This window comes from Hemitrygon akajei, chromosome 1 (assembly GCF_048418815.1).
Source record: "Hemitrygon akajei chromosome 1, sHemAka1.3, whole genome shotgun sequence".
NCBI classification, from domain to species: domain Eukaryota; kingdom Metazoa; phylum Chordata; class Chondrichthyes; order Myliobatiformes; family Dasyatidae; genus Hemitrygon; species Hemitrygon akajei.
The window spans coordinates 192,217,540-192,350,289 of NC_133124.1; the positions used below are offsets into that span (position 1 = coordinate 192,217,540).

A 132,750-nucleotide genomic window follows, 5' to 3' on the forward strand; every position below is an offset into this window, starting at 1 on the left:
ATCTAACGGACAAGAGACACTCATTTGATGATAACGATATGTATATTTTGGACAAGGGAGGACAGGTGGTTTGAAAGAGGAGTAAGTCCCACTGAAGGGTCTTGGCCCAAGATGTCGACTGTATTCTTTTCCATAGATGCTGTCTGGCCTGCAGAGATCCTCCAGCATGTTGTGTGAGTTGCTTAAAGAAGCCATCTTTGTCATACTGGAAAACCCATCCCTGAGCAGAGTTTATAAGCCAGAAATCAGAGCTGAAGCAGCCTTTCGGATGAGTGGCGAAACGTTTTCTAGACATTGCCTTGATTTACTACTGCTTGAAATCTTTCTGGATGGGTACAAAACAATTTTTTTTCTCTGTTTCTCGGTACATCGGACAATAATAAACCAATTACCAATCCTGCCAGCCAGGAAAAGAAGTGATGTGACTGGTGAGCATGAGGTTCACTCGGCTCGTTCCATGAAATGGCTCACCCTCTACCTGGATTGACTAAATCTGACGACCATGCCCTTCAGGGCCAGGGTGGTGCTGGTTGACCTTTGGAGACAAACGTTAATGTCGCCACCCAAAATACTATCTGCCTCTTTGCTACTCTCAGCTCTTCTTCCAAATAGGAACTCTTGAACTACAGAAAATAGCTTAGTTGTGGCTCCATTTTCCTGGCCGGGTGGGGTTCTGTATTGTATCTGAGACTGAGCCACCTCCGGTCACTCCCTTGATTATTAATTCCAGCGAAGTCTCAGTAAATCTTGAGTTGTTTCCTGCCTCTGTGTGCGACCAGTGTAAACATATTTCCACTTTGTGTCCTCGGGCAGAGCTGTGTCTGCTTCACATGGGTGGAGGACACAGCTGCAGCTCAGTGTGGAAGCTTGGCTCAAGGAGGGAAAGTGATTGCTCCCTGTCTCTTGCATTGGCAAATCGACTTGATCTGGAGTTTCATCCATGCTACTCCACCAGGCTGACTCAGGGGCGTGTTCACCTTCATACAGAGCCCCAACGGTTCTGGCTTTTAGCCAAGGGAATACAACCCTGCTTTCCATGTGTGTCATGCACTGCTGTAGCTGTTGTAGAGAAAATTTATGATACAGAAGGAGATCGTTCAGCTCTTCCTGCCTGAGCTAGCCATGGAGTCATAGATTTCTACAACACAGAAACAGGCCCTTCAGCCCATCACATTCATGGTGACATTTTTGCCCATCCTCACTAATCCCTTTAGCCCCCCTCCTTCTATGCCCTGTCCATTCAAGTGTTCTGGATATTTTCAAATATAGGTATTTTATCTGATTTCATCACCTCTTCATCAAGTGCTCAGATCCTCTTCAAATCTTCTTCCTCACACCTTTCAACCTGTATCCCCTTGTTTTTGATACCCCTAGCACGGGTGAAAGATTTTCATCATCTACGCCATCTGTGCCTCTCATGATCTATCAGGTCACCCTGCAGCTTCCTTCACCACAGCGAAAACAATCCCAATCCATTTATTCTCTTCCCACAACTGAAGTCCTCGAATCGAGGTAACATCATGGTGAGTCTCCTCTGCACTCTCTCCATTGCAGCCACATCCTTCCTGTCCTGTGAAGAACCTGAAATACACACAGTGCTTCAATTGTGGCTAACCAATGTTTGTACAACTGCACATGACATCTCAACTCTAATGTTCTGCGCCCTGTTGTATGGAGGCAAACACCTGTGGCATACCTGTGGCTATGAGGGGACATAGGTTTAAGGTGTTTGGAAGTAGGTACAAGGGGGATGTCAGAGGTAAGTTTTTCACACAGAGAATGTGGGTGCGTGGAATACACTGCCGGCGAAGGTGGTGAAAGCAGATACAATAGGGTCTTTTAACAGACCCTTAGTTAGGTACATGGATAAAAATAGGGGGCTATGCGGTAGGTAAATTCTAGGCAGTTTCTAGAATAGGTTATATGGTCAGCACAACATTGTGGGCTGAAGGGCCTGTAATGTGCTGCAGATTTCTATGTATGGCATAATCGCCTCAGTACTAGTGTACAATAACTGAGGCTACTGTTCCAGGCCCTCTCAAACAAGCCACATCTACCACCAAAGACGTCAAAGACAGGAAAATGGGAACACCATACAGCTGCAGGTTCCTCTCCAGGTCACACAGAATCCTAACCCGGAAATGTATCACGATTCTTTCATCATCGCTGGGTTTAAATTGTGGAAACCCCCTCCCCAGTAGAACCGTAGGTACACCTTCAGCACAAGGACTGCTGTGATTCCAGAAGGTGGCTTCCTCCCCACCTTCTTGATGGATGATTAGGGATATGGAATAAGTGCTGGCCTTGCCAGTGATGTCCTGATCCTGAATGATAAATAAACTTGATTTCCAGCTCTTGATTGTCTATGGGGCAAACAGATTCAGGATAAACATCTAGCCAATACTTGCTTCATTCTCTCCAAATGAGGTTACGTTTGGATACAAGGGTTACCTTGGTCTACATCCACCCAGGAACAAGGTAAGTGGGGAAAAAAGACGCCAGTAGATCCACAGTTGCCCCTCTTCTGTCCAGGAAGATTATTGTCTCCTGGATGAACTTGGGGCAATGAGGTGGGGTAGTCAATAGTCAAGTGTCTGCCCTCAGTGGGACCATTAAGGAGGTCTCTGGACAGAGGTGAATGAACATGAGATGAAGATCAAATCGGTTTCCGTCATCCTGCCATCCATCTTCTCGGGCACATGGCCTTACCTGAAACTAAAGGTAAGTTTGCCCAAGGCACCTGAAGACTTGCACACAAGGTCCAAAGGTGGGTGTGAATGGGTACAGGCCAGTACTAGTAAAAAGCTAGATGGCACTATTGTACAAGTGGGTTAAATTAGAAATGCTAATGATAGACTGTCCTGCTAAGAAGTTAGTTGCTTTCTTTTCGTAGTAACTTTCACACTGCTACTGACAGTCACAAAGTCATATAGCACGGAAGCAGACCCTTTAGCCCAACTCATCCATGACTGAGTTCTCATCTCAGCTCGTCCCATTTGTCTACATTGGGCCCATATCCCTCTAAACCTTTCCTATCCAAGTACCTTCTAACTGTTGTTATTGTAATTGCTTCTACCACTTCCCTTGGCAGCTCATTCCGTGTTTGCCCCGCTCTCTGCATGAAGAAGTTGCCCCTCAGGTGGCTTTGAAATCTTTCTCTGCTTAATCGATGCTAATCCAGATTTTGGTTCTCTTTCCCTGGGAATAAGATGGTGTGCATTTACCCCATCTAGGCCCCCCATGATCTTATACACCTCTCCAATGTCACCCCACGGTCTCCTAAACTCCAAGGAATATAATCGTAGGCTGCACAACCTCTTCATATGACTTGTACCACATGCACACATACTTCATCCACACATAGCACTAACACAAGCCCTCTTTCTCAGTCCCCTCCCTCAACCCCGTCCCACCTCTCTCTCCCTCCCCCCTTCGGCCTCCTCAGCTCCATCTCCTTCTCACTGACTCTTTGTCTTTTCTCTGCCTTCCCCATCCACCCTTACACACTCACTCAGTCTTAGCTGCTGACCCCCTTTGAACTGAATGCCAATGGGCTTAAGGATAGCTTCTACCCTGGTGAAATCAGAATACTGAATGGGCTCTACTACAATAAGATAGACTCTCGACCTCACAATCTACCTTGTTCTGGTCTCCCACCTTATTGTTTACCTGCACTCCACTTTCTACTTTATTTTGCACTGTTATTGTTTTACGTTGTTCTACCTCAATTGCATCTGATTTATATGACCATTATACTAAACTAGCTTTTCATTGTATCTCCGTACATGTGATAATAATAAACCAATTCCATTTCCCTCCCCCAGTGTGAGGCCATTCCTTGACCATCACTACTTGCACACTCCAGGGTCACTCCTGACTTTTTCTCACCTCCTCTTGGTCCTAGAGCAGCTTATTGTCAAATCGTTCTGTTCTATTAGTCAAAGTCAAATTTATGGCTGTATGCGTGTATGCACAAGTGCCATGAAAAACTTATTTCAAAGTTCAAAGTAAAATTTAATATCAGAGTACATACATGTCACCACATACAACCCTGAGATTTTTTTTTGGTTGGCATACTTAGCAAGTCTATAGAACAGGATCTGTAAGCTGTAAACAAACTGCGCAAATGCGGATACAAATAACTAGCAATAAATAACGAGCATGAAATAACAATATAACAGGGTCCTTAAAAGAGTGAAGCTAGATAGATAGATAGATAGATAGATAGATACTTTATTCATCCCCATGGGGAAATTCAACTTTTTTCCAATGTTCCATACACTTGTTGTAGCAAAACTAATTACATAGTTTTAAGTACATAGAAGAGCTATCCCCTTCTGCTCAAGAGCCTGGTGGTTAAGGGGTAGCAACTGTTCTTGAACCTGGTGCTCTGAGTCCTGAAGCACCCGTGAGGCAACTTGTAACTGCATCACAGGGACATAAGCCCTTTTTAATTGTAAGGAAATGGGGAAAGACGAGGTGAGGGCAACAAATATTGAAGGATTTATGGGGTTAATTGAAGAGTCACAGAGTATGGAAGTGGAATGGGAGCTGAATTACGACACTGGCCTGTTGCAACAATCCTGGAACTGACTCCAAATCTCACCACAGCAGCTGGGGAACTTAAATCCAATAATTACCTGAACCTATTAAAAGATTATTGAGTAATGACAACCACAAACCATCGGGGATTACTCTAAACAATCCATGTGTGAGCTAGAAGGGGCCATGAGAAAGCTTTGGTGAGCAGGATTAAAGAAAACCCCAAGGCATTCTACAAGTATGTGAAGAGCAAGAGGATAAGACGTGAGAGAATGGGACCAGTCAAGTGTGACAGTGGAAAAGAGTGTATGGAACCAGAGGAGGTAGCAGAGGTACTTAATGAATACTTTGCTTCAGTATTCACTACAGAAAAGGATCTCATCGATTGTAGGGATGACTTACAGATGACTCAAAAGCTTGAGGATGTGCTGGAGCTTTCGGAAAGCATCAAGTTGAATAAGTCTCTGGGACCGGACGAAATATACCCCAGGCTACTGTGGAAGACGAGGGAGGAGATTACTGAGCCTCTTGCGATGATCTTTGCATCATCAATGGGGACGGGAGAGAATCCAAAGGATTGGAGGGTAGCAGATGTTGTTCCCTTATTCAAAAAAGGGAGTAGAGATGGCCCAGGAAGTTATAGACCAGTGAGTCTTACTTCAGTGGTTGGTAAGTTGATGGAGAAGATCCTGAGAGGCAGGATTTATGACCATTTGGAGAGGCATAATATGATTAGCAATAGTCAGCATGGCTTTGTCAAAGGCAAGCCTTGCCTTAGAAGCCTGATTGAATTTTTTGAGGATGTGACTAAACACACTGATGAAGGTGGAGCAGTAGGTGTAATATAAATGGATTTCAGCAAGGCATTTGATAAGGTACCCCATACAAGGCTTATTGAGAAAGTAAGGAGGCATGGGATCCAAGGAGACATTGTTTTGTGGATCCAGAAATGGCTTGTCCACAGAAGGTAAATAGTGGTTGTAGACGGGTCATATTCTGCATGGAGGTCAGTGACCAGTGGTGTGCCTCAGGGATCTGTTTTGGGACCCCTTCTCTTCGTGATTTTTATAAATGACCTGGATGAGGAAGTGGAGGGCTGGGTTAGTAAATTTGCTGATGACACAAAGGTTGGGGTGTTGTGGATAGTGTGGGATGATACAAAGGTTGGAAGTGTTGTGGATAGTGTGGAGGGCTGTCAGAGGTTTCAACGGGACATTGATAGGATGCAAAACTGGGCTAAGAAAGTTCAACCCAGACAAGTGTGAGGTGATTCATTTTGGTAGGTCAAATATGATGGCAGAATACAGTATTAATGGTAAGACTTTTGGCAGTGTGGAGGATCAGAGGATTCTTGGGGTGCGAGTCCATAGGACACTCAAAGCTGCTGTGCAGGTTGACTGTGTGGTTAAGAAGGCATATGGTGTATTGGTCTTCATCAACCATGGGATTGAGTTCAAGAGCCAAGAGGTAATGTTACAACTATATAGGACTCTGATCAGACCCCCTTGGAGTACTATGTTCATTTTTGTTCACCTCACTATAAGATGGATGTGGAAGCTATAGACAGTGTGCAGATGAGATTTATAAGGATGTTGCCTGGATTGGGGAGCATGCCTTATGAGAATAGGTTGAGTGAACTTGGTCTTTTCTCCTTGGAGTGACAAAAGATGAAGGTGACCTGATAGAGGTGTATAAGATAATGAGAGGCATTGATCGTGTGGATAGTCAGAGGCTTTTTCCCAGGGCTGAAATGGCTAACACAGTGTTAAGGTGCTTGGAAGTAGGTAAGTATTTTACGCAGAGTGGTGAGTGCGTGGAATGGGCTGCCAGCAATGGTGGTGGAGGTGGATACGATAGGGTCTTTTAAAAAACTCTTGGACAGGTACATGGAGCTTAGAAAAATAGAGGGCTATTGGTAACCCTAGGTAATTTCTAAAGTAAGTACATGTTTGGCACAGCATTGTGGGCCAAAGGGCTTGTATTGTGCTGCAGGTTTTCTATGTTTCTATGTTCACTACTGCACAGAAGGGCGGAAAACCTGTTCTCACTTAGTCTGGCCTACCTGTGACAACAACCAATAAACTGCTGGAGGAACTCAGCAAGTCAGGCAGCACCTGTGGTGGGAAATGGACAGTCAATGCTTTGAGTCAAAGTTGAAAGTAAATTTATTATCAAAGTTCATATATGTCACCATATAGAGTACAACCTTGAGATTTGTTTTCTTGTGGGCATACTCAGTAACTCCAAGAACCATAACAGAATCAATGGAAAACCGCACCCAATAGGGCGGACAAGCAACCAGAGTGGAAAAGACAACAAACTGTGCAAGTGCGAAAGAAATAACAATAATAAATAAGTAAGTAATAAATATCTAGAATATGAGATGAAGAGTCCTTGAAAGTGAGTCCGTTGGTTGTGGGAATAGATGGGGCAAGTGAAGCTGCGAGAAGTTATCCCCATTTGTTCAAGAGCCCGATGGTTGAGGGGTAATAACTGTTCCTGAACCTGGTGGAGTGAGAATGAGGCTCCTGTGCCTTACCTGACGAAGACAGCATGACCTGGGTGGTGGGGTTCTCTGATGATTGACGCTGCTTTCTTGCGACAACGCTCCATGTAGGTGAGCTCACTGGTGGGGAGGGCTTTGCCCATAATGGATTAGGCCGTATCCACTACTTGTAGGATTTTCCATTCAGGGGCATTGATGTTTCCATACCAGGCTGTGATGCAACCAGTCAATATACTCTCCACCACAGATCTGTAGAATTTGTTCTAATTTTAGATGTCATGCTGAATATTCACAAACTTCTAAGGAAGTAGAGGTACTGACATGCTTTCTTTGCAATTGCACTGATGTGCTGGGCTCAGGACACGTCCTCTGAAATGGTAACACAGAGGAATTTTAAGTTGCTGACCTTCTCCACTTCTGGATCCTCCGATGAGGACTGGCCCATGGATCCCCAATTTCCTCCCCCTGAGGTCAATAATCAGCTCCTTGGTCTTGCTGACTCGGAGTAAGAGGTTGTCGCTGTGGCACCACTCTGTCAGATTTTCAATCTGCCTCTTATATGCTGATTTGTCACCACCTTTGATTCAGACGACGACAGTGCTGTCATCAGAAACCTTAAATGTGGTATTGTAGCTGTGCTTACCAACACAATCATCAGTGTGAAACGAGTGAAGTAGGGGGCTAAGAACACAGCCCTGTGGTGCACCTGCGCTAGTGGAGAGTGTGAAGGAAATGCTGTTGCAATTCTGAACTGACTGCGATCTGCAAGTAAGGAAATTGAAGATTCAATTGCACAAGTAGGTATTGAGACCAAGGTCTTAAAACTCGAGGGAATGATGGCATTGAATGCCAAACTGTAGTTGATTAAGAGCATCCTGATATATGCATTTTCGTTGTCCAAATGTTCCAGTGTTGAGTGACGAGCCAATCATCTGCTGTGGATCTGCCCTGCCGGTAAAAAATGGAGTGATCCAAGCTGTTTCTCAGGCAGGAGTTGATGTATTTCATCACCAACCTCTCAAAACACTTCATCACAGTTCATGTAAGCGCTACTGCATGATAATCATTGAGGCAGATCACCATGTTTTTCTTCGGTACCGGTAGAATTGAAGCCTGTTTGAAGCAGGGGGATATCTCAGACTGCTGAAGCAAGAGGCTAAAGATATCAGTGAGGACTCCAGCCCGTTGATCAGCACAATTTTTTAGTACTCAGCCAGGTACCCCATCTGGGCCAGGTGATTTTTTATGGGTTCACCCTCCTGAAGGATGCTCTCTCATGGTTCCAGAGACTGAAAACACAGGGTCATCAGGTGCTGAGGAAGTTTGTGATAGTTCCTCCAAGTTTTCACAGGCAAAGTGAGCATAGGAAGCATCTGGAAACGAAGCCCTGTTGTCCCCTATGTCAGAACCCTCATCTAGTCTCGACATGACTGCAGTCCAAGAACAAGGTGGCTGACTCATAACTATCATTGAAAGATGGGCCACCTGGTGACATCTTTGACCCCAAAGCTGGACATGACAAAGGTCATCTTGCAAACTCCTCTTCAAAGTCATCCGGGAGAGTGGTCACACTGACTATTCCTGTCGAATCTAGTCATGTCTGAAATCTCATGGTATTTGGGTCAAACACAGAAAAGGAAACTTGCGCCTGATGTTCTCCCTCACCTGATAAATCCATACTCTGTTGCATGGAACGGGCAAATCCAAACGCAGGACACTGGCAAGGAGATAGAGTTAGGATGCAGACGAGGGCGTGAGCGTGGCTGGAGCTGATCGGCAAACAGAAGACAGGCGGCAGGCAATACTTACCTTGACACAGAGCGAACGAGTTACACGGGGGAACCTCGGTACTGAAGTAAAACTTACAATATACAATCCTAAGTGGCCGGGAATGCGAATTACCACACTGGCTGAAACAACGATCTGGCGATAAGTAGATGCAAAGCCGGGGTATTTATGCTGCAGGTTTAGATGAGAATCGGGTGTGCTGCCAACAAAAGGAATTAGGAGAATATGGGGAATTAATGGTCGGGACCGTGACATACTCCTCTGTTTTGAATTAACACCAGAAAAAAAAACACTAAAACAAGTACGATGCAGTGGGAACTTCAATATCCATCAAAAAGAGTTAACCGTCATGGACCACTTCTGAGAGACACAGGTCCCAGACTAACTCTGCAGCAGGTAGAGAGTGCTCCAAGCAACGTAAACCAATTGCTTCCTCACTCATCAATCAGCCCTAGGAAGACGCATTAGTTCATGGCAATATTGGTATAAGTGACCACCTACCATCTTCATCTTCAAGATGGTGCTTATGAACAACGCGACCAATGGCCGCGCCCTGCAGACAGTTCACAAAACTAATTTTACTTCTTCTACTTCTTCTTTCAAATATGATTCTACTACTAAGCTGCGTGCGATTGGAGCCTGTGATGTACATTTTGATGGTGTGCTTTTGGGCCAGTTGAGCGATCTGGTGCTTTGCTACTTCTGAGGAAGCTCAGTGAGGCTTGGAGGGGAGGATGTGGCCTGGAGGCCTGGAAGCCTGGAGACTGTGATCGATTCCATTGTTTCTCTTCCACTGATGTGTCGAGCAAGACTGAGGTCAACGAGGACTAGAGCGGATACGTGGTGGTGTTCAGTGCCAGCTGCCTGCGTTTGACCGCTCTTCCTCGCCTTCTTGCTAACCGCTGTTGGAGGAAAGTGCGGGAGTCTTGGGATCCACATTGGGTGAGGCTGTAACTTTGAGGATCATGTTGCATGTGTTTCTAGATTCGGGTTATCCTTTATTTGCTGCTTTTGAGCAGTTTGATCGGGATGATCGATGCAGACAGGGGTGCTTCAGCGAAGAATGGCCCTGCATCCTGCAGTGGGCTAGAGACGCAGCATTGAACTGAACTAAACTGAATACGAATGGACTCCTGGTTTGATGTTTGATATTCTCTGTGTCGCTGTTGGCTCTTTTTTCACCATTTGCACGATTTTTTTTTGTACATTGGGTGTTTGATTTTTTTCTTAAACAGGTTCCAAGGTGTTTCTTGGTTTTGTGAGGGTGGATCTCAGAGTTGTATTCTGCATACATACTTTGATAATGAATGTGCATTGAATCTTTGAGTAGCTTCCTTGTTGAGGCAAAGCCTCATCCTCACATTGAGGACAATGATTCATCTGAGCTACCGCCTAAGATCTCCACATTGCCGAAACCATTCCCTGGCTGATGCTGACAGAAGAGATTGGAGATATTGTAATCTAGGTAACGACACAAAGCACTGGAGGAACTCGATGGTTCAGGCAGCGTCAATGGAGGGAAATGGACTGTCAATGTTTCAGTCGAGAACCTCCACACTGGTCCAGATGAAGGGTCTCAACCAGAAACATCGACTGTTGACCATGGTCGCTCCCTGACCTGCTGAGCTCCTCCGGTGTTTTTTTTCCTGTTGCTCCAGCCAATGTAATTCACTCTGCATGTTCTCTGGATGAGAACGCTGGATTCAGCGATGGTTATGGGCCCAAACCAACGTTCCCTGTATTTACAGCTGCGCAGATCAACCATTGCTCTGAGCAGGAACTTTTTACCCAGCCTGAAAATTGTGCGGCATTTTAACACTAACATTACATAAAGGAAAAGTCCATCTACGTGGCAACGAAGGTTACGTGCGCAGGAGCATTTCAGTTACCGTGCAGACGCGCACCCGCGCGACTTGGAACAATAGCCCAGGCAACATTCTAGTAGTAACCCAGAGCCATCTGCACCTTCAGCCAAGCTCTTCCAGTACAGTTACAACATTGACAATATGGAACATTGGCCAGCAATATCCTGATTTTAAAATGCAAGATAAATCTGTTCGAACTAATTAACACCCGGTCAGTTTATCCTCAATCACTTGCACGCCTATTAGGGAGTATTTACACACTTCGTTGAAGCCAGTTTGGTCTTGACCAGGACCATCTGCTCCAGACCTCATCACTGCCTTGTCCAAACGAAAGCCGGGGGTGAAGGGAGAATGGCTGCCCCTGCCATTGAGGTGGCCTTTGACAGGGCGGGGCATCGAGGGCACTGGTAGAACTGAAGTGATTGGACATCAAAGGGAAAATACTCCAGTGGCTACCCAAGAGAAGACATGGTTGTTGGTGAATCTGGTCAATCGTCCCAGCCCCAGAACACCACCACAGGAGTTCCTCAGGGATGACTCTGCCATCATCAGCTGCTTCAATGATCTCCTGTTGTCGTGGTTTCTTGAAATAACCAGGAGATGCAGAAGATTCTTCGAGAAGTTTAAGCCTTTATTTGCAAACAAAAGCTGAGACAATTAATGAGCGTGTCACTAATTGCCCACCGAGCCTAGTTCACAGTATTCTTTATAGTACTTTCTTATCTCAGTTACATTAGCATATCCTCTTATCACCAGCACATTAGCTTCTTGATTCGCCAGCAGTATTTTTGTTTAGTAGCTTCCTTGTTCTAGTCTACTGCTTGGAACATGTGTCCCCCTTCCCGGCCTTGATTGGTCCCCATACCATCACACCATCACACGATCCTGTCTAGTCTACCACTGTTATCTCTACATGCTTACTTTCACTGTTAGCTACATTCTTAAGGCACTGATGCGTTCAATAGTACAGAGGCAATACTGAGATTACATTCTGGCCAATAAACTGGATACATAGCAAATAGCAAACACAAGGTCAAGGCTGGCCACATAGTTCTGGCCACACAGCAAATGATGCAACTTTATTCTCCAATACAATAAGGCAAGAAGTGGGAATGTTTGCTGATGCATTCACCACCTCCACAGCAACATCATGAAGGATCCCATTCACCCTGCTCAATGGACTGTTTGTCCCACCCCCATCAGGAAAGAGGCAACGCAGCCTCCATCCCAGGGCCATTAGACTAAAAAATAGTTCTTTCCAAAGCCATCAGGTTGGGATCAACATCTCCATCCATTAACCCACCAACTACTACTTCATCATCCCCTGTCAGAGTCACCTGATGTACAGACACTCCTGTCCTGCCGCCATTTTACGTACATGCAATCAACCTATGTATATAAGCTAATTTTATATATTTATATTTATTCTGTTCTTTATGCTTGTTGTATTTTTACATGCTGCATTGTTAACAATCATTTTGTTCTCCTTAGACTTGTGTACTGAAGAAAGACAAAAAACAATTTTGAATTTTGGATGTTGAATCTTGAATCAACCAGTCACCAGATGCATTCAGAAATGGCCGAAAAGCAGCATGTAACACTCACGCCATGAGAGTGTTAGGCACCAACCGTTGCCAACAAGCTGAAGTTGAACCTATTCCTGACATTCAATGGTACTGCCACTGGTAAGTCCCCCACCACTGGTTGCCATGGCAGCATGGCAGTTAGTGTGGCGATATTACAGACATCCCACCTAAATTGTGTGTCTATCGAGACTAACAGAGGCCTACTACTACTGCTACATGCCTCTTAAGTGCTGATTTTTTTTTTGTCTGCTTCTAAGAGGCACCCACTTCTCTCCATGTAAATAAAATTTACCCTATAGGTCTCTCTTAAACTTTCACCAGTTCACCTTAAACTTATGCCCTCTAGTGTTTGACATTTCCACTCCAGGAAAAAGACTCTAACCGTCTACTTATCTACACCTCTCACAATTTTATGAACATCTATTAGGTGACCACTCCGTTTCTGATATTCTAGAGAAAACAATCCAAGTTTGTCCAAATTCTCCTTATTGCTAATTCAGACATCGTCCTGGAGTACCTCCTCTGCACCACCTCCAAAGCGTCCACATGCTTCCTGTAATCCATAACCGCATGCAACACTCCAAATTCAGCCTAACTAAAGTTTTAGGGACACAAGGTACTTGCGATTGCTGGAACTGGGGTGACACACAAGTTGCTGGAGCAACTCAGTGGGTCAGGCAGCGTCTATGGAGGGAAATGAACAGTCAACACTTTGGATCACCACCTTTCATTGAACTAAAGTTCTATTCTGCTGCCACATGACCTCCCAACTTTTATACTCAATAGCCTTTCTGATGAAGGCAAGAGTGCCTTACGCCTTCATTACTATCCTGTCATTGAGTGTTGCCATATGACCAGAAGACATAGAATTAGGCCTCTTGGCCCATCGAATCTGCCCTGCCAGTCCATCATGGTTGGTTTATCAATCACCTTCATGGAACTATAGACTTGCACCCAATGCTCCGCCTGCTAAGATCCTGTGTAGTTTCCTCTAGCATTTTATCTCCAAGCAGATAAACAAGTATAAGGTTACCACTGAAAAGCAAACCAAAATGTACTTATTGGTTTCATATACTCCAAAGAAGCAGAGATTAAAGGAATACTGTGTTTGGGCCCGCCAAATACCAGGAGATAAGTGGCATGTTCTTGCAAATGTTAAAACTTTTGTTTTGGTGCAGTTTGTGGTGTTCTCTTTTAAAAGCAATCTCTCTGCAGAAATCCTTTCCAACAAGATTTTTTTTTCAGATCTGAATCAGCTGGCCCAATGCAGACAAGTGCTGGTTGGTTTTCTGACTCATTGCTGGTCTGTCTGACTCAGTGTGTAGTGACAGTGTTGACGGCCGATTCAATGGTTTGGAATTATTGTGGAACTTACCCACATCCTGAGACTTGTTTGTTGAGTGGAAAACAGCAACAACTTTGAGGAGAAAGAGATGTGACTAATTGAGGCATAGATCGAGTGGATAGCCAAGGGCTTTCTTCCCAGGAAAGAAATGGATAATACAAGGGGACATAGGTTTGGGGTGATTGGAGGAATGTATAGGATGAATGGTAGAGGTAAGTGACAGAGATTGGCAGGTGTGTGGAAAGCCTTTCCAAGGGTAAGAGGCATTAGGGGCATTATACAGTGATGTAGATGATAGAAAATTAGAAGGCTGTGTAGGAGGGAAGGGTTAGATTAATCTTCTGGTTACAGATACAACAACCCGCCTGAATCATAGGAGTGCTGTACAGATCAGTTCTGCACTAGTTGTCTCCATCTCTCACAGTTGGCGAGTGCCTGCGTAGTGGTCAAACTCTCTCCGGTCAACCCTGCAATGTTGTCTGTCCATTTCTTCCTCTGTCTGCCCCTTTTTCTTTCTCCCTGCACCGTTCCCTGAAGAATGGTCTTTGAGAGTCCACTTGCTATGGTAATGTGGCCATACCATCTCAGTTTCCTCTCCTCTACTGTGGACAGTAGATCTTTGTAGTGTCTCATGTGCTGGGTGATGGTTCTTCGCACTTTGTCGTTTGAGACATGGTGTGCATAGATTAATCTTAGAGTGGGTTAAAAGGTTGGCACAACGTTGTGGGCTGAAAGGCCTGTACTGTGCCATGTTAACCGGTGTTCCTGGTATAATTGCTCAGGAGTTCAAGTGCCATGTTCTGCTTTAGCTGGCAGCACTTGCAAACTTAAAGGAAGCACAGTTTTGTTACAAATTTGACAAGAAGTGGTAAGGCCGGAGGAGAAGGAAAGTTGGGTGATGTTGTTCATCAAGCAAGGTACCAGAACAGTACTAAGTTGTGATGTAAAGGCAGTGGGTAGTGAAGTGGAATTAATTTGAGATGAAATCATGAATAGCAGGGGGAGGACAACATGAATGGGACTCACCTGTGCACCCTCAAAATGGGACCTCGGAATAGGTTGGAGCATAAATGGACCTATTTGAAGGGAACTAAAATTACCATGCGAGATTTTAATCTACATATTGATTGGAAGGGATACAAAATTAGTGAGAGTATTGTAATAGAAAAAATATGAAATTTTTAGAAGATTGTTATTTAGAACACTACATTATAGAGCTGACCCAGGAATGGGCTATTTTATATTGGGTCTGATACAATGAAGGGGGATTAATACAGATCTTGTGATAACAAATCGTGCATACAGATCAGATCATTACATGGTGAATTAAGGTGGAAAAAGGTTAAACAGTAACAATACAGAATAAAGTGTAGCGACTACAGAGAAAGTGCAGTGCAGATGAGCAGTGAGGTGCAAACTCACGCTCGGTGTGGATTGGGAGGCTAAGAGTCGAATTGGTCATACTAGGGACTATTTTTATAACAGCAGGGTAGGAATTATTCTTGATCCTTATAGTACACACCTTCAGGCTTTTGGGTGCTCTGTCCCCTGGAAGACGAAGGAAGAGAGAATGCCCGGAGTGGAGGGGAGGGGGGGGGGTTTGATTATGCTGGTTGCATTACTTGGACAGCAGGAAGTACAGACAGAGTCCATGGAGGGGAGGCTGCCTGCCGTGATGTGCTGACCTGTGTCAACAACTTCCTGTAGTTTCTTGTGGTCACATGCAGAGCAGTTGCCATACCAAGCTCTGACGAAGTCCTGACGAAGGGTCTCGGCCCGAAATGTCGACAGTGCTTCTCCTTATAGATGCTGCCTGGCCTGCTGCTTTCCACCAGCATTTTGAGTGTGTGTGTGTGTGTGTGTGTGTGTGTGTGTGTGTGTGTGTGTGTGTGTGTGTGTGTGTGTGTGTGTGTGTGTGTGTGTGTGTGTGTGTGTGTGTGTGTGTGTGTGTGTGTGTGTGTGTGTGTGTGTGTGTGTGTTGCTTGAATTTCCAGCATCTGCAGATTTCCTCGTGTTTGCCATACCAAGCTGTTAGGCATCCAGGCAGGATGCTTTCCGTGATGTATCAATGAAAATGCGTGAGGATTGATGGGAACACGCCAAATTTCTTAGGCCTCCTAATGAACTAGAGGCATTGGTAATCTTTTATTTAACATGGTGTCTATGTGCTGGATGTGATAAGAGGGAGAAGACTTATGAATTGAAATGACTTTATTTCTTATATCCTTCACATACGTGAGGACTAAAAATCTTTCATGTTACGTCTCCATCTAAATGTGCAATCATAGTAATTTATAATAAATGGAACAGTCAATGTAACATAGAAATACACTCAAATCAGCGTGAGTTCATCAGTCTGATGGTCTGGTGGAAGAAGCTGTCCTGGAGCCTGTTGGTCCTGGCTTTTATGCTGCGGTACCGCTTCCCGGATGGTAGTGGCTGGAATAGATTGTGGTTGGGGTAATTTGGGTCCCCAATGATCCTTTGGGCCTTTTTTTCACACCTGCTTTGTAAATGTCTTGAATCATGGGAAGTTCACAACTACAGATGTGCTGGGCTGTCCGCACCACTCTCTGCAGAGTCCTGCAATAAAGGGAGGTACAGTTCCCATACCAGGCAGTAGTGTAGCCAGTCAGGATGCTCTCAATTGTGCCCCTGTGGAAAGTTCTTAGGATTTTGGGGCCCATACCAAACTTCTTCAACCGTCTGAGGTGAAAGAGGTGCTGTTGTGCCTTTTTCACCACACAGCTGGTGTGTACAGACCACATGAGGTTCTCGGTGAAGTAGTTGCCAAGGAACTTGAAGCTGTTTACCCTCTCAACCCCAGATCCACTGATGTCAATAGGGGTTAGCCCGTCTCCATTCCTCCTGTAATCCACAACCAGCTCCTTTGTTTTTACGACATTGAGGGAGAGGTTGTTTTCTTGACACCAGTGTGTCAGAAAGATCACTTCTTCCCTGCAGGCCACTTCGTTATTGTTTGAGATTAGGCCAATCAATACAGTGTCGTCAGCAAATTTAATTAGCAGATTAGAGCTGTGGGTGGCGACACAGTCATGGGTATACAGAGAGTAAAGGAGGGGACAGTACACGGTCCTGAGGGGCTCCTGTGTTGAGAGTCAGAGGGGTGGAGGTGAGGGAGCCCACTGTTACAATCTGACAGGAAGTCCAGGATCCAGCTGCGCAAGGCGGGGTCAAGGCTGAGGACTCTGAGCTTCCTGGTGAGCCTGAATGGAATGATGGTGTTGAATGCTGAACTGTAGTCCAAGAACAACATTCTCACATAAGCATCCTTCTTCTCCAGATGTGTAAGGACGGTTTTTAGAGCAGTGGCTATTGTGTTGTCTGTGGAACAGTTGTGTCAGTAGGTGAATTGTAGGGGGTCCAGTGTGGGTGGTAGCAAGCTGCAGATGTAATTCTTGACCAGCCTCTCAAAGCATTTGTTTATTATTGAGGTGAGTGCAACAGGATGCCAGTCGTTCAGACGTGTTACCTTGATCGTTTTTTGGTACAGAGACAATGGTGGATAACTTGAAGCAGGAGGGCACTCTACGCTGGGAGAGGGAGAGATTAAAAATGACTGTAAACACACCTGCCAGTTGAGCTTCACACACCCTGAGTACTCGCCTTGGGATGCCGTCCGATCCCACAGCCTTGTGGCTGTCCACTCACTGGAAACATCTACGCACCTCAGCCTCTGAGATGACCAGGCTGCAGGCTGTAGCGGTGGCTTTCCTCGGAGGTTCAGAGTTAGCGACATCAAACCGAGCGTAAAAGCAATTGAGCTCATCTGGGAGAGAGGCCGCGATGTTGGTGGCACCACATATGTGGTAAAAGTAAAAGTTCCTGCGGATATATAAATAGCAAAACAAAAGGTAAATATGGATGTCTGGAGAATGAGGCTGCAGTGCTAATGACAGCAAACGTACAGGTGGCAGATACGTTGAGTGAAGACACCACAAATATTCCTAAGATATCAGATGGTCCAATATCAAATCACGTTACAGAATATGCTGCTAGGGGAAGTGGTAGAAGCCGGTGTGATATTAACATTTTTGAAGAATATAGACACATATAGAGACGCGGAACACAGGGAAAGGGATCTTGTGCAGCTAAATGGGATTTATATAAGCATTGTGTTCAGCATAATCATCACATCCCAGAGGACCTGTACATGTACTATGCTTGTCTGTGTCCTATTCTCTAACTCAGAACAATCCCAATTACAAGGAAGCACACACAAAAAGTCCGTATTGATGGGTCGGTGGTGGAAGGGGCGAGCAGCTACCATCAGCATCTCAGAGGATCTATCGTGGACCCAACATATTGACGCCGTGATGAAGAAGGTAAGCTAGTGGCTACACGTGAAGATTTGGATATGTCACCAAAGACCCTTCCAAATTTCTATAAATATCCAATGAAAAGATTCAAGATTCAAGATTCAAAAACTTTATTGTCATTCCAACCATACATCAGCTCTGCAGGGCAGAATGAGACAGCGTTTCCCGGGGCAAGTGCAATCATAACATAACAAACGCAACAAATAGTAAACACAACAATAAATAGTAAAACACAACAGCCACATGTCGGTTAAAATCAAGTTATAAGTGTCCAGTGCAAGTTAAAAGTGTCCAAAGCAGAGTCAGGTAAAGCAGCTATTTAGCAGTCTGACTGCCTGTGGGAGGAAGCTGTTTAGTAGCCTTGTGGTTTTTGTTTTGATGCTCCTGTAACGTTTGCCTGATGATGGAAGAACAAACAGTTCATGGAGAGGGTGTGAGGGGTCTTTAATGATGTATCGTGTCTTCTGGAAGCATCAACTCTGAAAGAGGTCTTGGACAGAAGGTAAGGAGACCCCAATAACCTTCTCTGCTCCCCTAACCACCCTCTGCAAGGCTTTTTTGTCGGCAGCACTGCAGCTGGAGTACCAGGTTGTGATGCAAAAGGTCAGCACACTCTCAACCACGCCTCTGTAGAATGTAGTTAAGATGTTACTGGGGAGTGATGCTTGTTTAAGTTTCCTCAGAAAGTGCAATCTCTGCTGGGCTCATTTCACAATCCCAGTGGTGTTCCTGGACCAGGTGAGATTGTCCGAGATCTGCACCCCAAGGAACTTGCTGTTTTCCACTCTCTCCACTGTGGAGCCGCTGATGCTGAGGGGTGTGTGCTCAGGCTGAGACCGTCTGAAATCGACGATCATCTCCTTGGTTTTGGTGACATTAAGCATCAAGTTGTTGTCACTGCACCAGCTCTCTGGGTGTTTGACCTCCTCCCTATACATTGTTTCATCATTTTTGCTGATGAGCCCCATCACTGAGGTATCATCAGCAAATTTAATGATCAGGTTCCCCTTGAATCTGGCTGCACAGTCATGTGTTAGCAGTGTAAACAGCAATGGGCTAAGCACACAGCCTTGTGGGGATCCAGTGCTCAGTGTGATGGAGTCAGAGATGTTCCTGCCAACACGGACTGACTGTGGTCTCTCTGTCAAGAAATCCAGAATCCAGCGACACATGGCAGTGTTAAGGCCAAGCAGAGATAGTTTCTCCACTAGTCTCTGCGGGATGATGGTATTGAACGCTGAACTGAAATCAATGTACAGGATTCTGGCATAAGTGTTCTGACCGGAAAAGCATTCTGACCGGTTGCATTAGCACCTGATATGGAGGCTCCAATGCACGGGATTGAAAGAGACTGTAGACTCAGCCTACTCCATCACAGGCACAACCCACCCACCCCCGAGGACATCTTCAAGAGACGGTGCCTCAAGAAGACAGCATCCAACATCAAGGAGCCTCACCATCCAGGACATGTTCACTTCACGTTACTGTCATTAGGAAGGAGGTGCAGGAGCATGAAGACCTACACTCAACATTTTCAGAACAGCTTCCTCCCCTCCGCCATCAGGTTTCTGAATGGTGAATGGACTCAAATACTACCTCACTGCTCCTCTTTTGCACTGTTGCTTACTTCTGTGATGTCAGGGTCAGAAATAGGTTTACTATCACTGACAAGTCAAGAAACTTGCCATTTTGTGGTAGCAGTAAAGTGCAGGATATAAAAATTACAGATTCTGATAACGTACAGGAAAGCCTCTGCACCTAAAGGTCTATCAGGTCACCAGGACTCGATGGACTAAATGCCATAGTCACTAAGACATAGTGGACCCATTGGCTGAAATTTTCCATTATTCACTGAACTCCATTATGATACCAGAAGTTTGGAAAGCAGCCAATGTGACTCCCTGGATCAAAAAAAAAAGGAAAAGATAAAATGTAGAACTCGGAGGTGCAAAGGCACTTGGGCATCCTCATGTAGGATTTCCTGAAGAGACACTTGCAGGTCAGTGGCAGGGAGTGTAAATGCACAATTAATATTCATTTTGGAAATCAGAATCAGAATCAGGTTTATTGTCACTCACCGGCATGTGTCATGAAATTTGTTAACTCAGCAGCAATAATTCAATGCAATACATAATATAGAAAAATAAAAATAATAATAAATAAGTAAATCAATTACGGTATACGTATATTGAACAGGTTAAAAATTGTGCAAAAAACAGAAATTATATATATTGAAAAAGTGAAGTGATGTTCAAGGGTTCAATGTCCATTTCAGAATCAGATGGCAGAGGGGAAAAGGCTGTTCCTGAATCGCTGTGTGTGTGCCTTCAGGCTTCCGTACCTCCAACCTGATGGTAACAGTGAGAAAAGGGCATGCCCTGGGTGCTGGGAGTTTATAATAATGGACTTTCTGAGACATTGATACTTGAAGGTGACCTGGGTACTTTGCAGGCTAGTACCCAAGATGGAGCCGAATAAATTTGCAACCCTCTGCGGCTTCTTTCGGTCCTGTGCAGTAGCCACCCGCACCCCCCCCCTCCCATACCGGACAGTGATGCAGCCTGTCAGAATGCTCTCCATGGTACATCTATAGAAGTTTTTAAGTGCATTTGTTGACATACCAAATCTCTTCAAGCTCCTAATGAAATATAGTCGCTGTCTTGCCGCCTTTATAACTGCATCGATATGTTGGGACCAGGTCAGGTCCTCAGAGATCTTGACGCACAGGAACTTGAAACTGCTCACTCGCTCCACTTCTAGATGGACTAGAATATAAAAGCAAGGATGTAACTCTGAGACTTTATAAAGCATTTTTGGGTATAAACGTTTTGAGTATCTTGAGCAGTTTTGGGACTCATATCTAAGAAAGGATGTGCTGACATTGGAGAGAGTCCAAGGGAGATTTACGAGAATGTTCCCAGGAATGAAAGGTTAATGTGTAGTATGGGGAGTGTAGTATGGATGGCTCTGGAGGTTAAACAATGAGGAGGATGATCTCATTGAAAACTTCTGAATAGATACCAATTAGGGAGTTTAAGAGATCAGAGAGAGAGACATTTAAGGACAGAATTTGAAAACTCCAAGCTTAGATCGCTTAATTCACAGCTACCAGATGTAATTATGAAAATTTGGGATGTGGAATTATTATTATTGAAGCTTGTGTTGGCGTTGCCAGCTTAGAGAAGGTCTTGGCTGCGCAGCTGTCTAATAACAACAGTGAAAACAAAGAGTAAGGCTCGCCCAATTGGTACTGTTGAATGACATCAACCTGAATCATTAACACAAGAGATTCTGCAGCTGCTGGAGATCCAGAGTAAAGCACACAAAATGCTGGAGGGCTTGAGCAGGTCAGGCAGCATCTATGGCAGGGTCGACATTTCAGACTGAGGCCCCTCATGAGGTCTGGAAAGAAAGGGGGCAGAAACTAGAATGGCATCTATAAATTTGCTGATGACAGAATTTCAGATGGTGATGAGAGGGGGTACAGGAGTGAGGTAGATCAGCTGGCTGAGTGGTGTTGCAGCAGCAACCTTGCACTCAACATCAGTAAGACCAAAGGACTGATTGTGGTAAGGGTAAGATGAGGGAACACACACCAGTCCACATCAAGAGATCAGAAGTTGGAAGTTGAGTAATTTCAAGTTCCTGGGTGTCAACGTCACTGAGGATCTACCCTGGGCCCAACGTATCGATGCAGTTACAAAGAACGCACAACAGTGACTATATTTCATTAGGAGTTTGATATGTCACCAAAGACACTTGCAAATTTTGACAAATGTACTGCGGAAAGCATTCTAACTGGCTGCATCACTGACTGGTATGGGTGTGAACACTGCCCAAAATTGAAATAAGCTGCAGAAAGTTGTAAACTCAGTCAGATGGCCTCCTCAGCTTCCAGGACGTTTCCAAGGGGTGATACTACAAAAAGGCAGCATCCGTCATTAATGACCCCCATCACCTGGGACATGCCCTTTCTCGTTGTTACCATCGGGAGCAGATACAGGAGCCTGAAGGCACACACTCAATGATTCAGTAGTGGCTCCTTCCCCTCTGCCATCGGATTTCAGAACGGACATTGTGCCCTGAACACTGCCTCAGTACATTTTTCTCTTTTTGCACAGCTTGTACGGTATAGACAGTATTTCTATTCTTACCGTGATTTACAGTATTTATTATTATGTATTGCAATGTACTGCTACCGCATAGCCGCAAATTTCATGACATATGCCAGTGATATTAAACGCAATTCTGAAGAGAAGGGGTAAGAGGGGACTTAGAATGGGGTATAGAAAGAGAGAAGGGAGTAATTAGCAGAAGTTAGAGAAAGCGATGTTCGTGGTGTCAGATTGGAGTCATCTCTTCTCCTCAGCTGCCCATCACTTCCTTTTGGTGTCCTTCCTCCTTCCCTTTTTCCCAAGGGCTACTCTCCTCTCCTATCAGATTCCTGCTTTTTCAGCCCTTTACCTTTTTCTCCCATCACCTCCCAACTTTTTACTTCATTCCCCCTCCCTCACAACCTCACCTACCCTCTCACGTGGTCTCACCCTTATCAAAGTCATGTAGTTGTTGGTGTGATGCTATTACAGCTCAGGGCGTTGGAATTTTTTTTTAGATTATGAGGACACTCAGTCCTCGTTTATTGTCATTTAGTAATGCATGCATTAAGAAATGATACAATGTTCCTCCAGTATGATATCACAAAAACACAAGACAGACCAAAACTAACTTACAAAAATCATATAATTATAACACATAATGTGCAAAGCAATGCCGTAATTTGATACGGGCAGACCATGGACACGGTAAAAGAAAGTCTCAAAGCCCTCGATAGCCCATCATCTCACGTAGACGGTAGAAGTAAGAAAAACTCTTCCTGCCATGAACCTCCAGCGCCGCAAAGCTTCCCGATGCAGCCTCTGGAAGCATCCGACCACAGCCAACTCCGAGCCCGTCCGAGAAACTTCGAGCCTCCGACCAGCCCTCCGACACCGAGCACCATCTCTGCCGAGCGCTTCGACCTCGGCCCCGGCTGCCAAGCAACAGGCAAAGCTGAGGATTCAGGGCCTTCCTCTCCGGAGATTTCTCGATCGCACGGTAGCAGCAGCAGCGAAACAGGCATGTCAGAAGTTTCACCAGATGTTCCTCCGTGCTTCTCACGTCCGTCCCCCATCAAATCAGTATTGTGCACGGCCCCTACTTACGGATAACAGATATTCATTCCTGGAGTGGCCATGCGAACTGCCGTCGCGCCGCCATTTTCTCTGACTATTCAGAGTCCAATTCCGGTGTCCTCTGTAAGGAGTTTATACATCCTTCCCGTGAGCATGTGGGTTTCCTCCAGGTGCTCTGGTTTCCTCCCAAAGTCCAAAGACATACTGGTTGGTGAGTTAATTGGACATTGGAGCTATCTTGTGAATAGGCTAGGGTTAAATTGGTTAGTTGCTGGACAATGTGACTTGTTGGGCTGGAAGGGCCTGTTCTGTGTTGTGCCTCATTAAATAAACAAATTTGATAGATAGACAGATAAATAAGTAAAATTGCATAGCAAGTTATACTTCTTTACCTCTGTCCTCCCCCCAGCTCTTTATTCTGGCTTCTGCTCTTTCCTTTCCTGTCTTGATGAAGGGTCTCAGCCTGAAAGATTGACTCTTTATTCCCCTCCATAGGTGCTGCCTGACCTGCTTTCCTCCAACATTTTGTGTGTGTTAATCTGAATCAATAAAACCGTTTCTCTCTCTGTGCTCCACTGAGCATCTCCAGTGTCAAAATTCACATTGTAAGGTTATCACCACTCCAGAATGCTTCTGCTTTCACTAACAATTCTGTTCACAACCATCTCAAAATGAATAAAATAAAACCCCATTTTGTTAGGGTAATTAGTGACTGCAAATTATCCAAGTGTGAGTGGATGGTAGAAGTTCGTAGGCAGGTGGGAGAGAATGGGTTACAGAGAAAAACAGGGGAATGGGATTAATGGGATTGTTCAGCAGATCAGCATAGACTCAATAGGTTGAACAGCCTTCTTCTCTGAGAACGAATCAGTCTAGTATATCATCCTCTTCTCTCAAAGGGAGTCATTTACTCCTGAGTCAGGTCATTTTGTTTAGAACGCATTGTGTTAGTGGCATGGAGTCACATAGCACAGAAACAGGCCCTTCAGCCCATCTTGTCCATGCCAACCAAGATGTCAACCCAAGCCAGTCCTGTTCACCTGCATATAGACTATACCTCTCTAAACCTTTCCTATCCATGTACAGTTCCATCCCTGCTGTCTTTGAAATGTTGTTATTGTGCCTACCTCAACCCCTTCCTCTGGCAAGTTATTCCATACACTCACCACCCTCTTCGCAAAAAAAAAACTGCTCCTCTGGCCCCCTTTTCACCTTAAACCTTTTCCCTCTAGTTCTCGATTCCCCAACCCTGGGGAAAAGGCCAATGCAGAAATAAGTGAGGAAGGGTGACAGATGGGATTGCTCTGAGTGCTGCCGTGGCCTCAACGGGCTGATCAGCCTCCTCAACCATAAGGCCAGAATTGTGCCTGCTGGTTGGCACTCGAATGGCCCAAAACTGGGCGCCATCCACTCCACAGGCCAGTGACCCAATGCATACTGTATTCCCATTTGCCTGGGAGAGAGGACAATATCCTTCTCATTTTCCTTACAGTTTGAGAAAAACAAACGAGGTGAGGACACAGAGAGACACTTTCCCAGGGAAGGCAATGTTTGTTTGATATAGGCCTAATTAGTGACATCTTTGAGCTGTGGTTATGATTGCTTACTAAATAGATTCTACTATTGCAATTAACTCTGGAATTTCCTGCCCGCATTTCATTTAGATTTCCTTAAATAAATAATTACTCCTACTGCTTATAGTCACCGGAAACTAATATCACTGGAAGCAAATAATAATCTTGTTCAGCACATCGCTGCCTACTGTGCTCACTAAATGAGAACACTTAAGGGGTTTGCTCTTTGGGTCTGCCTTGCTATTTGTAATTTGTGTTGGAAGGTTGCCAGTACTTTTCCCGCTGGAATTAGTTGGTCTGTAGACCTTTCCATGGTATCAGTGAGGCTCTGTGAGCCCAACAGTACCAGATGTTGTCATATTCCTCCCTGGTCCAAGCTTAACTTGTGGTTTCCCATTGGAGATCCAGTGGGATAAGGTAACCACGGATCGGCAGGGAATTCTGTGACTGCCAGGTTCTGGATATGGAGCAGACGGTGTTCAACACCCAAGCAATGCAAACGGACAACACGCCATGGAAATTTGCAGCCATTCAGCCCCTTGTGTTTCACCATGTGAGAAATGCAGGGAACAGCATCTGCCACAATCCGTGGCCTTTTTCAAATTCTCTGAAGCTTTTCATTCCATCATTTGGGAGGGACTGGGGACCCTCCTTCCTCAAATTCAAGTGCCAACAGGGATTTGTTTGGATCTTAGGTCATATTGCACAAGCCATGATCTTAACCGATGGGTCTCTCAGTGAATGAATGAGGGTGTCGAACGAGTGTGCTGTTGAACAGTGGGGGCAGGTTAGGAGAGAGCCTGTGGATGTAGTATGTAAAGTCCCATCCTCTTCTATACTTGGGTGGACAAGTCAACGATGGCTTAGAGCTTGGTCTCTAAGCAAGCAATATCTACATACGACATCTCAGCAGCTGAGGTCTGTGTGGCCTTGGTTCTGGAGTGCAGTCGCTGTTGTTAAATCATTTCCCAATAGTTCTAGAAACATACAAAACTTATAGCACAATACAGGCCCTCCAGCCCACAAAGTTATGCCGAACATGTACTTACTTTAAAATTTCCTTGAGTTACTCATAGCCTTCTATTTTTCTAAGCTCCATGTACCTATCCAAGAGTCTCTTAAAAGACCCTATCATACCTGCCTCCACCACCGTTGCCGGCAGCCCATTCCACACACTCACCACTCTCTGAGTAAAAAACTTACCCCTGATATCCCTTCTGTACCTACTTCCAAGCACTTTAAAACTGTGCCTTCTCATGTTAGCCATTTCAGCCCTGGAAAAAAGCCTCTGACTATCCACACGATCAACACCTCTCATCACCTTGTACACCTCTAACAGGTCACCTCTCATCCTGTGTTGCTCCAAGGAGAAAAGGCCAAGTTCACTCAACCATAGATTAACCCCATTCCTGTGGGTTTATTTGTTTAAATAATGTGAGATACCCATCTATGCTAGTCCCATTTGCCTGAATTTGGACCATATGGGACTAGATTAGATCAGCGTCTTGGTCAGCAGGGACTGGTTGGGCTGAAGGGTTTGTTTCTGTCTCCATAACTCCCTGAGAGGTGCTACATTATGGAGAAAAAGACTAAAAGTGATGGATCAATGGCACAGACTCATTCAATACCAATCTTCTCAGAAATTAGTTGTCAAAAGACCTATTGTTAAAAGCATGGTTTGCACAATATCATAAAGCATATACGATCTAAATGAAAAACACAAGCGAATTCTGCAGATTTTGGAAATCCAGAGTAATACATACAGAATGCTGGAGGGACTCAGCAGGTCAGATAGACCTATAGAAGGGAATAAACAGTCAACATTTCAGACCCTTCAACATTTTGACGTGTAACTCAAGATCCAATTGCATCCCTGTTGGCACCTGAATTTGAGGAAGATCCATAGTTGCTCCCAATTGATGGAATCAAAAGCATCAGAGAATTTGAAAGAGGCCACAGATTGTGGTTGCTGCTTTTCGCTGTGTTTCTCATCTGGTGAAGAACATCTGCACAGTGCAGAGAAATGAATCCATATTGAGGCAGAACCAAGAGGAGGCAGTTGAGGCTGACTGTGCAATAGCCCTCCTTGTGACAGGCAGCTGGAAGACCCTCCGAGATGTTTGCATTTGTCTCCTTTCTTGACGATCACATCATGACTACAGTATCTTTGAGATCCCAGGTATATCCTTAATCTGTCCAATAAGAATGAAGCAGTTCACTGCCAAGTTTAAAACTGCAGGAGGATTGCCGTCTGTTCCAAAGGCTAGGTTGTTTTGGTCAGGGCATTTTCCACCTCTGGTCAGAGTAAGGATTGAGGAATTTTCCCTGGAGAAGAATGAACACTGATGAGATGGTTGAAGAACCTGAGCAAGTGAGAAGGAAAACAAGAGTGTAGCAATGTCAGCCTCTCCAGTTAGAATTACTGTGATAGGACCTGTCATTGAATACCAAAAATGCACCTGGTGTGCGTAACCCTCTCACTGGGCTCGTAGGCAAACTTGACTCGATAGCTAATTCTGCTAACAGTCACTGAACTCAGCAGTGAGAAGGCCATCTTTCAAAAACAATATATGTCTAGGGTGGCCTTGTGTAGCTGGATCCTGGACTTCCTGTCAGATCACCAACAGGTGTTAAGAGTGGGCTCCTTCACTTCACTTCTGACCCTCAACACAGATGCCCCTCAGGGTTGTATCCTAAGCCCTTTAATATCTGTATTCCCATGACTGCGTCACCACTCACAGTTCCAATCTGCTAATTAAATTTGCTGATGATACTACACTGATTGGCCTAATCTCAAATAATAATAAGGCAGCCTACAGAGAAGAAGTCATCACCTTGACACAGTGGTGTCAAGAAAACAACCCCTCCCTCACTGTCACAAAAACAAAGGAGCTGGTTGTGGATTACAGGAGGAATGGAGACAGGCTAACCCCTATTAACATCAATGGATCTGGGGTTGAGAGGGTGAACAGCTTTAAGTTCCTCGGCATCCACATCACCGAGGACCTCATGTGGTCTGCACACACCAGCTGTGTGGTGAAAAAGGCACAACAGCGCCTCTTTCACCTCAGACGGTTGAAGAAATTTGGTATGGGCCCCCAAATCCTAAGAACTTTCTACAGGAGCACAATTGAGAGCATCACTGCCTGGTATGGGAATTGTACCTCCCTCAGTCACAGGACTCTGCAGAGAGTGGTGTGGAGAGCCCAGTGCATCTGTAGATGTGAACTTCCTGCTCTTCAGGACATTTACAAAGACAGGTGTGTAAAAAGGGTCCAAGGGATCACTGGGGACCCAAGTCACCCCAACCACAAACTGTTCCAGCTGCTACCATCCGGGAAACGGTACCGCAGCATAAAAGCCAGGACCAACAGGCTCCGGGACAGCTTCTTCCACCAGGCCATCAGACTGATTAATTCATGCTGATACAACTGTATTTCTATGTTATATTGTCGTATGACACATAGACAGTAGGGACGCAACATCCATGGTGAAGCCCGACCAATGGAGGGCTAAGTTATTGATGGTTTGAAATGACTGAATCATTGACCCAGTGCAGTTAAGGAGTTTTGCTTTGTGCTAAGTGAATGGTTCTTTGCAGTGAGTGAACAATGCATTTTTTAGCAAGCATGTAAAGTATTACAGTGTAAGTGATGTTTTGAAGGGACCAGTTGATGCTTTGCAGTGAGCGTGTAATGTTTTAAAGTGACTGAGTGATGATCTATTAGTGCTGAATGATGAATTGATAGTGGTAAGTGATGATTTGTTAGTGATGAATGATGTTTTGGTAAGTGAGTGATATGTTCAAACGAATTCCTGATGCTTTCAGGTCATTGAATGATGCCTTGTGAAGTAGGTGTATGTTTGTTACAGGAGAATAAGACTTTGTGGAAAGTGAAATATGCATTGTTAAGAATGAATTAAATTTTGAAATGTGAGGATTCTTTGCAGTTAGTGAACTATGTTTCATATTGTTTAAATGATGTGGTTTGAGCATGGCTACCATGGAGTATTGCATTTCACTTAGTTTTATAGATAAGTTCCCTAAACTTTGCAATGGTAAACAGCAGTAATAAATGAGTATCAGACTGCCAGGTAGTTGTGTAATGAGCCACAATTGGTTAATTAAGTGAGATAGAAGGCTGTTACCTAAGGATATAAAACTGAAGCCTGAACAAAATGTGTGTTGTGTTTATTGCTCATTTAAATCAGACTTCTCAAAGTTCAGCTCCAAGGAAATGCAGGTTTTAGTAAGCAAGAAAGCGCTATGGTGACGGAATTAGATAAACTGATTTTTAAAAAATAAATAATTTTAAAGTGGCATGAAGAATGTGGGAGTTGATGGAAATGACAGTGACCTTTGGTGACCATGCCCACAGGAAGTGATTGCAGCTTGAGCCTGAGCTTAGCTAGTGAAGAGGAGAGGTACCTGGATACGTGGAAGTATGATCTGGCCACACTGTACTGTAGAATGATTGTTCATTTAGCTGTGACTGAGTGAGGCAGGTATGGGGATCCAGAATTGGTGTCGCATTGCCCTCAGCTCCAGGGTTCTTGCAGCTGCTGTGGACGAGGGCAGAGGCTGCAGGGGCACTGTGCAAAGTGACTACAGCGCTGTGCTACAGTGCAGCCATTTAGGTTGGGAAATGGACCGATCGCAGTTTGGTCATTCGAACAATGCAGTTCTCCGCGGACAAGGTCACAAGTGCTCAAGGCTGCCCACTTGGAGCGAGGGTTCAGAACTACAAAAACACTATGGCTAAAAAAAGCACCCCAATGCCTCTACTTCCTCGGAAAGCTAAGGAAGTTTGGCACATTCCTGTGGGCTGTCAGCAATTTTCACACATGCACCATAGAATGCATCCTTTCGGGATGCGTGATGGCTCTTTGTGGCGTGCGCTCTGCCCAAGACCAGAAGGAGTTGCAGAGAGTTGTGGACAGAGCTCAGCTTCCCCTCCAAGAATCCTGTCCACATTTCCTGCTGCCTTGGGAAGGCAGCCAAGATAATCAACAACCCCTCCCACCCCGGACATTCTCTCTTCTCCCCACTTCCTTCAGGCAGCAGATACAAAAGCTGAAGAACACATAGTGTCAGGCTCAAGGACTGATTCGATCACACTGTTATAAGATTCTTGAACGGACCTTGGGTCGATAAAGATGAACTCTAGACTTCATAATCTACCTGATCATGGACTCTGCATCTTACTGTCTACATGTAATGCACTTTCTTTGTAACTCTGGTTCTATATTCTGCATTTTGATATTGATTTTTCTTTTCTATTACCTAGAAACAGCTCTATTTCTATCTTCATTATCTCTTTTTCCTCCTTTTCGGGGTTCTTTTGAAGACCCTGACCTGGAGTTCCATGCTGACTTTGGTTCTTTGCGGAAATAGGACCTGATCTCAGGTCCTCACGACCGGCCGCTATTCGATATGCCAAGGACACGGCCTGGAAGACTAGTGCGCCTTCAGGGCGCCAGATTTTCATGGCTTTGGAGGCGGGCGGATTCGAGGTTGGTGCCGCTGCCTGATGTGTCGTAGGAGTACACGGAAGATCGAGAACAGCAGCCTGGCCGTTAGCTGCGTGCCCAGAGACCTGAGTTCTTTGGGCACAGAGCTCAGAAAAAGCGATGCAACAAACTTTCAACACTATAAATCGGCGAGTTGTCCCCTCTCACTGTGAAACAGGGACAACTCTTTTTTCCCTTATTAGGGGGAGAGAGAGAGCCTGTGGGATGTCGAATACCAGGTGAATGAGTAGTCCTTAGGGTACCGCAAGTCTGTGTCTTTATTGATGTTTTGCTGCACGCTCAAGTGCCCGGTGGAGGGTGCAGATGCTTTTTTGCTGTTGGGGGGGCATCGCTTTGCTGCTGCTTATGCGTTGGGGGGGAGCTGGGGAGGTTGGCTTTGGGTTCTAACATTTAACTGTCGTTCATTCTTTGGGGCACTCCTCTGTTTTCGTGGATGTTTGCAAAGAAAAAGAATTTCAGGATGTATTTTGTATAAATTTCTCTGTCATTAAATGTACCTATTGAAATAATCTGTCTGGATAACATAAAAATTAAGTTTATCACTGCATCTCGATTCGTGTGAAAATAATAAACCAATTCCCAATTATCAGAACGTTTTCAGAGAGTTAAGGAGGAACAGGGTAGGAGGGGAAGGATCCACCTGGGAACCAATGACGTGGACAGGATGAAGAAGGACGTTCAGAGCAGAATGTGAGCAGCTGGGGTCCAAATTTAAAAAGCAAAATCACAAAGGTACCTCAATTACCACCTGAGCCCACCGTAAGTCGGCATGGGGTCAATAAGATCCAAAAGTTGGAAGAGTGGCTCAGAGACTGGTGTGTGAGAAACAGGCTTCAATTCACAGGCCGCTGGTATCGGTGACGGGGAAAGGCCGTGATGTTCACTAGGACAGGCTTTGTTTGCAATAACTTGGGCTGCAGGTGAGGCTTTAAACTAATCACCTGGTTAGGCAATGGTGGTCTAGGTTCTGATGAGGCAAAATTTAAGAGGTTAAAGAGAAAGGAGAAAGTGATAGTGCGGGGGAGCGAAATAGGTAATGATGGGCAGTTCGTCAGGGAGGGCAAGAGCTTATGAACAATGATTAAATCTCCAGTCAGTTAGGGCAGAGAAAAATAGTGCAAGGGCAAAACTGAAGGCTCTTTACATGAACGTGGGCAACATTAGAAACAAGGCTGGTAGAGATGTAGTTGCAAGGTGAAAAAGATTGGGAATTAAATATTTTAGAAGACAGAACTAAAACAAAGAGAAATCCACTCAAAACGTTGGAGGAACTCATCAGTTCAGGCAGCATCTATAAAATAACAGTCCTGATGAAGGGTCTTGGTTCGAAATGTCGACTGTTTATTCATTTCCATGGATGCTGCCTGCTGAGTTCCTCCAACATTTAGTGTGTTACTCTGGATTTCCAGCATCTGCAGAATCTCTTGTGTTACTGACAAAAAGAGATGGGGCTGTGGAGATTTAAAAAAAACAACTGTAATAAGGGCAGCAGAGAGAAGGATTCCTAACTCAGGAGATTAAGTTCAAGAGAGCAGGGAGAAGACTACTTGTATACATACAAATCCTAGAGCAATGGGGGTAATGTTGGGCATAGAGCAAAATTAAAGGTCTATGTAACAAGGGTGGATAACCTTAATGTACAGATGGACTCAGCAAACAAAATGCACAGGCATGGAAGGATGCAGATGAATTTATAAAGAGTTTTGTAGATCAGCATGTTCAAGAATTTGGGAATTCCTATTCGGAATTTCCAATTCGGGAAGGAGCTACTTTGGATCTATGTAATTAGGATGTATCGGTCGAAGATCTGATCATTAAGTGAGCTTTTGTGATCAACCTATGATACAACTTTATTTAACGTACTTATTACACCACCGGCCTTTGGGACAGCAATTAGCTCCTCTATCTCTGGCAGTGTTCAGGGCTTTCTTTGGCGTTTCAGTAACTTAGTCTCGGTTTTCACCACTGTCAGTCATGCCAGTCCCATGCGAAGACTCCGGAATGCTGTCACAATCAGATGTAGAAAGTGGCCAGTGACGTCGTGGCATCCAGACTTCCAGGCAAATGGTCTCGGGTTCGAATCCAGCTGGCTCCTTGCCCGCTTTCCACCCGTGCTGAGTTGAGTGTTGAGCTGGCAACTTAGCCTTGCAAAAAACAGACAAACAGTAAAGAAATGGCAAAGTTGCTGCCCGGTGTGCCAAAGGGCACAGAGAGGAGCAACAACAACAGATGTGCAAAGATTCTTCGTCGCTGCTTCCCGAACAATTTTGTTTTACCAGTCAGGGTTGTCAGCCCTGAGCTGAACCCTCGCCCCTGGGTGTCCGGTGGGCCACTCTCAGTCTGGCCTCTACCCTTTGACCTGTTTGGCATGGGTGACCCAACCAAGAGAAAAGCACAAAGCCCTGACTCCAGGCAGCACAGACTCTGGATCATTGAGGCTTGCAGGCCTCCAAACCACGATATTCCTAGAGGAATTTTATTTAAAGATTTAAAATAACCAGGTTAAATCTGAAATAAGGGTCTAAAATCTGAACAAAACAGGGTATGTTCCTTGAGTTGGCTGTAGTAGTTTGGGAAACTATATTGAAAGGAATATATCTTTAAACCAGCCGTGGACTAACGTTTAAAGAAGAACTACAAAAATTGCGAGTAGCATATTTCTCCCTTGAAGCAAGAAAAAGAAAACAGGAAAAGTGGTTTGGCCACAGATATCAAAGAAAACGTTGTATATCACTGCCAAGAGAAGTACTGGACGCCTGGGGAACAGGAAAAGAATTCAGAAGTTCGAGCTGTGGGGTTGATATTGAAGAGAAAAGTGGAAAACAAACATGGAAACGGATTGTGAGAACTTCTGTGGATATATTAAAGAGAATAGAGCTGCAGAAGTAAAAGTTGGTGCTTTATTGTGCCAGAGAATAAGGCCACGGCAGAGAAATAATTGAGTGTGGAGTGCATTACAGATAGTGTGCATTGCCCAACAATGAGTGTGCAAAGCCTAGCAGTGTGTGACATCCTGCCATGAGTGTGCAGCACCCCACAGCAAATGTGCCAAGCACAACTGTGAGTGTGCAAAGTCCTGCAGCAAGTGTGCAACACCCAGCAGTGGGTGAGCGACAGTCCTACCGTGAGCATGTGACATCCCACAGCAAGTGTACTACGTGCAACATCGAGTGTGCAATGCCCAGCAATGAGTGTGAGGTGCCCCATGGTGAGTAAGGATTAACACTCCGTGTTAACCAGAGTGAGTGTGCAATGTCCCATGGTGTGTGCACAACACCTTGTGGTAAGTGTGTGGCACTCAGTAGAGTGCAATGCACAGTAATGTGAATGCAATGCCACTCTATGAATGTGCAAAGCCCTATAGAGTGTGTGGCAACACACTAGTGAGTGTGCAACATCTCAAAGAGGGTATGTGATGCTCAGAGTGAGTGTGTGAAACCCAGCAGTGAGAGTGCCACATCGAACACCAAACGTCCACACCTAACAGTCAGTGGAAATCTCACAGTGACTTTGTGGGACCCTCAGTGAACCCTACAGTGAGTGTGCAAGGCCCTTCAATGTGTATGATGTGCCAAAGTGCAATTGTAGAACACTCACAATCAGTGTGCAACACCCTCAGTGTGTATGCAATGCCCCAGTGTAAGTGTGCACCCGCTGTGAGTGTATAGCTCTGTGGTTTGTCTTCTTTTAATAACAATATCTCAAAAAATTTTGTTTTCCTCTTCATAATTCATTGTCAGGGTACCCATAAAATTAGTTTCTGACTATCGACACTTGAATCTTATGAGTATTAAGGACAGTTTATATTGCACAGGCCATGGCTTCTGCAGTGGTAGTGTGCAGTGATATCACAAACCACGGCCTGCACTAACTACAGTGACAGAGAACAGTCCGTCTGTGGTACCCTTACACTACAAGCCCACAAACCATGGCCTGTGCTCACCATAGTGACAGAGAACAGCCAATCTGTGGCACCCTTACACCACAAGCCCACAAACCACCACCTGTACTCACTATAGTGACAGTGAACTGTCAGCTGATGGTCATGGAGTCGTATAGCACGGAGAAAGGCCTTTCAGCCAGCTGGTTCATGCCCACCAAGATGTCTGCTCAATCTGGTTCTACTTGCCTGTGTTTTGCCCACAACCTTCTAAACCTTTCTTATCTAAGCATCTGTCCAACTATTTTTTTTAATGTTGTTATTGTACCTGCTTCATCCACTTCCTCTGGCAGCTCATTCCACATACGATCACCCTCTGTGTAAGATAGCTGCTCCCCAAGTTCCTATTAAATCTCTCCCCTCACTTTAAATCTATACCCTCTTGTTCTTCATCCCCCAACCCTGTGAAAAGAATGAATATATTCACCCAATCTATGTCCCTCATGATCTTATACACCTCAATAAGATCACTTCCCTGTCACCTACACTCCAAAGGAAAAACCCCTAGGCCTTATATCACACACTGCAGACAACGTGTTCCTTATAGCCAGTCTGCTGAGGTGACTGGGCAAGATCAGCTCCGTCTCCTGGCCCTTCCAGTATACTGCACCCAGTGCTGCTGAGCTGAAGAGAGTTTCAACAGTGTTTATGTGAGAACAGTTCTCAAACTGTAAAACGGCTTGGTCACCCTTCCTGAAGCACCCCTTGCTCTGCGACAGCTATCTTCGGCGATTGGCACTGAATTAAAGCTGCAGTCTGCCGGACAAAAAGCTTCAACTGAGGCAGCTCTGCATTTTACAACAGTTTAACCTTGGATGCAACCTGCTGTGCTACTCAAAACTGCGAAATCATGGTAATGCCTGCTCCTTTGACTCTATGTCAAAGACCCCATGACTCTGATGGAGGGTCTTGGCCCAAAACGTCAACCAACCTGATGAAGGGTCTCGGGTTGAAACATCAACTGTTTACTCATTTCCATAGGGGCTCCCTGAACTGCTGAGTTCCTCCAGCATTTTGTGTGGGTTGCTCCTCATGACCCTACAGTGTAGGAGGGCAAGAAACCCAGGCCAATATTTATCCCTTAAACTCTGTCACTAGATAGATAGATAGATAGATACTTTATTCATCCCCATGGGGAAATTCAACTTTTTTCCAATGTCCCATACACTTGTTGTAGCAAAACTAATTACATACAATACTTAACTCAGTAAAAAATATGATATGCATCAAAATCACTATCTCAAAAAGCATTAATAATAGCTTTTAAAAAGTTCTTAAGTCCTGGCGGTAGAATTGTAAAGCCTAATGGCATTGGGGAGTATTGACCTCTTCATCCTGTCTGAGGAGCATTGCATCGATAGTAACCTGTCGCTGAAACTGCTTCTCTGTCTCTGGATGGTGCTATGTAGAGGATGTTCAGAGTTATCCATAATTGACCGTAGCCTACTCAGCGCCCTTCGCTCAGCTACCGATGTTAAACTCTCCAGTACTTTGCCCATGACATTGCCCGCCTTCCTTACCAGCTTATTAAGACGTGAGGCGTCCCTCTTCTTAATGCTTCCTCCCCAACACGCCACCACAAAGAAGAGGGCGCTCTCCACAACTGACCTATAGAACATCTTCAGCATCTCACTACAGACATTGAAGGCAGATCTTCTGCTGTGTAACCTTGATGAACCATGCTTGCTTACCATGAGATTCACCAGGATGTTGCCTGGATTGCAGGAGTTTAGTTATGAGGAGAGATTGAGTGCGCTGACTTTAGAAAAAAAGAACTGATAGAAGTATACAATTAGAGTAGATAGTCAAACTGGTTTTCCCACGTTAGGGGCATCAAAAACAAATGGGCAAAAGGGTTAAAGGAAGGAGATTTAAAGAGGATCTAAGATGTTTTACAGAGAGTGGTTGATATCTAGAATGCATTGCAAGAGGATGTGGAGGAATGACCTTAAATATGTGCATTAAATGAGAGGCATTTGGTCAGGCACTTAAACCAGGCTTAGCAGGACACAATTTTAACACAAGTAAAAGAGTTTAATGTAAATTGGCTAAAAGATTAGCTTGGATGCATTGGGCTGAAGAGATTTTTTTCTGTGCTGTTGACTCTACAAGGCCCATAGACCATAAGACATTGGAGCAGAATTAGGCCATTCAGCCCATCGAGTCTGCTCTGCCATTCCATCATGGCTGATCCCGGATCTCAGTCACCCCCATACACCTGCCTTCTCACCAATCAGGAAACTCTCAACTTCCGCTTTGAATATACTCATGGGCTTGTCCTCCTCCGCAGTCTGTGGCAGAGCATTCCACTGGCTAAAAACATCCTTCCTTACCTCTGTTCTAAAGGGTCGCCCCTCTATTCTGAGGCTGTGCCTCTGGTTCTGGATACCCGCTCCATAGGAAACATGCTCTCCACATCTGCCTTATCTAGTCCTTTCAACATTCAATGAGATCCCCACGCTTTCTTCTAAATTCCAGTGAGTACAGGCCACTTCTGAAAAATATTCCGAATGTATTCTACTGGTTACAAACTGCTCTGGGAGGCCCTGAATTTGTGAAATGGTACTGTAGTTAAGTTTGTGGCTGAGTAACGCAGAGGCCCGAATGAAGAAGGCAGGGGCCTGAGCAGCAGCTGTGGAAGTTAAATTCAGTTATCTGTAATTTTAAAAAGCAGCTGGTCTCGGTAATGACGGCTCCAAAGCTACTGAATTTGCCTTGAAATCCCATCTGGTTCACTGAAGTCCGTCAGGGGAGGAAGCCTGCTGTCCTAACCCGTATCGGCTTGACTTCAGTCCCACCAATGTAGCTGTCTCTTAAATGGGCCAGAAAAATAACACTCAGTTCAGGGTAGTTAGAGATGGGCAAACTTCCCAGCGAAGTTTATATCCTGAAAAGATTGGCCACTTTGTTAGGGATCACCTGTACCTAGTGAAGTGGCCACTGAGTGTTTGTTTCTGGCTTTCTGTTGCTCTAACCCATAAACTTCAATGATTGACGTGCTGCGTGTTTAGGGATGCTCCTCTGCACTCCGCTGTTGTAACATGTCGCTATTTGAGTTACTGCTGCCTTCCTGTCAGCTTGAACCAGTCTGGCCGTTCTCCTCTGATCTCTCTCATTAACAAGACGCTTCCACCAACAGAACTGCCGCTCGCTGTATGTTTCTGTTTTGCGCACCGTTCTCTGTGAGCTGTAGAAACTGTCGTGTGTGAAAATCCCAGGAGATCAGCAGTTTCTGAGATACTCAAACCACCCCATCTGGCACCAACATGGTCAAAGTCGCTGAGATCACATTCCTTCCCCATTCTGATGTTTGATCTGAACAACTGAATCTCTTGACCATGTCTGCATGCTTTTATGCATTGAGTTGCTACCCCATGATTGGCTGATTAAATATTTGCGTTAACAAGCGGGTGTACAGATGTGCCTAATAAAGAGGTCACCGAGTGTAGTACCTCCTTTTTTATTTCACTAAACAATTGCAGCAGCATTAGATAGGTTACGATTTTCATTTTAAGTCTTTAGAGTATTCTATTGCGGTTTGCAACCAATGTTACTTTTGATGTGCATTTCCTATCATTTGGAGACCCAGGTCCACCACAAACCACTACACAGCAAGATCCCACAAATAACTAATGTGTATATGGCCAAATATTTTGTTTTTCTTCACTAGAATTGGTTAAGAATGCAGGGTGCCCCTACTTTATAATGACATTGTGAGACTGATTGCATCCTCAGATTTTACTGAAATGTCAGCCTTGTCTTAGAGGAGGCAGGATTTAAACCATTTGAACCAGACAGGTGCACAGAGGAGTACACTCTGGCGCAGAATTTGCATTTAGATATTATCTTTTGCCATTATTACTTGTAAAAAGTGACAGAAATTTGTAGAAACTTCATACATGCAATTAATCACAAAAATCCAGAGCGTGCCAGTACTGAGACCCTGTCCTTATAGAGTGCTGGTATAGCCTGCACGCACCCAGGGCCTAGTAGCAAAAGCAGCATATGCTATGGGCCCCGCATTTTCGAGGGCCCTGCACTAAACGCTTGCAAGCTGCAGTCTGGTGAAATCGGCATCTCTCACCGTATTCTCACGACGATCTGGGGACGCTGTTGTTTTCATGTCGGGGGAGCTGCACGCTGCATGGTGTGTGTGTGTGTGCAGGTGTCTGCTGGCTCCTTGCTGTGTCATCGTGACCTTTGTGCTGTCTGCCATGCTCCAAGCCGCTGCAGCGTGCGCCACTGCGGTGAGCCTGCGACAAGGAATGTGCGACCCAACAGTTTTATGTGACCCCGTTCACGATTCCTCATTTTTTTCCTGATCTTAGGCAGTCCGAACCAGCTCAGGAACATACAAGATCGGATTAGACTGTGAGTTTTGTGTTGCTTAACGTGTCGGTTCCCACCTTGTCAGAGAAATGGAGACTGAACAAAAGTATTGGCACACACTTCTAGAGCAAATTATTGAAGTTGTAAAGTTTTTAGCAGAACCAGGCCTTTCATTTCGGGGTAGTGATGAAACTGTTGGCTGTCCTCATAATGGAAATTACTTGGGGTTGTTAGAATTACTGGCCAGGTTTGACCCGTTCCTGGCAGAGCATATAAATGCTCATGCAGACAAAGGAAGGGGACATAAATCATACCTATCTAAAACAACATGTGAGGAACTCATCAATCTGATTGGATCCAGCATACTGGATCACATTATCGGTGAAGTGAAGAAATACAAGTATTATTCTGTTTCACTGGATTCTACTCCAGATATATCTAATGTGGACCAGCTGACTTTGACTGTGCGCTATGTTTTGTCATCTGGACCAGTGGAAAGATTTGTGAAGTTTTTGGATATGGAAGGTCATAGTGCTGAACAGCTCGCTCAAAGTTTACTTGACTTTTTAAAGGAAAATGACATTGATACAAAAGACTGCCATGGTCAGAGTTATGACAATGTCAGCAACATGAGTGGCAAGTACAGTGGCTTACAAGCACGAATTAAAGAGCCGAATGAGTTTGCGGATTACATTCCATGTTTTGCACAGTCACTAAATTTGGTTGGAAAATGTGCTGCTGAAAGTTGTCCAGAAGCATTCATTTTCTTTCAATTTGTAGAAAGCCTGTACACATTTTTTTCTGCTTCTACTTATGGGTGGGATCTCCTTTCTGCTGCATTATCTGATGGTGGTGCTCATTGGCCCATTGTGAAAAGAATGTCAGGTACCAGGTGGTCAGCTCGTGCAGATGCAACAAAAGCTTTTCTGCAATAAAACAAGTCTTGGATGATGTTTGAAATAACAATGATCAGAAGGCAGAGTGTCGACAACAGGCTCATGGACTACTTTCAACAATGATGAAGTTGGAAACAGGAATAATGGTCATATTGTGGGATTAAGTATTACAGTGTTTTCAAATGACCAGTGCTTCTTTGCAATCTTCTGGCCAAGACTTGAACACAGCTTGTGCACTCTATGAATCCTTGCATGGATTTATTCAAGCTATGCAGTCTTCTTTTTCAGGCATTGAGCAAAAAGCCAAGGATCTGACTAAATGTGAAGATTATCAACAGCAAACTCGAAGAAAACACAAGCAAAATCGCGCGTTTAATGATTTCAGTGGTTCCAGCACTTGTTGAATCTAAAACGCCTTCTCAGAAGTTTAAAAGCTGAACGTTTCTTGCCATTATTGACAGCTTGCTTTCTGCCCTGTCAAAAAGGCAGAAAGCTTATCTAAAGGTGAATGGTGTTTTTGGATTCCTTCATCAGTTACAGTCGTATATACCTGAAGAGATTGTAAAGAGGTCATCAAATCTTATTAAATCGTATCCGGAAGATCTGGAAGAAAGTCTTGATGAAGAATTTGTGCAGTTTAGTGAACTGTTGAAAACTGATCTTGCTTCCCATATTGGCGCCAAACAAGAGCTTGTAGAGTTAAAGCTGTACCGTTTGATAACTGACAATTCTTTGGAGTCATGTTTTCCAAATGTAGAAAATGCCTTGTGCATCTATTTGTCACTCATGGTTACCAACTGCAGTGGAGAACGCTCATTTTCAAAACTGAAAAGGATTTAAAATGAACTAAGGAGCACCATGGGTCAAAACAGATTGAACAATCTCACTCTAATGAGCATTGAACATGAACTTCTGTGTGAAATAGACATTTCCAGTATCATCAACAAATTTACTCGTGCTAAATCTAGAAAATGTAACTTCTAAATTGCAAACACGAGGAAATCTGCAGATGCTGGAAATTCGAACAACACACACAAAATGCTGGTGGAACACAGCAGGCCAGGCAGCATCTATAAGGAGAAGCACTGTCGACATTTCGGGCCGAGACGTCCTGACGAAGGGATCTGACGAAGCATCCTGAAAGGACGCTGCCTGGCCTGCTGTGTTCCACCAGCATTTTGTGTGTGTTGTTTTAACTTTTAAATTGTAGTTTTGTCACTTCTGACATTTGAAATTGATACTATTACTGAAGTGTCAGACATTTGTCGTATTATCTGGCTGTATAGCAAATGAAAAAAATTGAATTACTTTACTATGCAAGTAAATAATTTATGTGTTAATACTTATGTGCATATTTTTAATGTAGAGCCCCTTCATAACATATGCTACAGGCCCCGCACTGGTTTAATCTGGCCCTGCACACACCAAGTCAAAATCTTTAATCACAGACTTCTTTTCCATCTTATTCTCAAAATGACAACACAGTGAGTTAGATGCAGAACACAGCACCCTAACTTATGGGAGTCTACACCCGACAACATGAACATTGTGAGAGGCTGCAGATGCTGGAAAGATGGCTGGATGAACTAGATGGGTCAGACAACATCTGTGGGGGAAAATGAACAAGGGTACCCAGGAAGATGAACCAGTCCTGATGAAACGTCTTGGCCTGAAAGGTCAGCTGTTCATTTTCTTCCGCCGATGCTGCCTGGCCTGCTGAGTTTCTGTAGCATTTATGCGTGTTGACATGAACGCTGAATTGAGAAGGCAAGACAGCGGCTATTCTTCATTAACACTCTGAAGAGATTTGGCACATCAACAAAATACATTCAAAAACCTCTATAAATGTACCGTGGAGAGCATTCTGACAGGCTGCATCACTGTCTGGTATGGAGGGGCTACTGCACAGGACCGAAAGAAACAGCGGAGGGTTGTAAATTTTGTCAGCTCCATCGCAGATGTACGCAGACATCTTCATGGAGCGGTGTTTCAGAAAGGTAGTGTCCATTATTAAGGACCTCCAGCACCCCAAGGCATGCCCTTTTCTCACTGTTACCATCAGGTAGGAGGTACAGAAGCCTGAAGGCACACATTCAGCGATTCAGGAACAGCTTCTTAACCTTTGCCATCTGATTCCTAAATGGACATTGAACCCTTGGACACTACCTCACTTTTTTTAATATATATTTTATATATATATATATTTATATTATTTCTGCTTTTTTCATGATTTTTGATTTATTCAATATATGCATACTGTATTTATTTATTACTATTATTATTTTATTTTGTTTTTTTTTTCTTCTATATTATGTATTGCATTGAACTGCTGTTGCTAAGTTAACAAATTTCACGTCACATGCTGGTGATAATAAACCTGATTCCGATTCTGAATTCTCCAATTTCACATAACCATCTCCCCCTCTGTCCCTCCTCTCTCCTCCATTTGATTCCTTTTCCCATCGTTACGATACGCACCCAACTATGCCAGCTTCTGTGGTTTCGACGCTCTAACCCTCTGGAGTGTGGATAGCTGGGGTGGCCCTTTTAAGGATTCAGGACCATCCTACTAATTGGCAGCTATGTTTTGGTGCCAGGATTTCAATATTTAAGGAGCACCTGGATGGAGGTTCAGTGCTCAATCCTCAACTCTACTTGGATTGTTGTCTAGCATCTAGTTTAGTACCCCGTTCTCATGTTAGTCTCACATCATGTCTGGATTCCAGTCTCGGTTACTCCAGCATTTGGTCCAACAATCCTCACCTGGGTCTCTCATCACATCATCAGATACTACCATCTGCAACCCTTTGTTGCCTCCACCCGTCACCTCCCATCATCCTCTCCCACGCCTGACTCCATCTGCCAGTCATTCCCTCTTCACCCGGATCCACCTATCGCTTTACAGCTCTGGCTCCGCCCCTCCCCACTCATTGGCTATCTCCCCTCTGCTCTGTCCAGTGGAAGGGTCTCGATCCAAAATGTCGCCTGTCCATCGCTAATCACAGCTGCTGCTTCGTCCGCTGAGTTCCCCCAGCAGCTCACCTTCTGACTACAGTGATTTAGTTCACGCTGTGGTTTTAACGACTTACCATGACATCATTACCGATGAACCACCTCTGTGGTCCTGAGAGTTGGCTTCATGTCTGCAGAGTGATGAAATAGCAGCTGAACTTCGGTTTAGTGGGAATCATTTTCAGGTTTATGATTTTTCATTCTTTGGCTTAATCCAATGTCTGTGAAGCAATCCCTATTTTGTTCTCTATGGAATAAAAAAAACACACATGAATTTAGGCCCCTCAAACTTCTCTGTCCTTCATCAAGATCATGGCTGGTCTTCAGCCTTGGCCCCATTTTCCTGCACCGTCCCGATATCCTCTGATTCTCAGAAATCTGTCCACCTCTGTTCTCAACTAATTCAGTGATCGAATCCCCAGAGATTTTTACAATTCATCAGCCCTGGGTGCAGCAATTCTGTTCAAGTCCCAAATGGTTCTCGCATTTACTGTGAATGCCCACAAGAAAACGAATGTCAGGATTGTAGGTGGTGACATATTCTGTATGTACTTTGAAATTTGAACTTTATAAACTCCTCGGCCATGGGAATGTCGAGCCACTCAGCCACTGGCGAGCCCTGTAAGAACTTGGCAAGTTTCGAAGCGGTGGCACTCATTCTTCTCGACACAGACCAGCCCACTCAATACCCCCGGTACTGAGACCCACCCCAAGGAAGCAGGTTAATTTGTAACTATTCCCCCAAAATCCAGTCTGCTGACCACTCTCGACGGGATTTGCCCTTACCTTATCCACGTCCAAGGGATCACCCACAATATGCCAGTGCCAGAGATAAAACAGAAGTCCCAAGGGTACCCACGGAATCTACTAAACAGCCCTCCAAATGCCCAATTTAGGAACAGCAACAAGGCCTCCTCATTTTGACCTGTAGAAGGAGGCAACAAAGGGCTTGTGTTACACAAAGCTGTTGCAAGGGCTGGAATTTTCTTCCCTGGAATGTAGAAGATTAAAGGGTGATCACGTCATGGGGTATAAGATCATGAGGGGCATAGAAAGGGTGGAAGCACATTGCCTTTTTCCCCAGGAAAGGCTGCGAGAAACAAGAGGGCACACGTTTAAGATCAGAGGCAAGAGGTTGAAAAGGGACAGCTTCTTCATGGAAGAGGTGGTGCATACTTACAATGAGCTGGCACAAAAAGGAGGGCATATCAGCAGAAGCTAAAAGCCATCTACGGAAGCACCCCTACATGGATAGGGGAGGTTTAAAGAGCTCTGAGCCAAAAGCAGGCCATTGGGACAAGCTCACTGGGCAACACAGTAGCCATGAACAAGATAGGCTCAGGGCCTGTTTCCATGTGGTACGACTCTATGGCTCTAGTCCATGCTGACTACAGACATCTATCCTACATTAATAATCCTGTTTATTCTCTGAACAGTCCCATGACTTGCACCGGATTCTAACCCTGCCCTGTACACTAGAGTTAGCTTACAGTTTCCAACAAATTGTGGAGATGTAGGAAGAAACAGTAGCAGCCGGGAGAAGCACTCAGGGAACATAAGACCAAAAGACACAGGAACACAATTAGGCCATCTGACAAGCCCTTCAATCCCAGAATCATTTTTGTGAACCCCCTTTGAACCTTTTCCAATGTCAGCATATCCTTTTTCAGATGAGGGGCCCAAAACTGCTCCCAATACTCCAAGTGAGGCCTCACCAGTGCTTTATAAAGCCTCAACAATACATCTTTGCTTTTATATTCTAGTCCTCTCAAAATGAATGCTACAATGCATTTGCCTTCCTCACCACTGACTCAACCTGCAAGTTAACCTGTGGGGAATCCTGCACAAGGGCTCCCAGTCCCTTTGCATGTCAGATTTTTGAATTTTCTCTCCATTTAGAAAATGGTCTACCCTTTTATTTCTTCGTAGGAAGTGCATGACAATAGACTTCCCAACACTGTAGTCTGTTATTTCTTTGCCCATTCTCCTGATCTGTCAAAGTCCTTCTGTCGCCTCTCTGCTTCCTCAGAACTACCTGCCCCTCCACCTATCTTTGTATCAACCACAAAATTGGCGACAAACCCATCAATTCCATCATCCAAGTCATTGACATATAATGCAAAAAGAAGCAGTCCCAACACAGACTCCAGTGGACTACCACTATTCACCAGCAGCTAACCAGACAAAGGTCCCTTTTCCCCACTCTTTGCCTTCTGCTAATCAGCCACTGTTTATCCATCTATGGAGAAGAGTACAGTCAATTTTTCAGACTGAGAATCTTCAGCAGGACTGCTGAAGGGCCTCAGCCCAAAACATCAACTGTACTCTTATCCAGAGAAGCTGCCTGGCCTCCAGCGGTGGGGCACAGGCGGTGGACATAACAGACCCGTAGGACGCTGGTGTGATGTCTCGTTCCGAGTGCAGGTGGGACAGGCAGATACAAATTCATGGGCATCCTGGGACACAGATGTCCACCAAAATTGTCTCTTTATAAACTCCTGAGTCTGTTGAATTCCCGGATGTCAAGCCAGACGGGCTTGTCGGCACAAGGTTATCTGCCTCATTGCCTCCATAACTTCACTGAGAACAGATTCCATTGCCTGTAGCTTGTCTCCTACCTGACCAATGAATCTCATGGCCAAGTTCAGCTGCTCTCTCTCTGCTGGGTCCATCCTTGGTTGTCGAGACTTGCTGTCACCACGATACGGTCCAAGTGCGGAGTGAGAGACACTGAAGCAGGTCGCTAGTTCACAGACTTTAATATGAACAGTGTTAAAGGGAAAATAAAACAATAAACGCTAGGCCAAACAGGGCCATTAACTAAAACTCTCAAAGGAAAAGGAAGCCTACACTGCGGCTGAAAAGAACATCTCAACATTAAACGAATACCGCTGGTCTTCCGAGTCAGTTGATTTGAAAGTCCAATATCTCAGGGAAGACTGAATGCAAAGCAGCAGCGAAGCATTGCTGTGCTCTGTCCAAGTCTCGACAAGCACTACGTCAACAAGAATGGAGTTAAATACTATCGCGATTAAATAATAATTACCCAACACATGCAAATTCACAAGCGCAATTGCCGTATCTACTGCACCACCAAATCTGTGGTTGTGACATTTTCAGCATCTGCAGATCTTCTCTTGTTTGTTATTGTTTTATCCTTGTTAGTATCTCTCCTGTAATACCATGTAATATATTAAGCAGCCTCATGTGTGCACCTTGTCAAAGGCCTTCTAAAAATCCAACATCTACCAATTCTCCTTTGTCAATCCTGCTTGTTATTTCTTCAAAGAATTCAGATTTGTCAGACAAGTTTTTCCCTTAAGGAAACCATGTTGACTATGGCCTGTTTTATCATGTGCCTCCAAGTACCCTGAAACCACATCCTTAACAATTGACTCCAATATCTTCCCAACTACTGAAGTCAGAGTAACTGGCCTATAATTTTCTTTCTTCTGCCTTTCTCCCTTCTTGAAGAGTGGTATGACATTTGTAATTTTCCATTCCTCCAGAACCATGCCAGAATCAATTGATTCTTGAAGGATCATTACTAGTGTCTCTACAATCCCTCAGCCAACACCTTCAGAACACTGGGGTGTTTACCATTTGGTTCAGGTGACTTATCTACCTTCAGACTTTTCACTTTCCCAATAACTTCTCCCTAGTAATGGCAATTTCACACACTTCTGCCTCCTGACACTCTCAAACTTCAGCCTTCAGCCCTCTAGCCTCCCACTATTTCTGCTCTATTATATGCCCTCTCTTTGGCTTTTATGCTGGCTTTGACTTCCTTTATCAGTCATGGTTGCACATCCTGCCTTCAGAATATTTCTTCCCCATTGTGATGTATATATCCTGTGCCTTCTGAATTGCTCCCAGAAATTCCAGCCATGTTGTCATCCCTGCCAGTGTTCTTTTCCAATCAATTTTGGCCAACTCCTCTCTAGTCCATCTGTAATTCTATTTACTCAACTGTACTACTGATATAGCTGACCTCGTCTTCTCCTTCTTGAATTGCAGGGTGAATTCTATGAAATGATTACTTTTCTCCTATGGGTTCCTTTACCTTGAGCTCTCTAATAAATTCTGGCTCATTGCACACCACCCAATCCAGAATAGCTGATCCCCTAGCGGGCTCAACCAGGAGCTGCTCTAAAAAGCCATCTTGTAGGCATTCCGGAAATTCTTCCTCTTGGGATCCAGCTCATGGATCATTTTAGCATGTATTTTCTATTTTGGATTGTAATTTGTAGGCCACATCTTTCCCGCTGTTTGGGGTCTGTATATAACACCAATTTACAAGGTCTTTTTACCCTTGCAGTTACTTGGTTCTGCCCACAACCTTCAGATCCTATGTCAGCTCTTTCTAATGATCTGATTTAATTTTTTTCCAACAGAGCCACGCCACTCCTCTGCTTGCCCGTCATAAATGCCGATCTGTAATTGTGCTGTAAGTAACTGCGCCATATTGCGTATACAGCGCGCATTCATACTAACACCTTCAGTCCGGTATTCACCTTTCCCCGAGTTTGATCGCCTTTTACATTGCAACTCTTACTGTTAACTGCAATCTTGCCCTATCATCAGCCTCTCCTTGCTAGCAGTCTCACTACACACTTCTGTCTGTAAACTATCTACCTAATTTCCTGCACTATCACTCCGGTTCCCGTCCCCGTGCCAAACTAGTTTCAACCCTCTAGAACAACTCTAGCAAATCTGGCCGCGAGGATATTTGTCCCCCTCGGGTTCAGGTGTAGCCCATCCCTTTTGTATAGGTCGTACCTTCTCCAATAGAAATCTCAATGATCCATAAATCTGAACCTCCACCCTCCTGTGTCAGTTCCTCGGCCACGCATCCATTTGCCGATTCAACCTATTCTTACCCTCACAGGCGCATGGCACGGTCAGCAGTCACGAGATTACTACCCTTGAGGGCTTGTTTTTCAGCTTTCTAAAATATATTTGCAGGACCCCCTCACCTTTTCTACCTGTGCCATTGGTCTCAAGATGTACCAAGACATCTGGCTGCTCACTCTCCCCCTTTGAGAATGCAATGGACCCGATCCGAGACATCCCCGAGCCTGGCACCTAGGAAGCAACATACTATCAGGGTGACTCTATCGCGCCCATTGAACCTCGCCTCTTTTCCTCTTTCTTTGGAGTCTCCCTCATCACCTCTACTGAGCCACAGCACCCGACACAGTGCCAGAGACCCGGTCACTGCGGCTCCCTCTTCGTAGGTTGTCCCCGCCAACAGTATCGGAATTGAGGGGGACAGCCACAGGGAGACTCTGCAGCGCCTGCCCATTTCCTTTCCTTCCTCTGACACTCACCCAGTTACCTGCCTCCTGCAACCTAGCGGGGACTACCTCCCTATGGCTCCAATCTATCAAAGGGATCCGAGGGAGAACGTGCCGGGGGTTGGGATTGAACCCGGGTATCTGGCTCTGTGAGGCGGCGAGACCACCAGCTGCGCCACGGCGGAACGTTCTTCGCAAGTTCGGGACCGGCTGCAGCCGCTATAGTCACACTGATGGAAGTGGGCCGAACTGTCAATCGTGAGGGGCCGAATAGCCTACCCCTGTTTCTCATATAAATGGTGCATTGGGATTTCTGCAGTTCGCGTCTGCCCTTTGCACAAGTGTGACGGTGACATTCCCTTAAGAGCATTAGGCTGGCCAACTAACCTTCAAAAGGACTCGTGATTATTCTTCATCGGCCGAACCAATGCGGACAGCCAGATAACCTTTTCAAGGGTTAATTTAATCTCCAGGGTCCACTTGACGCAGAGATCCAATAGCTGGTGCGCAGAGGATTTTTGGCACGGAGTTCATTGGCTCCGGTGCATTCCCGCAGCTTACAAACTGCAGCGAGGCGCCAGGGGCTGGGAGTGGGGAGCCGGAGCGAGCCATACTGTGTTGACGCATTTTGGACAGCGGAGAGGGGGCAGTGCGTTAACATCAGCAACACAGACAGGGGCTGTGAGTTAACGCATTGGCAAAGGTTGCGCACCGCGCAAGGGCACCCGAGGTCTGCAGCGTTTACCACCCTCCCTCGCACACCAGCTCCCAGCTCCCACCGCCGGACGACCGCGGCTCGGACCGAGAAAATGCTGCGCGCCGGAATCCTGCTGTGCCTCTGCTGTCTGGCGGCAGTGAGTGGCAAGCCGTGCCCGGACGTGTGCCAGCCGTCCCGGTGCTCAGCGCTGCTGGTGAACTGCACCCAGGGCCGGGTGAAGGATTCGTGCGGCTGCTGCTGGGTGTGCGCGGCGGCCGAGGGCGAGAGCTGCGGCGGGCGGCACGGTGTGTGCGCCGAGGGCTTCCACTGTGTGTTCGCCGGTGCCAAGCGCAAGAAGGGCATTTGCGCCTGCAGGCAAGAGGAGCCGGTGTGCGGCAGTGACGGGCGCACTTACCGCAACATCTGCAGCCTGAAGGCGGCCAGTCGAGGGCAGCAGGCGTCCAACGCGCTGCCAGTCATCCTCATCCAGAAGGGAGCGTGCGATGCAGGTACGGAGAGAGGTGAGGGTCCCAGACCCCGCGGGTGGTGCCAGTCTACCCTGCAGAGGGTAGAGAGGAATTAATCAGAGGGTTGAGTGGGTTGGTGCAGGCGGGCTGTGTGGGTTGGTACAGAGGAGTCGCCATACCTAGGAAGGGAGTTGGTATGGTTTGGTATGGAGGTGAATGCCCAGCCTGGAAAGGGTAGAGAAGGTCCGTTTGAGTGGATGGGTTAGTATGTAGGGTGTGCCAAGCCTGGGGTGAGTAGAGAGGGTTAGTTGGAGTGGGGTTTTGAGTATGTAGGTTGGTATGGAGGGGGTGCCAGGCCTGGGAAGGAGGGTACTGACAAGCCAAGGGTTGGAGCCAGGCACTGGGGTAATGGGCACATCATGCTGGCAGTGGCACTGTAGTGTGAGCACTCTGCCTGATTGGCTGGCTTCCGAAGACTATCCTATGTCCCACATTGCCCCTCCCCCAGGTCCAAGTTGTTTCTGCCAGCACTTTTGCCAACATCTCCTTAGCCTTTTGCTGCCTGTTACCCTTTCCACTCCTTGAGGTGATCTTGCAAGTTACAAAATGCTGGAGAAACTCAGCAGGTCAGGCAGCGTCTATGGAGAAGAATAAACCTGCAGAATTTCTTGTGTTTTTCAAAGTTACAAGTCTCTTTCTTACTAATATCTCTTGGTGCATGCTTACATTCTTCCAATGCTGACCGGAGTCTGAATCTGTTATTTGTGGCTTCTTTCAACCCCAGAAGGAATAAGTTAGTGAAAAAGTTCCTGTGCTCATGAAACAAAACTCTTTATTTTTATTTTCACCAGAGGCAAAACAAAATGTTTGAAATCAACAGTTCCAAAATCACTTTGAGGAAATGAATTTTCTTGCATTATGAAACGTTAAGAGGCTGCCATGTCAGTTAACTGCTGTATTCTTGTGGAGAATGATGGGCAGATGCACTCCAGGGTTGGATGGACAGCTGGCAGGCAGTTTCCAAATATCCAGCAAAGACAATATTGAGCTGACTAAGCATTGGCTTCACATGAACATGACCTCACACCCTCTCTCTGCTCATGGAACAAGAACAATATTTGACAGATTTGCTGTTCTAAATTGGCAACTTCAGTGGGTTTTGGAATGAATATCAGGAGGGACACAGTTAAAGATTATACAATCAATTCTGGCTAATTGGGACACGTTGGGACCAGTACATTTTGGCCCAATTAAGTGGCTGCCCCAGTGAGCTGAAGTTTCATGGAAATAGTTTTAAAAGGTATATAAAAAGACAATAATTTAACTAAGTAACAAATTATGTATTTAAATGAAATGCAGAACAAATTGGAACACTACTAATGTTGCTCCAGTATATAAAACTGTGTATTAGTTCCTAATTGTTAGCTACTGAAGAATTCATCCAGTGTACACTGACATGGTCTTTTGATTGACTGTAAATGAACAAAATCAGTGCAGACACCTAGTGCAGATAATGGACTGCCTTCATTCTTTTGATGATTGCATCCTCCAAATCTTCATTATCATTGTAACATTCAAAATGATTGTTGATGCCTTCAAATTTCTTGTAGTCCTAACTTGTTGAAGTAGTGAAATCATTTTACTTACATTCCTGGCCATTTCTGACATCCCCAAGGCTGAATGCTTGAAACTGCAGTGAGCAAAACAGTTCTAAATTGTCTTACTGCTTATTTCTCACCAAATGTCACTGACAAATATCGCTGCTATTTGAGCACAAACATACACAACTGATGCTAGTTAGAAACTGTTCTGCAACAGTCTCCTATCCCAATTAATCAGCAGGGTGTCCCAAATAAACAAAGGGAATCCTAGCTATTTTCTTGATTTAATTTTGTTCTTAAAAAGACTAGGCCTAAATAAGTGACTGCCCCAACTAACCGATGGCCCAATTAACTGGTGTCCACTGTAATAATAAATGTAAGTTATCCTCTCCTGTAATGTCATCATAAGCAGCCAAGTCAACAAAAGCCAACATATCTGTTTTGTTTAAGAATCTGGTGTGACTGGCAGTGATAAGACTCAAATTCATCACTCAGCCCACGAAGTTCCAATCTGCTGTCTATAACAGTTTTTTGCCTCTGTGGAAGGAGTTACCAAATGGATGGTTCATAGTGGTTAATATCTCTCCTACCTCAGTAGTAGTGCCAGTTGCAATAAACAAACTAATCATTATCAGCTGGCCAGCAAGTTAACTCCCTGCCTGTAATGCAACTATCTTTCAGACTGTGTGCCTGAGTGGGAATTACTTCAAGAGCAGCTTCTGCTTTAAATCCCGTTCTAGAGATTGCAGCATATGATCCAGGTTTGTGCAGCACCAGTACGTATGCTGAAGGGTCATGGATGCAAGATTAAAACCTCTGTCAGGCTGACGTAAAAGATCCCAAAGTGTTATCCTGAAGATGCAAGTACTTCCATCTGTTCTGGACAATATAAAACCCCCATCCAGCATTGATGCATTTGGGTGGGAAGATTGAGAAGGCAAACAGTGCAGTAATGAGCTACAGAGGATTCTTGGTGTATCAGTCCAAAGAACCTTTTGGAAGGCAGTTAATAAGATAGCACTTTCCAAGAATTGTCGTGGTGGAGAAGCTTGTGAGTTCCTGAGATCCTAAGAGTGATGCCGTCTGGAGTTTAGCCATCTGGTGCTTAGCTCCTGGTAGGGTCACCCATGGCAGTAAAGTCCAGACAAAGACCGATCCAAGAGAAGTTCAGTGGTGGAGCTGACACATCACAATGGCAGTGAAGGTGGAGAAAGGCTGCAGAAGTGAAGGCAGTCATATTTTGTATTCAATGCCACAGGGCCCTGACCCCAATCTGTCAAGGAACGTATGGTAGCTGCCAGTGCATCAACCTCCCCATGTTAAACAAAGTCATGCTCCTCCATGAAGGCAATCCATCCTAACATCTTGGGGACAATCCCATAGGAGGAGATCATACTCAACTCAAGTGATCGCACTGCTAATGAGGTGGCATGGGGTAACTTCCCTTCAATAGCTGGGAGGTACAATGGAAGAGCAAGGAGGCTACGGTTCAGCACTGCAAGACATTGATTAGACCGGGAGTGCTGTGTACATTTCTGGTAGCACACTAAAAAAAGATTCAATTACCCTGGAGAGGATGCAGAGGGGAATCACAAGCATGGTGTCTGGGATGGATTGTTTCACTTATGGGAAGAGTTTCAATAGACTGGGTTTTTCCCTTTGGAACAGAGGAGGTATACCGGTGCATACAAGATAGACAGTAGAAAACTTCTGTTTTATTCCAAAATTCATTTGTTATGTGTCATGCTGAATGACGTGGGTGGTCATGGTCTTTCCACAACCTTGATTATTCCTGGCAAATCCTTCTACAGAAGTGGTTTGCCGTTGCCTTCTGGGCAGTGTCTTTACAAGACGGGTGACCCCAGCCATTATCAGTACTCTTCAGAGATTGTCTGCCTGGCGTCAGTGGTCAGATGACCAGGAATTGTGACGTGCACCAGCTGCTCATATGACCATCCAGCACCTGCTCCCGTGGCTTCACATGACCCTGACTGGGGGACTAAGCAGGTGCTACACCTTGCCAAAGGGTGACCTGCAGGCTAGCAGAGAGAAGAAGCACCTTACCCCTCCTTTGTTTGAGATGCATCTCCTCCCCACCACCCATTCCACAGTAGAGGTGTCAAAAACTACATAAGAAAGTTTAGGTTCTGGATTAGGAGGTATAGAGGGGATATGATGAAGAATCTTTTCCACCCAGTAGATAGCTGGTGGTGAAATGCACTGCCTGAAGGGCTGTGGAAACAGAAACTTTTACAACATTTAAATAGCATCTTGACCAGTGATTGAATCACTGGAGGTTAGAAGGTATGGATTAAGTGTTATTAATGCGATTACACTGCACAACAAAAGATTTTGCTCCCCTTGGTCACTTTTGAATTTTGGGCTGCTGATCATGAAAATCACCATGAAATTTCCCTATCACACACCATTTTTTGAAATTGTCTATATTTGTTATTTCAAGTCAATTAAAACATTGCCCACAACGTAAGCGGAAAAGTTTTCCCCCTCGTCCATGCTGCATGGCAGGACAGGTTTTAGAAGATGATGCTCAAGCCAGGAATGCAAAACGATACTGACACTGATACAGATGTGGAACCCTTCATGTCCAGTCACCCTCTTGTGATAACTCAGTCTGAGTTAGATGACCTGGTCAGAGACTTAGGTTCGTCAAAGGCAAAAACAGAATTACTGGGTTCAAGACTGCAGGGTTGAAATCTGGCACAAATATTTCCATGAAGGATTTTGATATTGGAATGGGCTGAAGGGCTTGATTTTGTACTGCAAGTTTTTGAGACTGGAGTGTACAGATGCGCAGAGCGTTGGAGACACCACCATGGGATGGATGTGTCGGTGCTCTGTTCATCACAGAAATGATTTCATTCCAGATGAAAGGGATCAGGGGGTAGTGAATCTTACCCTGGGGCAGTCCATCTTCAATTCCTAACCAAGGCTTGGTCACTAAGTCCATTCAACATGGAAGTTAATGGATTCCTTCGGCATTGAGGGAATTGAAGGGGTTAGTGCAGGAATGTGGTGCTGAGCTGAAAGATCCACAGTGACTGAGTGGCCTCCCCTTGACTCTACCTGTGTCCTTATGAATTAGGGTGCTGATTCCCGAAAGCCGGGGTTGTTTTCCATGGAGAGGGGGAGGTCTGGAGGAAGCTTAATGGAATTTAGACAATGCAAGTTAACAACTGGAGGAGAGAAGCAGCCAGAGGTTGGGGCGTGGAAGTATGGGCAAAACCGTGCATTGGGAACCCCTGATCCCCCTGCTTCATTTATTGCTCTCTGTGGGGCTTTGAGTGGGTACTCGGAGTGAAAGCTGTAGGGTTTAAGGAGAAACAGTAGGACAGTGAGTCTGACTAGATATGCTTATGGTCAAGGCCACAGGTCTCTATATTGTACCAACTACAGATATCATGATTATATTGTTGCTGTTTCTGGACTACAAGCCTAACTACAACCGAGCTCCATAGTAATTTTCATCACTAACATCAGGGAGGAGGTACAGGAGTTTGAAGACCCATACTCAATGTTTTAAGAACATCTTCTTCCCCACTGCCATCAGATTTCTGAACAGTCCATGAACCCATGAACGCTACCTCACTGTTCCTGTTTCGCACTGTTTAATTTTTAATGGTACTTAGTAATTTTTTGTTTTGCACGGTACTGCTACCACAAAACAACAAACTTCACGGCGTATGTCAGTGATGATGAACCTGATTCTGCTTCTTGTGACATCTCAAGTTTGTGGAAGACCAGCACAGGACTTAGGAGCAGAATTAGGCCATTCAGCCCATTGAGTCTGCTCCACCATTCCATCATGGCTGACCCCGGATCCCACTCAACCCCAGACACTTGCCTTCTCGCCATATCATTTGAAGCCTTGACCAATCAGTAACCATCAACCACTTTAAATATACTCATGGACTTGGCCTCCACTGCAGTCTGTGGCAGAGCATTCCACAGATTCACTACTCTCTGGGTAAAAAAAAATTCTCCATACCTCAGTTCTGAAAGGTCACCCCTCAATTTTGTCCTCTAGTTTTGGAGACCCCCACCAGAGAAACCTCCTCTCCACCTCCACCTTATGTATCCCTTTCAACATTCGGTAGGTTTCAATGAGCTCTCCACGCATTCTTCTAAATTCCAGCGAGTACAGGCCCAAAGCTGCCAAATGCTCCTCATATGTTAACCCCTACATTCCCGAAATCATCCTCGTGAACCTCCTCTGGACATCCTTTCTCACATATGGGGCCCAAAAGTGTCGACAATACTCCAATTGTGGCCTGACTAGTATCTTATAAAGCCTCAGCATTATCTCCTTGCTTTTATATTCTATTCCCTTTGAAATAAATGCCAAAATTGCATTTGCTTTCTTTACCACAGACTCAACCGGGAAATTAACCATCTGGGAGTCTTACATGGTGCAAGCATTTCTCATTATTGTGGCTGGTGAAAAGTCTGCGTCCTGCCTGGGACTTTTAGGCACTCTACCCGCTTGTCTGAGGAAGGACAGTTGTTCACGTGACTGGACAGTGTGCCCGTTGGAGCAGGTGGTTCCCTGATAATGCTAGGGATCACTTTTCAACAGCTGAGGGATCACTGCTACAAATGTCCAGCTTTGGCCTTCGGCTGTCTGTCAAAACTGGGAAGTGTGCAACAGGGAATTCCCCACTGCCTCTTCATAGAAAGAGATTTTGGTGGATAAATCCCAGTGTTAAGCTGCAGGGATGTCATTCTCACAGTGCTGCTGGGAGCATGCCATGTTGTACCGGCTCTTAGCAGGCGAGGCTTGGAATTGCAGTGACGTTATCAGCAGCTGCATGACGTCACTTCTAGGAGACCTTGCAGTTTCACCAGGAAGTAGAGTGGCCTTGTAAGAATAGCTATGCCATGTCCTCGAAACTCCAAGCAGTGAGGAAGTTTGCAGAAGCAGCTGGGACCTGTCTTTCATAGATGCATCAATACTTCCAAACTTCTTACAGGCCCTTGACAGGCTTGTTACAAAGTGGATGATTCCCCTCACTGAGGAGTCTAGAACCAGGGAAACAGCTGGAAAACAGGGGCTAGCTCTTTAGTAAATAAATGAAGAGATCTCTTTACCCAGGTGGTGCTGGATCCCAGATTGTCTACTGCGTAGAATAGGAAGGCTCAGCCTCTGTTCATTCAGAACCTCGGTTCTGGGAATTCAAAGAATATGAAGGTCGTGCCTCAATAACGGAAGATCAGGTGTGATCCCAATAAATGGTGGAGCTGACATGAAAACCATAGGTTTTTTTCCTCTTTATCTCTTCTGTTCTCATGAACTCCACTCATCAGCTACAGTCAGTGTTGACATTGTTCCGGGGAGCATGAAATTTGTTTTGCAGCTGCAGTACATTGCAGGGCTTAAACATAAGTTACTAACATGAATAGATAAATAGTGTAATGACAAATAATGAGGTAGTGTTCACTGACCATTCAGAAATATGATGGTGGAGGGGAAGAAGCTGGTTCTAGGACGTTGAGTACGGGTCTTCAGGCTCCTGTACCTCCTCCCTGATGATAGTAACAAGAAGACGGCATGGTCCGGGTGGTGAGGGTCTTTATTGATGGATGCCACTGCCTTCTTGAAGATGTTCTTGGTAGTGGAGAGAGTTGTGCCCTTGATGGAGCTGGGTGAGTCTACAACCTTTGTAGCCCCTTGCAATCCTGTTAGAATGCTTTCCACAATACATCCCTAGAAATTTGTCACTTTGATGCAATCACAAAGAAGGCATGCCAACGTAAGTTTTTCTTCCTTGGCCCTTGGTTGAAAACGGCACAGAGGATGGGCCCCCTTGGGCTGCTTTACTTTTCGGACACAACTCCTTCCTCGATGTATCAACTTGTCTCGAGGAAGCCAGTGATGTGCATCCTTGTGTGTCTTCTGACTTCTTCCCCTCTGGTCACGTGAGATTTATGACGCTTGCTGATTGCCGTGGGATTTCAGATTGGCAGCAGAGAGAAAAGCGGACGGAACGCAGGTTTAACATCTTCTGGAAAAGATTAAAAGTTTTTGTTTTATTCATCTGGGAACAAGCAAATTATTCTGAGAGCAGCAAAGTATTTTAAGTAAACAGGCAGTGGAATTTCTGTCAGTTGTTCAGCAGTCACTTCTATGGCTGTTTTCATTTTGGACAGTGGAAAAAGCAACAATTGCACGGCAGAGATGATGTGGGTACTCTGCTTCTATGTAATCTATTATTTTATTATTATTAGTTTATTATTAACACATGTACTGAGATACAGTGAAAACCTATGGTTGGTTTGTCATCCACACAAATCATGCCATACATAACCATATCATTTGTTCATTATATATAGTTATGACGTGGACGATCATTGTCTTTCCAAGACCATGATTGTTCTTGGTAATTTTTTTTCTACAGAAGTGGTTTGCCATGCCTTCTTCTGGGCAGTGTCTTTACAAGACGGATGACCCCAGCCATTATCAATACTCTTCAGAGATTGTCTGCCTGGGGTCAGAGGTCGCAAAACCAGGACTTGTGATCTGCACCGGCTGCTCATACGACCTGCTCCCATGGCTTCAGTGACCCTGATTGGGGGGCTATGCATGTGCTACACCTTGCCCAGGGTGACTTGCAGGTTAGCAGAGGGAAGGAGTGCCTTACACCTCCTCTGGTAGAGGCGTATCTCCACCTCACCATCTTGTAACCACAGCGAGGTAGCAAAAGGAAAACGGAATGGGGTTCCATTTCACGGATCCGGGCTCAATTCCCGCTGCTATCTGTACATTCTCTGCGTATATTTCCTCTGGGTGCTCTGGTTTCCTCTCACAATCCGAAGGACAGCTCATTAGGGTCTATAAATTGTGGGCATGCTATGTTGGTGCAGGAAGTGTGGGGACACTTGTGAGCTGCCCCCAGCACATTCACGCAGTGTGTGAGTCATTGACGCAAAAGACACATTTCAATGTATATTTTGATGTTCAAAGTTGAAAGTAAATTTATTATCAAAGTACATAAATGTCACCATGTACAGCCCTGAGATTCATATTCTTGCAGACATACAAATAAATCCATAATAGAATAATAACTATAATAGAATCAATGAAAGATCATCTTGGGTGTTCAACCCATGTACAAAAGACAACAATCTGTGCAAATGCAAAAAGAAAGAGTTAATAATAAATAAATAAGCAATAAATACGGAGAACGTAAGGTGATGTTTCAATGTACATGTGAGAAATAAAGATAATGTCTCTAAACTCAGAATGCAATGTATGGTGTTACAGTTACAGCATCAACAATGCAAGGGCCACAGTGAGGTAGGTTGGGAGATGAAGAGTTCATCATTTGGTGTATGAGAGCTCCATTGATAACAGAAGCTGTCCTGGACCCTGATAGTCCATGCTCTCTGGCTTTTGTATCTTCTGCCCAAAGGGGAGGAGAAGAAAGAATGACCAGGATGGGAAGAGTCCTTAATTATGTTTGTGGCAACAGGAATTGTAGACAGAGTCAAGTTGGGGGAGATGGTCATTGATTTGTGTTGCATGTAAAGGAGGCCATTTGGCCCATCCGATCTGTGTCAGTTTACAGAACAATCCCATTCACCAGCTGCTTTTTGTCTGCTGGAGCCTGGTCTCTCTGTATTCTCATGAACTCTCCTGAGGTTCTGCCACACAAAAGGGGCAAGTTACAGTGGCCAATTAAGCTACTGACTCGCACATCGTACTGGAGCACATGGAGGAAGCCTTGTATGTAGGTCTTGCCAAAACCTTCCTGTCTGAGGCTGAATGGAATATTATTCTTGGATGGAGCATGGAATGCCAAGATTCTGCTGTTTAGCTAAAGTTTTTATTAATGAGACCTCTGATTAAGTGTACTGAAACGGTAATATCTGGGTTATTTTCATTCCCAGTTGTCACTCCATTAACACGTTTAAAGGTTTAAGAATTATTCCTTCCTGTGTTTGAAAACACAGCTGCAAGAAGCAAGTCCAGACAGTTCCTTCTAATGAGGCCAGGGTCTTACAACGACACAGTAAAAGGCAGTTTGACTCACTGTGGCTTTCAGTAGTTGTTTCACCTACCAGCAGAACCAGGATGTGGGAGGAATTGGGAACTGCCATATGGATCCCTGGAGAAGCATGTAAACTCCACAGGGGAGAGCACCTGAGGTCATGCCTGATCTTGCCTCGCAGGAGCTGTGAGGCACTGTGCCTCCCTAATCTTCACGTACAATGACTTTACCCTGTTGTTCATTGATCCAAGCTCCTGTTATGAAGCCTGAACAGCCTCGTCTGACCTGGGACAGGACGCACCCTGAGATCTTTTCTTAAGTCAGAAACACAGCACAGAAACCAGCCCCTCTGGCCCTTCCAACCCAACAGGCCCACACGACCCAATTTACCTACTAGCACGTACGTCCGTGGGATGTGGGAGAAAACCGGACAGGATGCGGTCACAGGGAGAACTTACAGCAGCAGAACTGAACCTGGGTCACTGGTGCTGTCGGAGTTAGACTGCGGTGGAACTGCGGTTGCGTAGAGAAGCCCAAGCATGAAAGTACAGATCTGAGACTTGGAATGGTGCAGGTCTACACCTGATGTACAGTTCTGATCTTGATTCATGATTCCCTTCAGCACCAGAATCGGTTGTTCCTCGATTCATCAGTAAGGAAAGCATGAGATCCCAGTGACTACAGCAAGAAGTGTTCTCTTATCAATCCTCCCTGGTCATCTCTGGGCTACTCCCAGTGCTATGGGCTATTCAGAACAGGAATAGAATGATAGCACGGGTGACTGTGCCTGAGCAATTGGTGCAGGGGGCAGGCTTTCTGCTTTTTGGATCTTCTCAGTGGTGACCAGTGCAAGCAGGACTGATTGCACTGTAAATGGAGGGGAACCAATATCATGGCCAGGACATTCACTAATATTACTTGTGGGGGGGTGTGTTTAAACAGTGATCAAAACACCTTAGTTTTAAGGTGGTTGTAGATAAGGATAAGTATGGAGATTACAAGAGAATATTACATTGGAGCAGGGCAAATTATGTGAGTATTAGACAGGAACTAAGCAGAGCTATTGGAAGCAGCTGCTTTTGGATAAGTCCAGATCTGACATGTGGAAAGTGTTTAAAGACCAACTGCTCAGAGCACAGGACAGGTATGTTCTAGTGAGAAGAAAGGAAAAGGATGGCAAGGTAAGGGAACCTTGGATGTTGGGAGAGATGATAAACTTAAGAAGAAAAAGGAAACATCTGTAAAGTACAGGATGCTAAAAACCAAATGCAGCCCTTGAAGATTATAAATAAGCCAGAAAGCAACTCAAGAATGGAATTAAGAAAGCCAGGAGGAGTCAGAAAAGTCCTTGGCAGATAGGATTAAAGAGAATCCCAAGACATTCTGTACATAGATCATGAGCAAGAGCATAACTAGGGAGAGGGTAGGAATACTCAAAGATAAAAGAGATCCTAAATGAGTACTTTGCATCAGCATTTACCAAAGAGAAAGACATGGATGGCAAGGAGATCAGTGTGGAGCATACTAAATTGCAAGGGCATTTTGAAATTAAAAAAGGAGGAAGCGCTGGGTCTCTTAAAGAATATTAAGGTGGACATCGCAGGACACCAGGTTATTGAGTGAAGCAAGAGATAAGGTTGCTGGGGCCTTGACCAATGTCTTCATGTCCTCTCTAGCCAGGGTTGAGGCCCTGGAGGGCTGGTGTGCAGCTAATGTTGTTTCATTAGTTAAGAAGGAAAACAGGAATAATTTTGGAAACCATAGACCAGTGAGTCTTGGCTCAGTGCTAGGGAAGTCACTAGAAAGGTTCTTTAGGATTAGAATTTATAAACAATTGCAAAGTCATGGCCTAATTAGGAACAACCATCTTGTTTTTATGCAGGGCAAATCACGTTTTACTAACTTGATTGAATCTTTCGAGGATGTGTTCATGGCAGAGCTGTGGATGTTGTAAACATGAACTTTAGTAATGCATTTGAAAAAGTCCCTCATGGGACACTCATCCAGAAGATTAGAATTTTGGCCCTGTAATTTCCTAATTGTCTTGTTTTTATAAGACAAGGGGTAGTGGTCGCTAGGACTTATTATGGATGCAGGTTTGTGACCAGTGGTGCTGTGTAGAGATCTGTACTTGGCCCTCTGCTGATTGCGATATATGTAAGTATCCTAGATAAAAACATAGATGGGAAGGCTAGAAAGTTTGTAGATGATATGAAGATTGGTGGTGCTGTGGATAGTGTAGAGGACTAGCAAAGGATACAGTGAGACATAGAACAGTTGCAGATACAGTCAGAAAAATGGCAGTTGACATTCAACCAGAACAAATAAGAAGTGCTGGAATTTGGGCAGTTACATGTACAGAGACAATACACTGTTAGTTGCAACACCCTTAACAGTATTGCTGTTCAGAGGAATCTTGGAGTTCAAGTCCGTAGTTTCCTGAGGACTACATAGTTTGATAAAGTGGTAAAGAAGTCATATGGCATGTTTGCCTTTATTTGTCAAGGAATTGAGTTCAAGAGTCAGGAAGTTATGTAGCAACCTTATACAACTCTAGTTAGGCTGTATCTGTGGTATTGTGCTCTGTTCTAGTCACCCTATTACAGGATGCGAAAGCTTTGGAGAAGTTGCTGAAAAGGTTTACCAGGATGCTGCCTGGTTTAGAGAGCATGTACTAACTTGGAGAACGTTGACCATCTTAGCAACACACACAAAATGCTGGAGGAACTCAGCAGGCCAAGTGGCGTCTATGGAACAGAGTACGGTCGATGTTTTGGGCCGAGACCCTATGGCGGGACTGGAGAAAAAAGGCTGAGGAGGACATTTAAAAGAAGGGAGAGAGAAACACAAGGTGATTGGTGAAACCTGAAGGGGGAGGGATGAAGTAAAGAGCTGAGAAGTTCACAGAAGTTGACAAGGCCACGGAAGAAAGAAAAGAGGGGGAGGAACACCAGAGGGAGGCAATGGTCGGGCAAGGAGATAAGATGAGAGAGGAAAAAGGGGATGGGGAATGGAGGACTTTGTTTTCTCTGGAGTAGTGGAGGTTGAGGGGAGATCTGATGGAGATTTATAAGATTATAAGAGGCATAGACAAAGTAGACAGTATCTTTCTCCCATGGTGAAATGTTAAATTCCAGAGGGCATCTATTTAAATGATTGGGGTAAGGATGTGCAGTCAAGTGTTTTTATCTACTGAGTAGTGGGCGCTTGGAATATGCTGGCTGGGGTGGTGGTAAGGCGGAGACAACAAGGCATTCAGGCGTCTCTTCGATATGGAATGGAAGGATATGGTCATTGTGTAGGCAGAAGGGATTAGTTTAGTTAGATGTTTAATTACTAACAATTAGTTCAGCCCAACATTGTGGGCCGAAGGGCCTGTTCCTTGTCTCTACTGTTCAATATTCTACGTTTTCCATTTCTAAAAAAGCTATCAGATCTTAATATGCCTGACAAGCTTCACTGGGTTAACATTAACGATCTTCTGGTAATTCTACAGTTCATGTTGTTTCCTGCTTCATTTCCGTTTCTTTATGAGCCTCCTGTTTATTTTTGCTTTCCAGCAACAATGGTCCTCTGTTCCTGGGCTGTTCTGTAGCCTCTCAGGCCTGGTTCTTACTGAAATAGTGCAAGAGATGTTGCAAGTTCTTTCCCTGTGTCTTGATTCTTGGTGCCTCTCTATAAGCTGATCCAACATAGGTTCCTGGTCCACATTCCTGCCTGATCACGTAATCCTCGGCATCTCTTCCAATCAAATCACAAATCTACATCAGCCTTGAATGCATCCAATATTCAATAATTACTGTCTTCACAGCTCTCTCAAGCAAAGAACTACAAACCACCTTGGCCCTCTCTGAGAAAAAAAGCTCCTCGCTGACAATTCTTTCCATCCCCATAGATGCTGCTCGACCTACTGATTTCCTCCAGCAGACTGTTTGGTGCTCCAGATTCCGGCATTTGCAGTCTCCTGTCTCCTGATTTCCATCCAAATGCTTGATGCCTTTATTCTGTTCAACTCCCCAGCCCCGTTCTAGATTCCCTCACCAGGAGAAACATCCTCTGCACTCAGCTAAATGGAACCTATTTAGAATACTCTCTCTCCCTCTAAATTCCAGTGAGTCTAGGCTCAATCTACTCAATCCCTTCTTGAATGAGGAGATCACACTTGTACATAATCCTCCAGATGTGGCTTCACCTATGCCCTGCACAGTTCTAATGAGGCTTCAAGGTGTGAGAGGAAATTCATGTGAATACCTTTGCCTTGTAGTTTAATTCTCTGCAACAGGTGCCACTCTAGGGAGGGTGCTTTAACTAGACAGCACAGTAAAAGGGAGAGTTGGGTCTCGGAAGAGGAATGTGCAGCACTCCCGCTGTGTGAGGAAGCAAGAGGCAAAGTTCAGTGATCGTTCCTTCAATGAAAAGCAAAACCAAAATAATTCTGATCAACTCTTATTCCGCTCCCCCCAACCCCACTAAGTGTCAGACTGCCAGTATTGTGCTGCTTTTCACTAAACGCTAAAACCTTGCTGCCTTTAGATCTCCAGCATCCCGACAGCATGCGGAACAAGTTTAACTTCATTGCAGACGTGGTGGAGAAAATCGCTCCTGCCGTTGTCCATCTTGAACTCTTTCGGAGGTGAGAAATTACTAACTGTACACACATTCATGCAGTGGCCAGTGACATAATTCGGGCTGGAGTGGGGTACATTGTGGTATTTCCCCAAGCTTTGGTGCAAGGACCACTATTTCTATAAGCATATTAATGACTTGGATGACCAAGTGCAATGGGATCATGTGAATTGTCTCCGAAGAAAATTTAATTTTCTTTCCCCAAATTCCTTTGTTAAAAACTTGCATTCCTACCTCAGAAACATTCACCATAGTTATAAATTGATATGCAGTGAGGCAGAAATCTGGCCTGTGGCAGTGTGCAGGATAAGTTGAGTCCTTTTGGACAGTTTCAAACTCAGAGCATGGAGCTTCAGGGTGTGTAATGCAGGGGCTGATCTGGATACATTTCATGTGAGGGGAACGAGGATGTAGGAACTGGAGTTAGAACCGGACCTGGAAGCAAGTTAGGTATCACAGAACATTGGGCAAGTTAAAGTCATGCAGCACGTGCGACATAACTAAGTGCACAACTTTTCAAAGGTTGATGAAATTGAGGGACCTAGGGCCGGAAGTTGTGCATCTTGAAGGTGGCAGAGGACCATGAAAATTATTTCAAAATCGAACTTTTGAAGACTTGTATTTGGGAGTAAGAAGATTAGTGTGGTTCTGAGAGAACTTTTTCACCCAGTGGGCGATTGGAATCGACTGGAATGAAAATTGAGGAGACAGCAGAGGCAGAAGCTCCAGCGCTATTTAAGTCTGTAATCTTGAATTACAAGATGCAGAAGGTGCGAGGCAAGTAAAATGGATATTTATTAGGCATCCAGTGGTTAGTATGGATATGATGGACTGAAGGGCCATCGCTGGTTTCTCTAGTGTGTGATTCTGTCTCTAAGACTAATGGATCTTAGGCTTTGGTAAGTGATCATAAGAAGAATATAAAGCTACAAGATAAGGGTTTATTAATCTAAAACTAAGGACCTTAGAAATTTCTTCTTGCAGAGAGTGGTGAATCTTTGGAATTCTCTGGCCTAAGGGGTAGTGGAAGCCGGATCATTCGACGTCTATAAAGTAGAGTGGATAAGTATTAACCAATTGAGGAGTAGAGGGAACTGACACAGAGGAAGTGAGGTCAGCGTCGATCAGCCAATAGTGTGACAAGATTGAAGGAACTGATGACCTACTCCTGCTGCTGCCTTATTATGTTTTGTGCCATACCAGAATAAGAGAAACATGAAGAATTATGACAAGTTGCAGGAATTTTACTTTTGTGTCTTAGTTTTAAACACTTCCCTGAGCTTCCACAAGCCACCACTGCATCACAAGGTAACTGGAAGAACTTCCTCCTTCCTCTACAATGAATTCCTGCTCTCTCCAAATTCTCAGCCTCCCACACAGCAAAGTTCACATGTGGTTACTGTCGGTGAATTGGAAGGTGTCTTCCACTTCCTAACTTATAAATAAAATCATTCCTTCAAAGATTCAACTCCGGAAGTCTTCCTTTCTACTTCCAAGTTTATTACTAAATTTATTCCTTAAAAGTTTCAATTCTGGGAGCCTTGTAAACCACAGTGTAAATAATGTAAATATTTACAATGTACTATACATAACTAAACTTATTTACCAACTGGCCCAGGAACTGATGCAACACAAGCAGGCGAGCCTCTGAGTGGCTGTCTATTAGGAACTCTTCACTTACTTTCTCACCTGTGAGATCATCTGTGTTTCGGGCACCCTTTTGCACGGAAGTCCTCTGCTAATTGTAAATTAGCTTGTAGCTGACCCTCTCAGTTTTGGGGCTTTTGGGGGATGGGCAATGTGTATCTTCACTGATGTCCATATCCTGTGAGCAGATATATACATTATAAACAAAAAATATTGTGCTGCAGGTAAGTTCAGGGAATCATCTACCTCCTGTTGATATATTCGACTGAGGAAGATAATTGGATGCTAAAGTGGGTATGGTGAAGAGAGGGAAAATGGGTAAGCAGTGATTCTCTTGATTGGTGCAGTTGGTCAAATGGCTTCTCTTGTAGTATTACAGCACAGAATGAGGCCATCTGGCCCATCAAATCCATACTGACCATCTATATTAACCCATATTCCAACACTTGCCCATCGCCTTCCATGCCTGAGCGATTCAAATGCTTGTCTAGGTGCTTCTTAGCTGCTTTCACCACCAAACCTGGTGGTGTTTTCCAGGGAGTCCCGCCATATCCAAACCTATAGCTTTGCAGGATACCCCAACTGAAGCACCATTTGGTCCAAGTACACCACACCAAGTTTGAGAAGAGCTATCCATGTATTCTTTACACTTTTTCCAACGTCTTTTCGTGGGGTAAGCAATCTGGAGAAAGGGTAGACTTTGATGGGGAGCAGAGATTGTTGGAAATGTGTGGGAGATGAACATGCTGTGGAGTTATACAGTCAGCGCTGACTCTGCTCCGAGAATAATTGTGTGGCTTCTGCAGAATTCCCTTCAGTAGCCGTGAAGTCTCCGTGGCAAGTGGCTCGGGCTTCATTGTATCAGAGGAAGGCCTCATTGTGACCAACGCACACGTGCTCAGCAATAAGCAGAAGATTAAAGTGGAGCTGAAGAGCGGAGAGTCATATGAAGCAAAGGTCAAGGACGTCGACCAAAAGTCAGACATAGCCCTAATTAAGATCAACCCAAAGGTAAGCCTGCAGGAGACGGGATCATCATTTCCTGATTGGTGATGTGTAGTAAAACTCCAATTATCTTGCAATCTCTGGACTTCGGTGCTGAAATACTAACTTCTGTACGGTACCATAATAAAATTTCCAATGAACCCAGTGAGGATCGAGGGATTCTGGTAACTACATATCAAACTACCAGTATTTCTAAACAATCAAATGGTGGACTGTCAGAGTTTACCATCTTTTTCTTTTTTTAAAAAATCAGTTTTCTTTCCCGTACATACTTTGTTCCAGAAAACACCTTGCAACCTGAAAGATGTTGATATTTTGGCTGACAAGTGAACATAGCTCTTTCCCAGTGTGAAACTGAGCCAGTTGGGAGGTGGTTGACATGTTGATTTGGAACATGATCTCTACAGGAGCGAGACATTGGATTCAAACCCAGACTAAACTGTGGAGATGATGGTTTCCACTTGTTTGTATTTCCGCATTTTTCTGTTAGGCTTCTTTTTAATTCGGGGTTTGACGTAATATTTCAACTGATTTAAGTTAATATTAAAGCAAAATATAAAGTTTTCAAAGTTCAAAGTAAATTTATTATCAGAGTAAGTATAGGTTACCATATACTACCTTGAGGTTAATTTTCTTGCAGGCATTTTCAAGGCAAAACTATACGTAAACAGTCAAAGATTGACAAACGCCAGTGTGCAATGTGTTAAAAGAAGACAAACTGCAAATAAATGTAATACTGAAAACATGAGTTGTAAAGAGTCTTTGAAACTGAAAAGGAAGAGAGAGGGACAGAAAATTTAGATTGTTGGCAGAGGAATAGGATATTTATTGATGCACTATTCGTTACAATCCTGAAGACAGTAAGGAGATAGAAATGAATAAGATTTGGTCAAAAATGTTGCTGGATGATGATGTAAGACTGAGGAGACTACAGCTGCTGGGAATCTGAAGTAAAGGGTGCTGGGCATACTCAAACTGTGAGGCAGCTTCTGCAGAGTGAGAAACAGAATTAACGTTTTAGATCTGTTGTCCTGCTGATGTTGGGGTGGTCAACCTGAAACATTAATTCTGCCTCTCTTCATACTGCTGCCTGCCTTGCTGATTAATTGCCCTGCTTTTGTTTCAGCTCAGTAACAGTGCTTGAAATGAAGCCACTTGCAGGAGCTCGGCAATCTTATTAATTTTGCCATCTGCTGGCACCCGTACACTGAGGAAGCCATAGCTCTGCGCAGTTACGTACCCTTTGGTCAGATACTATTAATTTTGTTTTGCTTGTGAAAGATGAACCAGAGACCCTTGGGAAGGTGGTGGTGGCTGCCTTGAACCTCCCTGGTAAAGATGCTCCCATAGTGAATTCCAAGATTTAAACGAAGGAACAACAATATATTCTCGAGGGAGGATTGGGTGTGATCCGCATATAGCAGTTCACTCCTGTGCCTGCTACCCTCGTCCTCCTGAGGCCACAGATTTGGGGAGTGCTATTCAAGGCAAATAATTGCAGTATAGTTTGTAAACAGTATACACTGCAGTCATGGTGTTGGAGGGAGGGAATGCTCAGGTTTTCGGGTGGGATAATGATCAAATAGACTATTTTGTTCTGGAGACTGCCTGGTTTTAATGAGCTGCACTTGTCCAGACAAGTGTATTCCATTATGTACTTGACGTTCCTTCTCAGAGGCTTCAGTGAGTCAAAAGTGTACAGTATCACTTATCACAACTCTGATCCTTGGAGTTTGATGGTAATTATCGCTTCTGTTCGAAACTTATGCACATCTTTGAGATGGACCGTTTCATGCTGCACAGAATGAGCGTTAATCCAACCTTGTTCCCTCTGAATAGAGACCTCTCCCAGTACTTCTGCTGGCACGCTCCTCCGACCTGCGGCCTGGAGAGTTTGTGGTGGCTATCGGAAGTCCTTTCTCGCTGCAGAACACGGTGACGACGGGAATTGTCAGCACGACCGAGCGAGGCGGCGAGGAGCTGGGACTAAAGGATTCCGACATGGAGTACATCCAGACAGATGCCATCATTAACGTAAGGTCGACGGATAGAATACCCGCAAACAAAAGATACAAAAGCCTTATGGTTTATCCATGAATAGAACAGAACTTGCCCTTGAATTTATTAGTGGGATGTGGATGTTGTTGGTAACGTGAGCATTTATATCCACCTCTTCGTGTCCCTGAGCTGAGGAGGCAGGTAGGAGACAACTCCATTTGTGGATCTGCAGTCAGCCATACACCAAACTGAGTAACGATGGCAGGTTTCATCCCCTGAAGGACATTAGTCAGTCTGATACCTTTGCTACTGGTAACAAGTCTAATCTTTTCCTTTCAATTCCAGATTTAGTTAATTACTTATTTTCCCAACTGCAGGAGAAGGATTCACACTTTCCTCCGGACACTATGGCCATAGTGGTGGCAGTCTGGATTGCTCTGATCCAGAAGTCCAGCTGCTTTCCTTGAATTATTTTGGGTGCTCTCCCTAGAGAACTATGCTTGTGAAACACGTAACCTTCTGTGCATTTTTTAAAAAATTAAACTTCGGGAAAATAGGGATAAAAATTTGAGCGCAGCAGAGCAGCAAATAAGCGAAAGTTTAGGCCTGGAGGAGTATTGTTTGGAGAAGGCAGAGATCTCTACGCAAGATCATAAAACACAGAGCAGAATATGGCCATTCGCCCATCCACACTGCTCTGCCATTCAGTCGTAGCTGATTTATTTTCCCTCACAACCCCTTTCTCCCGCCTTCTCCCCGTAACCTTTGACACTCTTACAAATTAAGTACCTATCAACTCCATTTTAAATATACCCAGTGGCTTGGTCTTCACAGCAATTGTGGCAATGAATTCCACAGATTCACCACCCTCTGGCTATAGAAATTCCTCTTCATCTCTTTTCTAAAGGGGCTGCACGGTATGAGTGATAAAACATGTCTTTGCTTTCTGGTGTCTAGCCTACTAGACTACTCCCAAATGTTTAAGCTGATAAGCTTGTTGATGTTTTTGAAAGCCAATGCTTCATTGTAGCCTACTCCCACTAATGGAACATTTTTTTACTGCCAGCATATTGAAATTGAGTTATATCAAATTGCTTTTTGTCTTGAGAGTGACAAGGTCTGTGGGACCAAGGAAAGATAAATATGGTTAGCGTTGCTAAGAATTCCTCAATGGATATCCACGACTGGCCATACAGTGCCGTCAACTGACAAAGAGAACAATGTGACAGAGAATTGGGAAATCTTTAAATTCCTCCCGAGAGGCCACGGTAATTTAGGAGCAAAATACTGCAGATGCTGGGAAGCTGAAATAGAAGCAGGGGGCTGGAAATGCTTGTCAGGTCGTGCAGTATCTGGGGGGGGGGGAGAAACAGTGTTGGCCTTTGAGGGACAGAAGCAGTGTTGGCTTCTGAGGGACTGAAACAGTGTTGGCCTTTGAGGGGCTATTTCTCATTGGAACTGGGACAAGTTAAAGGCAGAGTTGGTTTTAAATTGCAAAGAAAGAGAGAGGATGAGCGGGCAGAGCAAACTAGGGAAGGGCTGCGATATTGTGGGAAGCAGAGGAGACTGACGTATGAGAGTGGTGAACAACAAGCTGTGCCTGAGGGAGATTTAAGCGGGAAAGAGCTTTGTCCATGACTGGTCTGTGCGCTAGTAGACGGGGAGTCATTTGCATAATTGCTGGCATGCTTTTTTTTTGCAAGCTATACAGTTTTGTTTAGAATTAATAGAATACCAACTTAAACAACTTCTGATTAAGAGAGGTGATTGGTTCTGGTTTTGAGCACATCTGGCGGCAGCTGGAGCCGTTTCAAAAGCCACATGCTGGGCTGCAAGTTGTATTAAGCAGAGGGGAAAAATGTGATGAATTTACTGCTGTTGGCTTTCGTTAGTTCAAAGTCAAGGAGCACTTCAATTTTACTTTGCTGAATAAAGAGAAGTTCCACTTCATGGGAGTCAAATGGATCTGCTTAATACCGGATAAAAATAACTGGGGGATGGCTTATCGTTTAAAGTGATACTCAAGGGAGTGAGAAGGAATGCGCTGCTGAAAACAAAAGAAATTAGACTGACGTGAGACTCAGTGGATGAAGGAAGACTTTACAGAGTAGTTGGGACAAGTAAAAAGGTGTTCACCAAATGCATAGGTAGCAAAGGAGTGAATGTGAGTCCTGCCAAAAGGTCTCGGCCTGAAACGTGGACTGTACTTTTTTCCATAGATGCTGCCTGGCCTGCTGAGTTCCTCAGTATTTTGTTTGTGTTGGTTAGAGGAGTGAATGGTTGGGAGACTACAAAGGGATTTGGAAAGAGGTTAAAATGATTAGGATGTATGAAACTTAAGTTACAAAGAAAACCATGATTGTTAAATGCTATTTTAGATTCAGCACCAGAAAGAAAAAGGTTGGGTTGGAAATGGGGCCTATTTGGGGCAGTGCAGGAATAAGAAAAGGGGTTCACAGCAAGGTTAAATTATTATTTTACTTCTGGCGTTCATCAGGGAACAGATTCATCTTTTTGTGAATGAAACTGCTCCTTGTCTAGATCGGACCTACTTGCTCTTTTGTTTTTAAAGGATTCGAATGATTTTTTTTTTGCCAGGAAAGTTGCTTTGTTGCTGCCTGCCCACTAAAATCTGAGGTTATTTCATGTCACTTTCCCAGCGCACATTTCTTCTAGGAAGCCTGCTGAGAAGAACATCTGTGCGGTGCACAACATTGAGTGTAGAGTGATCCCTTTTCACAGAGAAACTTGGAGACCCCCACAGCCTAAACTGTCAATAAACTCCCATGCTTCTAGAAGCTTCTGAGATTCACAACTGTTAACTATCAAACGCTGAAATGTTTTTTTTCGAACTGGCTATCTGAAAAATGCTACCAGAGGAGTTGGTGGAATCAGATAAGTTATTACTGTACGTTTAAGCAACTTGCACAAAATGCTGGTGGAACGCAGCAGGCCAGGCAGCATCTATAGGAAGAAGTACAGTCGGGCCTGAAACATCGACTGTACTTCTTCCTATAGATGCTGCCTGGCCTGCTGCGTTCCACCAGCATTTTGTGTGTGTTGCTTGAATTTCCAGCATCTGCAGATTTCCTCGTGTTTGCGACTGTACATTTAAGAGTTATTTAGAGTTTGCGTAAATAAGCAGAGCATAGAGGGACACAATCCCAGTGAAATACAGATGGGCAGAATTTCTGCATGGATCTAATGGGTCATTTCTGTGCCGTACACCTGACTCTATTATAAACACCAGAAAATGCCAAACATTTCAATTTATTCAAATGAATGTGGTTAAAAAATGTGAATTACCTTGCACCTTCTTGCTTGTAGCTGTTCCTCTCCCTTTGGACCTCTGCTCTAACCTGGTGTGAATTCAGCAGGCAGGTTTCCCTCCAAGTCTGCAGAGCTGTGGTGTCCAAATGTTTGGGTCTAGTTCACATGTTAGCATCTGAATTCTGAACTTGTGAACACAGCTTCCCTCTTCCCCTGCTGCCTCCGCACACACAACATAAATTAATATTTAAGATGGACTATTTAGGACTAATTCATCCTGGCTGCTTGCTGGCAAACCTCTGGCTTGCAGCTTAGCTTGAGAGTGAAAGACAAATGGAGTCGTGTCCGGCAGCACAGAAACAGGCCCTGTTGGCCCAACTCGTCCAAGTTTCCCATTGAAGCTAGTTCCATATCCCTCTAAACTTTCCCATCCATGTACCCGAGTTTGAAATGTTGGTACTGTACGTGCCGCAGCCACTTCCTGTGGCAGCTTATTCCCTATAAGGACTGCCCTCTGTGGAAAAAGTTGCCTTTCAGGTTCCTGTAAATCTCTCGCCTCTCACTTTAAACCTATACTCTCTCATTATTCATTCGCTAACTCTGGAAAAAAGATTGAGTGCACTCACCCGACCCATGCCCCTCGGGAGCTCTGTGAGGTTCCCTGCCTGTTTTGCCTGCATTGAATAAAGTCTGAGTGCTCACCCTCACAAAATTAAATTCTTTGAGACACAGCAACATCCTTGTAAACTCATCTCTGCACTCTCTTCAGCTTAATGGCATCTTTCCTCTAGCCAAGCGACACAATATTCCAAATGCAGCCTCACCAGCATCACCTAGGGTGCAGAACGACTAATCTAAGACTTAACTGTCTTCCTTTTCTTTCTCTTAATACTTCCGTTTAACAAAATCTACAATTTGATTTAAAATAAATAATTGAGCTGTAATTTCCTGATTTCGGCAGACCACTGTGTCTAAAATGTTTCCTTGCTTCTCCATTTACTGTTCGTCCCTTTATCTATGATTCACTAAAGACCAGAAATAGTTTATCTGCTTCCTTCAAAAACAAAATGATTTATATGACTAACAAACAAAAATCTGCAAATGTTGGATTTGTATAATTGACTCCCGTCCCTCCACTGAACGAGCTCCATGCTTGGGAGTGACCTTTTCCCACCACTGCAGCCAATTCATTGACGTCTTGTCTGAATAGTGCTTCATATCAGGGAAACAGCCAGAGTATTTTCATGAGTTCAGGCATTTTGCTTCTTCTAAACGCATAACGGGCTGTATGTAAATAAACGGGAAGAAGAAAGGAAGCAACTTAATGAAGACAGTGAAGAGTGCAGGGACATTTAAAAGAAACTGAATAAGGTTCTAAACATGAATGTTAAATTACAATGTAGTAGCTCGTACAGACTATTACACAGTACGTTCACTTGGTCTGCTACTGGACTCCACTTAAAGTGTATTATTAGTCGTCTGGGTAACGTTGAGCTGGGTAATTATTACGGGCCTTGGGGAAGGCCATCCCAGACAAACAGATAGGAACTCTTTTGCAACATTTTACATTGCGGTTTTAAAGTCAACATTTCACATTTTAATAAATCCTGTGCAAGTAATAATCTTGAGAGGATTTTCCTGAAATAATTTATTAAAATCATGAAACATCTCATTTTTATTTCAGTATGGAAACTCAGGAGGACCTCTTGTCAATCTGGTGAGCTCCTTTTTAATATACAATATTTATTTAAGTTTGCACACAGTATAAGTTTTGAAGAAATGTTTGTTAGATTAATAATATTAGCTCGGTAAAGAAAACAGCAGAGGGTTATAATTGCAAATGTGATATATGATGAAATGTGCTATTAGAAATTTAGACATTAAATTCATGCTAGTAAATGCTAATAGGCACTTTAGGCAGTCATTAGATTTGATCACCTGAGGACTCCGTGAAACACTTGCTTGCAAATATTAACATGGACGAATAAATGGGGAACAGGTGTGAACGACTGTTTCTCAGCCCCTTGATCCTGCTCCAACAGTTAATAAGATCATGGCTGATTTGACTACAGACTTACCTGAACATTTGAGCCTCTGATAACCTTTCACCTTCTCGATGATCACAAATCTGTCTACTTATGATTTAGATATTCAAAGTTGGACTGTCTATTTGAGGCAGAGACTTCCTAATTCTCACATCACTTGAAAAGAAGTGTTTCTTCCCCCTCTTCCTCTATTCCCCACTCTGGCCTTTTACTTCTTCTCAGCTGCCTATTACTTCCCCCTGGTCTCCTCCTCCTTCCCTTTCTCCTATGGTCCACTCTCCTCTCCCAGCAGATTCTTTCTTCTCCAGCCCTTTACCTTCCCCACCCGCCTGGCTTCACCTATCACCTTCTAGCTATCTACCTCGACCCACTCCCCACCTTTTTATTCTGGCACCTTCCCTTTTCCTTCTCAGTCCTGAAGGAGGGTCTCAGACCGAATTGTCGACTATCTATTCATCTCCACCATGTTGCTTGAGCTGCATTATTTTCCTTTGTCTGCATTCCTGTGAAACCCCAGATATTTTAACAGTGATCCCTAGTTCCAGATTCTCCCATAAGGGGAAACAAATCCACACCCCCCTCAGGATCATGCTGAGTGGTTAAATGGGGTACGGGGAGGAGGGCACAAGTCTCTGTTCCCTCTTTCCACCACACTTCCCATACCTCACACTTCTCAGACAGGAGATTTTGAAACTTTGCTACTACATTTTTTCATTAGAACGAGAACATTAGCTGATCATTTATCATGAGCATTTGCAAACAAAAATAAACCATCTATCACAAAGTCTCAGGCAAGGTTGTGGGAATCAGTCTGAATTTTTGGAATTGCTTGCAGTGCTGGGGCAAGCTTATCTCCAGTGAGATCTGTGGTGAAGTCTGCTGTTGCTTTCAATGAGCATTTGCGTAGTACAGTCGAGACCGCGGCCACCTTGTGGTTGGCTGGGCCATTATGATTGCTCTGTGTTGTTGTTATATCATAAACAACACTTCCCCTGTGACCATAAAGAGCGGGCACCATTTTCAGCAGGGCGGCATTGGGCACACTGAGTTTCAGTTTCAGAGAGCTTGCAACACTCTCTGCAGAGGTTAACCCCCCCCGGGTCACATGGATAGCTCCAGATTTAATTCAGCTGAGGTTCTTTCCTGTTGTGTGAAACTTCCCTGAAAAGCTGTGGTTATTTTTATTTAAAGAATTGGGACCGCGTTCTTGTGGAAACCAAAGCTGGTGTGTGGCAGGGATGAGGATCTCAGAGTGACACTCACACACAAAATGACCTTCTGGTTTGTATTCCTTCCTATCGGCCTGTTTTCTTATTCTGACCTGCACCCCTTCGCTTTCCGGTTCTGAAGAAGGGTCTCGCCCCAAATCGTCAGCTCCTTATTCCTCACCATAGATGCTAACTGACCAGCTGAGCTCCTCCAGTATTTTGTGTGTGTGTTTCTCTGGATTTTCAGCATCTGCAGAACCTCTTATGTTTATGTTGAGTGACCCAGCTTTGCTTCTGGACTTTTCCCTGCTCTGGGACTTGCAGGAGAGCTTCAGGTGATTAGACTGACTTTATGACCCTGTACTGACCAGGGCAGGTTCAGGTTGGGCTATCCCCTCAATCTGCATCTGTACTGGTATATAGAGAACCTCGACATCCAGCACTTAAACTAAGCTATTACTTGTAAACACAATTATGGAACTTTTGGAAGGCTCAGAGCAAATATTGATCATTGGCCTGCTTGGAACCAGGCCATTACCGTGACTACTGATCTCTTTTTTAAAAAAATATTCTCCAGACACCATTCCCTTAATGAATGTGCTCCTTTTTAACTGGAGGCAGTCAAGGAAGCAGAGTATTGCTAGGAAGGTTTGTGGTCCTGCAGGACTCCTCTGTGACTTTTTCCACTCCTGTTGCAAATGGCAGATTTGACTCTTTGCCACTGTGTCTTAATCGGAGTCTCCATAATACCACCAAACTGTGTGGTGTTTGCATGACCTCCCTGAATGTTATAATTGTTAAGCACTTGAAGTGCCTGAGTCGACAGGAAACAACCAAAGCCAAGTTCATTGTCATATGCACAAGTGCAGTGGGAAACTTGTAGCAGTATCGTCACAGGCGCATAGCACCAGAAAGGTCAGGATCATTGTTATATGCACAGGTGCAACGAAAAACATACTTGCAGCAGCATCACAGGTATGTTACATCACATAAGCAGCATTCACAAGAAAAGTATGAATTAAGCATTAATTATACACAATTTTTACAAGAAAGGACACAATTTTAAGAAGAGACAAAATCCCCTGTAGTGCAAACTAATCAAAAGTGCAAAGCAATTGGGGCTTTGCCAGTTGGTTCAGCAACCGAACGGTTGAAGGGAAGTAGCTGTTCTTGAACTTAGTGGTGGAGGACTTCAGGCTTCTGCACCTCTAGTCTGATGGGTAGCACTCGCCCCCAGTAGAGCAACTCCAATAGATCCCATTCTTTCTCCTTATTTCTCTCTTGCATACCTGTCTCTAATTCTTTTGCCATTTATCTATGCTAACAAGTAATTGACGGCAGCACCGATGGACCTGTGCATTTCTTTTGGAACATGGGAGGAAACTGGGGCAGATAGAAGAGTCCTAGTCGGACTTGGGGAGAGCATAGAGAGCAGCAGAGGTCGGGATTGAACCTGAGCCACTGGAGTTGTGAGACAGCCAGCATCACATGCCATTCCACTGGTTCACTCTTTTATAATGCTCACAGTTGGGTTAGCCGTGGAATGGGAAAGTTTATTTAGAAGTGATCCAGCAAAATTCGGCAATGACTTGGGCCTGAGGAGGTCAACTATCAATATTTGCTCGTGCTCCTCGGAGCCTCGGAAAAGTTCTATGGAACATGTTGACAAATAAACCTTTGATTAAATGCTGGACACCAGGGATGTCCACGTGCTTACTGAGAATGAAAACAGATTCTCTTCGTGAATGGCTAAATTGTTCAGCTCTTTCTGGGGGACCGCGTGCCAGCAGCAAAGTTATGAGATAGTGGAGGCACAAGTCAGATATTTCAGTTACTCAGCATTCCCAGTATCCCAGTCCCTTTCCAGTAACTAGCAGTCCAGCTCGCCCTCTACTCCAGAAAATCTGTCCTCTTCTAAAATACCTTCCACTTCAGTCACCTGGCAGTGAGCCAGCAAACTGTACTTCACAAAATCTACGGACAATTTAGTATAATATTATACTGTACATCTGCCCTTGACCTTGTGGTATCAAGTGAAGTACTCTTTACAAAGTCTAACTACTATTGTAAGAAATGCAACAACTAACCAGCAAGACAGGCTCCCAGTAGCACTGTGATAATGACTGTTTTATTTATGTTGACTGAGGGATAAATATTGGTCATAATATCATTTTATGGATAATTTATATTCTGTGTGACGTTTGTTACCTACCTACCTGTGATGCTGCTGCAAGCAAGATTTTTCATTGTGTCTGTACCCTACTGTACATGTGTACATGACAGTAAGCTCCATTTATGTCCCCCTGTTGATGGAGTGGCACCCTCTTTGCACTATAAAGTATCTGAACTTCAAAATTACAGCACAGAGGCTCACTCAGCCATTTGAGTCTGTATCGTCTCTCAGATGGTGGCGTAGTGGCGTCAGCGCTGGACTTCGGGGTGAGAGGTCCCGAGTTCAAATCCGGCCAGCTCCCTTGCACGCTCTCCATCCGTCTCTGGGCTGAGTGTCGACCTCAACTCGACCTTGTAAAAAAAATACCTGGCGAGGAATGGGCTCCGCCAGGTTTCAGATGCCACGATGGTGCCGTACGATGAGCACACTGTGGTAAACTATGTATACCTGTCTGGACACGCCCCTCTGCTCCTCCTGTGGCTGCACAGACCTTTTGCTCCTTTTCGCTGTAAAAGTTCACTTCCAGTCTCGAGTTAACACACACACACACACACACACACACACACACACACACTCACACACACACACACACTCTCACACACACACACACACACACACACACACACACACACACACACACACACACACACACTCTCACACACACACACACACACACACACACACACACACACACTCTCACACACACACACACACACACACACACACACACACACACACACACACACACACACACACACACACACACACACACACACACACACACACACTTTTCACCCTTCTTTGTGTGTGTTGCTTGGATTTCCAGCATCTGCAGATTTTCTCTTGTTTCTCCTTTCTCTTTTTGCCCAGAGCCATGGCACCTGTTCTCCATTGGACCCCCCCCCCCCCCCTTTTTGATTCATTTGCAACTTACTTAACTTGGGTCAACTTGCAGTGGCCAATTAACACAGTGTCATGTCGACGGGGTGTGGTAGGAACCATGTGAAACAACATCTGGTCTCCAGTTTCCAAAGCAGGGATACGACTACAAGTATCCGCAGGAACAGTGGAAGTGGGGAAGTGGGATGCACTTTGCAGCTGGAAAACCAAGAGATCACTGGCTCCCACCAGTTGCTGCCATGGAAATTGCTCGTGAGCTGTGGAAAACTAGGTCGAGGGGCTGGACACGGTCAGGTGTTAGACTACACCAGAGGGCCATAGCTGAGAGAAGGGGAGAGGCACGTGGAAAGGTGAGAGGTTGGTGCTGGGGTGGTGGTTGTCCTGAGCGATAAGAAGTTGGGAGAGGGATGGATGGACAAATATCAGGGTGGAAGCTGGAGAAAAAGTTCTGGAAGTGATATTGATTGAGAGCCAGGGGTTATGATGGGGGCATTTTGATGAACGTAGGAAAGGAAGCCATGACTATGGAAGAGAGACAGAATGTTTGGGGATGTCTTTGGGGCCTCCAGAGAGATCAGTGGAGGAGGATGGAAGACTGTCCAGGTTTGGAGAGGAGGGGACGGAGAGGGAAAGGGTTGGCATTGGTTTATTATTTACACATGTATCATGTGACAGTGAAATACCAGCCAGAAAAATCATACATCAAAGTTGTAAGTGAAAATACAGAATGTAGGGTTGTCACTATAGACAACAGTGCAAGGGCCACAACAGGGTAAATTGGAAATGGAAAAATGGAGTTGTGTTCTTGTAGGAGAAGGAGGGGAAAGAAAGCAATGCATTGGATCTTCTCCAAATAAGTACAGGTATGCGTTGCTTAACGACCACGATACGTTCTGTGAAATTGGACGTTACGTGTTTTGGATGTTGTGCGAACACCATACTATATACCTAGCAAGCCTATACGGAGTACTGTAGTGTACCTGTATTGACTAAATAGCCAAGAAATTACACTAAAACTGTGTACTATAATACATACATACACTATAATTTTTTATTTCATTTTAAACTTCTTAATTTTTTTCACTTTTTAAACTTCTATGTAAACACTTTCTTAGCCTATATCACTCACAGTTTATCAAAGAGGATCAGTATCATCCACATCACTGTTCTCAACTTCCACTTCTTCAGGAGGTGCTGGCTTCTTCAGGAATATGTCCAGTGTTGTTTGCCTAGTTGGCTTTTTCTTTTCTTCACAAATGTCTCTATACGCAGCAAACGCTGCATAAGCATTCCTCTCTATCAGTGAAAAGTGTTCATTGTTTGGGTCCATCTCTTCAGCAAGCTGTCAAGGCCTGCAGAGAATCTGGCGAACCCCTTAACAGTGAATCTCTTCTGCACCTGTTCTTCCTCTCCTTCTGCAGCTTCCTTTTCCCTTGCCTCTTCTTCAGCTATTCGCTCTTGCTCTAGCTCCTCTTCATTTGTTAGTTCTTCAGGATCCACCTCTAGGAGTTCTTCAAGGTCCTCATCATCTATGTCCAAGTTCAGGTTGTTGTTTGCCATGTCGACAACAGCTTTATTGATCTTTGCAATCTCCTCATCCTTTTCAAATCCCTTAAAGTCATTTAATAACCTTTTGTTTCGCTTCCAAATCAATACGTTTCCTTTGCCTCTTGCTGCTGCTATCACTAGGAGTGGTTTTGCTGCGTTTGGAAGCCATGATGCACTTTACGGTGATATTTTCAAAAGAAAATTAAACAGAGGGATAACACTACTACATTCAAGAGGCACGCAATACACGAGATCGGTTACGTCCGCTACGTCACGTTCTCCGATCGGGACTACAGACATATATGCGATCGGCCGTTGTCCGAATGAACGTTAAGTGGTGCGCACCTGTGTATGAAGGGCCTGTCTCCTGGATGGAGATGGCCTGTTGACTCAGCCTAAAGTTTGCTGTTGAAGCCATCTCACCAACCTGAGTCGATTTGGTCGAAACACATAGGAGTAAAAATGTAGGACTTGGGAAGTGTGTACAATGTCCTTAGCTTTTCAATGTGGAGAGAGTGTCAGCTCTCAGGCCGTTTAATGCTGGGCTGTTTGGTTACTGTTCCCTTCTACTTTGCAGGATGGAGAGGTTATCGGTATCAACACCCTCAAGGTGACTGCCGGAATATCGTTTGCAATCCCCGCACACAGGATTCAGCAGTTTCTCGCCGAGTCCCATGACCGCCAGCAGAAAGGTACGAGGCAGAGTCAGCAGGTTGTCATTGATTGCAACCAGCTGTGCTTTGTCTCACTCTCCGCCATTGGCTGCTGCTTTCAATGCGAACATCAGCTGCTTTTGATTCTGAAAACTGTGAAGTAAGCAGAAAGGACAGACCTTGCCTGTTTGTGGCTCGCTGCCATACTCTTCAAAGTGCAAAGCAGTTATTTTCTTTAATGCAAATCCCCATGTCCCCCACGTTAATTTGTGTGCTATTAATTCACAGTTGCAGAAGTGAGAAGGTTTTAACCCTTTGCTTGTATTGTTCTCCTTGTGTCAGTGCAGAAGAGTGGTGAAGGTTGGGAGGGTGGCTGGTACAGTTGAAGGAGAGGGTCGACTTGGGAATGACTTGGCCAGTGAACGGGGATTCCAAATTGCATTTATGAAAAAGTTGGACTGCGATGTTCCACCCAGATCGCCTACAAAATCAGATCTTGAGAAGAGCAGGTGACAGTTGAACCTTAGTGAAAGTCAGTGCTCTCAGAAGGGAAATGGGGTGACACCATCTCCACATGTAGACAGAATCCTTCAAGTATAACAATTGAACTAATTCCTATTTCTGCCAACAGGAAACACATCATCAAAGAAGAAATACATGGGGATAAGGATGGTGGCCCTTACACCAAGGTAACTGTCCAGAAGCTGCTAGCATTAACTTTGACTTTGTGGCAGAGCAGGTAGATCTCCTGCATCTGCCTGCCCTCAATGCTGATCTTTGGTCCTGTCCTAGAGGAGTTTGCACCTTCTCCCGGTGACTGCATGGGATCCCCCCCCCACATCTCAATTCACCGCTATGCTATGCCTCTGTAGATTACCGAGAGTGAATAGAGAATTGGAGTTGATGAACGTGTGAGATAGAGAAGGTTTCAGAGAAGTAAGTAGGGGAATGGGATAGCTCAGAGATGGCACAGACTTCATGGGCCAAATGGCCTCCTTTTCCAATGTGGGAAACATGAAATCTTAATGGATCTTGCTCAGTCGTGATAATGATGTGATTCTGAGAAACAGTGTGAATAGCCACAGGCAGTTTCTCCATCATTTCCACCGAGAACTGACAGAACTCCGTAATGAAGTGCTCACAAGATTCGGGATCTCTACAAGGATGTGGATTTGATCACAGACGCTAACTGTGTTTTGACACTGGCCCGTGGAGTACGACAACAGAATGGGGACTTGTATAGATTCTCCAACACTCTCCTGCTATTAGTCCGTCCCTAGTTAGTCTCAGTACCAAATCTGGAAGCACATTCATTTAGATCTGTGAGAAAGAAATTAACATGTTAAATTATTTTTTTCTAGTAATTTAAAATAATCATTGCTTTTATAATAAGTAACCTTGAATTGAGTTTTGCATGTTTAAGATGGTTTTAAGATGATTTTAATCACGACAGCTGACAAAGCTGTGGTGTTATGCCTTAGTCCTCTACCAAGAGTTTGTATGGGAGTTTGTAGGCAGGGAATGTTCTGGTCCACCACAGTCACCTGATTCCCATTTGTCAAACATGATGGTCTGAATCAAAACCATGTGGACCCTGACCTGCTAAATTTTTGAGCTATAGGGAAAATGAATGGGTAGTGGGCTAAATCCTGGCCATTATCGAGGGAAGTTAATCCCAGTATCCCCATCAGCAGTCATTGCAAGATCAAAATAAGTTGCAGAAAGTTATGAACTCAATCAGCTCCATCATGGACACGTGCCTCCCCAGCATCCAAGGACATTTTCAAGGAGCAATGCCTCAAAAAGGCAGCATTCCCATCCCCAGAACGTGCCCTCTTCTCATCGCAACCATCAGGGAGGAGGTACGGAAGCCTGAAGGCACACCCTCAACTATTCAGGAACAGCTTCTTCTCTGCCCTCAGATTTCTAAATGGACATTTAACCCATGAACGTTACCTCACTACTGTTTTTTTCCTCTTTTAGCACTATTAAATTTAACTTTTTAAAAATATATATATACTTACTGTAGTTCACAGTTTATGTATTGCAATGTACTGCTGTCGCAAAACAAGAAATTTCATAACATACCCTGGTGGTATTAAACCTGATTCTGATTCTGATTCATACTGTTGCTTTGCAAACCTCACATCACAAAACTTAGTGAAGTTACAGCCATTAGATCCTGGACTTGTCAAAATGTTGGTGCATGCTGTTTGCAAACTTGTAATCAATACTATTCCATTGCAGTCTCTTGAGTGACCTGAAGATGCGTGACAAAGACTTCCCTGATGTTTCCGCTGGGGTTTACATATTTGAAGTCATTCCAGCAACACCAGCAGCAAGGCAAGTAATTCAATATCAACCCATGGCTGAACATATCAAAACGTTGGGTGATAGCTAGAAGTGAAAAATCTTCCTGCTGTTTGGACTTGCCAATGCAGAAGTTAGCTGACTTCTGAACTTGCTACAAGATGTTTGCATTGATAATTGAAATTCGAGGAATTGCAGGTGTCGGAATCTGGAACAAAACTGAAGTGCTGAAGGTATTTTGGGGTTCAGTCAAGGGAGGAGCACTTACACTTCAGGTTGGTTGTCCTTCATGAGAATGGGAAATAGTGATAAGTGAGTGGGTTTTAAGTTGTGGAGAAGGGCAAGGATGGGGAGAACTGAGGGAATTAGTGTGTCGTCTAGGTTACGGATCATGCTGGCTAGTCAACAGAGGAAGGGAGAAATGAAAGTATATGCTGAAAGTGCAAGATGCAGACACAGAAAAACTCCACGTAGGAAAGTCTGCAGATACTGGAAATTCAAACACACAAAATGCTGTAGGAACTCAGCAGGTCAGGCAGCATCTATAGACATGAGTAAACAGTTGACGTTTCGGGCCAAGACCCTCCTTCAGGGCTGGAAAGGAAAGGAAGATGCCAGAATAAAAAAAAAGTGGGGGTAATGGGAAGGAGGACAGCTGGAAGTGATAGGTGAAGCCGGGTGGGTAGGAAAGGTAAAGGGCTGGAGAGGAGAGGAAAGTGGAACATAAGAGAAAGTGAAGGAAGAAGGGATCCAGGGGGAGATGAGTTAAGAGGCTAGAGTAGGGAGTAGAAAAAGAGGGCTGTGAGGGGATTTTTTTATTTTCTGGACGGAGAAATCAATATTCATACCATCAGGATGGAGGCTACCCAGATGTTGCCTCTCCACCCAGAGAGTTGCCTCATTGTGGTACAAGAGACGGCCATAGACCAACATGTCGTAACGGGAATGGGAATTGGAATTGACCACCTTTGCTGTCCTCTGACAGCTTCCAGCTCCCATCGCAGACTGTTCATCTTTGTGTCACATGTCACGTCCATCTACATCTCTGGGCCATGCCTGGAATGGTCTGAAAACCCTTTGGCTTTTCCTTGAACAGAGGACTAACCCACCCCTTCCGCACTGACTCACTTACCTCATTTGCTCCCTCCCTCAACTCTTTCCATTATGTTAATGAATGTTTCGGCGCTGATCACTGGCCCTGCACAGAACTCAAATGCCAGAACTTTTGCTGTCAACTTCTCCCAATTTCTCCCTTCTCCCACTTTACAGGGTCCTTCTCATAATCTTGATCCCAGAAAATGGCTTATCAACCAGCATGCTGACAAGCCCAGACTTTTGACTACTACTTGTGTGTTGGTGCATGGCCGCCAAGTGGTTAAGGAATTCGTCTAGTGATCTGAAGGAGAGGTCAATACTCCCCAATGCCATTAGGCTTTACAATTCTACCGCCAGGACTTAAGAACTTTTTTAAAAAGCTATTATTAATGCTTTTTGAGATAGTGATTTAGATGCATATCATATTTTTTTTTACTGAGTTAAGTATTGTATGTAATTAGTTTTGCTACAACAAGTGTATAGGACATTGGAAAAAAAGTTGAATTTCCCCATGGGGATGAATAAAGTATCTATCTATCTATCTAGTTGGAGCCTTGGCTGAGGCTGTGTGTGTGTCCTTGAGCAAGGCACTTAACCACACATTGCTCTGCGACGACACCAGTGCCAAGCTGTATGGGTCCTAATGCCCGTCCCTTGGATAACATCAGTGGCGTGAAGAGGGGAGGCTTGCAGCTTGGGCAACTGCCAGTCTTCCACCAAAAAAAACCTTGCCCAGGCTTGCGCCCTGGAAACTTTCCAAGGCGCAAATCCGTGGTCTATCAAGACTAACGGAGGCCTGCTACTACTACTACTCTCCATTCTGCTTTCATCAAGGATCCCAAACCATTCTTTCAATATTTGTTCTGGTAACGAGACTTTCCACACCAGAGTCTTTAAGATGTCTTCCTCTCTTTTATATAAAGCATGGCTTTCCCTTCACCATGATCAATGGGGTGCTCAAGCACAGTTTCTTTCTGGCATGGTTGCTCTCCTGGCCAGGATACGACTTTTTCACTCCTCACCTTCTGTATCACCAGCTTCACCGTTTAATATACCATCCACCATTTCCACCACTTCCACTGAGATTCCATCTCCAGACCCCTTTTCCTCTCTGCTCCGGGATTCCATGGGTTCCTGTCCTTCTAACTCCCTGGATTGCTCTTCGCTCTCTCCATCTCATTTCTCAGGGTACTTGCCCTTACAGTGGCTACAGGTGCAACACAGACCCTTTCACCTCATTCCTTGTTACTGTCCAGGCACCCGAACAGCCTTTCAATAGTCAAGTCAAGTCAAGTCACTTTTATTATCATTTCGACCATAACTGCTGGTACAGGACATAGTAAAAATGAGACAACGTTTTCTCAGGACCATGGTGTTACATGACACAGTACAAAAACTAGACTGAACTACGTAAAAAACACAGAAAAAAAACTACACCAGACTACAGACCTACCCAGGACTGCATAAAGTGCACAAAACAGTGCAGGCATTACAATAAATAATAAACAAGACAATAGGGCAGTAAGTTGGTGTCAGTCCAGGCTCTGGGTATTGAGGAGTCTGATGGCTTGGGGGAAGAAACTGTTACACTGTCTGGTCGTGAGAGCCCGAATGCTTCGGTGCCTTTTCCCAGTGGCAGGAGGGAGAAGAGTTTGTATGAGGGGTGCATGGGGTCCTTCATAATACTGTTTGCTTTGTGGATGCAGCATGTAGTGTAAATGTCCATAATGGCAGGAAGAGAGACCCTGATGATCTTAGCTGACTTCACTATCCGCTGCAGGGTCTTGCAATCTGAGATGGTGCGATTTCCGAACCAGGCAGTGTTGCAGCTGCTCAGGATACTCTCAATACGAAACCTTTTATCCAAATCGGTGGACTGAACTTGGTGTTCAGTATGGTCTCCTCTGTATTAGAGAAACAGTGACACTAGATACAGTACTCTGATTTATTATAAATGGTTTTCCTTGAAGATTCAAACCTGGATGTTTGCTTGTAATGTTTTAATATGTACAGAGAGAGGTTCTTTGCATCCTCAGTGAGGGCATTTGCCTTTTAAACCATGCGTAAATAATGAGATTATGTTATTTAAATGGCTTATTTATCCATCACCACTTGTCCATAAAAAGAACAGTAGATGCATTTATGAGGGGAATGTTTCCTAAGGACAGTGGAGCCAGGACAGAGCATTCATTCAGCTCTTACTGTCCATAGTTATCACCAATGCATTTAGGTGCCTTTAATACTAGTTACTGTTGTGGCTCTCACTGCAATGATGACTGACCTGGTAATACTCTTACACTGTTGTTTCAGTGCTGGCTTAAAAGACCGTGATATTATCATCAGCATCAATGGAAATACAATCACCTCCTCTGAACAAGTCAGCGAGGCAATCAAAAAGAACGACACTCTGTCTCTTGTTGTACGGCGTGGAAATGAAGACTTGATGATCACTGTAGTACCTGACATCATTGAGAAGAACTGATACTTTTTTTAATGAAACCTGTTTAATCGCAGATCAGCATAACCAGATATAAAGGCTGTTCTACTTGAATATGTTGACCATACATAGTCTCTTAAGAAAGTTTGTGTTAATTGTGTCTATTAAGGGCTTTGTAGTTATAAATAAAAACGTGAACTCTACTGTCATACTTGCCTGAAAGCACTTCAAGCAACCTTTGGAAAATTGGACGATGCATATCGAAGGGTACTCTTCCACATTTGCTTTTAAGTCCAGGATGACAGAACGCAGCAACTGAGTTTGTTCAGTCAATTTAACTCAACCTGTCCTGCAGTTCATCCTGCTTGGTGTTCACCTGCCTCTTCTCCAAACTCATTGCTGGCACAAGATTGGTCCCAGCGACAATGCTTACCCCACTTTGCAGCTCTTCACATCTTTCTTTGGACTTGGTACTTCATATATACAGGTAGTTCTGCTGTAATGCAATAGATGCTTTGCTATGAAAACTCTAGAAAAATTGCATTGTAAAAATGATTGTCATTGGAGAGAAAAAAGGGGTTTGGGCCACAGAATTTCAGACTTGCAATAAAAAGTTATTTTTGCAGGATTTTCAGAAATAAAGGCGTTTTTTAATAATGATGTTTATTTTGTTACTGCAAGCTAAAGATTCCAAAAGCTGTATGTTACATTGTTTAATAGAGTATCATTGCATGTGGGAGAACAGAATTGTTCATCATTTTCCAGTGGCCTCCTGCAAAGAAACCAACATCCTGTGTAAGACACAATTTGTGCTGATTACTGTGGGTCTCGTTCCTGACCAAAATCACCTATAATCAATTTGGCATGCATAATACAAACTGTGTTCCTCAGTTCATCAATTGTTACATCCAATTTGTGTTATAGAATTGCATGCTCTAGCAGAACTACCTGTTGATCAACAAAACCATATGTATTGGCAACACCAGTGTAGAGTTACAATGTATTGTTCCAAATATCACACTATTTTAATTATTTTTAGTTGCTTGTAGATGTGTTGTCTTTTAGGCTCTTGTCCCTTTGGTGATTACATTTACATCCACATAATTTTACAGACAGAAAGCATTCATGACCTGTTTCAAGAGAATGTTGCCAAGGGCATGTGTTCTTTGTGGGAGAGGCAAACAGATACCCCACATCAAAATTACCTGAGGGACATTTAGACATTTAGCAAAAACTTAATAATTTTTTTAAAAACTCGAGGCTTTCTCTCCATGGCCTGCCAGGGAGAGATAGAGGTCAGGCAATGGAAAGCAATATTATAAATACATCAGAGAAGAAAAAAAATGAGCATGTGATTTGCACTGTCATTTAAAGTTTAATAATATCTACTGATCAAGAAGGAGAATCATGCCTAGAAGTGTATTATCCACCCCGGACTATTGAAAAAAATAGAAATTTATTTCTGTTGGGTTTTCAGTGTTCACAGGTTGGAGGAGCAATGCCTCACATTCAGTCTGTGCAGCCTCCAACCTGATGGAATGAATATAGATTTCTCTAACTCCTGGTAATTTTTCACTTTCCCCTTCCTCCTCCTTCCATTCCCCACTCTGGCATCCTCTTCTCCTCACCTGTCTCTGGTGTCCTGCCTCCTTCCCTTTCTCCCATGGACCACTCTCCTCTCTCATCGGATTCCCCCTTCATCCTTTTACCATTTCCACCTATCACCTCCCAGCTTCACACTTTATCCCCCTTTCCCTCAACTGCCTACCTTCCCTCTCACCTGGTTTCACTTATCACCTTCGAGCTGGTATTCTTTCCCCTTCCTTTCCAGCCCCGATGAAGCCCAAAACATTGATTATCTGTTCCTTTCTATAGATGCTGCCTGACCTGCTGAGTTCCTCTAGCATTTTGTGTTACTCTGCATTTCCAACATCTGCAGAATCTCTTGTGTTTATTTCTGCTGAGTCTTACCAAGTATCAAAGATAAAATAATGAATAGCAGCCCTTCCACATCTGAATAAACATGGTCTAATCCATAAACTGGAAGGAAAGTTGGCACCGTTTCCCACAATATTTCAAAGTAGGCCAGTCAGATGTTTTTGATGGTGCTTAAGTACATATTTCTCATGGAAGCAATAATAAAACCCCCCTTTTTTTTAAACAAGGCCCTTCCGGCTTTTCCTGTATTTTTCCCTCCTTTATGATAAGCCTCTACTTCGCAGATCATTTGAGTGTTTGTATGCAGGTTAACTGGTCTGCATTTATGCTACTCGCTCTCAGTACACTTGGCTCAAGTAACAGGAAATTTTATAACCATTCAATATAAATTATTGCATTGCTGTACAATAAATGAAAGCTAGGCAAAAATTACAAAGCAATTGCAACACTGCAATTTGAGGAGAATTTCTGCTAACTATTTTTCAATCTATACTGCCTGTCTACTTCCTTAGGTTATCTGCAAGTGGAATTGGATTCTGTCAGAGGCAGATGACTGTTGGCTTTGTCTCTCTGCTTGAGCCTTGAAGATGCAGCTTTGCAATGTTTGATTGAGGAATTTCTGGGCTATTTATTCAGGAATTACAACAGAAGTGCACTGAACTGATTGGTTTGACTGTGATAATTTTACAGCTGACCAAACTGCTGCAAACGATTCTCTGAGAACACTTCTATATCAAGTCACAAACTTGAAACAGACCAGGCCAGCAATTAGATTCCTTTCAATGGCTCTCCTTTCAATAAACAGCCAACAGTTCTGGGAAGCGGAGCCGTTTTCAATTGCCAGTCTCATGTGAGATCATGCAGTTCTTTCTTCATACACAGCTGCAGCTCCTCGTCTATGTGGCTAGCACTGAGGAGACACTAAACATGTAATAGAGTTGCCCAGCCAGATTAATATCCACATCAAGCCCTATATGCTTAAAGACCGAGCACTTAACCCATACACTGAACAGGAGGACACTTGGGGTGTCTCAAACTGGGCAGTTTGGGGTTAAGCAACAACAATGATCTGTCAATTAAAAAATGTATTCTTGTTCCTGTATTTGTAAGTTTTTACCTAACTTCCAAAAACCATAACCTTTATAGAGAAAGTACTCCTGAAACTTAAATTTCCAGAGTGTTTGGCTATACACATACTAGGCTTATAAATATAGTTATTGGGGTGCAGAAGTGAAACTATATCTCGGAATGGCAGGTGGTGACTAGTGGGGTGCCACAGGGCTCGGTATTGGGACCACAGCTGTTTACAATTTACGTCAACGATTTGGATGAAGGTATTGAAAATAACATCAGCAAATTTGCTGATGATACTAAGCTGGGTGGCAGTGTGACATGTGATGAGGATGTTAGGAGAATTCAGGGTGACTTGGATAGGCTGGGTCAGTGGGCAGATACTTGGCAGATGACGTTTAATGTGAATAAGTGTGAGGTTATCCACTTTGGGAGTAAGAACAGGAAGGCAGATTATTATCTGAACAGTGTAGAGTTAGGTAAGGGAGAAATACAAAGAGATCTAGGAGTCCTTGTTCATCAGTCACTGAAGGTGAATGAGCAAGTGCAGCAGGCAGTGAAGAAGGCTAATGGAATGTTGGCCTTTATTACAAAGGGAATTGAGTACAAGAGGAAGGAAATCCTCTTGCATTTGTACAGAGCCCTGGTGAGACCACACCTGGAGTATTGTGTACAATTTTGGTCTCCAGGGTTAAGGAAGGACATCCTGGCTGTAGAGGAAGTGCAGCGTAGATTCACGAGGTTAATTCCTGGGATGTCCGGACTGTCTTACGCAGAGAGGTTAGAGAGACTGGGCTTGTACACGCTGGAATTAAGGAGATTGAGAGGGGATCTGATTGAAACATATAAGATTATTAAGGGATTGGACAAGATAGAGGCAGGAAATATGTTCCAGATGCTGAGAGAGTCCAGTACCAGAGGGCATGGTTTGAGAATAAGGGGTAGGTCATTTAGGACAGAGTTAAGGAAAAACTTCTCCCAGAGAGTTGTGGGGGTCTGGAATGCACTGCCTTGGAAGGTAGTGGAGACCAATTCACTGGATGCTTTCAAGAAGGAGCTAGATAGGTATCTTATGGATAGGGGAATCAAGGGATATGGGGACAAGGCAGGAACTGGGTATTGATAGTAGTTGATCAGCCATGATCTCAAAATGGCGGTGCAGGCTCGAAGGGCCGAATGGTCTACTTCTGCACCTATTGTCTATTGTCTAATATCAGAGGATGACCTACCCACTGGTGTAAACTGCAGGTATATACACTGACACTGAACTGTGCACTCTGAGCTATTAAACATGCACCTTTTTCCTCCTTCAAAGACCCTCTGTTCACTCTTACTCTACTCTGCTTGGCAGAATGCATTAAACACAGGATTGCTTCATCTCTATCTCAACTGGACCACATCTTCCCCCACGAACTACTAAAATCCACAACGTTGGCCAATTTTCCCTGTGTGTGATAGTGCAAGCATGTTTCTCTCACCTTACACTTCAGATCCAGCTTAAAGGTTAATTGAGAGATATGATTTAGGCACATATATGGTTAGGTCCCAATTTCATTGAACAGCAGAATAAACCTGAGCAATTCAATAGGTTGTTCTATTCCCCTTCCCTCATGTTCTACCTCTATAAATCTCTAACCTTCAGAACTTAGTTTCCTCTTCTGTCTGTCTGTATGACCATCTGCCCTCTGTTGCTTCAACTGTCTTCACTTCCCAGCCTCTCCTTTTACTATTCTGCATACTTGCTCACTTAGCAGCTTCTGCCCACTCTCCTGTACCACCCCTGTACCCTTCTTTCATTGACCAAAAATTCCTGTGTATTCTTTTTGTCCCATAGGTGCAAGAATCCAAGTACTGTAAACTAAACATTGGTGATAGGAACTTTCCAAGATAGCATGTTTAGGGCAGAAATTCAAGGGAAGAATGTATTTCATTGGTTTACAATAGCTTACTAGAATGTTCATATTTTTTCTATAATCAACTTGCAAATTGCAGTGTTGACCCTAAAACAATACAGGTATGGTGATTTGAAGTTACACACTAATGATGAATATTAGCTGAAGATTAAAATTGTAAATTACAGGTTAAAGATACAGCTATGATACTAAGGCTTTGATAAAAGCCAGAATAATAATTATCAATAAGATCAGCAATACAGAAGAGCAGGCCGATACTGGGACAGAAAATCTCCAGACTCTGCATATGATTGGTGTATCTTAAATGGGATCAATGTCCTTCTTCAAAATCGCTATCCCTTATTTAGCAATCAACTTGGATCACAGCCAGCACTCTCTTAGTGTAGCTATGCTAACCTTTGTGTGGCCAAGATAAAACATGGCCTTTAAGTAAGGTCCATTAGACAGCATGAAAACAGCCATGTCATCACAAAAAGAAAAGGTCTGACAACACTATCAGAATTGATAGAGAATGAGGAACACACCAGGTGGATGGCAAATGATGGAAAGTGCAGCATTTTCCATCCCTGGCACAGGTTTGCATTCTAGTATGATACAACTCTGTGATTACAATTTTTAAGTTATGACAACGTTTCCAACAATGAGAATATAGACATGGTAGCTAAAAATAAAGGCTGTTGGCATTATAGCTGTTTGACAGTGCCCATGTATCAGGCACACGTTGATAAATTGGATATTGATACTAATGAACAAAATAAAAGGTATATAAAGACTCCCAGGTTACAAATTACTTGTGGAAATCTGACTACGGAAATTCTCTCACACATTTTTATACCATTTTTCAAGCTAAAAATTATTTCATGGCATTCTTTAATGACTGGAGACAATAGACATTCCATTAATGGTGAGTGGTGTTGGAGTGATTATTCAATGAAAAGGTTTTAGCAATGTATACAATATGAATCAGAGAAATTGGTTTGCAGTCAATTCTCAGCAACAGAACCCTTACATAACTGCCTGTGTCACTCACCACTGGAAGTCCTAAAGTCTGGTCCATCATGGTAAACCACAAAAGCAAAATGAAAGCATTAAGAACACAAAATAAGAACATTTTTCTGAAAAAGTCAATTTTTTAATTGGATTTCTCTGGTCTGCAGAATGATGAGGCATTATGCCCTCTGGTGGTGGACATCATGCAGATACAAACAAATTTGTTAGCAGCTCTAGACTTTCTTCCAACCATGTTACATCTTCCCTAGATAATGTAGTGCATCCTTAATTCCTGCACAACTTACACCACAACTTTGTGTTGAAATTGCTGAATTTACAGGCAGCTACAACCAGCTTCAAACCCCAGAATCAAGTTGAAAGCATTGTAGATGATCATTTCTAACTTGAATATTCCACGGAGATCTGTTTTGGTGTGGGTGTACTTAATTTCTCATACTGTAAATTAAGCAAAGTACAAGGGAGAAAAGTGTGATTGAAGAATTTACTTTATATACAGACTTTATAAAATGATATACATGACTAATCCATCTTACAAGAAACATCCAATGTCTTAACCATACCTGAAAGAATCAAGCAAAAAGGGAAAATGTAACAAAAAGCACAGGTGCTAGACCTGGGATTCAGGCAAGAGTCTGCAAAAATAACTTGGGTGGCTTCACAAGATACACAGGCACCTGTTACCCACTGTCCTATCTCCAAGCCTGCAGAGGTGTCAGGAAATTTAGCTTGAGTACAGCCTCAGTAGTAAGTGCACCAGTTGCTGCCATCGCTGGGCATCAGGCCTCCTGTGATGAGTAGAATGAGGTCCACAAACCACCATATCCCCAGCCCTCCGAGGGTCAGCAGCTTGCCCACTGCAGTGCCAGTGTGTGCCAAGCAAAATCTATCAACGCCAAAGCAGCCCAGGAAGAAGGAATAGAGCAAGGTTGTCACAAAGTAATGTCCAGTGTACCTGCAACAGATACAAGAGCTCGATTAATATAAATTCACAGCAAATTACTCCGTTTATCAACTAAGACTTTAGTTTCATCTGTGGATTAGATTATACATTAACATTAAACAGTTTGGCTCAGCAGTTCATACGCCATCATAAATTTGCCAATAACACAACTATCGTTGGCAGAATTTCAGATGGAGATGAGGCAGCATACAGGAGTGAGATAGTTGATAGTTAAGTGGTGTCGAAACAATGACTTTGCACTCATTGTTAGTGAGATGAAGGAATTGATTGTGGCCTTCAATAAAGAGAACTCGAGGGAACACACACCAGTCCTCAGTGAGGAATCAGGAGTGGAAAGGTGAACAATTTCACATTCCAGAGTGTCAACCTCTCTGAAGAGCTATCCTAGGTCCAACATATTGATACAATTACAAAGAACACATAACTTCAGCTATATTTCATTAGGAGTTTGGGGAGACTTGATGTGTCAGCAAAAAAAATTGCACATTTCTATTGATGGACCATGGACAGTATTCTACCTGTTTGCGTCATCATCTGAGATGGGGGGGGGGGGGGGGGGGCAGTGCACCAGACTGGAAAAAGTTGCAAACTCAGCCAGCTGCATCATGGGCACTAGCTTCCCCAGCGTTGAGGATGTCCTCAAAAGGTGAGGCCTCAAAAACACGGTATCTGTCATTAAGGACCCCATCACCCAGACATCCCCTCCATCATTAAGGAGGTGGTACAGTAGCCCAAAGAAATACTCTCAATGTTTTGGGAACAGCTTCTTCCCCACTGCCATCAGGTCTCTGAATGGACAATGGACCCATGTACGCTACCTCACTATTTTGTGTTTTCTTTTGCTCTTTTTGCATTACTTATTTTTTATATAAATTTCTTATTGCAATTTATATTTTTTATTATTGCCTGAAAACAACAAACTTCACAACATATGTTAGTGATTTTAAACCTGATTCTAAACATTTAAGTTCTGCAAGATTTGTGCATACATTTTCAATAAGTGTGAGACTAAAGTCCCAGTGCCATGGTCTTTACCCATAAATACTTAAAAGTGATTTAAAAATGAAGCTGTTCAAAATGCATTGTTTTATTTAATTGTCATAAACCATACCTTTTTAAAAGTTTTTCGAACAAACGTAATTATTTTAAGAGTTAAATAATAACAAGTGTTCACCAGTACCTGTTTTAGTGCTAAGGATGTATTTCTCAGGTATGAGATTGCTAAAGGAATCATGAGAGTAGTGGTTCCCAACCTGGGGTTCTCACACCCCTTAGTTTATGGGGAAAGGATCCATGACATAAAAAGGGTTGGGAACCGTTGTATTAGAGAATTGCAGACTATAGATACTTCACCGAGGGTAACACCTGCCAGGAACCTAGCCGAAGCCTGCCACTATCCCTGGTGCCATGCAGGGAACTGGCAATGAACTTAGCAATGAACGGTGTACAGTAGGTTGTGGCCCGGGGCACGCGATGCACAGCCTGACACTAAGGCGTAGGGCTCAGGAGCACAGACAATGCTGGCTTCAAGGGCAATAATCACCTGGATCCCAGTCCCTATTGGCATCTCCTGCTGGGACCTGATGGAAACAGCAGCATCCTCTTCTCTATAGCTATACAGCTTTCCCCAGCCCGGATTTAGTTATAGTAACGAGTTCAAAGGCCAGTGACCATCATGTTGTTGATGAGGAAAGTCTAGAAGCGACAAGGAAAATTTAAATGGTGAAATATTTCCAAAGCAGGGTACCATTTTCTTGGGAATGCAATGTTTTGCTCAGTGCCTCTGCTCTTGGTATTCAAGGATATACACTGCGAGAGCTGTGTGAAAAACCTTGGAAGTTTGCTAAAATCTTTCAATGGTGCATACTGCAGTTACTAGTAAAGGAGTGATTGTGTCGACAAGGCGGATGGGGCTGCTTTGTCCTCAAGGGTTGCGTACATTGGAACTGCATGTATGAAAACCTTGCAAGGACCAGAAAGGCTTTGAGGAATTAGGAGGCGATCCAGTTGCCATTCAGCTGCTCTTGTGTTAGTGCATTTACATGTCTGATTCAATTAAATTCCTGGTCAATGGCCAAGGAGTGATCAACATGCAGGGATTGGGGGCCACCGAGTGGTAATCAACAGGCAAGTTTACTTGCCCTCATTTGATTCTATGCAATTGATTGTGGCTACTCCCTCACACTGAAAGGCTTGGAAAGTGTGGACTTGATGTTTTCATTAGCAGGAAAGTAAAGGATCAGAGGGCACAGCTTCAGAATAAAGGGATACCCCTTTAGACCTGAGAGCAGGAAGAATTTCTCCAGCCAGAGTGGTGAGTCTGTGGAATTCATTACGACAGAGGGCTTTGGAGATCAAATTACTGGGTATATCTAAGGCTGATACAGATAGGCTAAGGATTATAGGGAGAAAGCAGGAGTCTGGGGTTTTATAAAAAACAGCTATAATTGAATGGCAGACCAGATTCAACGGGCCAACTGGTGTACTCGTGTTCCTATATCATCAAGTCTTGTGTTTTCCACTACTTCTTCCCACGAATCTGTCCTGACAATGAGACACGTCATACCCAACCATTTTGACGGCGTGGTCCAGACATCAGATATAATTTAACAAATATGTCACATTTATCCTAATGTTGACTTTCCAATGTCTGTGAGGTTGACAAAACTGAGTACAATAGTTCAATACCTAGATTGATGCAGTGATTGTTCCATTTTATTATGTTTTGGCTCTACTTAAATATCCGTTGGGCCTTCTCAGAAGGCAACAAGGAATCAAGCTAACTGGTGCGGGCCTGCAGCCACAAATAAACTGGGTAAGAGGAGCAGAGCCCATCGCAAGATGTTCTTTTATAATAAACATTATAGTAGTTACGCTGCTACTAAAAAATGACATCAGTGTTAGAGGGGGATCCGAACTCACTCAAAGTTGGGAAGTCATGAAATATCATCTACTTCACTCTCCACAGATGCGGCCTGACTTGCTAAGTATTTCCAGAATTCTATTGATATTGGTCAGACCTATTCAAGAGTAGTTATCCAGTTCTCAGTTCTGTCACCCTAGTTTCTAAATTACATAGCTGAGCAACAGAATTGTCTGCTACTGTTCTTGTTAACTAAATAAAGAACAAATATGCATGTCTTACTTTATACAAGGTACATTCCCTCTGAAGAAAGTGCGTGGTCCAGCGCACTCAATATCCTTTAGTGCAGTGCAGTTCACTGGGGTATGTTGCACTTCATTGTAAGCTTGGCCACCAAACTGTTGATAAAGCAGAAGGAGAATTACAAATTTAACTTCTGGCCCTTCAGCAACAATCACGGTAACATTTTCATCATACTGAGGGCAGGGTCGGTGCTGGTGAAAGAGTGGAAGATTAAAGACTAAAGTGTTTGAACATTGTAAATACTCAACAGATCACTCAACGTCTCTAGACTGTGAAGTAGATTTAGTATCTTAGATCAAAGGCTTTTCATCAGAACTCACGAAACATTAACTGTTTCCTTCTTTGTAGATGCTGCCTGACTTGCTGAGTATTTATAATAGTGTTTACTGGATTGTGTTTATATTAGTGAGACACATTCAGCGATGTTTGTCAGGAATAAATCTCTATTCTACACATGAGTTTCTACAATTTTAATACTGCACATATAAAATGGTTACACACACAAAATGTCAGAGAAACTCAACAGATCAGGAAGTTTCCATGGAAATGAAAAAACAGTCAATGTTTCAGGCCGAGACCCTTCTTCTGGCCTAGAAAGATGATTGGTCTTAAACACAACTCTTTTCACCAAGAATTCCCTTTACATATTGCTCTTCCTCACTTAATTCTATGACCACACAATGACAATCCAAATGAATTCACTCTCTCCATTTCACTGAGCAGATTCCTGAATACAGATCTGCCACAAACTGCCTGATTTTATGTTTATGAACTCTATGCAGTCATCAGAAGCTGAATGTTTAACCAGAAATTCCTCCCGCCAGCAGAGGGCAATTCTGGCAGCTTCACCACCATATATAAATACCCAAAACCAGAAAAAAAAATCAAAGTTCTAGATACACTTGGGTAAGTCAGAGTATTTTAGCAGAAAAAATTACAAGTATAATACTTTACTCATGTGCTGTCTGATTGGGAGTTTTATTGGTCTACTTGACGAGAGTTGACAACTTAGAACAAAAAGCAAAGACAGAAATTAAGCAAAAAATACGAACTGCTGGAGGAATTTAGCAGATCAAACAACATCTGTTTGGGGGAAGAGGAACTGTCAATGTTTCAGATCAAAACCTTTCATCAGGATCCTGAGGACTCAATTCGAAATGTCAACAATTCCTCTTCCTCCACAGATGCTACACGACACAATGAAGTTTCTTCAGCAGTTTGTACTTTGCTGCAGATTCTGGAATCTGCAGTCTCTTCCTGCAGTTGTGACCAAAAGAAAAATGGAGTTTTCTTACTTTTACACAGCCATATCCTTGTTCCTGATATGCTGTTGTGTTTCCAAGAAGGTCCACTGGATCACCACATTCAACAAATTCATCTGGCCTGCAAGGAAATCAGTGCTAAATTAGGGAATGGTTAACTGTAGGGAAATTATTGAAAGGAATTATTGGAATTATTACTGAGAGTCAGGAAATCTACAAAACATTATTTAGCAAACCAGAAACTTGGAACTCTTATTTAATAAATATGAACTTACTTTTATTCTGATAAATGAAGAATTCCAGAGCTGCATAGTTTGATAATAAGTGAACCTTTTAAACCTGAATTGTTAATACAGGTTGAGTTGAGCATCCCTTATCTGAACTCCAAAATCTGCAATTTCCAAAATCCTTGCTCAAGGACACAACACGCTGAACTAGTGACCTTCAGATCACTAGACCAACGCACTAACCACTTGGCCACGCATCAACACAGGATAGAAAGCACATAAAAATATCAGTAAGATACAGCCGTGCAAAAAAAATAGTCCAGACCCGAGCCATGAATGCCACAAAATTCTGTAGTCGACCACTATACAGCTGGGCTTCTGCAGAGTGAGCACTGTGGTTGGGGGGGCTCTGGCTGGATAATGTGCCCCCGGTGGAACACCCTAGCTCTGGCAGCTGTTATCAGGCAATACTGTGGCTTGAGGCCCAGTCCACGCAATTGACTGAGGCCATGCATCTCCCCTGCTCTCCACCAATAAGTCAGAGAATCGACGTTGTGGCACTCCACATTAACAATGTCCAAAAGTGTCTTGCAATCACAAGGAAAGCAACCAAGACAGACACTCATTATTAGACTGTACACCTCCTTCGATACAGGCAGCAGCGTGATGCACAGCTCCTCCACTTTCTCTGCCAACGAGCAACTTGCTGATGGAGTAGACATACAATACTTTAAATTCTTAATATCTAGCAGAATCTTGCAATCATAAAAAAAACATTTAAAAAGGGCAATAGCACCTTCAGTTGACCCTGTAGAAGCCACAGCGATCAAACACGCCGCCATCTTACACCACTCCGCGGGCTGATTGCAGAAATTTAAGGCGTGACATAAATTTTTAAAGATCTGTGGTGATAAAGCATCTGCTGATCACGAAGCAGCAGAGAAATTCATTGATGATTTTGCCAAGACCGTCACTGATGCAAATCTAACACGTTGAATGGCTGCATCATAACAAGTGCGTGATGGTGAACAAGTGCAAGACAAAGACTACTGTTACGAATGTGGAGCAACTCTGAGTGCAAAGTAGCCCCCTTCTTTTTGAGAATCGCAAGATCACTATTATTTCGGGTCTGAGACCCAGGAGATGAGAGAGATACACAGCATGTCAGGAAATGAGAGAGAGAGACACACAGAATACACAACCAGGTGGAATGTCTCCTGACATAAGCGGAACGGAACCACTGATTACTGCCATTGTCTCTTGGAGAAGGAATTGTGTATTGAGTACTGTACTATTCATTGAAACCCCTCAGGGGACAACCAGAGTGGTCTGGTTGAGGGATTGCATCATCCCAACCTGATTGACATCTGAGACCCCATGAGTAAGGATAAAAGATGGGTCTGGGGAACACCCCTTAGACGCACCAGGAGAAACGCTAGAAATCCAGTGACAGCGTTTTATAGCGAAAGCCGGTGGGAGCTCGTGTGCGTCCTCCCTTGCCTGACTGGCGGGCTCATCACGGAAAAATGGTTTAGCTAAAGGAGAGGTCACACTTGAACGGCCACACCAACGAGACACCGACGGATCGAAATCATAAAGGAAGGTTGGCAAAACCCATAGCGGTAACAGTTCCCATTCTCCTATTTCTCTCTCTCTCTCCAACAATTGCAACACAGCGACAAACAAACGATGGCAGCCTGTGTGAACTGCAGCGAACTTTATATTTCCATCGGACAATTCATTATCCCCTAGACAACGATAGAGCTTATTTCTTATTGATTATTATTATACCCGGACTTTTAGGTTTAGTATTGACGACGTATATTATCTGTATATTTGCACTGATACTATTTTTGTGTATTTTTACTAATAAATACTGTTAAAAATAGTATCACCAGACTCCAACGGACGTCTCTATCTTTGCTGGTAAGTAACCCAGTTACGGGGTTCCTAACAACTTGGGGCCTCGTCTTGAGATTTGATACCAAATTGGAGGGCCAGTAAATCGGGCTTTTAAGTCCAAACTTGGATCTGGTTGCGTGGGTAACCAGACGGGAAACCAGCAAAGATGGACGTAGACGAATTTATAAAAAACCCGACTCCGGAGGTGCTAGAGGCTGCCACAAAGTCGGACTTGATAAATATTGCGAAAGGTCTAAATCTCGCAGAGGTGAGGTTGTCAATGAAAAAGCGGGAGGTGCGGAGGGCCATAACTCAGTATTATATTGTGAAGAATGTGTTTTCGGCTGAGGTATTGGAAAATATCCCTGAAAAGGTACCAGCTAGTGGGACGGCTCAGTTAGAGTTGGAGAAATTGAGGCTGGACGTGTAACAGAGGAAAAGGGAGCATAAGCTCTAGCTAAAGCAGTTAGAGGTGAAAAGGGAGAAGGAAAGAGCTGAAAAGCAGAGGGAGCATGAAATTAAGTTGAAACAGCTGGAAGCAGCTGAAAAGGAAAGAGCTGAAAAGGAGAAGAAAAGAGCCGAAAAGGAGAAGGAAAGAGCTGAAAAGCAGAGGGAGTTGCCCAGAGAGTAACTGGGAGGATCAGGGGAACTTAGAATTTGAAAAGGGGACGGGTATTGAAAGCCTGGAAGAGGCAGATGTCCCGTTTGAGTGTATTCAAAATATGGATGCACGTGGTACTGAACCTAGTAATGAAACTCAGGAAAAGTCCGAGGTATTTGATTCAGTTAAAAAGGAATGCAGTCCTTGTGGGTCAGATGGACTTGATTCAGTGAAGAAAGGGTTAACCTTGGTACTAGTGGGAAGTGAGAATTCCCAGTTGTTTGTGTTCGAAGGTGTGTTAAAAGTTAGTGAGGAGATAAAAGGTGGTGATGTGGATATTATTATTGAAGGGAAAGGGAAAAGTGTAGTTCCTAAATTGAATGAAGAAAATTTAAAGTCTGGATTGGTGTCAGAAGCAGTAACCAGGCTGAAGGGCCAATGGCTTGTTAACACGGTGCGTGCGAATCAATTACAGTTTGATTTGGAATGTAAAGGTGCCCCACGCGCTAATGTTATTCAAGGGTGTGCTGTGAAGAGGCAGAATTTGGACAAAGAGGGATCGCTTGCAGATTTTAAACTGAAAATCAATAGAATGAAGGGTCCTGAAGATAAAACTAACGACTTGCTTAAAAATAAAAAATTGTGTGGAAATTCAGCAAATGGGCTAAGTTTGGAAAACATTGTTGATAAAATAACTCCTATGAAAGGAGCATGCAAAAGCCTATTCCACACTGGTACACAAGCCAACCACGTGGGAGTTAACTGGAAAAGGGGCGAGGGTTGACGGGATGCCACTTTAATTAACAGGATCCGGTTTTAAGGGATTTCGACAAAGCATGTAAATAATAAAGATAACCCCATGGAAGATTGACTGTTAAGTTTGAAAGTAAAATAAAGATTAGTATTTGCATAAACTTTTGCAATATACACGAAAGCTAAGATCACAACTCTTTAGTTTTGTTTTGCTGAAGAAAAGGAATAAAAATAGGTGGTTATTAAATTGGAGTCTGATGTTACAAGAATTTATTAAGGTACAAGATATTAAGATATTAAAGGAAGTGACCATGTAATCGCTAACTGTTTAAATGCTGAATTGAATGTATAACTGTATTACTCTGTAGTGGAATAAAACTCTTTTGTATTGTGTTAGATTCTTAAATTCTGTAAGACTCTGTATTAGTTAATTTTTACCTGTGGCAAAAATCCTTAGAAGGATGGGGGTGTTACGAATGTGGAGAAACTCTGAGGGGCCGAAGGGTGCAAAGTAGCCCCCTCCTTTTTGAGAATCGCAAGATCGCTATTATTTCGGGTCTGAGACCCAGGAGATGAGAGAGATACACAGCATGTCAGGAAATGAGAGAGAGACACACACACAGAATATACAACCAGGTGGAATGTCCCGACATAAGCGGAACGGAACCACTGATTACTGCCATTGTCTCTTGGAGAAGGAATTGTGTATTGAGTACTGTACTATTCATTGAAACCCCTCAGGGGTCAACCAGAGTGGTCTGGTTGAGGGATTGCATCATCCCAACCTGACTGACATCTGAGACCCCGTGAGTAAGGATAAAAGATGGGTCTGGGGAACACCCCTTAGACGCACCAGGAGAAACGCTAGAAATCCAGTGATAGCGTTTTATAGCGAAAGCTGGTGGGAGCTCGTGTGCATCCTCCCTTGCCTGGGTGGCGGGCTCATCACAGAAGAATGGTTTAGCTAAAGGAGAGGTCACACTTGAACGGCCACACCAACAAGACACCGACGGATCGAAATCATAAAGGAAGGTTGGCAAAACCCGTAGCGGTAACTGTTCCCATTCTCCTATTTCTCTCTCTCTCTCCAACAATTGCAACACAGTGACAAACAAACGACGGCAGTCTGCGTGAACTGCAGCGAACTTTATATTTCCATCGGACAATTCATTATCCCCTAGACAACGATAGAGCTTATTTCTTATTATTATTATACCCGCACTTTTAGGTTTAGTATTGACGATGTATATTATCTGTATATTTGCATTGATATTATTTTTGTGTATTTTTACTAATAAATACTGTTAAGAATAGTATCACCAGACTCCAACTGACGTCTCTATCTTTGCTGGTAAGTAACCCAGTTACGGGGTTCGTAACACTACTCACATAAATTCAGAGTCAGGAATGATGGTGATCCCAGTCGCTGATTGTCCACTTGAAAGGCCAACTTCTGATTGTTCAATGTACACATTATTGTTTCATGCACAAAATTATTAAAATATTATGTCAAACTAGAAAATAGTGTGTAAAACTACCCCTTCCCCATTGTAGTTGATGTGGAGCGGAGGCTGTTTGAAAACAATGGCGGATATGAAGCCGTCAGCTGCGCTGGAACCTGCTAACAGACACGGTGAGGGGGCAGGGGGTGGGCGGTCATTCAGCTCCAACAGTTTGTGGGGGACTCAGCTCCCTCACGTCAGATTGTGCTCTGGCAGCAGACTGCTTCACACCAGCTCTACGTAAGCTGTAAATGTAGTGTAAATGGATTTCGTGTTTAGACTCGGGTCCCATCCCCATGGTATCTCATCATATAGATCCAAATATTCCAAAATCTGAAATACAAAGCACTTCTGGCCCTAAGCGTTTTGCATAAGGATTGCTCAACCTGTACCTCAGAACCCAACAAGCATTCTAAATAATAAAAACAGAAAATGCCGGAAACACTCAAGAATCTATGGAAAGATGGAGTTAATAGGACCCTTCATCAGAGAAAATAAGTTGGCTTTGGGAAGCAAAAGTGGAGGAGAATGGGTTTTTATTTTCAATGAACATTTTGTTTTGTCTGCGATGTCATAATCAAACTGATAATATAGGAAATTTAGCAGTTGCAAGGAGAGATAGGACAGGCAGGATACTTTCCTAGGAACGAAAAAGCCCAAAAGGTGGCCTGCTGGAGGTATATAAAATTACTGAGGGGATCAATAGGACAAATTGTACAAGAACGTTTTTCCACTGGCCGAGGTGTCTCACACAATAAGACATAGGAATAAGTTAGAGGGGTTGGAGGAGGAATTACTTTTCCCTGAAGAGTTTGACTGAAATCTGAAATGGGTGCCCAATGGTTGGAGTGGTTTTTCTCACAGTTAAGCAGCAGTTAATAAGCACTAAGGCATGAAAGTTTGAAACTCTTGCACAAAAGGCTGATTCTGTTATTCGATTCTGCACAGAGTCTAGGAGTGGTTGACATTCTCCAGTGTCAAGGCTGGGGAATCCGCTGTCAGATCCTGCACCAGGCTGGACATGATGCAACATCCAATAACCTAATCATTTCAAAGCAGTCTTGACAACTGCAATGAAAATAAGGCAAAATTAAGTGAATGTATGATTTATTGGTGCTTATAGATTTTTTTAATATTTGGGCATTTATAATTATCGATTCAAAATTTTATTTGTCGTATTTATTTTCTAATTCAGCAGCACTTTGACAAAAGGCAAAGCTGAATGCAGAGCTTTGCCCCAAATTAAACTCTTCTGAGGCATTTCATGCCAGGGTTTCTCCACCCTCATCCACTTGCCAATTATACAGCACAATGAGGTCCTACCACAGCTCGAGGCACCACTACTCATTCCAGGATAGTCTAGGCCAGCCAGAATAACTCTCCGTGATATTGACGTGCCCTCACTGGCAAATACAAGGAGGCAGGAAACCCTCAGTAAGATCCCAAGCTAATGTTTAAGGCTAAGGACTCTGGGATTGAGCTTCTCGAGTTAAGATGGTGGTTGCCCATGGGGAGAAAGTTAAAACTTAGCACAGGGGTTTCAGTCCTAAGCGACTGTACCAAACAAGGAAAATTTCTAACCCCACCTTCCAGTCAGAAGCCAAGAAAGTCTGAGTTCTTCAACCATGCATGCAAATCAAATACTTTTAAAATGTGACTAGATCTTCTGCCTCTAAGCAATTCCTCCAGCATCTGTGTGTGTGTGTCGCTCTGACTTCCAGCATCGGCAGATTTTCTCATGTCTCTGACAGTCTTTCAGACAGCGAGTCCCAGAAGTGCATTGTGAGAAGAAACACTCCTGTTCAAGGGTGGGAAAAATGAATGAACTCATGCCCTATAGAGATAGGAGATCCTTTGTGAGGGAGTCACTGGGAAATAACAATGGCCCTTTACACACAGCCACTTGTGTAACAAAACTAAATTGCACTGACCATTTTGTATGTGTGCTGTAGATTCCGTGGCTCAACAGGAATTAAAAGCAACTGGGGTCCAACTCTTCCAATGACACTGAACTTGACAACAGCATCTAGATTCAAAAGTTGATTTTAGAATTTTTAATTAACATTTCCAACATAGTTTCAAATAATTAGTCAGCACTTCCAACTCCTTCACACTGGCCTTTTAATACTTTAGATTGGTCTTGGATGTAATCATTATTTTAGGCAGGGTAAAATAGGAAAGTCGTTTGCTTTACATTCAAATGCCGGGAGGCTAATTTAAAATTTTAGGCAAAGGACACAACAAAAATATAAAGTGTAAAGGTTTTGCACACTGGGTGGTGACAATTTGGAATTTACTGCTTATAAAGTTGCTGGGGAGTGAAACAATCAGCACTGTCAAAAGCCAACTAATAGACATCTGAAAGAAAAAGCCCTGCAGAGAGGAAGAGCATTAGTGATTCCATTGCTGCATTCAAAATCAACATCTAGGACGAAGTAGCCTACTTCTTTGACAACTCCCACACTACCCAAAACAATCATTAATTAGTGAATTATGTACCATCGATAAAATGCACTGTAGTTGCTCTGCTAGGTTGTTCAATCACTACTACTACGGCGTCAACTCAGGCCTTGGGGGCCGGTCGGTGTCAGGCACAATGATGGACTCTCCACTCCTCCCTCTCCCTCATCAACGTGTTCAGTTCATCTACATTAGCCGCACCGCTAAGTTCTAGGAGCCTGTTGACCATAGTCTTCGGAGGGCGCCCAGGGTTCATCCTCTCATGCTTGGGCTCCTATGTGATGACTAGGCTGGCAGGTAGCTCAGGGTGGCACAGACAGTGCCCTGCTAGTTGCAGTCTTCTCGCCTTGATTTTAGTAGTGAGCATTGGTAGGTTGCCATAGAGCTCGATGTTCATCACATGCTGTTGCCAGCTCACGTCAAGAGCCAACCGAAGCATTCGTGTATAGCAACTGTCTAGTGACTTTCTCATGGTCTTGGTGAGTGTCCACGTCTCGTATCCATACGCGAGAATGAACTCTATGACTGCTATGAAGATCCTCTTTTTGAGCCCCCTAGTCAGGTTCAACCTCCAGATTTCCTTCATGTCGTTCATGATGGTGTTCCATCGGCACCTCCCAAACCTGTGAGCTGTCACCAGAAATACAATGGCAGCAGGGAGAGGATTTCAAGGCAGCTCACCAACCCCTTCTCAAGGGTAATTAGTGCGCCTGAGTTTACCAGTGGTACCCAGTGACTTAAACAATCTCCCACCTCCAAACCTTTCCCACTCCATCCGCCTCATCCATACTGCTTTCCCCATCCCTCTATCTTCCCTCCATATCCCCCTACATCTATTCCCCTCATCCTTCTCCCTCCTCCACCAACAGCCCTGAGACGGTGACGTCCTGTCCCTCCCTCTGCCTCTGCCGGGACCCACACTCACAGGAAGCTGCAGAGGACGAGCGGGGACCGCGGATCGCGGTACTCCAGCGTCGTCGTCGTCACGGGCACCGACACCGTCACATCCTCCCCCTCAGCTGTGCTGTTTGGCGAAGCAGAGCCCGACAGGCCCTGCAGCAACGCGGCGATCGCCAGCAACACCACCTGGACCCCGAGTAGCAGGTGACTGGGCGATACGCCCGGCATCCTCGCCCAACAGGCCGCGCTAGGCCTTCACCACCATCACAACCTCCCGTCACTGCCCAACATTAATAGACAGCGACAGCACCCAATCAAGTATCTCAACTGGTCCTCTCGGGTGTTTCCGGCAGTTTCTGTTTTTCGATTGACATAGATAGGCACCAATCGGTACTTTGGTGGGCGCAACCGGACAGCTGCGGCAACGATTGACGACCTTGCCCAATCAATAGGCCGTTTCTCACATATCCGCCTGCTGATTGGGCGATGGTGCCAGTTTACTCGAACGTCCTGTCCTACCGTTGCAGGAATCGTAGAAAACGTCAGTTGACTGACATGAAGTGCTGTCCTATCAATGAGAAATGTAGGCGGGATTTCTCCAGCAAGGAAAACACCTGCGGTTGAATGTAGCATTCAAAGTTTCTTATTTGAGTTCTAAGTGTCAAGTGAAGGTTGAATTACACTGACGGCGGTGTAAAGGTTTGCAGTATAAAGTATACATCTTTTTGCTTTATGTTTGATATCCAGGAATTAATCTTCGACATATGTTACATCACAACGACGGGATCCCTGCCTTGCAGATTACAGTACCTGAAATAGTTTTACAAGACAACCGGATATGCCAGGTCGCAGGATATCCTACCATCCCTAACATTTACCCCAAAGCCCTCATCAACTGCTGGATTGCAAATTGCACTGACATTATTTCAGTTGTACCTTCAATCCTCTTTTAATAGCATCAGAAATTGGGTCGGCTTTAGCGAGGATGAAGTCCAGGCAGCGCATAATGCCACTTATCTTGGGTGGCACACATTCTCCTCAAACGAACATGCTTTATTAGTTGCTTGCTGACAGTCAAAGCAGTGTAATGTTACTGAATTTACGACATGCTCCCCACAGCAAGTCAGCACGTTACTGCCTAGATACCGGGGGAAAAGAAATTGTTTGATTATTTGTAGTGTTGGGGCAACACAGGTTCAAATCTGGAATAAAACAATTACATTTCACTTTGAGTGGACTGAAAATGAGTAGCCCCTATTAGAAGCTTATCTCTAAAAGCAGTGACAACTCTTTTTATAAGCACATTCCATCATCAGGCAACAGCAAACATACAGGGAAAATTGATTCAGATACAATGTAGTACTGTTCATTTATAATCGTCAACCGTTACTTTTATGATTCATCTACATTCTCGCTCATTTCCTGTCAGTCCCAATCCTCCCAGCTTGAATGCCTTTACTATTACAGTTCCCAGATACTTTCTTCGAACAGATGCAGTGGAGCAAATGATGCCGTGGAATTCAGTCTACAAGATGGACTGTATCCCACTGCCTTGGTATTTCCATTCAAATGCCCAGTATGACCAGGTCTGCTTATTTACGGAGAATGGAGGAAATACGAATCTATTGGCTCCCCAAATAGCAGCTAAGAAAGTTCACAGTTGTAAGTACATTTATTAGCAAAGTACAGTACCTCGAACACGTCCTCTCTTAATCTCCTCTGCTCCAAGGAAAAAGACCCAGCTTGTTCAATCTCTCCTCATAACTGAAACATTCCATCCCAGGCAACATCCTGGTGAATCCCCTCTGTGATATTAATTATTATTAAGAAATAAGGAAATCTAATTCACCATTAGATTCAACAGCTGGAAAAGAAAGTATGAAAAGTTTAGAGATTCGGTAGGAGGAAACGTGGGCCTCCTCGTGAGTATTAAGATGATAAGTCCCCAGGGCTTGATGGGATTTACCCCAGGTTATTAAAGGAGGCAAGAGACAAGATTGCTGGGCTCTTGACCATTATCTTTGTGTCCTCTCTAGCCATAGGCAAAGACCTAGAGGACTGGTGAGTGGCTCTATTCAAGAATCCTGCGAACTATAGACTGATGAGTCTTACGTCAGTTGTATGGAAATTGCTGGAGAAAATTCTTCGGGATAGGATACAAGAGCATTTGGAAACTCACAGCCTAATTAGGGAGAGCCAGCATGGCTTTGTGGGTGGCAGGTTGTGGCTTAGCTGGCAAGAGGGTAGGGCAGTGGATGTTGTCTACATGGGTTTTCGTAAGGCAATTGACAAAGTCCCTCATGGGAGGCTAATCCAAAAGATATTGATCCATGGAATCTGCAGTGAATTGGCTGTTTGGATTCAGAACTGGCTTGCACGTAGAAGACATTGGGTAGTGGTTGAAGGGACTTATTCAAGCTGGAGGTCTGATATGAATGGAGTTCCACAGGGATCTGTGTTGGGGCCTCTGCTGTTTGTGATGTATATTAATGATCTGGATGAAAATATAGTTGGGTGAGTTAGTAAATTTGCAGATGATACCAAGATTGGTGGAGTTGTGGATAGTGTAGAAGACTGGCAGAGAATACTATACAATATAGATCAGCTGCAGACATGGGCTGAGAAATGGCAGATGGAGTTTAACCTAGATAAATGTGAGGTGTTGCACCTCAGTAGGGCAAATGAAAAGAAACACTACATTGTTAAGAGCAAAGTCTGATTGAGTTTTATAAGATTAGATAGATAGATAGATAGATAGATACTTTATTCATCCCCCATGGGGAAATTCAACTTTTTTTCCAATGTCCCATACACTTGTTGTAGCAAAACTAATTACATACAATACTTAACTCAGTAAAAAAATATGATATGCATCTAAATCACTATCTCAAAAAGCATTAATAATAGCTTTTAAAAAGTTCTTAAGTCCTGGCGGTAGAATTGTAAAGCCTAATGGCATTGGGGAGTATTGACCTCTTCATCCTGTCTGAGGAGCATTGTATCGATAGTAACCTGTCGCTGAAACTGCTTCTCTGTCTCTGGATGGTGCTATGTAGAGGATGTTCAGAGTTATCCATAATTGACCGTAGCCTACTCAGCGCCCTTCGCTCAGCTACCAATGTTAAACTCTCCAGTACTTTGCCCACGACAGAGCCCGCCTTCCTTACCAGCTTATTAAGACGTGAGGCGTCCCTCTTCTTAATGCTTCCTCCCCAACACGCCACCACAAAGAAGAGGGCGCTCTCCACAACTGACCTATAGAACATCTTCAGCATCTCACTACAGACATTGAATGACGCCAACCTTCTTAGGAAGTACAGTCGACTCTGTGCCTTCCTGCACAAGGCATCTGTGTTGGCAGTCCAGTCTAGCTTCTCGTCTAACTGTACTCCCAGATACTTGTAGGTCTTAACCTGCTCCACACATTCTCCATTAATGATCACTGGCTCCATATGAGGCCTAGATCTCCTAAAGTCCACCACCATCTCCTTGGTCTTGGTGATAGAGGCATAGACAGAGTGGACAGAGAGAATCTGTTTCCCAGGGTCGAAATATCTTATCCAGAGGGCATGCATTGACAGTGACGGGGGGGGGGGGGGGGGGGGGTAGGTTCAAGGGGGTAAGTTTTTTACTCAGAGCATCCTGGATGCCTGGAATGCACTGTCTGGTCTGGTGGTAGAGGCGAATACATGAGAGGCTTTTAAGGGACGTTTGGATAGGCAGATGAATGTAAGGAAAATGGATGGATATGGACATGGTGTAGGTAGGAGGGATAGTGGCTGGGAGTTTTTGACTTGCTTTTTAGCTGGTTCGGCACAACGTTGTGGGTCGAATGGCCTGTTTGTGTGCTGTACTCTTCTATATTCTATGCTCTACTTTCTAAGGGTGTAAGAAAAATACAGAATCTGCTGAATCTACAACAAAGGGGTTCCTTAATATGAAGGAGAAGTTGCTTCTTCCACCTTTCATGTCTCTCCAATGGTCATGGAATCTTCCATGGCTCGGCTCTGTGGTGTTGGCTACACTGTAGGTGGTGGTAGCAGGAGTGTCCACCAGGAAGACTTTCAGAGTCATGGTGTGGACTGTGTAGGTACAGTACTCCTAAGCAAATCAAAGGGAAACTGAGGGGCAAGTGAGGAGTAACAAAGTAGGGAGATAGAGAGAGGAACGGGACTAATGGGCCAGCATGCATAGTGGGCTGAATGGTCTCCTTTCGTGTCATAAGCAGAAATTCATGAACCAGTAGTTTGTCCCTGAAGCCTCATGTAAGATCCTTAAGTAAAGTTCTGTATCTCTTTTATTAACTTTAGGGTTCACCCGCTCTCTTTCTTTCTCTATCTCACGCACACAAATACAGTCACTCTCTCTCTAATCTCTTTAATCCATAGTAGTAGTTGTAGTAGGCAGTTGACGATCCCAGGGGATCATTGGTTTGTGCCTCTAGTGGGAAGATTTGAATAACCGGCTGTTGTCCGTGCAACGGGTTCCCGCTGTCCATGTCACTGATGTTGTCCAAGGGAAGGGCAAGGGCCGATAAGGCTTGGCACCAGTGTCATCGCAGAGGTTGCCAGAGTAAATTTGTAAACAACATCAAACTGCCTCAGGGACCCCGGCTCCGGATTTCTTCCTTGGAGTTTTCTCCTGAGGCTTTTCCCATGGGTGGGTATGGTTGCGAGGCAGAGGAGGTTCAAAATCAGAGCTTTCCTTCTCCTAGGCGGGCTGATTTTGTCGTGGTTTTTTGAAATAACCAGGAGACGCAGAAGATTCTTTGAGAAATTTAAGCCTTTATTTGCAAACAAAAGCTGAGACAATTAATGAGCGTGTCACTAATTGCCCACCGAGCCTAGTTCACAGTATTCTTTATAGTAATTTCTTATCTCAGTTACATTAGCATATCCTCTTATCACCAGCACATTAGCTTCTCGATTCGCCAGCAGTATTTTTGTTTAGTAGCTTATTTGTTCTAGTCTACTCCTTGGAACACGTGTCCCCCTTCCCAGCCTTGACAGGTTTTCATACCATCACACCATCGCACCAGTCCACCACCATTATCTCTACATGCTTACTTTCACTGTTAGCTACATTCTTAAGGCACTGATGCGTTCAATAGTACAGAGGCAATACAGAGATTACATTCTGGCCAATAAATTGGATACATAGCAAATAGCAAACACAAGGTCAAGGCTGGCCACATAGTTCTGGCCACACAGCAAACGATGCAACTTTATTCTCCAATACTGTCCAAGGATGATGAGCCCCACCTGCCTGAATTTTAAGCAACATTACCAACAAAAAAAACCATCTGAAAACACATCCATTTCACTGTCATTTGCTATCCTTGATATTGATGGATTTCTTAACAAAAACATACTGCAGAAAATGTGATTGGAGTTTTGAGAAGTTTCAAAGTGAGTACATTATTGATTCATGTTTCGCTGAAGTACAATGATTCTTACCTTCCTATTCCTGTCTAATTCTATGGGTTTTTGTTTCCAGCCTTTCAATTTATTTATACCATTACCAGTGGACTAGCTTTGGAGCCAGTTTATCAATCCACATTGTGTAGGCCTGGAGATACTATTGTGCCACTTAAGGCTGGCTGCCAAACCCTTCAAAACTGTCAGTACTGCTGGACAATGTGATTTTTTTTTGTACTTAGTGAGACAGCAGACTAGAACTAATCCCCCTCCAACTACCTAAAAATAACATCAAGCTCTCTCAGGTCACACATATCATAATTAGTCAGCATTACACTTCAGGTCCTCATTGTCAGTAGCCCCGTCTCGCTTAATCATTCTAACGTGTTCTTAATTCACTACACCTGCCCTCCCATGGTCTCAGTGAGCGAGATTACCTTCTCAAAGCCTTTTAATTATGAATTGTCAATGTTCTGTTGAAGACCAGGAACTGGGTAAAGTGCCTGGACACTGGCTTCGTGTGCAGTAGGAATCTTCACATCCTGGGTCAGGCTGGATTTTGGGTCCTCGGAGTGGAAGCTCTGGCTTATTTCTCCACTCTGTGCGCTTCGATCTGATACCACCGCCATAGAATTATGGACTGCACCGGAGGAGAACTGAACTACCCCAGTGATTCATCTGTCACAGGCTTATCCCGGTACAACGAGCCAAATGTGCAATCAGTATCAGAGGAGCAGCCTGGCAAACCCTTCAAAATAAACAGGAAATCTGTTTCTTCCAGTATGCAGTAAGAAAAGCTTGGCAGGAATAATCCAGAGGGATTGGAGCTACTTGGTCTGGATATTAAGTGATTTAAAGCTGTAGGCTTACACAACGCTGTTTCGTTTGGTGGTATTCATGGGTATTCATGTACAGTTGAATGACAATTAAGCTTGAAATTGAACTTGAACAAAATATGCGCCTAATGTAAATTAGTTACGAAGAAGGATTAGAGAATAACAAAAATCCTACAGGGTGGAAGGAGGCCATTTCCTTTAATCCTTCCACATGACAACCTAGACAGTCACACTTCATAAATCAAGTCAACGGTTAAATAATACTCCATACTCTACATGGAAAGGTTGTTATCCTTTCTGAACTACTTTGTATTTTCTTACTCAACTAGCATTTCTTGCACAAACAAGAGGAAATGTGCAGATGCTGGAAACCCAAGCAACACAAGCAAAATGCTGGAGGAACTCAGCAGGCCAGGCAGCATCAATGGAAAAGAGTAAACAGTTGACATTTCCCGTCAAGACCCTTCATCAGGTGCTGCCTGGCCTGCTGAGTTCCTCCAGCATTTTGCGTGTGTTGCTAGCATTTCTTGCCTTCATTTACCAGCACATCTCTCAAATTTTATGATTAACCGCTTCGGAGACAGTGATCATAATATGATTGAATTCATAGTGCAGTTTGAGAGGGAGAAGCATAAGTCACGTGTATCAGTATTGTAATGGAATAAAAGGAATTACAGAGGCATGAGAAAGGAGCTTGCCCGGGTGGATTGGAGGAAGATACTGGTGGGGTGACGGCAGAGCAGAGATGGCTGAAGTTCCGGGAATAGTTCACAAACCGCAGGCTGGATATTCCCAAAGAAGTTGTTCTCAAATGGCAGGGCTAGGCAACTGTGGCTGAAAAGGAAGGACAGCATAAAAGCCAAGGAAAGGTCTTAAAAGGTAGCAAAAGTTAGTGGGAAGTTGGATGATTGGGAAGCTTTTAAAATCCAACAAAGGCAACTAAAAAGGGAAAAGATTAAATATGAGGGCAAATTAGCCAATAATATAATGCAGGACACCGAAAGTTTTTGACCACTGGGATATGATGCTGGTGAGGTAGTAATGGGGGACAAAGAAATGTCAGATGAACATAATGAGTACTTTGTATCTGTCTTCACAGTGGAAGACACTAGCAGTTTGCCAGAGGCCTGTGAGTGTCAGGGAGCAGGCGTGAATGCCATTGCTATTACAAAGGAAAAGGTGACAGGCAAACTCAAAGTTCTTAAGGTAGATAAGTCACCTGACCAGATGGACTACATCCCAGAGTCCTGAAAGCGGTTGCTGAAGAGATAACGGATGCATTGGTCATGACCTTTCAAGAATCACTTGATCCTGGCATGGATCTGGAGGACTGGAAGATGCAAATGTCACTCCACTCCACAAGAAGGGAGGAAGGCAAAAGAAAGGAAATTATAGGCCAGTTATCCTAACCTCAGTGTTGGAGTCTATTATTAAGGATGAGGTTTCGGGGTACTTGGAAATAAATGGTAAATTACTATCAGCATGGTTTCTGTAAAGGGAAATCTTGTCTGACAAATCTGTTAGAGTTTTTCGAGGAAGTGACAAGCAGGGTGGACAACGGAGAGACAGTAGACGTCATTTACTTAGATTTTCAAAAGGTGCCACACATGAGGCTGCTTAACAAGATAAAATCCTTTGGTGTTACAGGAAAGATACTGGCATGGATAGAGGAATGGCTGAGAGGCAGGAGGCAGCGAGTGAGAATAAAAGGTTGGCTGTCGGTGACTAGTGGGGTCCCTCAGGGGTCAGTATTGGGACTGCTACATTTCACATTGTTTGTCAATGATGGATTTGTGGCAAAGTTTGTGGATGATACAAAAATAGTTGGAGGGCTAGGTAGTGCTGAGGAAGCAATGCGATTGCAGCAGGACTTAGACAAATTGGAAGGATGGGCAAATAAGTGGCCGATGGAATACGGTGTTGGGAAATGTATGATAATGCATTTTAGTATAAGGAACAATAGTGTGGACTATTATCTAAATGGGGAGAAGGTTCAAACAATGAGGTGCAGAGGGACTTGGGAGTTATCGTGCAAGACTCCTATAAAGTTAATTTACAGGTTGAGTCTGAGGTAAAGAAGGCAAATGAAATGTTGGCATTTATTTCAAGGGGAATAGAATGTAAAAGGAAGGAGTTAATGCTGAGGCTTTATAAGCACTAGTCAAGCCGCACTGGGAGTATTGTCAACTGTTTTAGGCCCTATATTTCAGAAACAATGTGCTGTCGTTGGAGAGAGTCCAGAGGAGTTTCAGAGGATGGTTGCAGGACTGAAGGGGTTAACATATGAGGAGCGTTTGGCAGCTTTGGGCCTGTACTCACCGGAATTTAGAAGAATGTGTGGGGATCTCACTGAAACCTACCAAATGCTGAAAGGACTAGATAGGGTGGATGTGGAGAGGATGTTTCCTATGATGGGGTATCCAGAACTACAGGGCACAGACTCAAAATTGAGGGGCAACCCTTTAGAACAGAGTTAAGGAGGATTTTTTTTTTGCCAGAGAGTAATGAATCTGTGGAATGCTCTGCCACAGACTGCAGTGGAGGCCAACTCCGTGCATATAATTAAGGTGAAAGTTGATCATTTTCTGATTGGTCAGGGCATCAAAGGATACGAGAAGGCAGGTGCATGGAGTTGAGTGGGATTCGGGATCAGCCATGATGGAATAGCAGAGCAGACTCAATAGGCTGAATGGCCTAATTTTGCTCCTGTGTCTTATGGTCTTATGGATTCTGGTCTGCATGATTGTTGGTCTAATGAGCGAAACAGTTAATTATGTTTTTGTTTAATTCTGCATCATTCTCAGCAGGCAAAGGAGAGTAAATATATGGCTAAGAAGTGTTCCATTTCTTCTATAACTAAAAGACTATAGCACAAGATTTTGAATGTTTAAGAGTTGCTAATCTGATGAGAACTAGGGGATTAACAGTCACTGGTGCTATGGCAGATAGCAAAGTGACCAGCTCTGTGGTACGCCAGGACAGGCCGTTACCTCACCATCTCCAGGGACTTGGGTTCGGTCCTGAACTTCAATGCTGCCCATGTGGAGATGACACAATCTCCCTTGACAGTGTGGCTTTCCCTCAGGTACGCTGTTTTTCTTCCACATCCCCAAGATGGAATGGCTTCGCAAAATTGTGTCAATGGAGAGGCTCAACACGCAATGAGGAAAGGGAAACCGAGAGTCACCCAGATATACATACAGGAAGAAAGACACGAGGAGGCTGGAATAGAGCATAAAGACTAGCATGGATAGGCTGGGCTGAATGGCCTTTTTCCCATGCTATATATCAGTCTATGAAAGGGAACTACAGATATGGCTAAATACATTTTCCTTTTATTGACATTGATTAATTATTGTCACATGTAACAAGATACAGTGGAAGTTCATCTTGCATACTGTTCATGCAGATTAAATTATTAGATGATGCATTGAGGTAGAATAAGGTGAAATAATAAAGCAAAATAAAATACAAAAGCTATTGAAAAAGTGCAGTGCAGGTAAACGATAAGGTGCGAGATCCTAACTAAGTAGACTGTGAGGTCGAGAGTCCATCTTATCGTACAAGAGTCTGATCGTAGTGGGATAGAAGCTGTCCTTGAGCCTGACGGTATGTGCTTTCAGGCTTTGGTATCTTCTGCTGAAAGGGAGAGGGGAGAAGGGACGATGTCCGGGGTGGGTGGGGTCTTGGATTATGCTGGCTGCGTCACTAAGGCAGTGAGAAGTATAGACAGAGTCCACGGTGGGGAGGCTGATACCCTGTGCTGAGTTGTGTCCACAGCTCCCAGCGGTTTCCTGGTCACGTGATCCGGAAGTGACGGAACATGCTAATTCTTCACTCTGTTGCTACATAGGCAGACCAGAAGATCAGGGTGCTGTGGCAATGCAGCTGGCAGGGAAACTGTCTAAACCTCCAGTGACCTGGATTCAATCCTCACCTGTCAGCGTGGAGCTTGCATGTTCACCCTGTGAGTGCATGGGTGTCCCCCACTTGCCCTGGTTTCCTCCCCACATACCAAAGGGTTGGTCGGTTAATTGGCTACTGTAAAGTACCCTGGTGGGTGGCAGAAAAAATGGAATGAATTTGGACCAGAAGACCATAAGACACAGGAGCAGAATTAGGCCATTTGGCCCATCACATATGCTCTGTAATTTGATCACGGCTGATCCATTTCCTTCTCAACTCCATTCTCCTCCCTTCTCCCTGTAATCTTTCATGCCCTGATTGATCAAGAATTTACCAACATCCAACTTAAATACACCCAGTGACTTGGCCTCCACAGCCACGTGTGGCAATGAATTTCACAGATTCACCAGCCCCGGCTTAAGAAATTCCTCCATCTCCATTATAAAATGGCATCTCTCTATTCTGAAGTTGTGCTCTCTGGTCCTGGACTCCCCCACAATAAGAAACATCCACTCAGTATCCACTCTGTCTAGGCATTTCAACATTCAATAGATTTCAATGAGATCCCCCTTCATTCTTCTAATTTCCAGCAAGTACAGGCCCAGAGCCATCAAACACTCCTCATATGGTAAGCTTTTCATTCTTGAATCATTTCCGTGAATCTCCTTTGAACCCTCTCTAATGTCAGCACATTCAGTTTTGGATATGGGGCCCAAAACTGCTCACAGTACTCCAAGTGAGTGCCTTATAAAGCCTCAGCTTTTTAAAGATCAAGCATGACATTATTCCTTTTCAAATGTTCGGAGATTATTTAATATTATATATTCATCTTCTTTTAAAACTCCACAATGTGTCGTCTCTTTGGATGCTGAAAAAGCGTTTGATCGTGTCGAATGGAAATACTTATTTAATGTTTTAGAGAAATTTGGCTTTGGTGTTAATTTTAATAGTTGGATTAGAATGATATATAAAACTCCTATTGCTACTGTTATTACTAATAATTGTAGATCACCTTTTTTTCCAGCTTTCACTGGGAGCAAGACAGGGTTGTCCATTAAGTCCTTTGCTATTTAATTTAATATTAGAGCCCCTTGCTAAAGATATTCCTGGGATTCTTGTGAATGAGACCATTCATAAGATTTCTCTTTATGCTGACGATTTACTGGTTTATATATCCAATCCTGAGGAATCTATTACTGCTTTGCTAAAATTATTCAATGAATTTGGAGATTTTTCAGGATATAAAATTAATTTTAATAAAAGTGAACTGTTTCCTTTAAATGAATCTGTTTCTATATATGATAGTACTCCTTTCAAAGTTACGGATTCCTTTAGATACTATATCTAGGCGTTATAATCACTAAAATATATAAGGATCTTTATAAAGCTAATTTTGTTCTCTTGGTAGATTCTATGAAGTATTTATTTAGCAGATGGAACCTGCTTATGTTTTCACTTACTGGCCACATCCATATAGTTAAAATGATGATTTTACCAAAATTTTTATATTTACTTCAGAATATCCCTGTTTTTTTTTGACTAAGCAGTTTTTTGATCAAATTGATTCTATTATCTCATCTTTAATTTGGAATGATAAAAGACCAAGAATTGGTAAATGTCACTTATAAAAATTGAAAAAGGACGGAGGTCTTGCTTTGCCTAATTTAAGAATGTATTACTGGGCTGTTAATGTGCGATATATGTCCTTTTGGTTATACTGGGTTGATAAGAACGAGCAGCCAATTTGGGTAGATTTGGAATTGAAAGATGTGAAATAGTTTTATTTAACCTCATTATTGGGAGCTGCTGTACCTATACAATTAGCTAAAGTTGTTAATTTAAATTTATACCCTGTGATTAAGTATTCTTTACAAATTTGACTGCAGTTCCATAATTTTTTTAATCTTACAAAATTTAAACTTTGTAGCTTAATTTATCGAAACTATTTTTTTAAGCCTTCTTTGAGTGATCCAATTTTTTTATTTCGGAAAAATAAAGGTATTAATTCTTCTTTGGATCTATTTAAAGAAGATAGACTGATGTCTTTTGAACAATTAGTTGATAAATACTCTCTTTCATATTCACACTTCTTACAATACCTTCAAGTTAGACATTTCTTACAAAAATATTTTAGTAATTTTCCTTGAATATTAGAGGCCGACCTGTTAGATACTATTATGAGTATGAACCCTTTGATGAAGGGTTCCATTGGAAGAATTTATAATTTAATATTACAATGGGATAAGCACCCTTTCTTTAAGATTAAACAAGATTGGGAAAAGGAACTTAATTTGACTTTTATAATGGAGGACTGGATGCGGATCAACCACAAGATTTGTGCTAGCCATTCATTGATTGAATTTAAAATTGTACATCGTTATTATTTGACGAAGGAGAGATTGTCTAAAATCTTTCCTAATGTTGATAGTTATTGTGATAGATGTAATACTGAGACAGTTACACTGACACACATGTTTTGGTCTTGTTCTATACTGGAACAGTTTTGGAAGTCAGTTTTTTCTACAATTTCTAAAGCACTTAAAATTAATTTACAGCCTAACAAATTAACTGTGCTCTTTGGAATAATACCTCAAAACATTTGTGTTATTTCTTTGTCTGACCAACATGTTACTGTGTTTGTTACATTGATAGCTGAGAGGGCTATTCTGTTGAAGTGGAAGGATATGTCAGCTCCCACTCTGTCACAATGGTTCTCTCAAGTGATGTTATGTCTTAGTTTGGAGAAAATTAGAAGTCGAACCTATGTTTGATTTTGAGAAAAGATGGGGTTCATTTGCTCGTTATTACCATTTGAGTTAATTGATAGATTTTCTCCACGATCTAATTGTAAATGTTGGTATAATTTTTCTTGCTGGCGGTTTGATGTTTATCTTTAGAAGCTTTTTGTATGACGCATGGCTCCGGGGTTGAACACCTAACGGGTTCTTTTTTTTCCTCACTCTTCTCTTGCTTTAGTAGGGTTTTTTTTCCTTTTCTTCTCTTTTTTTGTGTCACCATATTTTTCAGTCCTTAATATTGGTTTTTTTTTGAGACATTGTAAGTGTTACTTACTTCGATGTAGTCTTATATTTTGGATAATAATACTAATAATAATAAAAAGATTTGAAAAGAAAGAAAACCTCAGCATTGCATTCTTGTTTTTATATTCTAATCTTCTCAAAATGAATGCTAAGATTGCAATTGCCTTCCTCACCACCGACTCAGCCCGAAAGTTAAACTTTAGGGAACACTGCACGATGACTCCTTTCCACCTCGGATTTTTGAATTTTCTCCCCGTTTAGAAAATATTAGGGCGGCACAGTAGTGTAGTGGTTAGCACAGCACTTTCCAGTACAGGTGACCGGATTCAATTGCAGCCGCGGCCTGTAAGGAGTCAGTATGTTCTACCCGTGGATGCGTGGGTTTCCTCTGGGTGCTCCAGTTTCCTCCCACAGTCCGAAGTCATGCCAGTTGGTAGGTTAATTAGTTCCATGATTAGGCTAGGATTAAATCATGGGATTGTTGGATGGTGGAGCTCAAATGGCTGGAAGGGCCTACTCCATGTTCTATCTCAATAAGGAAATAAGCAAATATTTAGATAAATAAATAAACCTTCTATGCTTTTATTCCATCTACCAAAGTGCATGACCTGCTGACACTGTATGCCATCTGCCACCTTTTTGCTCATTCTCCTAATCTGTCCTTCTGCAGCCTCCCTGCTTTGTCAACGCTATGCCTCTTCACCTATCTTTGTATCGTCTGCAAACTTGGCCATAAAGCCATCAAGTACATACAATGTACAAAGAAGCTGTCCCAACACCGACCCCTGCAGAGCAGCATTAGTCACCGGCAGCTCAGAAAAGGCTCCCTTTATTCCCACTCTTTGCCTCCTGTCAATCAGCCAATGATCCATCCATGCTAATATCCAGGTTCTAGAGCAAGGATGACCCAATATTTGGATGATTTAAGTGCCAGGCTGAATGGATTGAAAAGGCAGGGTGTTGGGACCAGAGGCGAGGTTGGGCTGGGTTTGCTTGATACTCCATGATGTTTGCTGCTTTTCACTGACAGTGGACTTCAGGAGAGGGAAACCAGAGGTCCCTGAGCCAGTGCTCATCGGAGGACCAGAGGTGGAGAGGGTCAGTAACTTTAAATTCCTGGGTGCACTATCTCAGAGGACCTGTCCTGGACCCATCGCAGAAATATAATGGCAAAGAAAGCATGGCAGGGCCTCTACTTCCTCAGAGGTCAGCAGAGATTCAGCATGTCATCAAAAATCGTGGCAAACCTCTATAGAATGTGCGGTGGAAAGTGTGCTGAATAGAACTTACAGCCTGGAATGGAAACACCAACGCCTTTGAATGGAAAATCCTACCAAAGGTAGTGGATCCAGCCCAGTATGTCGAGGGTAAGGCTCTCCCAACCATTGAGCACATCTATATGAAATGTCACAGTAGAAATACAGCATCCATCATCAAAGATTCTCACAACCTAGGCCTTGCTCTTTTCTCGCTGCTGCCATCAGGTAGAAGGTACAAGAGCCTCAGGACTCACACCACCAGGTTCAACAACAGTTACTACCCCTCAACCATCAGGCTCTTGAACAAAAGGGGATAACTACCCTCATTCTACTTCTGGTGTTCCCACAACTGATAGTCTCACTTTAAGGACTCTGTCTTGTTCCTTCATACTCATTATTTATTGCTATTTATTTATATTTCTATTTGAACAGTTTGTTGTTCATTGATCTTGTTTACAATTAATGTTCTACAGATTTCTATGTATTCCCACAGGAAAAGGAATCTCTGGGTTGTACATGGTGACATGTACAGTATGTACTCTGATAACAAATTTTATTTTGAACATTGAACATATTGTACTTTGATTGTTGGCTTTTATGTTGGCTTTGATTTTCCTTGTCTACCATGGTTGCATCCTCCTGCCTTTAGAATACTTACTCATTTTTGGGATGTGTCTATCCTGTGCCTTCCAAATTATTCTTAGAACTCCAGCCATTGCTGCTCTGCCATCATCCCTTCCAATCAACATTGGCCAGCTCCTCTCTCATGCCTCTGTAATTGCCTTTACTCCACTGTAATACAGATACAGTGACATCAGCACCGGACTCCAGAGTGAAGGATCCCCGAGTTCAAATCCAGTCGGGCCGCTCCCGGACACGCTTTCCATCCGTGCCGGGTTGAGTGTCGAGCTCGCAACTCAGCCTCGTAAAAAAGAACTGCGCCGTGAGAAGGACGAGGGGAACCGCTCACAGAATCTTTCCTCCAAGACAACCACTTGAGAAAATAACATTGGCCTGGCAGAGTATGGCACACACAAAAAAAATACAGATACCCATGACTTTAGCTCCTCCCTCTCAAATTACAGGGTGAATTCTATCCTATTATGATCACTGTCTCAAGGGTTCCTTTACCTTAAACTCCCTAATCAAATTCATTTCATTATACAACTTACTGGGCCCAACCACAAGCTGCTCTAAAAAACATCTCATAGGCATTCTTAAAATTCTCTCTTGGGATCCAAAATCAGCTCCAGCCTGATTTTCCCAATCTACCAGCATATTGAAATCCCCCATGACTATTGTAACATTGCCCTTTTGAAATGCATTTTCTACCTCCAGTTGTAATTTATAGCCCACATCCTGGCTACTCTCAGGGTCATTTTACCCTTGAGGCTCTCTAACTCTGCCCACAATTCTATATTTTCTGATTCTATGTCACCTCTTTCTAGAACTTTTTACCAACCGAGCCACATCACCCCACCCTTCCTGCCTGCCTGTCCTTTCGATACAACGTGTATCCTTCAATGTTAAGCTCCCAACTATAATCTTCTTTTAGCCGTGACTCAGTGATGCTCACGATGTCATTCCTGACGATCTCTAACTATGCTACAAGATCATCTACCTTATTCCATATACTGTATGCATTCAAATATGACACCTTCAATCCTGCATTTTTCACCCTTTTTGATTTTGTCCCCAAGTTTCTTTGCAACTCATCCCACTGACCGCAATTTTTCCCTATCATCTGTCTGTCCTCCCTGATAGTCTCACTACACACTGCCTCTGCTGGTGTACCAACTACCCCATCCTCAGCTCTATAGCTCAGTTTCCCCTTACCTTGCCAAATTAGTTTAAACCCTCCCCAACAGTTCCAGCAAACCTGCCCACAAGGATATTGCTCCTCCTCAGGTTCGGGTACTAACCCAGTCCTTTTGTACAGGTCATACCTTCCCCAGAAGAGATCCCAATGACCCAGAAATCCAAGCCCCTTCCCCCTGCACCAGTTCCTCAGCCACTGCCAAATCACCCTATTCTTACCCTCACTGGCACGTGGCACAGGCAGCAATCCAGAGATTACTACCCTGGAGGTCCTGCTTTTCAGCTTTCCTCCTAGCCCCCTAAATTCTCTCTTCAGGACCTCCTCCCTTTTCCTACCTATGTCATCGGTGCCAATCTGTACCAAGGCTTCTGCCTGCTCATCCTCCTCCTTTAGAACACCGTGGACCAACCCGAGACATCCCTGACCCTGGCACCTGGAAGGCAGCATACCATCCGGGTCTCTCTATCACTCAACAGAATTTCAGGTCTGCTCCTCTGACTATGGAATTCCGTATCACTACTGCAATCCTGTTCTCTCCCCTTCCCTCCGAGCCACAGTGCCAGAGACCCAGTCACTGGTAGGGTCACTTCCCCCACCCCCAACAGTATCCAAAGCAATATACCTATTTTTGAGGGGTGCTCTACACTGGAGGTTGAGGGAGTGAGGGAAAAGAGGTAACAGTGAAGTGAGGGAATGGGATTGGTGGGATTACGCTGAAAAACATTATCTCAATGGGGCAAATGGTGCCTTTGCATGCCATAAGGAAATAATACATTTTAGAAAATAATTTCTTAATATTCAGAAATGGAGTGAAGAGAAAAGAAAAGCCTGCAGCACCTGACCATGTCCTGGAGAAGCTCAGGGTGTAACTGGGCCGGGCTCACGTTTGCTCAGACTCAGAAACCGAACGGTGCCCTCGGAGCTGTTTGTCACCACCCCTCTCATATCCAGCACCACACCTCTCTCCCAGGAGGAGGACGCAAGCTCACAGATGGCAATTTGATCGAATCCTGGCAACCCAGCCATGACAATGAGCACAAAGAACAAAGCGGTAAGTCAGCAGAGGCTCCTTGTAGCTGCAACCCACTTATGCCCAGGAGACCAAGAACACAGAAGGCACTTTAACACTGAAATATAATCCACTATAATTGCATGCATTTTTGTTTCTTTGGCAGCAGTTGAGGGTAACTTGTTTCCACCTCAGCTCTGAGGAGTGAAAGATGCCTATGTGTGAATTCCTTTTACAAGATGTTTGTGGACGAAGTCCTTTACATACTTAAGCAGTACTGTGCCAAAGTCTAAGGCACACACAGCTAGGCTGTCAAAGACTTTTGCACAGAACCTGTAGTAATTTTACGTATCGAAGTGTACTGCTGCCACATAAAAAAAACAAATTTCATGACATATGTGAGTGATGATACACCTGATTCTGGTATGGGTCTTTATTGTGGACTGAGAGTGGGAAGGAAGCAGGGAGCAGGGAGCAGGGAATCTGGGTTGGAAAAGGGGGAAGGGAGAGGAGAAGGAGCCGGAAGCACCAGAGATACATTCTGTAATGATCAATAAACCAATTGTTTGGAATCAGGTGGCAATTCCTGGTGTTTCAGGGCTGGGTATGTCTGCCCCCGCACCTGGCACTCCTTCTCTGCCACCTGTCCCACAGTGCTCCACCTTTGCAATTCCCAGCAGCCTTCACTCCTGCAAGATTTACAAACTCACTCTCCGCTCCACGTTGACAACTACAGTACTGTGCAAAAGTCTTAGGCACCCTAGCTATATATATGTGCCTAAGACTTTTGCACAGTACTGTATATGTACATTCTTCTTCTTCGGTTGTCCATCGGAATCTGATGACGATGACCACTTCTTTAACGGTGAGATCTTTGATGACTATACAGTCCTATCCTGGACCCACAAGCTCTATTGCAGGTGGGACATGTACATGTGGTAGTGGTGGTGGTAGTGATGGCAACCATGGCTGCATTTCTCCCGGCTCTCTTCTGCTGTCTTCTGGTTGTTCTTTCCATCTCCAGAATACAAACCCCGTCCCTACACAGCTGTCGCCAAGTGTTACGATCAGCAGCAACATCCTCCAGGTCCTCGTGTCTGATCTTGCACTTCCTTAAAGCATTCTTCATCTGATCCTTATCGCGTTTCTTCGGCCCTCCAGCTGAGCGTCGACCATGATGTAGCTGGCCGTATAACACTCTGCGGGGTAGCCGACATGGGGGCATCCTTATCACCTGCCCCAGCCACTGCAGCTGACGCTGGGTGATCGTGGCCTCAATACTTCTGCAGTTGGTCTTTACATGTACTTCAGTTGAGGCACCCGCTCACCCCAGGTAATTCCCAGGATGTGCTAAAGGCAGCTTATGTGGAAGCGCTCCAAGGACTTGATGTGACGGCTGTAGGTTACCCAAGCTTCACAGCTATAAAGGAAGGTGGTGACACAGACCAGATACATATACATGCAAGCACACACACATATTTTCTATGTATACACACACACACACGAAACTTTATTATATATAGTCACTCCTCATGCAATCATGAAATATTTGCAGAAAACATTCAAGATATTAATTTTAGATTACAGTCACACAGTCGTTAGCGTGACACTACTACAGCTCAGAGGTTCCAGAGTTTGGAGTTCAATTCCGGTGCCATCTGTAATTAGTTTGCGCACTCTTCCCATGAACCGCGTGGGTTTCTTCCGGGTGCTCTGGTTTCCACCCACAGTCCAAAGGAATGCCGGTTATTAGGTTAATTGATCATTGTAAATTGTCCTGTGATTAGTCTTGGGCTAAATAGGTGGGTTGCTGGGTGGCACAGCTCGTTGGGCCGGAAGGGCCTGTTCAAAAATCAAAGATTCAAAGGGCACTTATTATCAAAGAATGTATAAATTATACAACCTTGAGACCTGTTTCCTTACAGGCAGTTGCAAGGCAAGGAACCTGAAAGAACAGAATAAAAAAAATTAACCGAATCCCAGTTCCCACAGAGAGGAAAAAAAAACACAAAACAAATCATATAAACAATAGCAGTGAGCAACAGCAACACTATTCCGAATCATAAGATCCAAATCCCTGGAGCAGCCTGGAGTAAGCCCAAAGCCTCAGTATTCAGTTTGTTGTATTAGCGGGGCAAATTGCCGCGAAATTTGCAGGCAGGAAGCACAGCAGCCGGGGGCAGTCTCACAGGCTTAGTGTTGTGGAGGGAGGAGCCCCCAAACTATCTGGGCTGGCTTTTAAATTGTCTGAACCTTGCACTAGGATCTGGCTCCACTGTGGCGAATCACTCCAGGCCTAGATTTTGCTGCTGGAGAAGCCATTCTGGACCTCTCCAAATTACTGGGAAATTATCCAGTGAGAGTTCTCTGAAATATGCCTTGTGGTTAGACATAGCGCACAGGAGAATAAGGAAGGCGTTCAAGGAATGTTTGGACCTCTTGCTGATTTAATCCTATTGAATTATTCATTTTGTAACAAACATCCACATGGAAGGATGTAGCAGCTGCTTCAATAATCTCCTTTTGATGGTTATCACTGTTACCGGTAAGGTTGCTGTCCTTATTGTTTATAGCACAGACCTAGGGCTAAAACTTGCCCATTTCACAGTGAGAATCTGTAGCTCATTTTCATTAATCTGTTTGGCTTTACAACCAGTTTCCAGGAAACCTAGTCAAGAGCATAATGGAAAATATTGGACAGAATTTCAAGGTAAATATAAAACGAAAGGTGTCGACATTAGCTGTATGGTACTTTGAACACCAGAATTGCACAAACCCCTGCATTAACCTCTTTCTTAAACAAAAGTCTTAGACAAAGCTCTCGATTGGGACTGCTCCCACTAGCCTAATATTGTCACTCTCCTTCACAGACACAACATGGATGGAAGGTCTGCCAGTTACAAAAAGCATTATGGCTACTTGCCCAGACAACCTATGACCAAGGAGGGTACAAGCAGGCTCAGGGGAAAACCACCACCTTTGGGTTCAAGGATAAGTAACCTGTAATAAGACAATTGCCCTATTATGATGAGATGGACTCTTGACCTCACCATCTATGTCATTATGGTTACTTAAAGTTAAAGTCTGTCCCGAGCCTTACAGGCTCATCAGGCTGGTACTTATGCCGGTTTCCGTGGCGTGAAGCGACTGAGACTGAGGCTCCCTCCTGGATAGGATGCCAGTCCATCACGAGGTTAACCCCCAGCATCTTGCTGGTACCTATTTTCAGCTGGGTGGACTGGAGCAATGTGTGCCTTGCTCAAGGACACAAAACACTGCTTTGGCAGGGGCTCGAACTCACGACCTTCAGATCACTAGTCCAATGCCTTAACCACTTGGCCACATACCTTACTGTCTGCTTGCACTGCACTTTATTCTGTATTTGTTAATGCTTTTTCTTGTATTAACTTAATGCATCGGCATAATAAAATGATCTGGGTGGATTGTATGTAAATAAAGCATTTTCATTGCACCTTACACACATGATATTATAAACCAATTGGAATTCCAAGTTGTACATCATTCTGATATGACTCTATTTTATCATCAATATTGGGTCTAAATTGTGCCAAAGAACTCCTTCACCACGTGGTGGTGCAGTTCAAGATCATCCTCAACACCATATTTTCCAAGAACAATTTGGGATGGACGATAACTGCCAGCCTTGCCAGCAATGCCCACATCATGCAAACGAGTAAATTAGAATTACTGACTGAATCCACAGGACCCAACAGTAACTGAAGAAGGAAGCACAAGATATGATCTATATATGCGATTCTTTGTGAACCGGAAGTTTCAACTGGGGTCAGGGAACAGAGAGAAAAGAACTTCAAGCACTCTTAGGGTATGAATTAAAAAGGTTCAAAGGTTCATTGTACTGTATGCATGAACAATACAACTCCGACATTTGTCTTCTCCAGATAGCCGCGAAATACAGAGAAATCACAGGATTTGTTGAAAGAAAATACATCACCCCCCCCCCCCACCACCACACAAAAAAGAAAACGAAACAAACTTAAGACTCAGTTAAAACTCAGGACTTAAGAACTTTTTAAAAGCTATTATTAATGCTTTTTGAGATAGTGATTTAGATGCACATCATATTTTTTACTGAGTTAAGTATTGTATGTAATTAGTTTTGCTACAACAAGTGTATGGGACACTGGAAAAAAAGTTGAATTTCCCCATGGGGATGAATAAAGTATCTATCTATCTATCTATCTATCTATCAAAACTCGCAAACCCCAAACCATCCACCCACTCACTCGCACAAAAAACTAACAGATCGACTTCTCTGAAAACGGCAACTAGAACAAAAACCGCCAACCTCCAACACCCTCCCACGCAAAAAACAGCGACAACCCCCTCTTCCACACACAAAAGCTAACAGATGGCCCACATAGATAAATACCAACAAGAACATCAGACCCCAAATTTCTAACTTCTCCCTTGTACAAAAAGTAACATATTGCCAATTAACAAGAAGAAAACAGATCAGTGCAGCATACCTCCCCAAGACAGGCGTACCATACATCATTGTTCTGGCTGTTAAACATTGTTTTTTAACTTTAGTTTTCCTGCAGTTCCTTTCTGTCTCGTGATTAAGCCCTCTGCTTTCAAAAATCACCATGCTCTGTCCACGATTTAAAAAACTGACTGCTTCTCATAACCTTTGACACCAATACTAATGAAGTACCCATCAACCTTAGCTTTAAATATACCCAATGATTTAGTCTCCAAAACTGTCCGTGCCGTGATGTTAAAAATGCATGCTCCTTTGTTCCCTGCATAACATGAGCATAGGTCCCATTAAAAATCTGTCAAATTTAATTTTCTGTGCACGACCCTGCTACTAAACCTCATATTTTCATGCAGAGGCTTCAAATTCAAAAAAAAATTGCTCTCCTAACAAATAGCTTTTCTTGTGCGGCTCTTGGCTCCTTTGCTCATCAGATTAAATCTGCCCTAAGCAAAGTACTGCAGATGCCACAAATCTGAAATAAAATGGGTGAAATTGAAAGTAAATCAGGCTTTGCGTGTGATGTGTTAGTGTTCTGATTATTCACTTTCTTTTCCTCTCTGTAGATGCTATTTGACCCGTCAAATGTTTCAAGCATTTGCTGTTTTGCATTGGGTCCTCTCACTGCTGTCAATTGGAGAGATTCCTGCTCCATTGCATTGTGACGCTTGGTGTTCATTGTACGCCCAAAGTTTCATTTGATTGGGCAGAAATTTCAAAAGTGAAGCACTGAATAGTGTACTAGACCTTTAATATGTAGGATAAATTCCTACCTAATATATTGGCTTGCTGGTACCATCAAACCATTCAAAACACACAAGAAGATAAGAAAATAGGAGCATATGTAGGCCACTCAGCCCCTCAAGACTGTACTCCCACTCACTAGAGTGGCTGATCTTGTGCCAGGTCCCCTGAACCCTCAATTTCCCAATCTTTCAAAAATTTCCTTCTTTTTCTTTAAACGTCCTCACAGATCTAATCTCCACCAGCCTCTGTGGTAGAGAATCCCAGAGATTCACCGTCCTCTGTAAAGAAGAAAATCCTGCATGTCGCAGCCTTAAACAACCGTCTCCCAATCTTGTAACCATGTCCTCTCCTTCCAAGTCTCCCACAAGTGAAAATATCTCAACATTTACCCCATAAGACGCATCTACTGTGTACTTCCCACTGCTTCGTAAAGCAGCCAACATAATCAAGGACCCCTCCTACCCAGACATTCTCTCTCACTGCTTGAGAGCACATGCCACCTGACTCAAGGACAATTCCTATCCCGCCGTCATCAAACTCTTGAATCGAACTCTCATGCTTTAAATCATGAACTCCTGATTTTCCAATCTACCTCATCATTTATTATCTATAATTTATTTATTTTTCACTGGAACTACTCCACTATATTCTGCATTCTGTATTTTTCTTACTACCACTTTGACATACTTATGAATGAAATATAGCATAAATATATATGTTATGCCTATGTATAATGTATCTGGATGGTATGCAAACACCATTTCTCATTATATCTTGGTACATATGATAATTATAAACCAATACCCATTTGGATTTTACATGTTTCAATAAGAAATTGGAAATATCTCGACATACTATTAACCCCTCTTACTTAATCCCAGCATGCCGACCACTGCTGAAGATGGATAATCCATTTTAAAGGACCACAATAGCTTGGCCTAATGAGGCAACCTCTGTCAACACACACAAAATGCTGGTGGAATGCAACAGGCCAGGCAGCATCTATAGGAAGAAGTACAGTCGACGTTTCGGGCCGAGACCCTTCGTCAGGACCGTGAGTGCTTCTTCCTATAGATGCTGCCTGGCCTGCTGCGTTCCATCAGCATTTTGCGTGTGTTGCTTGGATTTCCAGCATCTGCAGATTTCCTCGTGTTTGCGTTTTCAGGCAACCTCTATGCTGTTTTGAATGGACGGATAGGCAGATGCTGAAGGAAGCCGCCATAAACAGAAGACACAGGCCTCGAGGAATGTGCCTCATCTGTCACCGACTACATCTGTAAGTGTGTAGACGGTGTTGGTACCTCAGGAACGGTCATCCCAACTAGAAGCCCTGGCCAAACTCAGAGGTATGCTCCCTACTAAAAGTCCAGGGCACTGCCTTCAAGTCTGGAGACAGAACAGCTCTGTGTACAGTCAACAGAAACCTCATCTTAGGCATCAAGAGGGCAAAGACTGCTTATGCACGAAAAAAAATTCAGGAACATCTGTCCGATAACAATCCCCAGTGTATGTGACTGGGTGTCGAAGGCATTACTGATTACACAAGGGAAAGCAGCACCAACTACAGCAGTGACACATCCCTCCCTGATGCTCTAAACAACTTTTATGCACACTTTGAAGCACGCATCGTAACACCAGCCATGAAGGCTACCCACCCCCTCCCAGGCGAGCAGCTGCTTTCTGTAACAGCCGCAGACGCGAGAAGGATTCTGTAGCCAGTGAACCCCATAAGGCAGCTAGCCCAGATAATATCCCAGGCCGAGAACACCAGCTTACTGACGTCTTCGCGGACATCTTCACTACTTCACTCATCCAGGCTTTGGCTTCCACATGCTTCAAATCAGCCACTATCGTCCCTATACCAAAGAACTCCACAATTTCAGTACTAACTATCTATCGCCCAGTGACACTGACACCAATCATCGTGAAGTGCTTTGAACGGCTAGGAATGGAACACATCAAAAACACCATTCCTGCCACACTGGACGCTCACCAGTACGTTTACTGATAGATGTCAGAGCATTTGTCAAGCAGCTGGCCCTGACACACCGAGAAAACAAGGACACTTTTGTCACTGTTGTTTCTAGATTTCATTTCAGCATTCAACACAGACCTCGGTGAACAAACTCCTACTCTTTGATCTAAATACACCACCGCCCAACTGGGTGTTTGACTTCCTAACCAACAGACCCCAGAGCATCAGGATGCACAACCACTCCTCCCTCCCCATCATCCTCAACATGGGTGCCCCCGAGGGCTGTGTGCTGAGCCCATTGCTGTACACGTGGCTCACACACAACTGCATGGCCAGACACCGAGTAACCACATCTCCAATTTGCTAATGTCACGACAAAGGTGGGGCTTATCACCACCAAACATGAGACAGACTACAGAGAGGAGCTGGTGCCAGGCAAATAACCTCTTCCTCATGTAGGGTTCTCAGATTATTAACTGTATGTTAACTGTTAACTGCATATATAAAATGGCTTCTCTGTAGCGCTATAATGAGATGGCTTCTTTGTGGGTAACTGATGAGGTAATGCTCTGTTTAGTTGGAATGTTTGGGTTATAATTATTGATGTAACCCCCTGGGTCGCCTCAGGCTCGCTCAGCTCGTTCTCGTCTAGGGGGAGCAGCCTTCGGCCCCGCCAAACTGGGTAATCAGCTGGTGTGGATGCTGTGTGATGTCCCCGCCTCGCCCAAAAACAGACAGTACACCATATGCGATTAAATGAGTACAATTTATAAAGGTTACTATAAATAAGTGATTAATAACGATACAGTATATATGAAGGAAAAAAAATAAAGAAAAGGCGCCAAACTTATCAAAGTCCAAACCACTTCGTGCACAACCGTTGGAGCTCAATTACTGAAGTCTTCTGGCCACCATTCGATCCCCTCCAAACTCCTCAACTTGCAGCTCAGGACCACCCGAAGTGGTCAACCAAGCACATCTATCTTCGTCTCCTCTCCTCGGGGTACCTCCTGGCCTCGGACCCCCACCTGGGGTCCGTTCCTCGCCCAGTTTACAGCATCGCGTCCTCTCTCTCTCACCCTCTCGCGCCGATCTGCCCAAAAGCCCGCCAACAATAGCTTACAGACTCAGAAGAAAGAACAACATTAATCCCAATTGGTTTACAAAGGAATACAATTCTCGTTATCAGTAAATTTTAACCCAAACAAGCTTCCAGCACTCTCTCGCAACAAAGAAGCATTCCTACTTTTAACAAACAAAGAAGCCATTTTGATCAACATACGCAGTAACAAAGAAAAAGATGAAACCCCCTTTACATTGATAACAGAGGAACTAACCAATGGTAGCAATGTTGTTCTATCAGTTTGTGTGGGAACCTGGATTGAGTGCGTGGGTTTTATCGGGAGGAGAACCGGAGAGGAAGGATGTGCTGGACGTGCTGTGGTCGACCACCGAGGTTGGTCCCAGGCGGCGGGTCGAGGAGGTCGGAGAAGATCGAATAGTGGACCGAAGGCTTCGATAATTGAGCTCCAACGGTTGTGCACGAATTGACCGAACTCTGATAAGTTTTGGCGCCTTTTTCTTTTCTTTTTATATTGTATCGCTATTAATTACCTAGTTCCAGAAAGATTTATAAAGTGTACTCTGTAAACGTACCTTGTGTGCTGTCTGATATTGTGTGTGTGCACAAATTTGTATCAGTGTGCATTACACAGCATCTACGCAAACGGGAAACGCGGTTTGGCGGGTGGACGGATTTTCCCCTAGACAAACACAAGCCGATAGCCCTGGACATTCCACTCAATTTCAGCAAGACAACGGAGATGGTTATTGACTTCAGGAGATCTTGCACCCCACTCACACCCCTCGTTACGTCGATGGCACAGCAGTGGAAACTGCGAGCGGTTTCAAACTGCTTGGAGTGTATATCTCACACATCCTCCCATGGCCCCAGAGCACATTCAACACAGTCAAGAAAGCTGACCGACACCTCTGCTGAAGAGAACTGGACGGTGTGCATCGGTCTACATATTGATACACTTCCTTCTACAGATGTTCAGTAGAGAGCATCCAAACAAGCCGCGTGGTACGGAAACTGCAAACGGGAAAAACGTTCAACAGGTAGTCCACACTGCCTAATACATCACCAGCACCAGCCTATCAAAGATATGTTTACAAAAAGAGGCCAGCAATATCATGAAGGATACACCCCACCCTGTTCATGGACTGTTTGTCCCATTCCCACCAGAGAGGAGGCTACGACAGGACCACCAGACTCAGAAACAGTTAACTTTCCCCGAGCAGTAAGGCCGATCAACACCTCCACCCACTAACCCACCCCTCCATACCCCCAATGAGCACCGCTTTATCATTTCCAGTCAGAATCACTCCATATACAGACACTTCTGTCCATAGTGTCACTTTATGGACACGCAATCAATCTATGTATAGAACACAAACACGAGAAGGTCTGCAGACACTGGAAATCCAAGCAACACACACAAAATGCTGGAGGAACTCAGCAGATTAGGGAACATCAATGGAAAAGGGTATAGTCAACGTTTTGGGCTGAAACCCTTCATCAGGACTGTTTTTATATTATCAGGAATGTTTTATATGTATTGTGTTTTTTTCTTATTGTGTTCTTTATCTGATTGTGTGTTTTTTTGTGCTGCTTTGGATCTAGAGAAACAATTATTTCATTCTCCTTTACCCTTGTGTACTGGAAGTCACATTAAAAATATTGATTCTTGAGATCTGTTGCTCATTGCCAGTAAAACTGAAGAACTGACTGTTTACTGCAGGAAGTACAAGACGGACATGCATTCACCGGCCTACACTGGGAGATCAGCAGTGGAAAGTGTTAGCAGCTTCAGAGTCCTGGTGTTAAGATGCTGGATGAAGTGTCATGGGCCCAGCACATACTGTAGGTGGAAGGTGAGCCAATGTCTCTACTGCCTTAGGACGTTTGGCTTGCCACCTAGCACTCTCGTTTCTACAGATGTGCTGTTTAAAGTATCCTGACTGGTTGCATCATGGCAATTTGTAGATGCAGGAACGTAAAGAAGCTGCAGAAAGCAGTGGACGCAGCCCAACGCATCACGGGCTCATCCTTCCTTTGCCATTGAAAGTATCTGCATGAGGCA

General features: G+C 43.9%; 2 protein-coding genes and 1 long non-coding RNA gene across 5 annotated transcripts; 1 reads left to right on the forward strand and 2 right to left on the reverse strand.

The window, feature by feature from the left end:
- Positions 1 to 15,609: 15,609 nt before the first annotated feature.
- On the reverse strand, positions 15,610 to 48,170 carry LOC140734321 (uncharacterized). 2 transcript variants are annotated; one of them, XR_012100523.1, is made up of 5 exons: positions 48,111 to 48,170; positions 43,213 to 43,351; positions 42,504 to 42,673; positions 20,594 to 20,737; positions 15,610 to 17,478 (listed from the first exon to the last, which is right to left on the reverse strand). It is a non-coding gene; the product is annotated as an uncharacterized lncRNA (long non-coding RNA). The 2 variants fall into 2 exon arrangements; XR_012100517.1 differs by lacking the exons at positions 15,610 to 17,478; positions 20,594 to 20,737 and adding an exon at positions 32,088 to 32,393.
- Positions 48,171 to 48,267: 97 nt separating this feature from the next.
- LOC140734310 (serine protease HTRA1-like) lies at positions 48,268 to 86,066 on the forward strand. 2 transcript variants are annotated; one of them, XM_073058106.1, is made up of 9 exons: positions 48,268 to 48,941; positions 63,028 to 63,127; positions 65,574 to 65,778; positions 67,612 to 67,806; positions 72,725 to 72,757; positions 79,492 to 79,606; positions 80,199 to 80,256; positions 81,815 to 81,910; positions 85,283 to 86,066. In XM_073058106.1, exons 1-9 carry the CDS (start codon positions 48,533 to 48,535, stop codon positions 85,452 to 85,454), a joined length of 1,383 nt encoding a protein of 460 aa, XP_072914207.1. In that variant the 5' UTR covers positions 48,268 to 48,532; the 3' UTR covers positions 85,455 to 86,066. The 2 variants fall into 2 exon arrangements, with proteins under 2 accessions (XP_072914207.1, XP_072914214.1); XM_073058113.1 differs by having other exon boundaries at positions 48,272 to 48,929.
- A 5,743-nt stretch (positions 86,067 to 91,809) lies between these two features.
- tm2d2 (TM2 domain containing 2) lies at positions 91,810 to 105,430 on the reverse strand. The gene is made up of 4 exons (XM_073058136.1): positions 105,102 to 105,430; positions 96,765 to 96,852; positions 95,449 to 95,564; positions 91,810 to 92,294 (listed from the first exon to the last, which is right to left on the reverse strand). Exons 1-4 carry the CDS (start codon positions 105,302 to 105,304, stop codon positions 92,081 to 92,083), a joined length of 621 nt encoding a protein of 206 aa, XP_072914237.1. The 5' UTR covers positions 105,305 to 105,430; the 3' UTR covers positions 91,810 to 92,080.
- Positions 105,431 to 132,750: the final 27,320 nt, after the last annotated feature.

What these genes read in the sequence shown, in the direction of transcription:
- LOC140734310 (XM_073058106.1), top strand. Translation starts at nt 48,533, where the DNA reads ATGCTGCGCGCCGGAATCCTGCTGTGCCTCTGCTGTCTGGCGGCAGTG. An exon ending in AGACAGATGCCATCATTAAC is followed by an intron (nt 67,807 to 72,724) that starts GTAAGGTCGACG and finishes TTTTTATTTCAG; the next exon opens with TATGGAAACTCAGGAGGACC. An exon ending in GAGGACCTCTTGTCAATCTG is followed by an intron (nt 72,758 to 79,491) that starts GTGAGCTCCTTT and finishes TCTACTTTGCAG; the next exon opens with GATGGAGAGGTTATCGGTAT.
- tm2d2 (XM_073058136.1), bottom strand. Translation starts at nt 105,304, where the DNA reads ATGCCGGGCGTATCGCCCAGTCACCTGCTACTCGGGGTCCAGGTGGTG. An exon ending in CTCGTCCTCTGCAGCTTCCT is followed by an intron (nt 96,853 to 105,101) that starts GTGAGTGTGGGT and finishes ATTTCCTTGCAG; the next exon opens with GCCAGATGAATTTGTTGAAT. An exon ending in GGGAATGTACCTTGTATAAA is followed by an intron (nt 92,295 to 95,448) that starts GTAAGACATGCA and finishes TATCTGTTGCAG; the next exon opens with GTACACTGGACATTACTTTG.